At 37.0% G+C, this 126,755-nt stretch overlaps 5 protein-coding genes, 2 non-coding genes and 1 pseudogene across 19 annotated transcripts; 4 read left to right on the forward strand and 4 right to left on the reverse strand.

The window, feature by feature from the left end:
* The first annotated feature begins 5,455 nt into the window (after nt 1-5,455).
* Nucleotides 5,456-11,585, forward strand: LOC132154494 (protein THEM6-like). The gene is made up of 3 exons (XM_059563059.1): nt 5,456-5,522; nt 10,452-10,956; nt 11,453-11,585. Coding segments are annotated over exons 1-3 (618 nt in total). The 5' UTR covers nt 5,456-5,520; the 3' UTR covers nt 11,564-11,585.
* A 404-nt stretch (nt 11,586-11,989) lies between these two features.
* Nucleotides 11,990-15,093, forward strand: si:ch73-52e5.2 (protein THEM6). 2 transcript variants are annotated; one of them, XM_059563061.1, is made up of 4 exons: nt 11,990-12,098; nt 12,500-13,004; nt 14,290-14,416; nt 14,502-15,093. In XM_059563061.1, exons 2-3 carry the CDS (start codon nt 12,504-12,506, stop codon nt 14,395-14,397), a joined length of 609 nt encoding a protein of 202 aa, XP_059419044.1. In that variant the 5' UTR covers nt 11,990-12,098; nt 12,500-12,503; the 3' UTR covers nt 14,398-14,416; nt 14,502-15,093. The 2 variants fall into 2 exon arrangements, with proteins under 2 accessions (XP_059419044.1, XP_059419043.1); XM_059563060.1 differs by having other exon boundaries at nt 14,290-15,093.
* A 1,371-nt stretch (nt 15,094-16,464) lies between these two features.
* Nucleotides 16,465-20,892, forward strand: ftr67 (finTRIM family, member 67). 2 transcript variants are annotated; one of them, XM_059563070.1, is made up of 7 exons: nt 16,466-17,136; nt 17,227-17,322; nt 18,517-18,750; nt 19,202-19,358; nt 19,444-19,503; nt 20,067-20,153; nt 20,437-20,892. In XM_059563070.1, the coding sequence occupies exons 1-7, from the start codon at nt 16,540-16,542 to the stop codon at nt 20,490-20,492; spliced, it is 1,287 nt and encodes a 428-aa protein (XP_059419053.1). In that variant the 5' UTR covers nt 16,466-16,539; the 3' UTR covers nt 20,493-20,892. The 2 variants fall into 2 exon arrangements, with proteins under 2 accessions (XP_059419054.1, XP_059419053.1); XM_059563071.1 differs by lacking the exon at nt 19,444-19,503 and having other exon boundaries at nt 16,465-17,136.
* A 1,389-nt stretch (nt 20,893-22,281) lies between these two features.
* On the forward strand, nt 22,282-27,013 carry LOC132154377 (E3 ubiquitin/ISG15 ligase TRIM25-like; annotated as a pseudogene).
* Nucleotides 27,014-27,038: 25 nt separating this feature from the next.
* Nucleotides 27,039-60,005, reverse strand: LOC132154496 (elongation factor 1-delta-like). Of its 8 annotated transcripts, none has more exons than XM_059563062.1 (10): nt 59,949-60,005; nt 36,632-37,137; nt 33,343-33,463; nt 32,943-33,014; nt 30,250-30,315; nt 29,773-29,860; nt 28,584-28,684; nt 28,300-28,494; nt 28,026-28,220; nt 27,039-27,166 (listed from the first exon to the last, which is right to left on the reverse strand). In XM_059563062.1, exons 1-10 carry the CDS (start codon nt 59,988-59,990, stop codon nt 27,128-27,130), a joined length of 1,425 nt encoding a protein of 474 aa, XP_059419045.1. In that variant the 5' UTR covers nt 59,991-60,005; the 3' UTR covers nt 27,039-27,127. The 8 variants fall into 8 exon arrangements, with proteins under 8 accessions (XP_059419045.1, XP_059419049.1, XP_059419047.1 ...); XM_059563066.1 differs by lacking the exon at nt 59,949-60,005 and adding an exon at nt 54,028-54,095; XM_059563064.1 differs by lacking the exon at nt 32,943-33,014.
* On the reverse strand, nt 56,268-56,350 carry trnal-uaa (transfer RNA leucine (anticodon UAA)). Its single transcript has one exon. It is a non-coding gene; the product is annotated as a tRNA-Leu (tRNA).
* On the reverse strand, nt 58,923-59,005 carry trnal-uaa (transfer RNA leucine (anticodon UAA)). The gene has a single exon. It is a non-coding gene; the product is annotated as a tRNA-Leu (tRNA).
* Nucleotides 60,006-77,841: 17,836 nt separating the features above from the next.
* adcyap1r1a (adenylate cyclase activating polypeptide 1a (pituitary) receptor type I) lies at nt 77,842-106,840 on the reverse strand. 4 transcript variants are annotated; one of them, XM_059563072.1, is made up of 15 exons: nt 106,664-106,840; nt 104,400-104,505; nt 100,915-101,020; nt 94,123-94,230; nt 93,186-93,286; nt 92,354-92,451; nt 91,620-91,752; nt 85,825-85,978; nt 85,533-85,593; nt 84,838-84,907; nt 84,611-84,702; nt 83,503-83,586; nt 82,253-82,382; nt 81,791-81,832; nt 77,842-78,701 (listed from the first exon to the last, which is right to left on the reverse strand). In XM_059563072.1, the coding sequence occupies exons 2-15, from the start codon at nt 104,454-104,456 to the stop codon at nt 78,477-78,479; spliced, it is 1,461 nt and encodes a 486-aa protein (XP_059419055.1). In that variant the 5' UTR covers nt 104,457-104,505; nt 106,664-106,840; the 3' UTR covers nt 77,842-78,476. The 4 variants fall into 4 exon arrangements, with proteins under 4 accessions (XP_059419055.1, XP_059419056.1, XP_059419057.1 ...); XM_059563073.1 differs by having other exon boundaries at nt 77,842-78,688; nt 106,664-106,839; XM_059563074.1 differs by lacking the exon at nt 83,503-83,586 and having other exon boundaries at nt 106,664-106,838.
* Between the last annotated feature and the right edge of the window lie 19,915 nt (nt 106,841-126,755).

The raw sequence follows: 126,755 nt of genomic DNA on the forward strand, positions 1-126,755 counted from the left end.
AACAACACTTATATGTGGTTGGAAGGGGGTGACCCATTTGTTGTAACTGTCTTGTGTGTGTATTTATGTGTGTGTTTATTTCATAGAGATAAAGACAGTGTATTGTTTCGAATAACGGATTTGTTCTTTGCTCCTGGGGTGGCTCTCATCCCCATAGCAAAGATGAATCGAGTTCCACCCTACTTTAATAATGCATCTGTTCCAGACTGATAATAACACAATTTATATCAGGATCAAGCATTTTCATTAATGAATGTTTCATCAGAAACAGGATCTCAGTAAATGATACCCACATAACCCAACATCTCAATAATGCGTGTCCTCAGCAGTTTGTCATAAAAAATAAAGCCATTGTGATGTCATTTTTGTCTTAAATTCATAAAACACTGGTGCACAATGGAAGGTTGAGTTGTCAGCAAACAGGAATGGCACTCTGTCACCATGGTGATGTGATCCTGGGATGACAATATTGGTTTATGAGAAGGAAGAGAAACACTTTCTTTTTCCCATGCAGCTGGAGTCTTGCTTATCTGTGCACATTATCCCAGGTGGGCTCTTTTGATGGCTGCATTATTGTTTATAAACGGGTTGTATTAACCTTGGATAGAGCAGGGAAGAGGGAGATCGAGATGAGCTGACCCACATTCACATGCATTTCGATCTGTGTGCATTGGGAATGATGCATGCATTCTGTGAGATTGTATTGTAGTGTTTGTTTGCATTTGCTGTGCGTGTAAATACCCTCAGGGCTGTGCTGGTCCATGTCGACTCAGATCAGAGTAATTACACATCAGAGACCTGCATCTGGAGATGAGAGATTTGCTTCACCACATACAAAATAAATACACATCGATTCATATAACTTCATTTTTCTAGACAGATTGTACCAACTGCTTATCTAAAACCAAGAGAACTGCTTATCTGATTTGTTTTAAGACATGGAACACACACTCCCAAGACCAAATTCTACATTCCATACTAAATTGGACAGACATTCATATCTGACCCTTGCCCTCTGACAACAAAGGCATGATGTGTCGAATGGCATGATGTTTTAGAAACTGGAAATTGGAAATTCTAGACTTACCAATTTAAACGGAATGCAGCATAAGGTATGTTTATTTGACAGAAAAGAAATACTGCAAGAGGGAAAAAAAATATATAAAAAATTTTACTTTTATATGTATTATTATATTATTTAGTATTAAATAGATTATATATATTGTATATAAAATTGGGGTTGGTAAAATTTGACCTTTTTGAAAGAGTCTCTTATGCTCACTGAGGCTGCATTTATTAATCAAACGTACAGTAAAAAAAAAAACATAATATTGTGAAATATTATTACAATTTAAAACAACTGTTTTCTAACTTAATATGTTTTTCCTGTGACGCAAAGCTGAATTTTCATTCATATGCTGATTTGCTGCTCAAGAATTTCTTATTGTGGTTTTTGTGCTGCTTAATATTTTTATGGAAACTGTGGTTACACTACCATTTAAAGGGAATATAAAATACTTTTCTTCAGAAAGAAAGTGACAGCAAAGACATTTATAATGTTACAAAAAGGTATTTCTATGCATTAAGAAAATATTGATGCTCAAGACACATTTCTTATTAATGTTGAAAATAGTTGTGTTGCTTAATTTTTTTGGGAAACTGATTTCTCTTTCATAAATAAAAAATTCAAATGAGCATCAAGTAAAAAAATAAAAAAATTTGTGACATTTTAAAAATCATTACTGTAATTTTTATCAATTTAATGCATCCTTGCTGAATAAAAGTATTTATTTATTTTAAAAAGGTCATACTGACCATTTGAACAATAGTATAAATATACTCATATTTGATTAATATTTAATTCATTATGATTAAAATGTTATTTTAAAATGTTATTATTTCATTAATTCATTAAACATAATTAAACATTTACATTATCACCCAATATTTGTGCCTGTGTGTTCCAGTGCAGATACTTATAAGGACTATAGCATTCTGCCTTTTTAAGGCTTTTTAACTTAAACAATGGCTTAAAACAAATCAAGTATGTGCCCACTAATGATAATTGTTGTAATTTAGATAAATGGGTACGATTCATTTTATTACTTTATAAGTGTATGTATGTATACCAAACTAGATCAAGCACTTGGCAGCATCAAATAGCACTTTAAGATATTGATAATGCACTTAATGCACTTTGAGTAGCACTTTACTGTGTATGTGTATATGTGTGTGTCCGTCATGTATATGCAATATTAGATGCCCTGTTTGCTAACCGCGGCATTTCTTATATGTTGTTGTTAAATGTAGTGTCTTTTAAATTAAGTCGAATCATGTTTAAATTAAATGTTTAGCTGTGTTACTAGGTATTGTTGAGGACCTCACATGGGACTACAAATGTAAAATAGCCTGGGGGCTAACTTTGGCATATGTACATTACTGAAAAGCTATGTTCATTCATATGCACTGTCCCTTTTAAAATAAACTACAATGTTGTTAGGTTAAATGGCAAGGATTGGCCCACTAGGTTTTAGAACAGAGCAACTTTGTCTGTGAAAACAGTCGGTATACAAGCTGTGAGTGTGTAAGTGTGCATGTGAGATTGTGCATTTGTTTTGTTTCCATAGGCAGAGTGGTTTGTAGGGATTATTGTAACCCTGAATTGAGAAAGTAAACACGCTTTTTACCCTGGAGAAAGAGGTGGGCCATGACTAATACAGCTTTGAAGGATTACAGCATTGAAAAAAAGTCATATTATAGAAAGAAAACATGAGCATAGACAGATGTTTCCTTTTCCACTAATCTTTGGGGGTATGAGGAGGGATGAAAACAAGGGCTTTAGCACGAAGAGCAGAAATGAAATGCTCTATCACGCACACACGTTCAGACTTCTGTCTCTTATTGTCCACTCGAGGTTGAAAAATGAGCAGATTATACTGATTAAAGGAACAGTTCACCTAAAAAATGACATTTTGCTGAATATTTACTCATCCTCAAGTCATCAAGAGTTAAAAAAAAAAAAAAACAGGACAGATTTGGAGAAATTAAGCATTTCATCACTTGCTCACCAATGGATGCTCTGCAGTGAATGGGTGCCTTCAGAATGACAGTCCAAACAGCTGATAAAAACATCACAATAATCCACAAGTAATCCACTCCAGTCTAGTCCGTCAGTTAATGTCTTGTGAAGTGAAAAGCTGCATGTTTGTAAGAAACAAATACATCATTAAGACATTTTTAACTTCAAAACATGCAGTCCATAATCCATAATATTGCTTTATAGAGTGAAAAAGCCATCTGGTCTGAATCAGGATGCACAAATCAAGTACTGTTAACAAATGAAAAAACAGTCCAAAAAAACAGTTAAAAGCAAATATGTTGGTGGATTTTGCACCATGCATGCAGCTTTTCACTTCACAAGACATTAACTGATGGACTGGAGTGGTGTGGATTACTTGTGCATTATTATCATGTTTTTATCAGCTGTTTGGACTCTCATTCTGAAGGCACCCATTTACTGCACAGGATCTATTGGTGAGGAAGTGATGTAATGCTACATTTCTCAAAATATGTTCAGATGAAGAGACAAACCCATCTACATCTTGGGTGGCCCAAGGGTGAGTAAATTTCACACACATTTTCATTTCAATGTGAACTTATCCTTTAATGTTGTGTGCTTTCATCTGTGTGTAGCCATATTTCATATATCTGTCATCAAATGAATGTCCTTTACAACTCTCAAACTCTCAAACACTCACAACCCATCAACACAGTCGTCTGATAAAAAATACTCCTTATTGCCTTTCAGCAGTGATCCCTCAATAGACTCATTAATATTTCAGAAACACATTGCACCACAATCGATACATTTCCATTAGCGTGATGGACGACTGTTTTTCAAATGCTGTCCTGTCACAACAGAATCACAGGATGCCGTTTATGAGAGACAGACGTGTCATGACTAATGCTTTACCCCTGATACAATGTCTGTCTTCCTGGAATTTCAGACCATTTAACTTCAGCCGATTATTCACATTCAGACACACTGCAGGGCTATTATTTTCACATTAAAGCTTTGATGAATTCATGTGGTAATGCTGTATGTGAAAGGAGTACGGGGGGAAGATGGCTACAGTAATTTTCCATCTCTTTCAGATGTTCTGAAGGCCTGTTCATCCCTCTCCGTCACTGACAATGCCAGACTCAATCTCCTATAATTCATCATTCATATTGACTTACAGGACTTCTCAGAGGACACAAACTGCAGCCAAAGCAGGAAGCAATCCAGCAGATATAAATACTTGAATTCATAAAAAGACAAGGAACCTTTAAAACATGATAATGTTGTGCATCCCACATGCTCCATTAATTAAATATGAAAACACACAAACAGCCTGCTATTGTTTTTATATAAACATTCAATCACAACATGAATCCTGTGAGAATCTTATAAACAAGTGCAAATCTGCACATGCTGGCATTTCTAGATAGTAGGTGTGCCCAAATTTGAGAAGCTTCTAATTAATGTCAGCATCATAGACATACTGCTATACTACTCATACTAGTATGCAGTATAAACACTAAACATATAGATTTTTTTTTTTTTTTTTTGGAATACTAAATTTGGCAGAATCCAGCACAGGGATATTAATGCAATATTCCACAATACAATGTAATCAATGTAAATGTTCATAGAACTATAATTAATACCTCAATCTCTAAGATTTTACTCAAAATTTGAATAAAACAATTATTTCTGAAAATGGAAATAGCTATATATATATATATATATATATATATATATATATATGTGTGTGTGTGTGTGTGTGTGTGTGTGTGTGTGTGTGTGTGTGTGTGTGTGTGTGTGTGTGTGTGTGTGTGTGTGTGCGTGTGTGTGTGTGTGTTTGTATATGTATGTATGTATATATTTCATTATTTGTTATCTATAAATTATTTTTCATTACTAATTTATATATATGCATATTTTACATATTTATTAAAATATATAATCAATTACAAATATTATATATAGTTATATAATTATCGAAATTATAATCAATATGACTTTTCTAAAAGAAAAATATTGATCATTGATTTACTTTTGTTATTAGGAAAATTTTATTTATCAAACTAAATGGAGTAACTCAAAAAACAGTTTCACTCATTTTCAAGCAGCCTTACAGAGGCTTATTTAGAATCTTTAAAGTTTTTTAAAAATCGAAAAGCGCAAAGAACTGTTTCTCTGCTAAATGAATGCAACATATTTGTGATACCCATTAATTAGTTTTTTTACCTTTTAAGTTCTATTTTTTATTTTTTTTATATAAAAATTTTAATTACAAAATGTGTACATTTGAGAAATAATGTCGAACTTGCTGTTGAATTCTGTTTTTATACAGTCTATGGTTGAATTCTGTCATTTTTAACGTTCTTACGTGACGTCATATTGAGGGGGCGTGTCATCGCGCGTTCAGCCGGTGTGCGTACAGACGTAAAAGCAACTGGAACAACAGAGTGGACATGTAAGTACCGAGTTTGACACTTTCACAGCTCTTAATTTAGTTTCCGACAGCAGTCCAACTTATCGTTAGTTGTAAATGCGAAACTTAAACAGATCAACTACGTTAAACTGTTGAAGATTTTGAATTTAAATTCGTAAACTTAAATGTAGACTTGAATGAGTTTATCTTTTTGTTGTTGTTGTTGTAGTCTATTTATCATTTTCCCACAAATACAATGGTGTCAGATATACGTTTATAAATACGTTTATAAAAATCAGCCCCCCAAAAAATCACTCGTTAAAACGTGTTAACAAACCAGCCTAACTAGTTCTACTTGAACGAGGCTTGTAAGAAACCCAGAAAATCTCAGAACCACAGAAATGACATGCAAACAATCTTACATGAAGCACAGAAAGATATTGTTATTTAGAAATAGACTGACATCTCAGGTTGTTTTAACACGTAAGATACTGAAAAATAACATGCCACTTTTAATAATAAAATAAAAATGCTGTTTAAAAATGGTTAATCAGAATCAGAATGAGCTTTATTGCCAGGTATGTTCACACATACGAGGAATTTGTTTTCGTGACAGAGCTCCGCAGTGCAACATAACAGCGACAGAACAAAAAACACAATAAGGAATAAAAAATACAAAAAAATACAAATAGGTGGGTAAGGATTGACAATATACAAATTGACAATGTATGGCAGGTATATTAAAAAGAGCATTTATGTATGTACATGTATATTATGTGGAAAAATTGTAACTGTACGCTAAGTATGTGTGTTTGGATAAATAAGTGTATGTGTATATAAATATAAATATAAGTAGTATAGTGTGTTCCATGTATGTACATGTATATTATGTGCAAAAGATTTACGTGTACGCTAAGTATGTGTGTTGGATAAAAAGTGTAGTGTATATAAATATAAATAGTGTAGTGTGTCCCACAGTTATTATCAGCTGTTCATAAGATGGATTGCCTGAGGGAAGAAACTGTTCCTGTGTCTGGTCGTTCTGGCGCTCAGTGCTCTGTAGCGTCGACCAGATGGCAACAGTTCAAAGAGGGAGTGTGCTGGATGTGAGGGGTCCAGAGTGATTTTTACAGCCCTTTTGCTCACTCTGGATAAGTACAGTTCTTGAATAGATGGGAGGGTTGTACCGATAATTCGCTCAGCAGTCCGGACTACCCTCTGTAGTCTTCTGAGGTCCGATTTAGAAGCTGAGCTGAACCAGACAGTTACTGAAGTGCAGAGGATGGATTCGATGATGGTGGAGTAGAACTGTTTCAGCAGATCCTGTGGCAGGTTAAACTTCCTCAGCTGGCGAAGGAAGTACAACCTCTGCTGGGCCTTTTTCACAATGGAGTCAATGTGAATGTCCCACTTCAGGTCCTGAGAGATAGTGGTGCCCAGGAACCTGAATGACTCCACTGCAGTCACAGTGCTGTTCATGATGGTGAGTGGGGGGAGTGCAGGGGGGTTTCTCCTGAAGTCCACGATCATCTCCACTGTTTTGAGCGTGTTAAGCTCCAGGTTGTTGAGACTGCACCAGACAGCCAGCTCTTTAACCTCCTGTCTGTAAGCAGACTCGTCACCGTCCTGAATGAGGCCGATGAGTGTGGTGTCATCTGCAAACTTCAGGAGCTTGACAGAGGGGTCCTTAGATGTGCAGTCATTAGTGTACAGGGAGAAGAGCAGTGGGGAGAGAACACAGCCCTGGGGAGCTCCGGTGCTGATTGTACGGGTGCTGGATGTGTATTTTCCCAGCCTCACTAGCTGCTGCCTGTCTGTCAGGAAGCTGTTGATCCACTGACAGACGGAGGTGGGCACGGAGAGCTGAGTTAGTTTGGGCAGGAGGAGGTTTGGGATGATCGTGTTGAAGGCAGAGCTGAAGTCCACAAACAGGATCCTCACATAGGTCCCCGGTCTGTCTAGGTGTTGCAGAACATAATGCAGTCCGATGTTTACTGCATCGTCCACAGACCTGTTTGCTCTGTAGGCAAACTGAAGAGGATCCAGCAAGGGTCCAGTGATGTCCTTCAGGTGGGCCAGCACCAGTTTTTCAAATGACTTCATGACTACAGACGTTAGAGCCACAGGCCTGTAGTCATTTAGTCCTGTAATTTTGGATTTCTTTGGGATGGGGATGATGGTGGAGCGTTTGAAGCATGAAGGGACTTCGCACAGCTCCAGCGATCTGTTGAAGATCTTTGTGAAGATGGGGGCCAGCTGGTCAGCACAGGATTTCAGACAGGCTGGTGTAACACAATCTGGGCCTGGTGCTTTTTTCCTTTTCTGCTTCCTGAAGACCTGGCGCACCGCATCCTCGCTGATCTGTATTGCAGGTGTGGGGGAGAGGGGGGATGCAGGAGGTGTGAATGGTGAGAGCGCTTGATTGGAGAGGTGTTCAGGGTGGGTTGCAGGAGTTGTGAGTGGTGTGAACAGTTGTTTGGAGAGGCATTCAGGGTTGGTTGCAGGAGTTGTGAATGGTGAGAGCGGTTGATTGGAGAGGTGATCAGGATGGGTTGCAGGAGCTGTTAATGGTGTGAATGGTTGTGTGGAGAGGCATTCAGGGTTGGTTGCAGGAGCTGTGAATGGTGTGAACGTTTGTTTGGAGAGGCATTCAGGGTTGGTTGCAGGAGTTGTTATTGGTGTGAACGGTTGTGTGGAGAGGTGTTCAGGGCAGGTGATGGGTGTTCTTTCAAACCTGCAGTAAAACTCGTTCAGATCGTCTGCCAGTCGTTGATTTTCCACAGTGCTGGGGGGTGGTGTCTTGTAATTGGTGATCTTCTTTAGGCTTTTCCACACTGATGCGGAGTCGTTCAAAGTGAACTGAGTCCTTATTTTTTCAGAATAATTCCTCTTTGCCACTTTGATCTTCTTTTCCAGTGTGTATTTAGCCTGTTTATACAAGACATTGTCCCCCTTCACGTAAGCATCTTCTTTGGCCTGACGGAGCTGTCTGAGTTTTGCAGTGAACCACGGTTTGTCATTGTTGTAATTTAGTTGAGTCTTGGTAGGAATACACATATCCTCACAGAAACTGATATATGATGTTACGGTCTCTGTGAGTTCGTCCAGATCGGTGGCAGCAGCTTCAAAAACACTCCAATCAGTGAGGTCAAAACAAGATTGTAAATCCTGCTCTGCTTCATTAGTCCATCTTTTTACAGTCCTTAATACAGGTTTAGCTGATTTTAGTTTCTGCCTGTAGGTCGGTATAAGATGAACCAGAAGGTGATCAGAACGTCCCAAAGCTGCTCGTGGAACAGAGTGAAATGCATCCTTTATTGTTGTGTAACAGTGATCCAATATATTTCTGTCTCTTGTGGGACAAGTAACATGCTGTCTGTATTTTGGCAGTTCACGGGAGAGATTGGCTTTATTAAAGTCCCCAAGAATGATTAAAACAGAGTCTGGGTGTTGTTGTTCTGTCTCTGTGATCTGCTCAGCGAGTTTCTGTAAAGCTGAGCTCACGTGCGCTTGAGGAGGGATGTAAACACTAACCAGAATGAACGAATGAAACTCCCGCGGCGAATAGAACGGCTTGCAGTTAATGAAGAGCGTTTCGAGATTTGAGCAGCACGTCTTCTTTAACACAGTTACATCTGTACACCACCGTTCATTGATGTAAAAGCATGTCCCGCCGCCGCGCGATTTCCCCGTTGATTCTGCGTCGCGATCCGCTCTAAACAGCTGAAAGTCCGGCAGATGGAGCGCGCTGTCCGGTATGGTGTCATTCAGCCAAGTTTCCGTGAAACACAGAGCAGCAGAGTGGGAGAAATCTTTATTTGTCCGAGAGAGCAGAAGCAGTTCGTCCGTTTTGTTGGGTAGAGAGCGGAGATTTGCCAGATGTATGCTAGGCAACGGCGTTCGAAATCCACGTTTTCTGAGTCTCACGAGCGCTCCCGCTCGCTTTCCCCGCCTGCGCGTCCTCTTGAAGCGTGTGATCAGGGCAGCCGCTCCGCCGACAAGAATGTCCAGCAAAACATCAGAATAGTCGAAAACCGGTGAAATATCGGGAGATGTGTGTTGCCGAATATCCAGCAATTCGTCCCTGGTGAAACTGATTGCAGGAATATAACTAAAGACAGGACAAACTAACAAAAACACAAAAACAACTGCAGAGCACGTCACGGAGGCAGCCATCCTGTATCGGCGCCACTCAGAGAAGATCAAGATCAAGATCAAATGCCATTGTTTACTATCGCTGACCAGTTCCCCATGCATATATCTGATAAGACTTTTCAAGACCAAGTAATGAACATTTGAGGAGTAAACTGAATGAACGCAATACAGTATGTCAATATGGTCTCTAAATGTAAAGGTCTTGTATTAGCAATGCTTCAAAGTTTGAACCAACTTCCCACAGATACTTCCCTCCAATACTTTACTTCACATAAATAAATAACTTTTGGGTTTAATAACCACTAAAATATGGAAATAATTTTTACTGTACATTATGATCACAATGCAAATAAGCAATGTTCTTCATCAGTATTTTTGTCTTGTTTTCATTGCAAATATTTAAAGATTCTTATATCAAGATACTGAACATTCACCTTAGAAGCAACCTGGCATAAAATAAGAGCAATCTGCTTAATTCAAAGGGAAAACAAGTTTTCATACGCCACTGACAGATATTTGTTCTTGTTCTAAGCATAAACCCACTTTATTGTGTTTAATTTCTCAGAAAACAAGACCTCGTATGTTCACTTTGTAAATGTATCTAGACTTAAGGATGTTTAGATATGTGTATTGGAAACCAGGCAAAAAAGGATATTTATTTTTTGCAATGTATGCAACATTTAATGCCATGACTTTATGAATTTAAAACTGCTCTGAATTAAGACCTCTTTAGGCCTTAATTTGTGGAAGGGTTAATTTAAAACCAGAGAGATCTCTTGTATATTCTATCTTAAACCGTACTTCTGTATATTGCAGGGAGGACACACTGCTGTGGATTGTGGGGGTGCTGTTACTCCTGTTCTGCAGTCTGGATGTGTGGTATTATTTACGGGTAGTGGTTGTGCTGGTTAGGGCCTGGTTCCTCTCACCCGTATTTGACATCACAGCAGAGCAGACCACTAGCGGACGAGTCGTTCTTCATGACGTTGACCTTTGCCACATGAACAATGCACGCTACCTACGCGAGTGTGACTTTGCCCGTTTCTCTCTGTACTCCCGCAATGGGGTGTTCAAGGCTTTAAGAGCTCTAGGGGCCACCGTGGTCGTTGGGGCAACTACCATCCGCTATAGACGGCCGCTGTGTGTCGGTGAGGCCTTTGAGATTCGCAGTCGAATCATTACCTGGGATGAAAAGTCATTTTATCTGGAGCAGAGGTTTGTGTCTTGTAAAGATGGGATGGTGTCGGCTGTTATGTTCTGCAAACAGAATGTCCTTCGAAGCAGTCCGGACAAGATCCTGCAACACCTGTGCAAGAGAAAGGTAAGCATTTCTCATAGATTTACCAACTCTTTTAACTCTCTGGTGGTCTTTTGTCATTTTAGACTGTTTTGAATTTTTACATTTGTGAACTTTATTTGAATGGTACCAAACTTTTGACATTTGTGGCACTATTATATTGTATATAGTCATCTTAAAAAATGTGAAAATACAGATAATTTCTGTTTTGGTGGGGGGGTGTTCAATCTACAAATCAGACTCAGTGAAGTAGTTTTTGAAAATGTCTAAATATAAATCCAAATGCAGCTTTATAAAAGTAATTAAATATGTCTGAAAATATTCTTATAAGCATATAGTGAACATACAGCCCCATGTAAACACTGTATTAGTTATTAATAATATTAATATTAGCCTTTTCTAATATTTTTGTTATTTAATGTAGAAATATTAGTTCACAACAATAATTGTATCATTTTACATGTTGTTCCAATCTAATAAAAAAACTCTGAATCCTGACATTTCTGAACTGATTTTCTAGGTTGAAGTGCCAGAATTTCCCGAAGACCTGCAGCACTGGATCAGTTTCATCTCAGCCAGCAGTAAAGCCCTCCGGGGGGAAAGTCAGCTCGATGATAAAAAGAACGAATGACTGCTCACTGCCTTAAATGAATTATGAAGTGTGCATACTGTAAGATTGCAAATTTGTAGAAATACTTTCTTAAAAACAATGGATGAACAAAAGAGAAAATAATATTTTCTGGTGTATTACTGCCACTGACTAGACTGGAGTGTGAAGCATTACTACAAAGAGAAACAAAACAACAATAATAATAAATAAATAAAAAACTGTGTCACTTATACAGTATGTGTACTTTAAATTCTATTTTCTGTTATTCTGAGATAAATGTGTATCTTTTTATTTTTGACTGGCCTAATATGAATTATAATTGCTACTAAGTGTTACTGCTTAAGTGGCATTCAAAATATGACAGTCAAAACATAAGTATCTAATATATTTGAAACAATTACAACATAATACATAATAGTTTGTCTTGGAAACGATGATGGCGTCACGCCGCTCGTCTGGCGTCCTGCTGACGTAGTCACGTAGACACGTTAAACCAATCGGAGCGCAGTTTTTCTCTGCGGAAGTGCGTGAAGCCGGTTTTTCGGGTGTCAATCGCGTGAGTAGCAAGAATACCTCATTTGACACGATTATGATTATGAACACTAATAATTGCACGTCGTTTATCAGTTTACATGTATTAAAACTCAAACCTGTCTACTTGGGATACGTGTCGTTGCACGGCCTTGTCTGATCTAGAAATGAGATCTGATATTTAATCGAAATGTTGATTTTTGATTCATTTCCAATATGAATGAATGATGTGAAATCATATAGCGATCTTTAAATAAATATATATAATTCTCCAAAACAGATGCAGTAATGTCCTGCGTGTTGTTTTGTAGTCGGGTCACTGCTGTTAATACCGTAGAAACTCAATAAGCCCAGTTCTGTGTCTCCACGTGATCTCTATTAATTATTTATGATGTGTATAATTAATCATCTTCATTCTTGTGACAGAATCATGCTGCTCTGGATTCTGTCCGGCTCTCTGGTTCTGTTCAGCAGTTTTGACGTATGGTACTTCCTGAGAGGCTCGTGGATGGTGATCAAATCCTGGTTCCAGGTGCCGGTTCGAGATGTTCTGGCCGAGCAGGTCGTTCACGGACGGGTTCTCCTCCACGACCTGGACTTTATGTGCCACATGAATAACGCCCGCTATCTGCGCGAGTGCGACTTCGCCCGGTACGCGCACTGCACCCGGAACGGGCTCTTCCTGGCCGCGCGCGCGCTCGACGCCACCATGCTGGTGGGAGCCACGACCATCCGCTACAGACGCTCGCTTGCGCTCGGCGAGGCGTTCGAGCTGCGCACGCGGATCGTGGCGTGGGATGAGAAGTCCTTCTACTTGGAGCAGAGGTTCGTATCCAAGTCTGACGGGTTCGTGTCTGCTGTCATGCTGTGCAGGCAGAATGTTATTCGCGGAAATCCACAGAAGATCTTGGAACACCTTTGCAAGAAAAAGGTATGCATTTATTTATTTAAACTTTTTTAAATATTTAAATGTAATTTAATTTAATAAAAATATTTATAATATACTATATATATATATATATATAATTTTTTTTTGGACTCCCAAATATTATGCCTGGGACCCCATTCTAAAATTTAAAAGGCATATATATATATATTCATGTATAAAGACCCAATTTATACTGTGAAAAATTAATATAAAAAATAAAATGTGTAAAATATTAGTTTGGAAATGTATTGTTGGAATGCACATCATTATTTTATTTTCATTATTATATGTATACTCACTATAGTACTGTACTATTAGATGTATTATTTATTTATTTTTGAATTATTTAAATAATAAAATTAATAGCTTTCATTTATTTATTTATAAATTTTTCTTAATTTTAAATTTGTTTATTTTAATTATGTTTTATTTATTTTTTGGATCCACAAATATGTTCATCCTAAAATTTAAACAGCAGCTATATATATATATATATATATATAATTTTTTTACATTTTTTTTTTCAGGTATAAAGACACAATTTATACAGTGAAAAATTTATATTATAAATATATTTAAAATATAATTAAAACATTATTATATTATTCTCACTAAAATACTGTACTGATTGTTGTATTATCTATTTAAATTGAATTTTTTTAAAATATTTAATTTAATTATGTATACGTACTTATTTATTTTGTTAATTATTAGTAGAGGTATTACTGTTAATATTCTTATTAATTAATTTAGTAATTATTTTTGACCCTGTGAAGACCAAATTAATAATATATAAAAAATGTATATTATTAATATATGTAAAATATTATTTGAAAAATATTTAGTTTCTATTACATTACTATTTTTTTTTTCTACCAAGTATATTACTGTACGGTTGGGTATTTATTTTTTTCTTTATATTTATTTATTATGAATTACATTTACATTTAGTCATTTAGCAGATGCTTTTATCCAAAGTGACTTCAAATGAGGACAATGGAAGCAATCAAAATGAATGCATTCATTAAATACTTCACTGTTTTCCTCTAAGTTTTGTATGCCCTAACATACATACCATGGTAATACTGTGCTTTTTGGATCTATATTATGGTAATACCATGACACTCCTTGGCTTACCATGAATATGGCACTCATTTCAAGACTCTTTGGTAATACCATATTGTTAGATATAATATTGTAATACCGTGGTCTTCTTATATGTTCCTTCTAGTATGTTCCTGCTGGACTAACATAGAATATATATCCCATGTGTCTGTGTAATTTGAAGGTGGATTGCCCTGAGATTTCAGAGGATCTTCAGCACTGGATCAGTTTCATCTCTGCAAGCAGTCAGGCTCTGAGAGCAGAGAGTGGTCTGGACGACAAGACCAAATGATAAATTCAAAGACTTTACCGTAAGCCTTCCTTCTGCATGTAAGTTTCCCGTGATGCTAACTTCTTAACTTAACTTCTCTCTAAATGTTGGGTTTTCTGATCCAGAACCTGCGGCTGTTGGCAGCTTCAGTGTTTACTCCACTACACCAGCCCTTCATGTATTTATTTAAAAGTATTACAACATCATTATTGTACTTAAAAAATCCATTCCAGAAGCTGCAAGAAATATGACTGACAAACCACTGAGCATGAATCTCTGTTGAGAAACAGAGTGCATGAACGAATGTTGAAAACTTGACTCCACTGACTTGAACGCTAGAGGCTTTTGAACGCTCCTATGACCAAATATGCACATGAACGTAACAAAAATCACGTCGAAGGGATTTGCACTGAGTATATTAATATAATAAATGGTAGATGAGTTCTGAGCAGTGAATTCAAACAAGTGTGTTGTTTTATCATATCAAAACTGGATTTGTTGTGCTGGTCAGAAATTTTAATGTAGTTATTATTCCACTTTAAAACTGAAATGGTTTTATTATTGTTATTTATGAAAAGGGAACATGTATTTATTAAAGTAGATTTTTCTGACATTTGCATAATTTCTTTGAAAAGAGTCTGTATGTAAAATAATTTAAGCACCTGTGATGAAACATGAAGAGTTGCGTTATAAAATAAAATACTTCATTATAAATAATGTTTGTATGTTTCTGAGTTATTAGAAGTATTCGTTTATAACCAGTGTTCATGCATCTGGATCATGTGAGAGCTGCAATACTGCCATCTAGTGTGAAAACACTGACATATCCCACTCTTTAACTGGAAAGATGAATTAAAACGAATTAAAACTGGACACGGATTGCAGAAGGGCATTATATTTGGTTTGTCCCTGGTTTGAATCAGTGGCATCAGGGCTGGAGCTCACAAGAACAACATGATTTGAGATGAAGAAAATCTGACAGATTCAGTAAAAGTGTCACTGGTTTATTTGAACAAAATATTTTGTATTCGTTTTATATAATTTATTTATTTAGTTAGTTAGTTACTTATGTCCAAAATGTAAAAAATGTATTTGCAAGTTTAAAATAGAATTTGAGTTCAATGATTTTGTTTGGACTGTGGATATGTAATATTTGGTTCTAAATGCAGACAAGGTATTTCTAAAATATTTCAATATTTATAAACTTTGTATATATATATATATATATATATATATATATATATATGCTGTAAAACGATTAATCACGATTAATCACATACAAAATAAAAGTTTTTGTTTACATAATATGTGTGTGTTCTGTATATATTTATTATGCATATATAAATACACACGCATACAGTATATATTGTGAAAATATTTACATATTTATATTCATATAATTATATATTAATATATATTATTAAAGTATATATATTTAATATAGAAACAACATTTTTCTGAAATATATACATGCATGTGTGTGTGTATTTATATATACATAATAAATATACACAGACATGCATATATTAAGTAAACTTATTTTGGATGCTATTAATCGCGATTAATCATTCGACAGCACTAATATATATGTTTATGTGTGGTTCATATAGTATGTAATTTATTTACATTTTTATAAAAATGTTTCATATAAATAATTAATATAATATTATATTTCAAATATTTTAAATACTATGTGATTTATATTAAACAACAAATGTTTATTAAAATGTTTTATTTACTTATATATAAAACATTTTTTACATGTATAAATATATAATTTAAAATTGTGTTTATGTATATATGTTTAATTGTAATGTATTTAAATATATTATGAAGTAGTATAAACTTACATTTATTAAATGTAATTTCAATTTAAAATTTTACATTGTTGTTGTTGTTTCTTTTTTTCTATTTAATTATTATTTATTTATGTGCTGGTTTTGGGGTGACATATGACCTTTGTGAGCTGCACTAATTCTTGCCAGAACACTTAACACCACTGCAGGCAGCTCAGTGTTTTCTGACATGCTCAGATGTTGTGCAGAGCAGCTCTTCAGCCCCTCCCCCTCCTGTCAGGCTCTGTGGTCACATGACTCACTTCCTGCATAAACAAAGCTTGGGTTTCATTCTGCCTCTGGGTTGGACGGCAAGAAACCTTTTAAAATGGCGCAAGCTGGGGTTTTCCTGGAGCACGACCAGTTCAACTGTTCAATATGTCTGGATGTCTTAAAGGACCCTGTGACTATTCCATGTGGACACAGTTATTGTAAAGGCTGCATTAAGGGCTACTGGGACCAGGACGACTGTCTGGGGATCTATGGCTGTCCTCAGTGTAGGCAGAGCTTTGCTCCTAGACCTGTGCTGGGTAGGAACACAATGCTGGCAGATGTGGTGGAGAAACTGAAGCAGACAGGGCTGCATGCTGGACCGACAGCGTCTGATCCGACCCAAGCCGAACCCGGGGATGTGGAGTGTGATGTTTGCTCTGGGACAAAAAACAAAGCCTTTAAATCCTGCCTGGTGTGTCTGGTGTCTTACTGCGAGACCCACCTACAACCCCACTACGAGTCTCCTGCCTTTCAGAAACACAAGCTGGTTTCTCCTTCAAAGACGATACAAGAACAGCTCTGCTCTCGCCATGAGAAGCTCCTGGAGGTGTTCTGCCGCACAGATCAGCAATGCATTTGTTATCTTTGTTTGACAGATGAACACAAAGGACATGACACTGCTCTAGCTACAACAGAGATGAATGAGAAAAAGGTAATGTTGTAGACCCTTTCTAGAGTGTGCGTTTTGTGTTTGAGTCAGTAAAAACATGACATGTTGTGTAACCTGTGTTTGTCTTCCCAGAATGCTCTGGGGGAGATGCAGAGGGTTTCCCAGCAGAGGATTCAGGAGAAAGAGAAGGAGCTGGCCGACCTGAGAGAGGCGACACAGATACTCACTGTGAGTGTGACACCTGTGTGTGTGTGTGTGTGTGTGTGTGTGTGTTTCCTCCTAACAAAGTCAGCATCAAATCTTGTAAACCTTTAGATTTTCAATAATAGCTCATTTATTGGGGGCAAAAACCACAGCTGCCTAGTTTTATATATAAAATTATATTTATACTGCAATATATATATATTATATCATTTTTTTTTTAAATTTAGTACTTTTATTTACCACAATTCCGTTAAATTGATCAAAAGTGACAAAGACATTTATAATGTTACAAAAAAATTGTATTTCAAATAAATGCTGTTCTTTTCTTAACTTTCTATTCATCAAATTATCAGGAAAAAAAATGTAATGGTTTCCAGAAAAACATAAATAATAAGCTTTCTCGAGCAGCAAATCATCATATTAGAATGATTTCTGAAGGATCATGTGACTCTGAAGACTGGAGTAATGATACTGAAAATTCAGCTTTGCATCACAGGAATACATTGCATTATAAAATATATTACAGTAGAAAATTGTAATAATATTTAACAGTATTAACTTTTTAATCAAATAAATGTGAACATATATGATAAAAAGATATCAAAATCAAAAAAAAACATTTACATTACAATTTTTTTTTTTCACTTTTCTCTTTTAAAACTCTTGCTAATAATTGAAATCACAGCTACCAATATATATCTCGATTAAAATGGGCCATTTACAATAACATAACCAATGTTTAAAGTAAAAAATAATAATAATTCTATAAGATAACCAAAGTCCTTGTCATGTCTATATCTCCTAGACCTGGATTAGACTGACTTCTTCACCTTGTATTTTATAGGGTTATTTTTTCCAAAAGCATGAATCTTATAAAAAAATGTCAAATAAAATGATTTATTTACATTTTAAATAAAATAATACGCTCAAAATCCTGTGCAAGTGTTGTACTGATTTGTTCCATCTTTGACTCTGACCCTGACAAAGGTCTCAGTTATGCAGCATGGTCTCAAGGCTAAGGCTGTATAAAGATTTCTGAATAGCTGTTTTTGCTCTTTAGTTTCAGTGAATGCTCTGCTTGGATTGATTGAGTTCTGAAGGTTTGAGCACGTCTGCATTGCTCTTTTGAAGTAGGAGTTTGAAGTGCTATCAAATGCCGTTTTGAGCCTCCTCAAAGCCGAAGTCACGCTTTATGATTTCACTTTTGTCTCCTCTCAGCTCTCTGCACAGACGGCCCTCGAGGAGAGCGAGCGCATCTTCACAGAGTTGGTGTGCTCCATAGAGCGCCGGCGCACTGAAGTGACGGAGCTGATCCGGGGTCAGGAGAGGGCGGCAGCGAGCCAAGCTGAAGCACTCCTTCAACAACTGGAGCAGGAGATAACAGAGCTGAAGAAAAGACATGCTGAATTAGGAGAGCTCTCGCAAACCGAGGACCATATCGCCTTCCTTCAGGTAATGCTGCTGGTTCTTATCCAAAGTCTCTGGAGGATCCTGAGGTTAAGTGCCTTGATTAAAGACACTGTGGTGATTAGTTTATGAAGCACATTTCTGTGCTTTGAATATAATCAGTGTTTTGGTGAGCAGCCCAGATCTTTAACAACTAAGAAGCATTCAATCCACTGTAAAATTGTCCACATTTGTAGTAATAATTCTCCAAGAGATGAAAAGTGTCATTATTTCCTCACCTTGATGTTGTTTCAAACTTGTTTCAAACTCAAACCTGAACTGTAATTTAAAACATCAAAGGGGGATACGGAATTGAGATTGCATCAGTTTGTGTTTTACTCTGCCTTTGTGAACTGAAACCAGTGTCAGGAGTTGCATACCATTTTTGATTCAGTTTCAAGTCACACCACTGCCTACAGCTAACATCTTTGCCGTTTGATGATTCTGTCTTGTTCAGAACTGCAGGTCTCTGTGTGCTCAGCCTGTGCCTGTGCCTGACTTGCCAAACTTTACCTCTGACCCAAACTTTGGGAGCATGATGACGGCACTAACTGAGTTCCAGGCTCTCCTCGAGGACGTCTGCCAGGGAGGATTTGTCAGTATCTCAGAGAAAGGTGAACAGACTTGCATTCTGAGACCTTTTAAGCCATTAAGGAGTGAGTCAGTATTTCATTCTAACTGTCCCGTTCTGGTTTGCAGTGAATGATGTTACTATTATTCAGAGCAACAAACCAAAGACAGATTTAGAGTCCAATGCAGGTAGGAGTCCATAAAATAAAAAGTGCATTAAATCAAGTTTTGCATATACAATCTGTTTTAAAACATAGTGAGCATTTTTTGAACCACCATTTTTGGTTACGATGAACCTTTTCGCAATAAATTGTGCTTCTTCACTTATTTTTCAGGATTCTTTAAGAAATAGAAAGATCTTAAGAACAATGTTTATTTGAAAAATATTTTTGTTAAAGGCTTTACTTTTTCAATTTAATGTATCTTCGCTGTATGAAAGTACAAATTTCTGAAGGAAAAAAATGATTCTAAATAAAATTGTATATTATAGAATATAAATAATTTACACTAAAATAAAATGTGTGTGTGTGTGTGTGTGTGTGTGTAAGCCTAAATGTTTGAACAGTAATGTGTAGTATGTTGCTTAAAATGCTCACTAAGTTTGGAACAGAGCCTTATACTCAAGATATGTACATGATGTTTTATTTTAATCTAATAAAATAATGTTAATACTTCATTGATTTTATTTGTTTCAATTGTGTGTGAAGAAGCTTGCAGTGCAGTGCTAACAGGATTCATTGTTTATTTCATAGCTTCAGCACCGGTCTTTCCTCGGCCTGTACAGAATCCTTTTACCATTAGCGTCCCATCAATTAGTGTGTTTCCATTCTCCTCATTTGGTGAGTATCAGGAAAAGCTTTTATTGGATACTTTAAAAAATGTCAGCAAAAATATGGCTCACTGTTCTGTAAATATGAATGAATTTTCCATATAGAGGTGTATTACAACAAAATAAATAATACAATTAAATGCTTTGTGTAGTGTTTTAGGGTCAAAGGAAATGTCTGTAAATATAGCACACAATGTACTTGTAATTTCGTGTAGAATGTTAACCATCTCTGAGCCTTGTTGTTTTGTGCATACAGTAAATCATTGTCTTCTCATATTCTCTGTGCTCTTCAGGATCCAGAACAGCAGGCCCTCGTCAGAAACTACAGCCACGTAGGAGACGAAGGTAGCCTTAAAAACATCCTGAGAAACCCCTGATCAGAGCTCGGTCAAGAGGCCAATATTAGTGTGTGGTAGTTTTTTTGGAGCATTTCCATGGTAAATGACAAAAACAAAAAACTGTAAAGCTATATTTACCACAATCTCTTATTACTAAATAAGACAGAAATGCAAATGCAGATGCGTTTCAGTGTCTACTGTCCAAGTCTCAAAGCTATTATCTTTATAAACTTATGTTAATCTGGATATCGTACAATGACAGATGTATTATTGATTGTTGCAATATTGTGCGATCAAAACTTTAAAAAAATAATTACCTGTTGATTAAGCTATGATTGTAGTATTTTCTTAAGTATTAATCATACACATTATATAGTGTTATACTGGTGTAAAGTATACTAGTGTTTTATTCACTGAGATGTTCATTTTAGCTTTATACTGTATGTTTGAAATGTATTTGTGTATTAAACAAACAAAAAAAATGTAGGATGTTAAATACTTATTTTTCATATCATGAAAAATAAAGTTTCTTCCGGACAGTTTGATGGCTCTGTTCATTTACTATAAAAAATATCAGTGTGACATATATATTACTGATTTTCATTTTTAAAACTTAACTCATAATTATGACTCAGTATCTCAAATTTATACTTGTCATAATAACTTTTTTGACTTTTCTTAGTCTCTCAGAATTTAGACTTTTTCAATTTAAATATTTATAATGTCTACATTTAGACTTTATAACTTTAACTTTATGACTGAAGATCTGACTCTGTGTTTCACGATTTAGACTTTTCAGTTCATTTTCTTCTATTCGTTTTCATATAGACTTTTTACATCATATCTTAACTTTTACTTATAACTTAGTAACTCATAATCCTTCACAAACTCAATGAATCCACCAGAGCAGCTAAAATACAATAATAATAATGTTTAAAACAACATATGACTCAATGAACTGCAAGTTCTGTTATTAAAGGAGCTATGTGGAGGTTTTTTACTTAAAAAAAATCTTTAAGATACAGTTTTCATTTGTACATGTATGAGCCAACCATGATGTAAAAAAAAAAGAATGACACCTCGACTGTCCACCACGGTTGCCTCTATCAGCCTGTAGGCTCAATTGTGTGTGGAGGAGTCGGGCCCGAATTGGCGTGAAAATTCACAAAATGTGACGTCATGCGCGTTCTCGTCTACTTGGGCTTACAACCGTACGGCACGCCAGCCATTATCGTAAGCAGCGGCAATAGTGTTTTCAAATGGACTCTGCGGATGGAAAGAAGCGACCAGCCTCCAGCACAATTCAGACACCCACGGACACTCCTCGTAAGTAAATAAAAAAAAAGAAAAAAAAGAGCGTGCGCACTGAGAAAGAGCATGAGACTGGCTGCAGTTCCTCTAACGGCCACTGGTGTCAGTAACGGTTAGAAATTTCAGAACCTACGCAATGCTCCTTTAATGCAGAAATATTTTTTTAATTGCTCTACAACCAAGAAACCAAGATTTCCTTTTATCCGTAGATTATATCTCACCCTCATGTCTTTATTCAGGTTTCTTATTTTCTTTTATAGATAACCTGTGCCTTCTAGCAATTTAAAAAAAACATTGGTAAATGTAGGTAATTTAATACAATGACAAGGAAAATACTGAATGTTTACTTAAAAATTAAAAGATAATAGTTGAATTGCATGTAACTTCATGACATTCGTGGCACTTGCTATATGAACAATAAAAAAATATGGGACATGACTGGAATATGCAAAATGGTCTTAAAATAAGTCACATTTGCAATCCAAAACGCCTGCTATATGAATCTAAAATGTTTAAATAATGATAAACAATAGCAAAAGCAGACTTACCTTTTTTCTTTTAGTGCACAATGTGTTTCTCAAATTGATGGAGATCATCACATATCATACAGAAAGTAGCAGGTGCGTGATCATGCTTTACACGCAACATACATTATTTGCATAAAAGCAAAAAGTGACCACCTGTTCTTGTTTGTGATTTGCTGCTCCAGGCTGTTGCGGCCTGAAACCCGATAAGCTTCTACTGTACCTGCATTATAGTCACTCCCAGTTTATACACAACACTATTGTGTGGTTCTCTTTGTCCTGCCTTGGTGACCACCTTTCAGTTCCCTCTCTTCTAACCAAACACATGCAGGACAAAATGGCAGGAACGAATATCTCTGTGGATAAGGACCAGTTCTGTTGCGCAGTGTGCTTGGAAGTGCTATGGGAGCCTGTCACAATTCCTTGCGGACACAGCTATTGTATGGAGTGTATTAAAGGTTACTGGAGGAAATGTGAATTGAAAGCGGAATTCAGCTGCCCTCAGTGCAGACGCACCTTTAGCCCCAGACCTGCTCTGTCTAGAAACACCATACTGGCTGATATCGTGGAGAAACTGAGGAGAACCAGCATTCAAGAAGCTGGTGAGAAAGCAGCAGATGTCGAATGTGACGTTTGCACCGGGAAGAAACATCAAGCTGTTAGGTTTTGTGTGAAATGTCAGACGTTTTACTGTGAGATGCACCTGAAACCTCACAATGAAAGGAATCGTGGCAGGATGCATCCACTTGCTGAAGTTACAAAACAACTGCAGAAAAGAATCTGTTCACGTCACAATAAATTGCGGGATGTTTACTGTCGGACAGACCAACAAAGCATTTGTAGTGTGTGCCTCAAAGATGGACACAAGGGTCACAGTGTGGTGTCTGTGATGGAGGAGAGGATGGAAATACAGGTAACAAATACTGTAGAGAAATCTGTGAATTGCACAAAGTAGAGCTCAAAGATGGCAAAATTCTCACATACATGGTTTTCAAACAGAAACATCTTGAGGAAGCATGGAAAAAGTCAAAACTGAGGTGTAAGGAACGAGAAAAGGAACTCAGAGACATTGTAAAATACATCAAGGTAGGTCTACTGTCATTGTGTAGAAGGCATCATGAAATTAGTTTAAATAAATCAACATCTGTGGTTCTGCTTTGCAAACTTTCTGGTCTTAGACTGAAAAATGTAGCGTCTTTAATGTTTACTTCAACAAAATGGTACAAATCTTTCCTACAAAACCAAAAAAAAAAAAAAAACAACAACACTGTACACGACCGGAATAAGAATAAATAAAAATACAAAAACAGAGCATATTTGGACAATCTAAAAATCAGCCATGATGCAAGGGGAAAAAAAGCACACAGCTATGAAGGGGTTAAATTTCTAAAACATCAAGAGTGCAGAAGAACAAGTGTGACACTAACACACAGAGTAAACCTTTGCAAATTTACATATCAATTCAGCATTTAATCAAAAAATTGACAAAAAGTAATCATTGATCATGTATAAATATATATCCAAGTGCAAAGTCTAATAAAATTCAGTAATTAATTTACTTGATCAAAAAGCGATTTTGATATTCTGTTTTGGATATAAATTGCCTTTAACACCTGAACAATAAAGACATTAAGTTTTGTGTCTTCCAGTGCACTGTAGATAAATATCAACTCATCCATTTTTTTTCTTCTGTTTATCAAGTAATCTGTTGTGGTCTGAGAAACCACTACAACGATTCAATGAGTGAGTGAATGGTTTTAAATTAAATCAAACCAAATCACAAATGAGTTTTGGCAAACTGTCTTTACCGATTATTCATTCTAAAACAGAAAACACTACATGATTGCTTCTGTATTATCAGGACAAATTATTATCAAGTTGGTATATGGTAATAACCACCATTTAACAAAGATTTATCAGTTATATACTGCTCTTGTTAACCTTCTAATATTACCTTCTGGGGCTAATCAATCGGAAGTCCTGCACATTCACAGAAAATGGCTTTGCTAAAAATAAGGTGGATATAGCCTCCGTTCATAGTATTTTAAAAACATCTGCTCTATCCATTTCTAACCTAAATATTGTATGAATGCTTAAAACAGTTCTGGAAATGATAAATGGAAATAAATACATTTTAGATATAATAAATACACTTGAGATAAATAATGTTTAGTAGCCTACCCTCAAAACACAAAATATGAATGAATTATTATAGTGTAAAAATATAGCACATTAGTTTATGGTATATTCAGTCTTTTTAGAGTGGCGAACAGTACATGTGTGACCCGACCAGTTTTTAGATAAAATTTCCTTTCTGTCACTGCTCCAGCGCTCAGCACAAGCGGTTGAGGATGACAGTGAAAAGATCTTCACCAGACTGCAGCGGTCCGTCGAAAGGAAGCATTTGGAGGTGAAAGAGCTGATCAGAGGTGAGGAGAGGACAGCTCTCGAACAGACAGAGAAGATTCTAGAACGACTGAATCAACAGATAGTTGAACACATGAGAGGAGAGGCTGAGCTAGAGGCGCTCTCAAACACAGAGGATCATATCAATTTCCTGCAGGTGAAGTCCTTGGTTTGAAATATGAACTGAACAGGTTTATTTGTGCTGAAGGTTACGAAACTAAAACACTATGGGAACCACAAGGCCATGGCATGGCATTCTCTTTGTTTAGGCTCCATAGGGGAATAAAGAGGTGTGGGTTTGCTTACTTTCTGTTCACTAACATGCTAGTTTTACCTGTTTGACTCACCTGTGCAGAACTATAAGACACTCTGCGCTCCTCCTGACGCCGGGGGTCGGCCCAGCATTGACGTCCATCCGTACTTCTCTTTACTGATATTGAGAAAAGCTCTCACAGAGCTGAGAGATAAAGTCAACGAGGTCTGTGACAGAGAATCAACAAAGATCGCAGAATTAGGCGATTACAGAAACAGATTCACAAGGCTGACTGTGGACTTGGCAACCACTTAAATGCATGAAGGAATTATGAAAGGATTTGAAAATAAACATTTTAATAAATGACAAGTAACTAGAGTTTTATATATATATATATATATATAAATTACGCAAAATCATGTATTTTACAATTAAATCAAATTATTAATTAAATGTCCAAAATTCTTTAAAATCACTACAAAATATAGTTAACATAAAAACAAAAGAATCGTAATCTATCACAAATGACTTTTGTGCTATAATACATTTTGAATGAAGGTCATTTTTTATTTTTAAATTAAATATAACAAAATATAAAATTACAATTATTTGTAATTGTAAACTTTTTTTTTTTTTTACTTAGTCTGCTCTTTATGGTGGTCTTGGTATATCGCTAAAATACATGAAGGAAATAAAAGTTAATTAACTGATTTGGGGAAGAAAAAGTTACAAAATATCATGCAAATTAAATGATAAAGAAAAACAAAATGGTTATATATATATATATATATATATATATACACACACACACACACTCACACAATAATAATCCAATAATCAAATTATAAAAACTTCTTAATGAAATTCAATTGATTCTTTGGTTTTTAAATGACGTTCCTAGTCCTCCACAGTAGAAATCTCCTTAGAATCAGAATATAAACATCAGTGGTTGAAGGACAAATGGCTGTTGACAGCTGATATCCTTATATTTACAGTTGATGAAGAGCACAATCAGTCAGCTGAAAACTCCTTGAGCTGTCCGTTGAACACTGATACAGGTACGGACACACACATCCCTCCCAGCAAGTGAGTCATATGAAATTTAATCGAAACATTGGTGACCAGCTTTGGAGAATTTAACCTTTCTTCATTTAAAGAGATACAAGCTGTATTTGCATGACTCAAATTGTTGGCAGAAAGGTGTTTCAAAGACCATGTGAAATGTCTTGCCTTAAAGTGACATCTTAGTAAAGTATCTTATCTCTTTCAGACTGATGTGATTTGACGTAGACCAAACACTGCCAACTCTTTCCTCCGTCCTTCTGGAGACACTGCAGAGTTTAGGACAGACCATGAGCTGCAGCTGATCATCCAGAGCGCTTCATCAGCTGGGCTCAAGTCTTGTGCACCGAAGGTCTCTCCGGACGTGGATACTGTGAGGTGAAGGAGTTTCTATTGCTATTTCCTACAGAACTGGAGGGAATACAGACCAAAAACTGGGATGCAACTCAAAATCATGGAGCTTAGATTTCTCTGATTCTGTTTGTTCCGGCACAATAAGTTTAGTGTTGAAATACACGCCCCAGTGCTACACATAGGTGTGTATCTCGAACACAGAGCTGGAACTCTGGTATTTTATTGCATTTCTCTGGCAGAAGATACCATGACTTTGCTGCATCGAGAGCAAACCACTTTCACACAGCCTCTCTATCCTGGTTTCTGGGTTGGACTTGGATCTACTTTAAAAACTCTTGTCGAACTTTAAGCTTTTCAGCTTAGTTCTGTGCTCTCATTTGGTTTCAATGGAAAGTTCACCCAAAAATCAAAAGGATGTCATTCGCTCACCTTGTTGCATTTGTGTTTTTCTCCTGTGGCTTGTTGTAGAGCCCATGCAACATTATGAAAAGCAGTGCCTTCACCTAAATATATCTTTTTGATTGAATGACCATTTTCATTTTTGCATGAACTTACCATTTAAATTTTAAAAAATGACAATATAATAGAAACAAGTGAAAACAGGACATGAATAAAGAGCACACAAATAAAAGACAGTCAACAGTGAGTTGGTTCACGTGGCTGAACAGTTTATTGGTAACTGTGTGATATAAAAGCAGCAGTAACCCAGTGAGAAATGGAGATGAAGGTGAGAGGCTCAGATCTTGTTAAAGGCAGCAATGTCAACACTCTGGACCTACAACATAATGAGGAACAATTGAAGTATTGTCACAGTTTATAATGTAATCAAAGTGTGAATCTAAAAAAAAAAAAACGTATCCATTCAGATTTCACCTAACCATGATACATTTTTTTATTTTATGAAGACCAATATATGTAATGTTTTTTGGTCATTGTGATAATTTTCATTTTAATAATTTAATTTCTGTGTTAATTTTATTACAGTTACTGTATTACTGTAATGCAACAAACATATTTGCAAATATTAATAAATCAATATAAAATCAGTTTTTTACATTGCAATATAAAATAATTGTATAAAATATAAAAACTTTTTAAAACTTATTTTTTTATCTAGTTTATATAATACAATTTAATATATAACATTAATATAATTGTTTTATGTCTTTATTTTCATAGCAACTGTTCATTTGTCCTCAATTTATCCTCCATTTTATAAAAATTACCATAATGCAATAAATTAAGTGTTTATACATATATAGCGTTTTACTGACATATTTACAATATTACAGATATACAATATACAAATATATACAGGTTTTGCTTTTAAATGTACCGTATATAATGCACAAATAAAGCCTATATTTAAGACCAATGTATTTTTGAAACAGTTTTTTTAATTATTATTATAATTTAATTATTTTAAGACATTTCTTTATTTTCAGGATTAAGGAAATTATGATCTAATGAAAAAGTACAAAGTCTGGACAAATGAATGGAAACTGAAAGATAAAAATATAAAAAATAAAAGCACAATAAAGATATTTAATTTTCTTTTGAAAATTATTTTGATTGCGAGGAGAAATGTGACCTGATCTTATTCTCAAATTCAGCAAAAAATATACTGCACTTACATAGTCCTCAAATTTGGTGATCTCCTCTTCCAGAATGTCTGTTCCCACTTTATCGTCTTCTACGACACAGTTGATCTGCAGCTTTTTGATGCCGTAGCCGACAGGAACCAGTTTAGAAGCTCCCCACAGGAGGCCATCCATCTGTACGGAGCGCACACACTCTTCCAGCTTGGACATATCTGTCTCATCGTCCCACTGATCAATAAAAAACATATTTGAAACAGAGGAATTATACTCGACACTTTAAAGATTGTGAGTGCTCAAGGTCTCGTACAGGTTTGACGTCCAGCAGGATGGAGGATTTGGCGATGAGGGCTGGTTTTTTGGATTTCCTCTGGGCGTATTCCTTCACCCTCTCTGCTTTGATACGCTCTGCCTCCTCATCTTCCTCATCACTGCCAAAGAGGTCAATGTCGTCATCGTCAGCGCCATTATGTTCCTCAACCTTGGGTTTCTGGACAGGAGCAGTCTTCAGATAAAACAATATGCAGGTTATGAATGACTGAATTTGTTTAATGCACAAACATTGACTTTATGAGGGCAGGATTTCACATCTACCTTGGTGAAAGTAACAGTCTTTGAAACCGGCGCTTGGCTCTTCTCCAGTACAGCCATTCTGGACTCCAGTTTGGACAGAACTGCTCTCAGATCATCCACCACTGGAAAATTAACAGCTCTATTAATCTCACACTGATCACGAGCAGCTTCAACACAGAGTAACAAACTGGATTTTCAGCCAAAATCTGTCAATCTCTGGGACTGTTTCAAACTCTAGCATGCTGCCAGAAAATGAATGAATGAATGAATGTCTGGGGAAAGGGTTCAAAAAACAACACCAAAACTTAAATTAATACTGATAATATAAATAAATATATAAATAAGTCAATTTAAAATGTAATTATCGTAGTATTGAGATACTACTTTATTCAGTTTCAATTTTATTTTTAGACATGTCTATATAGATTATTAATTTTATTTTCAGTTTTATTTTGTATCATTACATGTATTTTATTACACAGTAATAACTAAAGCTAAATGAAAATGAAAAAACGTTACCCAAGCAACTAACTGAAATATTTTTGTACATATTTTATTTCATTATTGAAATAACTAAAAACATTTGTATAGCTTGTTAACTATAATAACCCTCACTCAAAATATTAATGAACACTACAATAGCACATAAAAAAATTAAAATAAAATAGCACTGGTTTTCACCCCAGCAAATATACATATCTTCTGTACTTTTTCACATTTTCTAGCAGACAAAATACTATAGAGCTGATAACTAGCAATACTCAAAAGAAATTTAAGAATGCGTTTACAAATATACAAGGAATCATTTTTGCCACTAAATTCCAAATGAACATATCAAGGTCTCACTTGAAAAAAAAAAAAAAAAACCTTGCCATTTTATTATATTGCGGCATGTGAGAAGAGATTAATCATACAGTGAAATCCTACATGGTAATGTTCATTTCTTATATGAATTTTAATGTCTTCTCTCCAATTGGTAGTTGCTGCACCAGTCCTCATTTGCATAAAGTTAAACATTTCTCAACTGTGCTGCCTTTATACACGTGGCAACATTGGATCGCCATCATTCATTGTTGTTATTTCACTGACAAGTGTCAACAAACAGAAACACCCATCGAGTCTTCACATCAAGAACTGTGAAATTGCTGTCTTGGTAGGCAACTTATTTGATTTTGGAACAGCCATCACATCTGTCGCTTCTCATATGTACCTTTGTACAGATTCTTGTTTTCCAGTTCCAAACTCTTCATACGAGAGACAAGCTCACTCTGATCCTCAGACTTGCTGGCATTCTGACTCTGCAAAACAGATGGGGGAGAACTGAACCTTAGTGCTAACTACATCTCATAAAGGGCTGACTGTTTAAAAAAAATAATAAAATGCAGGGCTGCGACTGCAGACATGCCAAACAAAAGATTTGTCACCTGTAACTAAATAGAAATCATGCGGATGCACTTATAGCATGATATGTTGGAAACACTAAAATAACATTTTACTACATGAATTAGCATGCATTTTACTTTGCGGAATGCTTAAACTTTAAATTAATGCATGAAAACTGTCATACATTATGTCTGTGCCCTTAAAAACATCTGTTTTGTAAGTGTCAAGCAGTAATGTGTATATGATCCACACTGCTCCAGGCTCAATTAACATGCTTTCATTCAGACCACCCCACAGCACTTACGGTCTTCCTCTCCCGCGTTTTTTGAGTGCGAGTGTGCCCTTTATTACTCTGCAGAGCGGTCTTCGCCTGAGAGATTCACATTTAACCACCACAACCACAAACAAATCAAAGAAAGAGACAGGGATAAAATACTATAACAGCAAGAGAGTTTAGCTCTATTATAATTCAAAGAAAGGAAGCGATCATAGAAAAGATGAATGCATGCATTAAACGGCTTTTTTTTTTTGCTTCACTCTAAATTGGTCTTTTAATTACCTTCATGTTGCTAAGACCTATATTTGTGCAACTGTGCATAGCTTTTTTCAAGGAAAAGATAACCCAAAAATTAAACTTTGCTTAACATATTCTCATGCACATGGCCATCCAAGAAGTAGAAGACAAGTTTCTTCATTGAAGCAAATTTGGCAAAATATTGCTTTGCATCACTTGCACACCAATGGATCCTCTGCAGTGAATGGGTGCCGTCAGAATGAGAGTCCAAAAAAAACATCACAATAATCCACACCACTCCAGTCCATCAGTTAATGTCTTGTGAAACAGAAAGCTGCATGTTTGTAAGAAACAAATACATCAATGACTTGTACTGTATATTACAATATTATGGACTTATTTTAGCCAGAAGCAACGGCTTAAGAGTTAAATAATGTCTTGATGGATTTGTTTTGTACAAACGTATCTTTTCACTTCAAGACATTAATTGATGATTGGAGTGGTGTGGATTATTGTGAGGTTTTTATCAGCTGTTTGGACTCTCATTCTGATGGCACCCATTCACTGCAAAGGACCCATTGGTGAGCAAGTGATGCAATGTTAAATTTCTCCAAATCTGTTCTGATGAAGAAACAAACTTCTACATCTTCAATGGCCGGGGGTAGGTACATTTACAGCAATTTTTCATTTTAGGGTGAACTAAAGATATGTTTACAGTTTCTCAAAATCCAAATAAAAACATGCAAGCACACATTTGCTGTGTATTCGTACATAAAAGCACAAAGCATAAACACACGAACATCCTCAGGCAACTGCACAGCAACCTGCTTCCTCTTACAACATTAACGATGATAGATGAACAAAAGACTGACAACAACAGAGTGTAGCACACACAATGCAAAAAGCACAGGCACATAAACATAACCAAAGATGTCATGCTGGGAAGGAGATCAAGCTAGACCTACTTGCACGACAAGACAGTTTGCTACAGCTAAGTGAATTTAGGTGAATAAAATATTTGACGTCATCTCTGATTCTTAGTCAATGCATTTGAGTTTTCTGAAGTGTCTAGTAAGCATATGCTTTGGAGATAAGGGAGGTGTCAAGTATAACAGCTGACAGAGGAACCAAAAACTGCAGCATCATTGAGAAGAGACCGTGGGAGCTTCTGTCTGTTTTGGGAAATTTATGGAGCAGTTTAAGAAATCTGTGCATGTGATTTTAGAAAGTTACATCAAAAGTTAAAATATTGACAAGCAAAGTCTGCAAAAATAGTGCAGCAGATCAGAAATTATTTTTAATTGGTCCTATCGATGTACAAACTTTTTTGCCCAAAAGATATACATATACAAAAAAAAAAAAAAAATATCATTTTTACATTCATTATTAGTTTTCAAATGTAAAGGTCCATTCAAAACTATTCACATGCAGCATAATGCCAACTTTTATCAGTCTCCAAGAAATACATTTTGATAATTTAGGTGTTTTAGTGAAAATTAAAACCCATCCATAAAATGTATTTGTTTACAAAATACAGCCCACTGCCATTAGATCTGGAAAATAAATTTTATTGCAATATCTTTGCTGACATTATAAAATTAGAGAATTAATAGTGTATATTGCAATGAATATTAAATATTACATTACAATATATTAAAATATTACATTTGACGTTTTTGTAGGAAACAGCATTATTTGTATAATTATTATTATTATTTTTTTTATTTCATACAAGTACTTAATTTGGGCGATCAATGGCCCAATAGTAGCAAATATAATACATAATGTAATACGTTTTGAACGTACAACAACAAAAGCTCAGTTTTCTAAAACAGTTTCTGTTTGTTAGAGTTTCCCAACATAGTATAATTAACAACCAATGGCATATGTTTATGTATGTATGCATGTATGTATATATATATATATATATATATATATATATATATATATATATATATGTGTGTGTGTGTGTGTGTGTGTGTGTGTGTGTATATATATATTCTGGTGTAGAATTTAAGTACTTGTGTAACATTTTTCACTTTTCACTTTTTTCACCCGCCCTTCCAAATCCTTACACGGTTCATAAATTGTGTACATGGGTTAGTAATCTGCATGTACAGTTTGCTAATGCATAACTACAGCTGATTTTATTTCTCCATGCCAGGGGCACAGACGGGGTTCTGTAAACATGCTAAAATAGCACTGGGATATTTTTGGAGGGTGAGTGTTTGTACTGTAGCTCCAGTCTTGATGATCAGCAGCTGAACTAAAAACTATCCTGTCAATTTTCACCTTCAACTTGGTTATAGCGTCATGAAGTGGAATTAAATCAGCCCTTCAAACTGGTTCCATGCAGGACCAGCGTTAATAATAACTCTACTTAAATGTGCTTTTACAAGACAATTATAGTACCAATTCAGTTGCTCCAAAAATGAGTTGAGATTATAATGAGATTTCTTTCATATTTCGGAGGCAGTACTCACTCCGGCTAGGGATTGCTGGATATTCTGTCGGGCTTTAGCAATGTCCTGCAGGATGGCACTAGCATCTTTCTCCTGGAAGGGTACAGCGGGTTAAAAAGGCCCATGTCAAAAAAAACAGCAAGAAGGCTGAGAGTGAGCATTCAAGCAAGCAAACAAAAATGCACAGGTGCATAGAGAAGCGCTGTCAGTGCAGACTATTCAGCATATGAGTGAAAAGAAAAGCAGACACCTGGAAAAATAGATGATAGATGGACGTACAGCAGCTGAGTAAACAGGAACTCATGCCTCACCATGAGGATTCAGTCACCCTCATTCATCAAGACATTTACTGGTTTGTGTGAAAAGCCAAATGAGTAAGATTTTTTAGACTCTCAAATTATGCTTTGCTGTGGGTCTGTACCTGAGGTGTCTGAGGGATGCCGTTCATGCCCTCATAGAAGCGTCTCTCGGCCTCGTCGTATCTGGACTTGTCAAACCAGATGTTCTCCTGGGCAAGTCCTTGAAGTCCACTCATTGTGATGCTAAGAACATAAAAAGATGTGAGCATCAGAATTAGCAAACATACAGGTTTAGAAAGACTCAAGTAAAAAAAAAAAAAAAAAAGAATTCAAATGCAAGTCTAATGATTTGTTTTATATATATATATATATATATATATAATTCAAGAGTGTGCAAAAAGCATTAAAACATAAGCAAGCATAAATCAAGCCAAGCACCATCCATATGTGCCACATGTATGAATACATCCTTTTCGGTATTTTCACAATTAATGGCAAATTATTATTTTCAGAACCATTTAGTTTTTATTAGTTCTACTGAATTTGGATTTTTTTCCCCCTTACAATTTAAATACAGTATTCAGAATCATTACTAGAGTTTTTACTGCATTCAAGCTTTTCTCAGCCCAAGCACCTGAATAATCTTTTAGTTTATGTTTTGAATAAGCAACTTTCCAAATATTTTTTTTTTTTTTTTTTTTAATAACCATGTCAGAATTTCCAAATGTTGGAGGAGTCTTACTTCAATGTGTTGGGTTACACAAACTGTTTAAACTAAACCTAACTTTGAATAAATTGCGATTTTTTTGCAATTATTAGAGACCACGATGGACTAGCTTAAAGGGTTAGTTCACCCAAAAATGAAGATTATGTCATTAATGACTCACCCTCATGTCGTTCCAAACCCGTGAGACCTCCGTTCATATTTGGAACACAGTTTAAAATATTTTCGATTTAGTCCGAGAGCTTTCTGTCCCTCCATTGAAAATGTATGTACGGTATACTGTCCATGTCCAGAAAGGTAAGAAAAACATCTTCCAAGTAGTCCATATGACATCAGAGGGTCAGTTAGAATTTGTTGAAGCATCGCAAATACATTTTGGTCCAAAAATAACAAAAACTACGACTTTATTCAGCATTGTCTTCTTTTTCGGGTCTGTTGTGAGCGCGTTCACTGCAGTGTAGTGATGTCAGGTTCGCGAACGAATCATTCGATTTAACCAGTTCTTCTTGAACCAGTTCCGCAAATGACTTAATCTTCAAATGACTTAAGCTGTTAACTTTTTTAATGTGGCTGACACTCCCTCAGAGTTAAAACAAACCAATATCCCAGAGTAATTCATTTACTCAAAAAGTACACTGACTGAACTGCTGTGAAGAGAGAACTGAAGAACACAGAGACGAGCCAGATAATGAACAAAAGATTGACTCGTTCTTGAGTCAAGAACCGGTTGCATCGGTTTTCGGATCACCAGTAGTAATGGGAAGTTCAGTTCTTTTCCGCGAACTGGTTCTTTTGGACAGTTCAATTCAATAAACTGGTTGAAAAAAACGGTTCAGCGGTTCTTTTGTGCTCGACGTAATGACGTCATTGGCGATGACTGCCCTTCATTCAAGCCTTCGGTTTACCCGCACTCATAACATTAGCACAGAATCGGTTCAGAATCAATCACCAAAAGAACCAGTTCAGTTCAGACGCGCTGTCAATCTGCAGTCTGCTTCATGCTGAATCACACATGCGCAGTATCATCAACTCCTCGGTTCTCAAATCGGACACGTCCGACAGAAACGGTTCTTGGTTCAGTGTAGTGATCCAAAAACGATGCAACCGGTTCTTGACTTGAGAACGAGTCAATCATTCGTTCGTTATCTGGCTGGGCTCGGTGTTCATCTTCAGTTCTCTCTTCACAGCAGTTCAGTCAGTGTACTGTTTGAGTAAATGAATTACTCCGGGATATTGGTTTATTTTAACTTATTTTAGAGGGAGTGTCAACCACGTGAAAAAAATTAACAGCTTAAGTCATTTGTGGATTAATGCTTATTGGAGACACGAACCATTTTAAACGATTCAGTTTCGATTTGGTAAACTGTTTCAAGAAGAACCGGTTAAATCGAATGATTCGTTCGCGAACCGGACATCACTACACTGCAGTGAACGCTCTCACAACAGACCTGGAAGAGAAGACAATGCTGAATAAAGTCGTAGTTTTTGTTATTTTTGGACCAAAATGTATTTGCGATGCTTCAACAAATTCTAACTGACCCTCTGATGTCATATGGACTACTTTTGAAGATGTTTTTATTACCTCTCTTGACATGGACAGTATACCGTACATACATTTTCAATGGAGGGACAGAAAGCTCTCGGACTAAATCTAAAATATCTTAATCTGTGTTCCGAAGATGAACGTAGATCTTGCGGGTTTGGAACGACATGAGGGTGAGTCATTTATGACATAATTTTCATTTTTGGGTGAACTAACCCTTTAAATTTAGCAGCCGTGATGGACAATCACTAGCTAGCTAAATACAGCTAATGCAAGTAATTTTTACTGTTGTTGTTTTTATCTGAAAACAAGGAGCATATGCCATAACAATAAACAAATAAACGGAGCAATTCCAATAGGGTCCTCGCACTGCAGTGCTCGGGCCCTAACAAGCAATGAAAAGAAATTAGACAAACAATATAATATACTGACAAAATGGGAATATGTATTGCAACTAATGTACCTAAATAACCCAACCTATCATCAGTTTATACAAATATCTATATGTTTCCTTAATATACTGTACATTTCCACACAATGAACCACTAAAGCAAGCGAAATTAGCATTATCAAATGGCTAGTGTTTTGCTTTAGTGTAAAATCTACTGTGAGATGCATTGCATTTTGTGATCAAGTATGTGAAAAACTTTGTGAAAAAAGCCTTAATTAATTATTCATTATGATCTAATTTAATACTTGCCATGAACAGACCTTTACAGTCAAAGTCAGAATCAGTTGTTCAGAATGATAAATTAAAGACTACAGATGATCAATAGTAAACTTGTATACCCTGTATATCTAAACACCAACTTCAAGATGCAGGAAAAAACGTAATTATGTTGTCCAGGTCTTGCATTCACATAGATTTTGTAGAACGTGGTTTGTAAAACCACTAAAACTAAATTATAATTTTTTTTGCTTAAACGGGTTGCAGACAATGAGACAGATTTTGCGTACCAAAGCCCTTGGATTAGTTTCACACGGATCAACTTTCACCCACCAGCCAATGGTGACACGAACCAGGCTGAGGCTTTTGAAAGGTAAATTGTTTTTTAATAAAATCCACAAATCACAAAAACACACCGTTAAATGAATAAGGCAGGTCCTTCAAGTTAATTGTCCCATGCCCCTAAATTAGCCATACTTGTCTCTTTTCTGAGGGGCACGTTCAGTCTCAGAGAAGACCCTCTTCCTGCTACTTTTTGGGAGCTGCCGATCGGGTTCAGACAAGGAGCGCTGGTGGGTTGAACCCCGCTGCTGTTGACGTGATGCATAAGAACGGGTGTACGTTTGGTTCTCCTCCTCTTGCAGTTGTTGCGCACCGTTGCGTTTAGCCCTGAAGACCAGGGTGCGGGGAATTCGATCTTTTGGGGAAGAGGAAACCAGAGGTTTCCCGGTCCCTGCGCTCAACAAGGTTTGATAAGCATCGTCTGCTTGCTCATAAACGCTGCGGTTGAACCAAACCTTCTCTCCTCTAATGCCCTGAGAGGTCCGATCATGACACAAAAGACCTTTTTCTTCAGGACCCTGATTTTCAGACCGGGACAAACGAGTGTGTTTCCTCTTTCCGTCGCTTGAATTCGGAAGATTCCTTGTCTGTTCGGGTTTAGTTTCTTCTTTGGCTCGAGACCCCCGCTGGTTCTCCATTCTCTAGCTCATTTACAGCATATAAGGAAAAACAAAACAAAAATAGGCAGATGCTGAAAAATTTGTCTGAGCTGATGTTGGACACAGTAAACGAGGGCAGAGAAGGAAACAACTAAGCGCATCCAGAAGGCCTGCAAAACAGCCAGTCTATATCAGCAGAAGACAAAGATTTCCAGAGGGAAACATTCCATTAGGGATTCAATAAAACAAATGGAAGTTTTGAATTAAGAACATAAATTTAAAACATGCAGTCTGGTCAAAGATAACAATTAGAGATGTAACAAGGCTTGGCTAACCAGTTGAAAATCGATTATATGTGATGATTCAAGTCGGTTGATAAACAATGATGATAGATGATAAACAAAACCTGATATAATTGGAGGTGGGGGTTTATATGAATGGAACTCTAAAGGGGAACCGTCTTCAGAAAAGGTGTAGGCCTGGATGGTATTTTCTAGAGGTCGACCAATATTGGATTTTGCCAATACAGATAGCTAGGTTGGACTACATTGGTCGATACATATTAATTAACCGATAGTTTTAAAATGGACGCTGAAAAAAAGTAGTAGTAGCAGTAAAAAATAATAACAACAACAGTAAAAGTTGAAATTACCACACTCTAATATGGCCCAATGAAATCGGTTTTCCTAAATTCCATTTTATTTATTTCCAAATTCATTGTTTTTGGCAAACAAGAGGGTTTACTATTAAAATTAAAACATGGAAGAAATGTTGTGTAATTATTCCTTAAAAAAATAATGCTTGCTTCATTTTAGTAGTAGTAGTAGGCTATGTACATTCTACCAAAGTCCTTTTAGGCAAGTCGTGCCACTCGGCCGCCATCTTGGCAATCCCTCCCGGCAGCTATCAGACTAACAAGACCAGGCTCCTATGTAAATGAATGGGCAGAGAGTCAGAACTGCACTTTCACTGGTCACCGGGACATAAAAACTGCATGTATAGAAACAGCAATAAAATATGATAATCACTGAAAAAGTTTGATGACTTTGCCCCAAAATAAGGTTTAAAAAGCTTTTTTCCCCACAGGTTATACTTTTACTACGCATGCGCAAGATTTCTTCAACTGTGCGCATACATCAGTGGAACCAGACGATAGGCTTAAATGTTTCCTGGCTTGAAAAGCCTAGGAAAGTCATTATCTATGGCATTATATAGATAATATAGGGGAAGTCGTGGCCTAATGGTTAGAGAGTCGGACTCCCAATCGAAAGGTTGTGAGTTCGAGTCCCGGGCCGGCAGGAATTGTGGGTGGGGGGAGTGCATGTACAGTTCTCTCTCCACCTTCAATACCACGACTTAGGTGCCCTTGAGCAAGGCATCGAACCCCCAACTGCTCCCCGGGCGCCGCAGCATAAATGGCTGCCCACTGCTCTGGGTGTGTGCTCACAGTGTGTGTGTGTGTGTGTTCACTGCTCTGTGTGTGTGCATTTCGGATGGGTTAAATGCAGAGCACAAATTCTGAGTATGGGTCACCATACTTGGCTGAATGTCACTTCACTTTCACTTTATATTTTCTCCTTTAAAAGCAGATGATTGGCTTTCCAGCGGGAGGGGCGGGACATGTGCACAAAACCGCCATCTTTTCCGTTACGGGTTTTCCTTATATAGTTGTATTGAGGATTGAGGAAGTGGCATGTCTCTTATAAAGTGTCTCTGATTCTACTGAACAACAGACTTCAAAGCCAGACTTTTATTTTGACGGGCTGCAAAATAAATGAATTCCTTTAAAATTCTGCTTTTGTTCAATTCAAACGGTCAAATGCTCATGAAGTGGCTCTCAGAGCAATTCTGGAGATGTTCTTCATGTGTTTTCGTCCTCATTTAGAGAGACGTCAGACGCTGAAATCACCGCGAGCGTCGCACCCTAAACTGTGAATTCCGTTTTTATGAATGGATTCTGCCCCTGTTTTCTGCATCGCGGGAAAACATAGGGCCCTACAATTATACCAGCACAATGTATACTCACGCACTTTAACTGCTTCTATTATTGAGCACTTAATGATGGTCTAATCAAAAAAAAAGAGCTGTGCTGAGTCGGAAAACTTACCTCTATCACACACAAACACACACACTCCGGACTAGTCTCGTTCAACTCAAGCAGCGGTCTAAAACTGTTTATTTATTCACCAAACGGACACAAGTTTACTTAAAGAATGAACAATGAGGCAAAGATAATTTGAAGTTCAGTGTTTAAAAAACGGAGCAAACGGAAAGAGCGATCTATATTATAGCTTAATAAATATAGCTTATATTATATATATATATATATATATATATATATATATATATATACACATACACACATATATATATATACACATAGCTTAAAAGCTTAATGTAGGGCTGCAACAACGAATCGATTAAAATCGATTACTAAAAGAGTTGGCAACGAATTTCATAGATTTGTTGTGTCGCGTGACGCAGAGACGTTTGATTATTATGTAAAAAATAAAAAGTTTAGTTGATAGCGGAGCGGAATGAAGACACTCGGTCTCTCTCGCGCACTGATGCTAGTGCTAGCAGAGTTCGGCGCCTCATAGACAGGGCGGAGCAAAAAAAAAAAAAAAACGAGCGGAGGTAGAGGAAAGATACATGGCAGAGGCAGAGAAATCCGTGCGCCCCAAGTCATCCAAGGTGTGGGAGCATTTTACACTAAATAAACAGAAAAAGTGTGTTAACTGCAAAATATGCAAAAGCGACATGGCATGGCACGGGAGCACCACGGCAATGATCCAGCACCTGAAACGCAAACATGTTGGAGTCTTTGATGAGGAGGAAAGGAGTTCAACAGCAGGGTAAGTCACTACAGAATCCTACTTTTGTTCCGTATTGAAGTGAGGAATGTAATATCCCTGTTGCTGGTGTTTACTCGTTATCCAGCTTGACAAGCATGACAAGTTAGCGTTAGCTTGTTAATAACAGTAGTAAAGCAGGGGTGGTATAATTACTTTGCAAGACTAAAAATGTTTTTATTCACTCGCCTTTTTTTGGACCATTCATTTTTCAATCTGTTGTCATGTATAGCTACACTGCAATAAAAGCTTTTCTTACTTAGTAATTTTGTCTCGTTTCCAGTCCAAATATATAAAAAAATCTTAAATCAAGATAACTAGACAAGAAAAATGATATGAGAAAATTAAGTGATGCTTAAAACTTCAGTTTTTGATTATATATCATTAAGATTATTTTTCTTACCCCATTGCCAGATAATTTAGCTTGTTTTAAACAAACAATCACTTAATTTTGAGGTGTTTTTTTTCAGAAAACAAGACAATTTCTTATGCTATTTCATGTGTTTAGTAAATGTATCTTGATTTAAGATTTTTTAGATATTTGGACTGAATGCTTTGTCCCAAATAGGTTATTAATGACAAATATATTTGTGTGTGTTGTACTTTTTAATCTAATTTTAAAGTTCTTTTATAGCACTTGGTCATCTTAAGCTGTGTTTAAATGTGGTGTATAAATGAACCTTGCACTTTAATAATTTAATGACTAAGCTTCAAGTGAACTCGAGAGAGAGAGAGAGAGAGAGAGAGAGAGAGAGAGAGAGAGAGAGAGAGAGAGAGAGTGAGAGAGAGAGAGAGAGTGTGTTTGTGTGTGTCTTGTCTGTATTTGCTCTTTGGGTTAGGTATGTATGCAAGTATGTATTTAGTTGATGTAAAAATTGTGCTATTACACATACTCATACTATCTTTTTGATTCCAGAAAAAAACAGCAAACCATGAGAGTTTTCTTGATGGGAAATGCATCATGTACACCACAGCAAGCCGCTGTCTTGACGGATAGTATCCTCAACATGCTCGTCACTGACATGAGGCCTCTGTCGATGGTTGAAGATGACGGCTTCACTAAAATGATCCACACCTTGAACCCTGGTTACACTCTGCCCTCCAGGACTCACTTCACAAAGCTCATGGAGAGAAAATATGAAGAGACATTCAAAGAAGTGAAAACTGAAAATAAACAAAAACAACAGCAAACTTGCTCTCACCACTGATGTATGGACAAGTGTAGCAACTGAAGCCTACCTTGGCATTACATGCCACTACATCACAGATGACTGGGACATGCAGTCATTCTGCCTCACCACCATGCCACTGCATGACAGACATACTGCATCTAACATTGCAGACTGCAGAGTGGTTGGAGCAGGTAGTGGCCAGATTTGACATTCCTCCTAGCAAAATCATTGCCATAGTCCACGACAATGGTGCTAATATCGTGGCTGCAGCAAATATCCTGGAGGAGAAGCATGGGTGGTCCTCTGTCTGTTGCACTGGCCATACTTTGCAACTTGTGATCAATACTGCGTTGAACCATCCAAGCATAGAAAAAGCTGTCGGGGCTGCAAGATGTCTGGTAGAACATTTTAAGAAAAGCGAGCTAGCCAGCAGTAAACTCAGAGAGAAACAACAACAAATGGCCACACCAGAGCACAGCCTTATTCAAGACATAAGCACAAGGTGGAATAGCACATTCTATATGATAAGTCGACTGCTTGAGCAAAGGTGGCCTGTAACAGCAACACTGTCCGACAGCTCTGTCACACAGAGAGGCAAAAGGTACCTGGATCTGAAACCAGACCAGTGGAGCATGCTGGAAGAGCTTTCAACAGTCCTCAAGCCTTTTGAATGTGTCACTGTGTTCATGAGTGGACAGAAATATGCAACAATATCTGCAATACCTCCACTTGTGAAGGGGCTGTTGAAGTCCACCCAGAGTGCTGTCTACGAGTCAGCCCCGCTGCGGGCTTTCCAACTCACTGTGGTGCAGCAGTTGCAGGAGAGATGGAAAAGGGAGACCGCTTTCTCAGATGGAGCACCAAACACAGTGATTTTTGCGATCGCCCTTGAGCCAAGGTTTAGGAAACTGAGCAAGTTTCTTTCACCTGATGAAATCCTACTTGTTCAAACTAAACTGCAAACCATGTTACTTGAAGAGAGAAGGAAGATGGATGTGAAGCAACATGGCAGTGACAGTGTTGTTATTACCTCCACCAATACTACAGCTAATGAATCAACACCTCTAGTAGCCACTCTACTTGATTCACTCCTTGGTTCTGATGGTGAAGAAGAGGATAGAGCAGGTGAAGCTGAGGATGTCCACAGCCAAGTGAGGAAAGAAGTCCTCACATACTTTGGAGAAAAGAGCCTTGACAAGGAAGAAAACCCATTATTGTGGTGGAAGGCTAACAATGAAAGATATCCCATGTTGGCCAGGCTAGCAAAGTCTTACCTCTGCATCCCTGCCACCTCATCTGAGCGGCTGTTTTCTGCAGCAGGCAACATAGCCTCAAAGAAAAGAGCTAGCCTGAGCCAGGAGCATGTGGACATGCTCACATTTTTGCATTGCAATGCAAAGTGTCTGAACAAAGGGAGTGAGAGAGAATAAGTGTTTATGTGTGTGTGTGTGTGTGTGTGTGTGTGTGTGCAGTGTAGTGTAGAGAACAAGTTCTGACATTCAAACAAATCCTGTTAAATTTTCTGATTTGTATTGTTTTTTATTTTTTATAGATTATTTATTGTTCTGGCAGCTCAGGTGGCACTTTATTAAAAAAATAAAGTCTATATATTTGGCAGATGTAAAGCATACATGTGTATGTTTTTAGTGTTAGTCCATTTTTATTTTATTTTATTATTATAACAGCTCAGGGATGTTCAAGGAGCAACATGTTTGTGCACTAAAGATTTTAGTTATGTTTTTGAAAAAGAGTTGGAAATGAATGCTTTTCTTGTTTTTTTTGTTTTTTATCCGATTCATCGATTAATTAAAAAAAAAAAAATCGACAGATTAATCGATTATTAAAATAATCGTTAGTTGCAGCCCTAGCTTAATGAAACATGCAGACTTTATTAGAGCCACAATATACAATTCATAATGTACATTAACAACGATTCGGGGCAAATATAATGTAATTTAATGGAAAACTATGTGAATGGTGCTCTGATGCGCGGCAGGATTTTCTGTCTGTTTCTCGCTCTTTTCAACATCCAGTGAAGTGAAGTGACATTCAGCCAAGTATAGTGACCCATACTCAGAATTTGTGCTCTGCATTTAACCCATCCGAAATGCACACACCTGCCGGCCCGGGACTTGAACTCACAACCTTTCGATTGGGAGTCCGACTCTCTAACCATTAGGCCACGACTTCCCTCGTGGCCTAATTTAGACAGCGTCACGTGTCTAAACAAACAGCACATGCGGTCAGTGATTTCAGCCACTAGAGGCCGCTCTCGCACTGTATAATGAAAACAGAGCCTTCTCAGCCGCTCTAGCAACAGACACAACCAGGGAAACTATCAGCCGCTCCAGCAAGGGAGGAAACGCAGAAAACTATCGGCATGGATTTTTGCCGATAACCGATTGTTCCAGCAATCAACTATTGGAACCAATTAATCTGCAAAACCGATTTTCTTATTTTGTCTCTGTATAATGCATATTAAATTAGTATTTAAGCACAATGCAGGAAAACGTTGTATTGCTGCTGTTCCATAAGCACCACCTGCTGTCAGAATGTAAATCTGTGCTCTTGTGCTGCCAGTTGGCCATTTTGGTTTAATTCCGATGAATTTGATTAGTATAAATAAATAAAAAAATCAGTTTTTGCTCTAAATTTTTCAACTATACAATCAAATTTGAATCAAAAACAGCTCATGCTTCATGTATGCAGCATCGTTGTTTGGATCATGATTAAAATAGTTGTTTCCTTTAATTTCAAATGGAAAGAGTAAAGGCAAATCCTTAGTTTGTTTATATAAAGATTAATTTTATTATTTATTTGATTTGGTATTTAAAATTTTCGTTGAAACAAATGTGAAAAAAATCGTATTGTGAAACAGTATCATGAATCGTATCGCACTGCAAGTTAGTGAATCGTTACATCCCTATTGACAATTACCAAATCGTTATCTCTTTGGAAAAAAAATAAAACCTTAAAAATCAGCCATGCAAGTTGAACAAAACATGAACAAGAAGGTAACTTTTTGGCCATATCCAACATTTAACATAAAATTGCAGTCAAATGCCAATATTTTAAAATGCATATATTCGGTCTTATTTTTAACTTGATGACTGTGTACTGCATGTGCAATTTTCTGTTGATTACCACATCTTTTTTCTAAGCTAATCACCTGGTTAATAAATGCCATCTGAACAATAAACAGGAAAATCAGAGAAATATGCACACAATCCCAAATCCCTTCACTGGAAACTATCCTGAGCTGTGATGTGAAAAGCAAAAGTCTCCAAAGAATATTAAATGTACATTTAAAAATCATTACATAAAGTTGACCATCTCATTTAATATTTTAATGTCTCTCAATTAGGGCTGTCGCGGTTAAGAAATTTCCCCTGCGGTTATTATGGGTGGCTCAATAGCGCGATATGCAGTATTACCGCCGTTTTTTTTTGTTTTTGTTTTTTTTTTACATAATTTATCCTGATTTTGCTGCATACAAAGCTCTATCGTTGAGTTATGTAGCATATATTGTTGCTTTTTTTAACTGACAGAGACGTTTTAAAACTTTTTTATTTATTGTTAAATGCCAAACAGCAACAAGAACATGCGTTTTCCAATAATTTTTTTTTTTTAAGAAATCAAGTTCTAACATGTATTACATGTATGTGCGCGCGACTTTGGACAGCAGCGGAAATCTAGACTGATTATCGCGTCACCACTGGCCCACCAGGACAGTGGATTCGCGTTGGAGTCGATGCACTCCTCAAGCAGAAAGCGTGTGAGCTCGTTATCTGCTCACGCTCTCTTGGGTATGGGCACTGACGCGGAGGTTGTCCATGACTTCAGCAGGTATGCCTGTTACTTTCATGGCTGTATTTTACAGATTTCGCAAAGGCTTCAGCTACTCCTAACTGTCGGCCGGTCTTAGCTGTTCTTTTTGATGTTGCTGCGCGATCTGATGCTTGAGGGGGCAGCTGCGCTGGATGACAGGGGACACTCTAAAACGCTTAACATGGCTTAATGTACTAAGACCGTGATATTAACAGACCAAACTCACTAAAAATCATACTAATTAAGTATACTATCTTAAAAAAATCAGATGAGCCCTGAATATGAATGCAACTCGTTTAATAACACGTTAAGCCTTTTCCTCCCATAGAAAACCGTTATAAGAAAACGCTTAATGTGGCTTAATGTACTAAGACAGTGATTTTTAAAAACCAAACTCACTAAACATTATACTAAAGTAGTATACAATGTACAAAAAACAAAACAAAAAAACAGATGATCGCTGAATATGAATGCAAGTCGTTTAATAACACGTTAAGCCTTATGATGGTTTTCTATGAGAGGAAAAGGCTTAACGTGTTATTAAACGCGTTGAATTCATATTCAGGGATCATCTGATTTTTTGTAGATAATATACTTTATTAATACAACCCGAATTCCGGAAAAGTTGGGACGTTTTTTAAATTTTAATAAAATGAAAACTAAAGGAATTTCAAATCACATGAGCCAATATTTTATTCACAATATAACATAGATAACGTAGCAAATGTTTAAACTGAGAAATTTTACACTTTTATCCACTTAATTAGCTCATTTAAAATTTAATGCCTGCTACAGGTCTCAAAAAAGTTGGCACGGGGGCAACAAATGGCTAAAAAAGCAAGCAGTTTTGAAAAGATTCAGCTGGGAGAACATCTAGTGATTAATAAAGTTAATTGATATCAGGTCTGTAACATGATTAGCTATAAAAGCTTTGTCTTAGAGAAGCAGAGTCTCTCAGAAGTAAAGATGGGCAGAGGCTCTCCAATCTGTGAAAGACTGCGTAAAAAAATTGTGGAAAACTTTAAAAGCAATGTTCCTCAACGTCAAATTGCAAAGGCTTTGCAAATCTCATCATCTACAGTGCATAACATCATCAAAAGATTCAGAGAAACTGGAGAAATCTCTGTCCGTAAGGAACAAGGCCGGAGACCTTTATTGGATGCCCGTGGTCTTCGGGCTCTCAGACGACACTGCATCACTCATCGGCATGATTGTGTCAATGACATTACTAAATGGGCCCAGGAATACTTTCAGAAACCACTGTCGATAAACACAATCCGCCGTGCCATCAGCAGATGCCAACTAAAGCTCTATCATGCAAAAAGGAAGCCATATGTGAACATGGTCCAGAAGCGCCATCGTGTCCTGTGGGCCAAGGCTCATTTAAAATGGACTATTTCAAAGTGGAATAGTGTTTTATGGTCAGACGAGTCTAAATTTGACATTCTTGTTGGAAATCACGGACGCCGTGTCCTCCGGGCTAAAGAGGAGGGAGACCTTCCAGCATGTTATCAGCGTTCAGTTCAAAAGCCAGCATCTCTGATGGTATGGGGGTGCATAAGTGCATACGGTATGGGCAGCTTGCATGTTTTGGAAGGCTCTGTGAATGCTGAAAGGTATATAAAGGTTTTAGAGCAACATATGCTTCCCTCCAAACTACGTCTATTTCAGGGAAGGCCTTGTTTATTTCAGCAGGACAATGCAAAACCACATACTGCAGCTATAACAACAGCATGGCTTCGTCGTAGAAGAGTCCGGGTGCTAACCTGGCCTGCCTCCAGTCCAGATCTTTCACCTATAGAGAACATTTGGCGCATCATTAAACGAAAAATACGTCAAAGACGACCACGAACTCTTCAGCAGCTGGAGATCTATATAAGGCAAGAATGGGACCAAATTCCAACAGCAAAACTCCAGCAACTCATAGCCTCAATGCCCAGACGTCTTCAAACTGTTTTGAAAAGAAAAGGAGATGCTACACCATGGTAAACATGCCCCGTCCCAACTATTTTGAGACCTGTAGCAGAAATCAAAATTGAAATGAGCTCATTTTGTGCATAAAATTGTAAACTTTCTCGGTTTAAACATTTGCTATGTTATCTATGTTCTATTGTGAATAAAATATTGGCTCATGTGATTTGAAAGTCTTTTAGTTTTCATTTTATTAAAATTTAAAAAACGTCCCAACTTTTCCGGAATTCGGGTTGTATGATGTTTAGTGAGTTTGGTCTGTTAATATCACTGTATTGGTACATTAAACCACATTAAGCGTTTTTCCCGTTAAGCGTTTTAGAATGTCCCGATGACCTCAAATTAGATGTATTGCAGTGTCACAGGAACCTTTTTTGCAGCACATTTTGCATATCGGCTCATCTATATTCGCTGGCTCGTCCTTTTCATTGGGTTGAAAGCCAAAATGTTCCCAAACTGGCAACGTGACATTAGGTTTTGGGACGAGATCGAGCGCCTCCCATCGTTTCAGTCGGCCTATTCAAAACTAACGAAGCACCATAAAGCTACAACGGCTCACGAGAAAATTACAGTCGTGACCATATTTGTTATATATTCTTATATTTTATAGATAAATACACGAGAGGCAGGAGTAAACGTAACCAGTGCTTGCCGTTTTATTTCTACACTCAAAATCTACGGTGTTGACGTAGGAGAATCACGTAACGTAGGAGGGTATAAGGAAACACAGAAAGGTCACTTTGCATTTCGTAAATACACAACATATTCCTCCCTCCAAAATTTGTAGTAGAGAAAAAAAAACATTACTTCAATAGGAACATTTTCTCTTAACATCAAATGCATACAATATCCAGAAGAATCTTTTTTTTTTACGTACTAGGGAAAGAGGGTAAACTACCTCTATTCCCGGACATAACCCTGGGGATTATTCTGCCCCAATGTTGTGGGCTTGTCACTAGCTAGAGTGTCAGTCTATTTGGAGGTCGACGTTCTCTTTTAGGATATGGCCGAACGGTTGGTACATTCACATTTACAGTCTCTTTCGCAGGGGTTTGGTTTGACAAGGGCACTGACTGACTTGAACCAGGAACAGTCTCTTTCGCCTGACTTGGTAGAGTCTCAGTCTGTGCATTCCCGAGGGTTGGTGTGGAAGAATTCTCAGACAGATCATGGTATTCTGAAGCAATTTCCAGGTAAGGATCTGTCGTCAACTGTTCTCCCAAGTTGTCACATGAATTTGCAGCTAATAACTGGTCTACATGCCTTTTCCAGGTGAGATGACCATCAGCCAGTTCAACCGTGTAAGACACTGGTCCTGTTTGTGCAATCACTACTGCTGGTAGCCATTTGACACCTTTCCCATAGTTACGAGCTAGCACTTTGTCTCCAGCTCTGAAACAATGATGTTTTGCTTTTAGACGCCATTCCATCTGAAGGTGTTGTTGCGCTTGAACCGTCTGTTTTGTTTTCAGGGGTTTCAACAAATCCAGACGTGTGCGAAGTTGTCTTTTGAACATAGCGACAGCAGGAGACACTTTGGTGCTGGCATGTGGGGTGTTTCTGTAAGAAAGTAGAAAAGTGTTTAGGCGTTGATTCAGCGATCCTTTACCCTGTGTCGACTTAAGAGCTTGCTTCATTGTCTGGACAAATCGCTCAGCAAGACCGTTAGTGGACGGGTGATACGGTGCTGATCGAATGTGTTGAATCCCGTTGGCCTTCATAAAAGCCTCGAACTCCTCCGAGACCAGCTGAGGCCCATTGTCACTGACAAGTTGTTGTGGTAAGCCAAACCGACCAAAAATTGAACGAAGGGCTTCCACAGTTTTCATTGATGACGTGCATTTCATTACCTCAACCTCTGGCCATTTGCTGTGGGCATCAAGAAGAACTAAAAACATATGGTCTTCCAATGGTCCTGCAAAATCAATATGAACTCTCACCCACGGTTCCTCTGGCCATTGCCAGGGGTGTAACGGGGCTGGTTGAGGGTTATTTCTCAGCTTTTGACATGCACTGCACATTTTTGCTTTTTCTTCAATCTCAGAGTCCACACCAGGCCACCAAAGGTAGCTACTGGCAATCTCCTTCATCCGAACAACTCCACAGTGTCCAAAATGAAGTTCCTCCAGTACTCGTTGTCTCAATGGTGGTGGAATTATGACCCTTGAGCCCCACAGTAGACATCCAGATTCAACTGTAAGTTCATTTCTCCTGATCACATAAGGCCTTAGGAGCGGAGACATTTCTCCCACATCCCCTCTGAGCACAAGGTCCAAAACCTTGGACATCACTGGGTCAGTACGTGTGTGCTTTTTTACCTGAGCTGCCGATACAGGGGAATTGTCTACCTCTTTGAAGTAGAAAATTTCTGCCGTTGCTGGTTCTGGATGTGTAGTAGGCAATGGCAGTCAAGAGAGCCCGTCAGCATTAGCATGATGTTCCGATCTTCTGTACTTGATATCATACTGATGCGCAGACAGAAGAAGGGCCCAACGCTGCATTCTTGCAGCAGCAAGTGAAGGAATACCTGAATGTGGGCCTAAGATGGAGGTGAGAGGTCTGGGATCAGTTAGGAGTGTAAATCTTCTACCAAACAAGAATTGATGAAATTTCTTCACCCCAAAGACAATATAGCAAGTGCCTCGCGTTCAATTTGGGCATAGTTACATTCTGCCTTGCTCAAAGTTCGTGATGCAAAAGCGATGGGTTTTTCCTCACCCGATGGCATGATGTGTGACACCACCGCCTCGACGCCATAGGGCGATGCGTCACATGCCAGCTGTACTGGCAGAGCGGGGTTGAAATGAGTGAGAGCTTCAGACTGGGCTAAGGCTGTTTTCACCTCATTAAAAGATTCTTCACATGGTTTAGTCCATTCCCACTTTTTTGATTTGTTCAGTAGCTCGTGCAACGGTTTCAGCCTGTTAGCTAAATTTGGCACAAATTTCGCATAATAAGTCAACAACCCCAAAAAAGATCGAAGCTGACTGACGTTTTGTGGAGACGGTGCTTCCACTATTGCCTTCACTTTCGAGGGTGCCTTATGAAGTCCCGAACTATCAATCACATGGCCCAAATACTCAACAGAAGGGCAGAAAAACTCACACTTGTCCTTCCTGACTCTCAGTCCAAAACTTTGCAGTCTCTGCAAGGTGGCTTCTAGGTTACTCAAGTGTTCCGCCTCATCCTTTCCGGTGATAAGCAAATCATCAAGGTAACACTGCACCCCGGTCAGCCCACTGAGAATCTGGTCCATTGCTCTTTGGAATAGGGCCGGCGCCGAGGTAATCCCAAAAGGAAGCCGCTGATATTGGTACATCCCCTTATGAGTCACAATGGTAAGAAGTTCTTGCGAGTTCGGGTCCACATGAATCTGCAAGTATGCCTGGCACAAGTCAATCTTACTGAACCGTTGGCCCCCAGCGAGACCAGAAAAAAGATCCTCAGTACGAGGCAGGGGATACTGCTCTGGGGTCAGAACCGGATTCACGGTCACCTTAAAATCTCCACATAGTCGAAATACCCGTCTTTTTTTATGACGGGCACAATTGGCGTGGCCCACTCACTTGTGTGTACTGGTCGCAGAACTCCAGCCTTTACTAGTTTCTCTAATTCAGCTTCAACCTTGGGTTTAATTGCGTAGGCCAACGGTCTGGCTTTTAAACACTTTGGTTGACTGTTTGGTTTTACCGTCAGTTTCACCGCAATGTCCTTCATACTTCCTAGTTCGTCACTGAACACATCCGTATATTTATTTAGAATCCCTTGGAGTTTTGAGTTTTTACTGACCAGATGGACCTCTTGCCAATCCAACTTAATCCTCTCCAGCCAAGTCCTTCCTAGCAAAGCTGGGTGATTGCCTTCAATAATGTACAGTGGAAGTTTCTTTTTTTGCATATTTAGTTCAACTGTCACCTCAATTAACCCTTTAACAGGAACGATCTCACCTGTATAGGTCTTCAGGGTAATGTTTGATGGCTGAGGTGTGAGGTGTGGCAACTTTTCATTGAATGTTGTCACTGACACCAGTGATACCGCAGCTCCTGTGTCCACCTGCATCCATACTGGTTTCCCCATCTAGAAGAGGAGTCACCCAATAGCCCTGCTCATCTCCTGAAACAGATAAAACACACAAGGCATCCTCTTCCTCAGATCCAGAATCACTCTGTGTGTGCCGGGCATTTTCCATTTGGTTCACATGCTTTTGTTTAAATTTCTGGTAACTTTTCTTTTTAGGTCCAGCATTTTTGCTTGGTTGTGTCTTTTTGTTTTTGCAGGCACGTTCAATGTGGCCTTTCTTGCCACAATTTCTACAGTTCATGTCCTTACACCAACAATCTTCAGGCTGGTGGCCCACTTTTCCACAGCGGTAACATGGTTTATCTGAGTTTGACTTGTTCTTTGAATCAGCATACACTTTGTGCACATGGGTGGACGCACTTAATTGCTGTGCCTCTTTTGCGGCCATTTCCATTGATGTGCTTATCTCTATGGCCTTCTGTAAAGTTAAGTTACTCTCAGTTAGCAGTCGTTTTTGTATAGCCTCACTTCGAAGACCACAGACAAGCCTATCACGTATGGTGTCACTCAATGATTGGCCAAACTCAAAAATGTTCGGACAATCGTTTCAACACAGCCACAAATTGTGAGATGGATTCACCATCCTGCTGATTTCTTTTATGGAAGCGAAATCTCTCTGCGATAATCAGTGGTTTGGGTGAATAGTGATCCTTGAGTAAGACCACTATTTCCTCATATGATTTGTCGCCTGGTTTCTGTGGCTGAGTTAAACTGCGCAGCAGATTAAACGTTTTCACACCCATGACACTTAGAAATGTTGGCACAATTGTTTCATCTTTTATTTCGTTTGCCAGCACAAAGTAGTCAAAACGTTCGGTATAAGCACTCCACTGCTCTACTGATTTATCAAACAGTCCAATACAACCAATTAATCCAGCCATTTTTTTTTTTTTACTCACTCCCCACTTGTTTCAGTTCGTCAGCTGTTGTGATTCCTTCCCTTTTTTATTTTCTGATCCGCGTTGTGTCGTCAATTTCTTTTCCCTGTCTTTCACTCTATTTCCTTCCAGCGAAGACAACTCGTTCCGTTCCGACTGTCGTTTGTTTTTTTTGGATTCGCGTGCATCCACTCACTTTCCCTCGTGGAGAATGGCGCGATCGGGGTGTGGAAACTGCGTTACGAACATCTTTAGCCTTGAAACTTTGACTAACGTTCAAAATAACAAAACTTAACGTGGTACGAAGGGTCCTCACCGCCAATTTATGTTATATATTCTTATATTTTATAGATAAATACACGAGAGGCAGGAGTAAACGTAACCAGTGCTTGCCGTTTTATTTCTACACTCAAAATCTACGGTGTTGACGTAGGAGAATCACGTAACGTAGGAGGGTATAAGGAAACACAGAAAGGTCACTTTGCATTTCGTAAATACACAACAATATTGTATCATTAATATAATTTATTTAACATTGAATGCACAGTGACAAATTGAAAAAAAAAATAAAAAATAAGGCCACAGCCTCATAAAAAAAAAAAAACCTGAACACTGCGGTTGCCGCAGTGTATTACAATTTGTATTACAATTTTGTATTACAATTTTACGGTTATCGCGACAGCCCTACTCTCAATGGAAACATGGTTTAGTTGAATAGTCCAATTAGGGCATCTACCAGGAAGGACTAACTGGACCGTGCTAACCTGCCAAACCTTGATTGGGCCAAATGCTACACCAACAGCTGAAACATTGGCTATGCGAGATATGCAACACATACTGTAGTGTACATTATGTGATAATGGCAACAATCACGTTGAAAATAGCCAGGAACATTCTATTAACGTGTTTTTAAGGGTGGGAGGACGGCAGTCAAATTAGTTCCTACCCTAAGAGAAAATAACATTGAAAAAACACAAAATGACCAACGCAATCTACCCATCTATCCCAGATGTGTCAGGCCAGAATGGGTTAACTTAAGATATGCTTTTTTAGGCTGAAATTCCAATAAACTTATTATGAGTGAATGCTGAATCAGTTTTTATTTAATAGTAGAATATTTAATATTATTATTTTTTATTTAATTTAATACTCCCCTCCCATAAATATTGCATTTGAATGGGAAACTCCTACAAATGCATATGCAATAAGGTCAGCCGTTAGATTAATTTTGTCCACATTTTCAAAGCTTATTTTTCAGTGTTTTTATTACATCCTGACAGTAGTTTTTTATGCTAAAAGAGGGTTTAAGCTGTTAGTAAATCGACCCATAGAGTGATGAAGACATATAGCATTATTTCCATTAAGTCAAAATTGACCAATAATAAGAATTTTATAATAAGTTAATGTACTTGTTTACACAGTGTCCAGTGCTGTTATCAAAAATGTCTCCAGAAAGAGCATGTTTGATACATCAAATTATGGTGTTTAAAACAAGAATAATTAAAGTTACAAATTGTATTGTTTGCAATCTATCAAGCTGTCATTTTTAAATGCAAAGCATGATAAAAAAGATTACGCTTAATTGTATTGAATTCATAAAATACCATTAAACTTACCTTGGCATTTCAAATGGAGAGAAATTCATATTATCAAGTGAAATAGATGCACATTTTATTTGTGCCAATTAAAAAGGGGGGTCAATGAGACTGAGACTGACACTGGCTTGAAGGACATGAAGAGCAAATAAACCCGAGTAACACGTGTAACCCAGATTTAAACCAGCTGAGAGAGACCTGTAGGTCAGGATTAGATGACACATACAGATCCGTTACAGATGCTTTTTATGACCCACCCTGTTTATGAACACATGAAACACAACCTACAACACTGAAACTTCATGTATGCTGTCACCTTCAACTCCACATGCTTTCATGAAAGTTTTATAAACTCGTGAAACATGGGTTTTTATCTACGTCTGATAGACTGTGAGTGCGTGATGTGGAGGAAGCTGAACAAGTTCAGGGAGGTTTAACTGAGTTTCATGCGCAACCACGTGGCCCGACATGCACAGCGGAACACTTCAGTTATAACACGATAAAAGTAAAATATGTTTACCACTATCGTGTTAGTGAAAACTAAAATTGTACTTACTTTCGAAGAGTTTGATATGTGACAAGCGGTTCGAATTCAACTTCCCCACCAGAGTCCCTATCAGAAAGAGACTGAGCAAAACCGGGTAACGCGCACTTATAGCTGACAGAGGGGTTTTCATTTACATTTAATTGTTCATATGGTACTATTCTACAATAGCCATACGATTTGAGCTTTCTTATAAACGCAAATATTAATAAACAATTGTTTAATGTTATGCAATATGTAAAAACTTGTAAAAATGTAGAAGAGTGCAAGGATGTTATGAATGTCACACCCCCAGAACTGAGATGGTACATTCAGTTACGTTGCAGTGAAACATTCCGTCCTCGTGCCCGACCTAACAGCTGCACGTTAATACGAGCTCAGATTAAAGCTATTAAATCAAACAAAAACTACAAATAAAAACTTTCTACTAAAATTCTGGCTTTTTATTTTAATTATCGTGATACTTTCTGCCTTCTCTTTAGCTCTTATGGATTAATGCTAATACTACGTCGGAAATAGAAATTTATTATTTTCTACTTCTGTAGCTTCTGAACGACAGATGGGTATTATCTGACGATGTCACCGAAACATTGTTTTACATCATTAGGACACATTGCCCCAGTTTCACAGACATTGCTTAAACTTAGTCCCACACTAAAGTGTATATCTGAGCTGTTTTAACTGAAAGCAACTTGCACTGACTGATCTTGAAATATATCAGTATTTGTTTTGTCTCAAGATGCACTCAAGAAATGATTCTTCTAAGGCATGTTAATAAAAAAATTACTTAAACGTCCTAACTGAGCTATGGCCTAATCCTGGTTTAGCCCAAACCTTGTCTGAGAAACCAGGGGCCTGTACCATGATGGTAGCTGAACAAATTCAGAGTCACAGGATTAGTTTTGAGTTAACAAAACCAAACCTCTCCAATCTGGCTTTGTTGGTACCATGATGCTGATCATCAACTTTCTTTGTCAACTCAGGATTTGATCGTGAGTTTGTGGAGCGCATGCACATGAATGTGTGAAATGAATGTGCTGAACAACCAATCACGAGCCTTGCAACACAAAGCTAGTTTGATTTACTTCTCGTGAGATTCAAAACTAAAGGTTAAAGGTTTTGCTAAAGGTTAAGAGATTGAAGAATATGACAAGTTTAAACGTAATATGAAAAATGAAGAAGAACAAATAAAATAAATAATCTTGCTCTATCAGTGCAGTGACAAGTGAAACTTGTTAACTTAGTTTATACATTTGAAAATATAGTGATAGAGACTCAAACATGTAAGGTCAGATTTTTTATTTTTTAAATAGTGCAATCTTTTGATACTACAGCTTATTTATATTACATGATCAGTATAGATTAATATTTATTTTAAATAAGCAATTTATAATAACTGTTAAACTAAAATTGTTTGTGTGTAAAAGATAAATAATAATAATATAAATCACAATAATTATATAAATCATAAAATTACTCATTTAAAAATGACGTAATTATCATTAGAGCCAGACTTCTATTTTTTTTTTTTAGCATTAGTGACCTTTAATTTGGAGCAAGATAAACTGGAGTGACTTTGTGTCAGACATGTGTCACTTCTCATACATTTGATTGGTCTAACTTCAGTTTGAGATCTCTAACCCAGAACATAACCTGCCCCGGAGCAGGTTAGCCGTGGAGTGTAAAAGAAGAAAGAAGAAAGAAAGTGAAGTGACATTCAGCCAAGTATGGTGACCCATACTCAGAATTTGTGCTCTGCATTTAACCCATCCGATATGCACACAAACAGAGCAGTGAACACACACACTGTGAGCACACACCCGGAGCAGTGGGCAGCCATTTATGCTGCGGCGCCCAGGGAGCAGCTGGGGTTTCGATGCCTTGCTCAAGGGCACCTAAGTCGTGGTATTGAGGGTGGAGAGAGAACTGTACATGCACTCCCCCCACCCACAATTCCTTCCGGCCCGGGACTCGAACTCACAACCTTTCGATTGGGAGTCCGACTCTCTAACCATTAGGCCACGACTTCCCTATTTCTTAAGTTACTATGGCAATGAATGCCGCTAAAAGCCAAGCCACTTACGTGGTACCTAAAAGCCAGGATTGTTGTAAACTAACCTGATACTTACCTGGCTAACCAGCTAATCTAGCTTCATGCTATAGGCCCCAGGGCATGCATTTAAAGTAATACAAACACAAATCTTTAGATCTATATATTTCTTTCATTTTTTTTTTTTTAAAAGATTAGTTTCTACCAGGAGTGGGGTTCGAACCCACGAGGACATTTGTCCATTTGATCTTAAGTCCAATGCCTTAACCACTCGGCCATCCTGGTCATCTGCACACACCATTGCAGTATGTAGGGTCATTCCAGGCCAGGAGTCCTGGACCAGTACTTTTAGCATTTTCATTTCCTTATTTATCCCTAAATATGTCAGCAATAATATTGCAAGTAATTGTAAACATTTTGTTTCCTGTGTCCTCAATATCACTTTTCATACTTTAGTTTTGCAAATCTAAAAGCTACTTAGACTTACAAGCTTTGTAGTAAAAAAAAAAAAAAAAAATCATAAAAAAAAACTTTGCTCTCCTTAATCCCCTGTCTTGTACTAATCTGAACAATGTCTGAAAGTGTATATTACCGGTACTAACACATCCTGTGTTAACTTGCCTCTTTATAATGAATGGCTTGTTGTATTTATATTTGGATAAAATACAAATTGTATTGTAGTTGTATTTGGATAAAAGCGTCTGCTAAATGAATAAATGTAAATGTAAGTAAAGTGACTGTTACCATCAACAGTCAGAAATATTAGCATAATGTTACTGATACAGTCTACATGGAATAATGTTTCACCTACACAAAATTATTGGTTTAATAATTAGAAATGCATATCAGTTTGAATGTTCTCTCACGATCAGTATTTGTAATGTTATAAGTGAAATCCTTGGTTTGATCAATGGAGTTGTGGAGCGGCTTTGGAACAACTTGTAATGTTTAAATAGCTTTGTAAATACATTTGAATTTAAAGGCATTTCTTTGAAAAATTCATCCATATATACAAAGTAATTAAATGCAGGAACAATCATGCTGGACAAATGTTGGGTCAGCTGTCTTGCTGAATGGTACAGTAAGCGAATTAAACACAAATATCAGTGTATCCTAATTTCTATTAACTACTTGCATTTTGAGATTTCTTTTTATCCCATATGATAAACTATTTAGTTTGGTTATTCATTTTCAATAATCTCTCATATTTTAATCTCAAACATTACTCTTTTAGACCTTTTCCAATCTCTCAGTTTTAATCACAATTTAAAAACCACATGGACATTTGTTTATTGGTTTTAAACACAGCAGGTTAACCACTCTGCCATCCTGACCCCATAAGGGTCAGGGGCCTCATTTATAAACGTTGCGTACGCACAAAAGAAGGCGTACGCCACTCTCTACGCAATAATTGATATTTATAAAAAGCAAACTTGACGGGAAAATGTGCGGTCCTTCACGCAAGCTCTGACCCAGGCGTACGCACAAAAACGGGTGAAATGAGAAATGGCGACACCGTCGGCAGATGGAAAAAACACGTGAAAGTGAAAGTGGAAATGACAATACTGCCTCTCATAAATAACATGAAGACTTCACAAAGCAAGTCTTACAATTAACAGCCTACACGAACACCCGTTTGATCGATCAGCAGTGAAACAAACAAAAAAAATCAAACGAAAATTACAACAGAAATTCAAATGAACACATATTTGCAAAAAGAAAAGTGAAATATGTTCTGCAATAATATTGGCATGTTGTGCAATTCATCCTCATAAATAATATAGTTAACAGAACGAAATAATGTACAAAACTGATATTCTCGTCAATGTGTCCGTCTGGCGGAGCAGATATAGATGCAATTAGATAGACAGATAGATAATTAAGGAGATAGATAGATAGATAGATAGATAGATAGATAGATAGATAGATAGATAGATAGATAGATAGATAGATAGATAGATAGATAGATGTATTAATTGTCCACTGGGGAAAGTTGTTTTCATAATAAAACATTTCTTCATAAGCTACGGAATTATGGTATTCATGCATATGCCTTTAGTTTGTTTTATTTTTGATAAAACAATGTATGGCGTATGTCTCAACCATTCAGAAAGCAACAAGAAATTACATTTGCGCTGAACAATTTCCCATTTCCACGTCGATTATTACCGACATCTGTAGCTTGTCAGATGCAAGAGGGGTCAGCTCACGTGTCCCCTTTCCCCCACCCGTGGCAGACACACTCTGGCGATGGAGCGCTAGACGTTTTTTTTGCCTCGACTTTGATGTCCGACCATTTCTTTTTTATTTCGGCCACGGTCCGAGGTTGTGAGGCTACAGCATTTACGGTGTCTGCCACCGTTTGCCACTCAAGTGCCTTTTTGGCATTAGTATAATGCCCACACTGTGCCCTCCAAACAACATTCTTCTCCTCTTTTCCACCTCGCCAACGATAACTTCTACAAGTTACGTTTTTTTGATTTCCTCTCTGTGTTTGCCATGATTTCGCAATCAATGAATATTAACTTGTGGGCGTTTCACGGACTATTTATGGGCAACTATGGGCGTGTCATGAAGCCGCAAAAGCTGCGCTACATTTAGAATTGATTGTGATTTATTAATGGAAAAATGCGTAGGATGTGCGTGCGCACGGTTTTATAAATCCGAATATTTCTGTGCGTATGCACGTCCTATGTTTCATCCGTACGCCACTTCTGACGCAAATCCTACGCAAAGTTTTATAAATGAGGCCCCAGGTCTTTTTTCAAAGGGTGAAGTGACAATTTTCACATTTTGGATCAAATCAATTTTGAGGTTAAATCTCATGCTAACCCGCCTTTGAATGGACTAAAGATTCTACCAGGAGTGGGGTTCGAACCCACGAGGACATTTGTCCATTGGGTCTTAAGTCCAACGCCTTAACCACTCGGCCATCCTGGTCTGAAAGAGACTTTCATATGGTTATCAGGTAACAATAAAGCATCTTCAATTAATATCACCATGTTCTAGTTCAGGGGTAGGCAAGTTCGGTCCTAGAGAGCCGCAGTCCTGCACAGTTCAGCTCCAACCCTGAAAAAAAAACCTCACCTGCCTGTATTTTAGTAATCCTGAATGGATTGATGAGCTTGTTCAGGTGTGTTTGATTAGGGTTGAAGCTGAACTCTGCAGGTCTGCGGCTCTCTAGGACCGAACTTGCCTACCCCTGTTCTAGTTGATCGATCTCAACAAAGCGGAGTACAATGCAAAGTAAAATAGTTGAACTTTTAGTACAATCATAATCTTAAAGGGGAGGTCTATATTTCATGCAAGAGATGGATTTCTTTGGATTTTTGTTGTTGTTGTTGTTGTTGTTGTTTTGTGGGTGGGTATCACACAGAAATGTTTTCTGGCCCAGTCAGAACCATGTTAAAAATAATATGTTGTTAAGGTTTGAGTTTTCTAATCTTTCTTGAAGAGTGAATCAAATTTACAGCAGATCAATGGAAATAATTAATAATAAAGCAAAGCATTCCTGCTAGGGATGGACGGTAAAATCACATGACATAACTTTAGTCATTAATTATACAAATTTAGTAAACGTCTTTAAGGTAAGCTTTCACTTAAACCAAGTTGTGTAATCTTCTGTTCCATCAGAGATACTCACCAAAGGAATGAAAACTCTGCCAGCCAACCCATGTGCTAACCAATCCTGGTCTTTCCTACAAAATCCCTAGAAATGGCTCAGTGTTTTTACCAATGTTGTGTTCAATTATTCACATTTAACAGACGATATTTCTCCCCTGAAACATCTGCCCCCACCGAACAACCTAAAAATAGGTGTTTTCTCATATTAAATACTGATGCACCAAGCATGCACTTGTCTATGAAATAAAAAATAACTTACCTCTACAAATATCCACACATTTCTGAAACAAGCATTCAGCATTTCTATGGATGCATTTAACAAACAGCTGCTCTTGCACAGTCGTGAAATTGGGTTACGTCTTACTGTGCGCGCTCCACGACCCTCCGACGAGGACGCGCACACGTGCATCAGTCGAAGAGGGAGCGATTGCGAGTTTGACTTCGGTGTAAATTCAAGAAGAATAACAGATCACTCTTTTTGAGGAGTTACAGGGATATTATGTGCTTCTAGGGTCTTCACACACACTTGGCTTTTATAAGGCTGTACAAAACCGGTGTTTATTCACAACTTTTTGGAGAGCTGTTAATGTTAAGCATTTTCTATGTATTTAAATTGTACAGTGACCATTATATATAATAAAAATATAATATATAAATATAAAATATATTTATTTAAGAACGAACAAAACTTTTACCGTCGTTTTTAATGTTACACACATCTGTAAGAATATTTAAAAGGCTTATGGTTATAATATGGTTATGATTACCTCTCTTTTAAAATTCTAAAGAAATTATATTGGAATTTTTATCATGATGTTAACCTTAAAAAACACATCCTTGTTTATTTAATAAAAAGGAAAACTGTACCAGTTTGATTACTATTTCGTCCCATTACACTTTATTTGAAGTAATTTAATAATAGATGATATAATACAATAAAAGAAGTGCTTCTGTATTATTGTTGTTGTTCCAGCACTGTCAGATGATATGTTACATTTCTGGTTCACAACTTACCAGTGCTTTAGATTGCATTTTGTTGTTTTACAGGAAGAGTTAATTCCAAAATTAAAATGTAAAAGGCCCAGGCCATAGATGTAGAAGAGTTTGTTTCTTCATCAGAACACTGGAGTGGTGTGGATTACAGTGATGTTTCAATCAGCTGTTTGGACTCTCATTCTGACGGCACCCATTCACTGCAGATGATTCATTGGTGTGCATAAGATGTACAAAATTTCTCCAAATCTGTTCCCATGAAGAAACAAACTCATCTGTAGGTTGCAGTTGTGTGAGGCTGAGTACATTTTCATCAAATTTGAATTTTTACATGAACTATTTCTGTCATCATGATGTTATTAGATTACTAATAATGAACTATTTTCCTTTATAATGTATAACTGTTAAATAACTGACAGAAAGTATGGGAACAGCTAAGCACTGTGAGAAATATCCCTGCAAAAGCTCTTTAGATCATTCAAGCATAACCTCTGAAGTGACTTGCAGAGTTATTATTAATCTGAAATTAGTTTTGATTGGGGTTCTGATTTTGTTCCCAATTTTTTGAATAGTAGTGTGTGTCTGCAGCATGGGCGAGGCTAGCCCCTTTTTAGGGGTGCTGAAGCACCCCTAAAACTTGGAGTAATGTTAATGTAGAGTATGTTGTTATTCTAAAATTTGTGTTCATCTTTTACACAGTTAAATAATGTCCAAAACATACTCCGTAGTTTGTGGTTTAAAATGTATGTGTTAAGGAGGAAAATGAAAACATCCCCGCATAGCAAATGGGGTCATCCTCTTCTCTTCTGTACCTGCGCGAAACACACGCAGAGTGAGAACCCGTGATGTAGTGTTGTGATCGGTTGTGATGCACCTAAGTTCCGAAACCATATCGGTGAATACTGGAGTCAGTATCCTGAATCACCATGGTGGTACATCTATAATAAGTGTTTATTTTCGGACTATTTTAGTCCGGCGGGTCGCCGCCGCTGTGGAGTAGCACAGGACCTGGGTGACTCGTCCATAGTCATAAACGGAGAGAAGTAACGGCGGTTACAATGTTCTTCCGCAAGACGCATGCAGTTCTGTTTATTAACTGCTAGAGCATGAAACAAAAACAGAAGCGCGACAAATAAACTGCGTACCTGTGTAGTGCTTACCAGTGTCTCTGTTGTTAAAGTTTATCGTTAATTTAATACTCGAGAGTCATGTAAACATGACGTCACGTGCGTCTTTTCTCGTCAGTCGTCATGGAAACATGAAGCCCTGGCGTTTTGAGTGAAAACAAACGACGTATCACTGAAAACAATCCGTGTATCATTCGTTCTTTCGTTTTTCTAATTGAAACCAAAAATGGAAAAATAAAAAAACGACTTGTTTTTTAAAAATCTGTTTCCAAAACGAAAATGAAAAAACGGATAAAGATTCGTTTTCCGATTTTCAAATTTGTGCTAATATCAAAAATAAAAAAAAACGGATAACAAGCGTTTGTGTTTCACTTTGGCGTTTTCGTCTGATGCTAGTTAGTGACGGTCGTTCTTGAACGATTCGGTCATTTTAAACGAATCTTTAATGTGACTCGGGAAGAACGAGTCGTCTCTGGGAGTGATTCGTTCAGTCGCATATGGTTCTAGTTCACCTTTTTCAGTCAATGCAGTGGGAGCCGGAAAGAGAATTGATTAGTTCTTTTTTTATTTGATTAATGCCAATGTACCAAAGATAAAAGTACAGATAGGTAATGTCAATATTGCATACAAAGAAGTGGCATTATATGCAAAGCACCATTTACAGACGTATGTAAACATAAAAATAAATAATATTAATCGAAAACTTTAACAAAATAAATTAAAAAGATTAAATAGCATTGAAAAGATTAAACATTTTTGACAGCCTTAAGATATTTGGAAGATTAAATAGTTTGGATATACTGTTGAACCTCTTTAAAAAATAAATATATATATATATATAATGGATTTTGATGAGTGAATTTACTGCGGTGAATATGACATTTTGTAAGAAGTCATAATTTGTTAATAATGAAATATACATTAATTTTGTCTTTTTGAATATTAAAGAAGCCAAACAGTACATCCTTAAAAAGCAGAGAGAAACCCTGTAGCACACTGCGATAGATAACTGTGATGTAGCACACATGTGCTAATACAAAGAACCACACTCCACATGGTTTTGTAAGATCTTTATTTTGTTTGTTTTACTGTAGTGGCAGTCACATGAAAGGTGCACATTCCATGGTGACTGTCATCAAAGTGGAGCATGCAGGTGAAGTTGTACAAAATCTGTTTGTATATTAATGTTTGTTTCTTTGTCTTACCGGTTCCTGGAAATGCCTAGTAGGAGGGGCCCGCGAACAGGAAACAGATTATATGACATCCTGAAGGGGAGGAGTTGGTCTATTAAGAATATTTAGACCTAAATGTCATGACGGTGTATGTGTTTGAAAGTTTCTAAATATTAATGTAACTTGTTAAACTACATATATTATATAAGTACTGTTTGTAAGATTGTAAGTACACTGTGAAACATTAATTGTACAGCTAGTAACTGGTGAAGAGTTATGATTGGTCAGTTTGAAAAGGAAGTAGGTGGTCAAAACTATAAAAGAACAGATGAAATGTTTGGAAGGGAGAGGGAAGGTGTGCTTCGTTGGATTAGTAGCCAACCATGTAACTATTTTTTCCCTTTGTGTTTTTCTTTGTTTTTGTCAAATATTGACTTTGAACAGTTTTGTTTTTGTTTTGTTAATTGTTTTCTGAAGTTAAACTTGGATTTACAGTGGACTTTTTGTTTTGGATTTACAATGGACTTTTTGCTTTGGACTTTGTTGCACCTTTTTGGAATTTGTGGCACCCTGAATTAAAATGAAAACTTTTCCATGGACATTTTTGAAGTTTTGACATTTTTTTTGCTGCCTGTTTAGCCACTGTACTGACCGTCCTACGACAAATGGTGTCAGAAGTGGGATAAATAACGTCTTTGTGGAGTAACTTGCAGTAGAAGGAGTCGACAAACCTCAAGATGGCTACTAGAGGACAAGGAGGCCCTCAAAGGATTACCCGAGCTCACCCAAACCTGTTTTCTGAAGGGGAGGAGGACACTGTTGAAGCTCAGGTTGGTGATTTGGATTATGTGGCTGGGGCACCTGAAGAAGCTGTGACGGACTTATATTCTGAAACTGAACCTGTGGTGAGACCCAAGACCAGTAAATTCAGTACACCCCATGATGAAGCAGAGACTATTGGGGTAGGTCAAGAATTTTTTTTGGAAATGAGGAAGTTTATGCAACAGCAACAAAGGAATGAAAAGATACTATTTGATGAATTGACTGGTTTAAAGGCTGCTGTGTTCCAGAAACCCAAGACAGGGTGGGAATCAATTGAACAGTTAAGCCAACATACTCACTACCCATTACCAACACCCAAAACACTTCCACAGGCAGCAGGAAGAAGATCATTCCTTTCAGAACCTCCTCAAGGCCAACTTGAAGACCATATGCCAGTTATGCCTCTACCACCGGCAGCACCACCGGCAGCACCACAGGCAGCACCTTTTAGACGCTATCATGAACCACGAATTCCTGATTTTGTAGAAGGTGAGGATGTGGAGAGCTTCTTTGTGCGGTTCGAGCGCATTGCTAGAACGTGGGGTTGGCCAGCTGATGAGTGGGCTGCACGAATGGTAACTTTATTAACAGGAAAAGCTTTGGAGGCCTATGCGGGTATGGACGAACTACGCTCCGGTTCCTATGATGACATCAAGGCTGCGGTCCTGGCCAAATACAACGTGTCTGAGGAGACCTATCGCCTGCGTTTCAGGAGCCTTGCGGTACCAATCGGAGAGAGTGTAAGAGAGTCATACCATCGCATCAAGGGTTTGTATAAGAGGTGGATGCGACCCGAAACGAAGAGCAAAGAACAGTTGGGAGAAACTGTCATACTGGAACAGTATTTACGAGTATTGCATCCCGACGTGAGAGTCTGGGTCAAAGAAAACCAACCACAGACTGGCGAGGAAGCTGCAAGGTTGGCTGAGAGGTACATGGCTGCACATCGAGATCTACCACGAACCATCAAAGGGACTGTGACTGTGGGGAAGGGTAAGGTGGAGGAACCTATTGATAAGACTGTGGGACTGCCTGGGAAAAATTCGAATGCATCTTTCATTTGTTTCTATTGTCAACAACCAGGACATAAGGCTTCACTTTGTCCCTTAAGAAAACCCAAAGTAACTAACTTGTGTTATGTTCCCAGGAATGAGTGCTTTGGTGAATCGACAAAATCTACAGGGAAACATAGTCACCTCATAACGGTAACCGTTAATGGTCAAACTGCTCAGGCTTTGGTTGATACAGGTAGTACACAAACTCTGGTGAAATCTGACTTGTTGAATGGTGAAATGTTGAACTACGAAGATACCGTATGTTTGGGATGTGTACATGGGGATAAAAAAATCTATCCTACTGCTGATGTCTCGGTAGTGATCGAAGAACAGGCATACCTGTTAAGGGTGGGGGTGGTTGAGAAACTAGCCTATGAGGTTGTGATCGGGGAAGATTTTCCTTGTTTAACTGATTGGGTTACTTTAGCATCCAAAATGTGTGCAGTGGTTACACGGTCTCAGACCAAAGGTTTGCAACCCCTTCCTAATGCTGATGATGATTTGTTTTCTAGTGTGGGGAAGGACAAAAAAACTAAAAGACAGAGACGGCAAGAAAAGCATAGGGGGAAGGATAAGATACAAGGGAGTTTACCCCATTTTCCTGACCACCCTGAATCTGAGTTGATTAACTCCCGTTGGCAGATTCCTGATAATTTTAGGGAGTTGCAAAAAGCAGATGTTACTCTACAACCCCTGTTTCAAAAGGTGTGTGAGGTAGATGGCAAGCCTGAGGGGGTACCAAAGTTAGGGGGGGACGACCGGTACATTTTGAAGAACAATCTTTTGTACCTGGCCGACATAGAGAACCCGAGACTAGTAATACCTAAAACACTGCATCAGATGATTTTACATCTGGGGCATTCCATCCCTTGGTCAGGACATTTAGGCCAACAGAAAACATACGAGCGAGTCAGTCAACGATTTTATTGGCCAAAAATGTATCAAGATGTGCAAGAATACTGTAAAACTTGTTCTGAATGTCAAATGGTAGCACCTGTGCGTAAAGCTGATAGAAGTTATCTGCAACCTCTGCCGATTATTGGGATTCCATTTGACCGTATAGGGATGGATATCATAGGTCCATTGGTGAAGAGCAGTATGGGTCACCAATATGCATTGGTGATCTGTGACTATGCTACTAGGTATCCAGAGGTGTACCCATTGCATTCAATTCAAGTTAAGCACATTGTGAGATGTTTAGTTGATTTGATTGCAAGAGTTGGGGTTCCTTCTGAAATTCTCACTGATCAGGGAACAAATTTTATGGCTAAACTGATGAAGCTACTGTACAAACAGTTAGGCATTAAGGGAATCAGAACTACACCATTTCACCCTCAAACAGATGGCTTAGTAGAACGATTCAACGGTACATTGAAGAACATGCTTAAGAAGTTTGTTGATGAGTCGGGGAGGGATTGGGATAAATGGCTTCCTTTTTTGCTATTTGCCTATAGAGAGGTCCCTCATTGCTCAACTGGTTTCTCCCCCTTTGAGCTTTTGTTTGGCAGGCAAGTTCGTGGCCCCCTGGATGTGCTCAAAGAGGCTTGGACAGCAGAGGAACCAGCCCAGCGCAGTATCGCTTCATATATATTACAGATGAGAGACAAGTTGGAGAACTTTAGGACTATGGCTAGAGAAAATTTGTCTGCTGCTCAACAAAGGCAAAAGGTATGGTACAACACACATGCCAGGGAAAGGGACTTAAAACCAGGACAGAAAGTTCTGGTACTGCTACCATCAGGTACCAGCAAATTGTTGGCCAAGTGGCAGGGTCCATATGTCGTGACACGAAAACTGGGCCCAGTAACCTATGAGATTTTGTGTCCCGAAAGGAAGCAGCCTAAGCAGGTCCTTCATGTTAATCTCCTGAGGGAATTCAAGGAGAGGGTGTCTGATTTCAATGGTCCTACAGATGCTAAAGACCAAGCGATGATGGTGAGGGCTATAGTGGAGGAAGAGGATGAAACCGATATGGAACCAGTCCGATCACCACAGAAGGCTCCTGGATGTTCTGCACATTTGAATAATCATCAACAACAACAACTAACTGAGGTACTTCAAACTTTTCCCTCTCTTTTCCAGGAAAGACCGGGCCGTACCGAGCTCCTCACGCACAATATCATCCTGAAAGACACTACTCCTGTTCGGCAAAAACCCTATCGAGTCCCGGAGAAGATGGTGGAACAGTTAAAGACTGAAGTGGCAGCCATGCTGGAAATGGGGATTATAGAACCTTCTAACAGTGAGTGGTCAAGTCCCATACTACTGGTCCCTAAAAAGGATGGAGGAATTCGGTTCTGCACCGACTTCAGAAAACTGAACAGTGTATCATGTTTTGATTCTTATCCAATGCCTCGTATTGACGAGTTGATTGAGAGACTTGGTAAAGCATCCTATATGACTACTTTAGATTTGTGTAAAGGATATTGGCAAGTGCCCCTTGATCAGTCTTGCAAGCCCTACACTGCTTTTCGATCTCCCACAGGGTTATATCAGTATACGGTCATGCCCTTTGGGTTACATAGAGCACCGGCCACGTTCCAAAGATTGATGGACCGTGTTCTTGCGGGATGTGAGCAGTATGCAGCCGCATATCTTGATGATGTGGTGATATACAGTGGGTCTTGGCAAGAACATCTACGCCATCTGGCTGATATTATGAAGAGGCTTGAGGAAGCTGGGCTCACGATCAACACCACAAAATGTGCATGGGCTCAGACGGAAGTGAGGTATTTGGGGTACTTACTGGGACATGGACAGATCAAGCCACAAGTGGAAAAGCTTAAGGCGATCCAAAACATTACTCGCCCACAAACGAAAAAACAGGTGAGGTCCTTTCTTGGTTTAATCTGTTGGTACCGCCGATTTATTCCCCACTTTGCATCACTGGCTACACCTCTGACAGATCTTACCAAAAAGAGTCCTGCTAAATTTTGTTGGACGAGTGAGTGTGAAGAAGCCTTCAATTCACTTAAAGACTTGTTATGCCATGAACCAGTACTGCAGAGTCCTAATTTCTCTGAAAGATTTATTGTACAGGTTGATGCTTCGGATGTTGGCCTGGGAGCAGTGCTGGCCCAAGGAGAGGCTAATGAGGAGAGGCCGGTGATATTCCTGAGCAGAAAACTCTTTGGAAGAGAGCGGAAATACTCAACCATTGAGAAGGAAGGACTTGCCATTAAATGGGCTGTGGACTCCCTGCGGTATTACTTGCTCGGCCGTGAATTCACCTTAAGAACTGATCATCGTGCACTGAAATGGATGCAAACCATGCAGAACAGTAATTCAAGGATACTGCGCTGGTGTCTGACTCTGCAGCCTTATGTGTTTACAATTGAGCACTGCCCGGGTAAGAAAAATCTTATCGCTGATTATTTATCCCGTTTGTCTAATTTAGACTATCCAGAAGGGGTGAAAGGGAGAAATGTGATGTAGCACACATGTGCTAATACAAAGAACCACACTCCACATGGTTTTGTAAGATCTTTATTTTGTTTGTTTTACTGTAGTGGCAGTCACATGAAAGGTGCACATTCCATGGTGACTGTCATCAAAGTGGAACATGCAGGTGAAGTTGTACAAAATCAGTTTGTATATTAATGTTTGTTTCTTTGTCTTACCGGTTCCTGGAAATGCCTAGTAGGAGGGGCCCGCGAACAGGAAACAGATTATATGACATCCTGAAGGGGAGGAGTTGGTCTATTAAGAATATTTAGACCTAAATGTCATGACGGTGTATGTGTTTGAAAGTTTCTAAATATTAATGTAACTTGTTAAACTACATATATTATATAAGTACTGTTTGTAAGATTGTAAGTACACTGTGAAACATTAATTGTACAGCTAGTAACTGGTGAAGAGTTATGATTGGTCAGTTTGAAAAGGAAGTAGGTGGTCAAAACTATAAAAGAACAGATGAAATGTTTGGAAGGGAGAGGGAAGGTGTGCTTCGTTGGATTAGTAGCCAACCATGTAACTATTTTTTCCCTTTGTGTTTTTCTTTGTTTTTGTCAAATATTGACTTTGAACAGTTTTGTTTTTGTTTTGTTAATTGTTTTCTGAAGTTAAACTTGGATTTACAGTGGACTTTTTGCTTTGGACTTTGTTGCACCTTTTTGGAATTTGTGGCACCCTGAATTAAAATGAAAACTTTTCCATGGACATTTTTGAAGTTTTGACATTTTTTTTGCTGCCTGTTTAGCCACTGTACTGACCGTCCTACGACAATAACATTAGAGAATTCATTCCAAAATAGCTGTGTGTGAGGACAATCCCAAACGATATGTATATCAGTTTCATTAGGGTCTCCACAAAAACAACAGCTTGTATCTATGTCTGATTTAAACCTTTTCAAAAACCCTTTAGCTGGGTAAAATCTGTGTAACAATTTTAATGAGATTTCTCTAACCTTGTTAGTTATTATATATTCCAAAGACAGAGTCCATACTTTTTTCTCATCAATATGATCAACCACATTCCTCCAATAAGACACCACATATGGAGTCGTTACACGCTCCTTTTGAAAAAGCGATCTAATCTTATAGTTACGTGATGAAGGATACTGGACAAAGTCGTGGCCTAGTTGTTAGAGAGTTTGACTCCTAACCCTAGGGTTGTGGGTTTGAGTCTGGGTCTGGCTATACCACAACTGAGGTGCCCTTGAGCAAGGCACTGAACCCCAACTGCTCGCCGGGTGGCGCAGCATAAATGATGAACACTGCTCCGGGTGTGTGTTCACAGTGTGTGTGTGTTCACTGCTGTGTGTGTGCACTTTGGATGGGTTAAATGCAGAGCACAAATTCTGAGTATTGGTCACCATATTGGCTGAATGTCACATCACTTTTTCACTTTCATGTAACAAAAAGCATAGTTTTCCTACTGGGATTTCAAATGGGTGTAAAGATAAAGATAAAGTGCTGGATGATCTAATGAGTCCCTTGAAAGCGTAACAACTCCTTTAGGAATAGTGTCCATGATGATGGAGAATTCTTTGGGAGTTACTGGAAATTTACATTTACATAAGAATTTTTTGTGACTTAAAATAAGACCTTCCAAGTTAAAGAACTAGGAAACAACCAAAACAAATTTCCAAATGAAGTACGGCTGAGAGGTGCTTAAAAATGAATGACCATGCAAGTAATGCCTGATTATGAAATTTGGTTAAATTGTAAGGGATTCTAGCAATATTATATAAATACAGATCAATAGGAAAGGGAGACCACCTAATTTGGAAAAGTAGTCATTGGGGATAAAAATCCATATTGAGTTTGGATTACACAAACACTGTCTAATCCAATTAATTTTGAAAGTGTTGTTCAAAGAAGAGAAATCAAGGAAATTAAACCCACCATAATCATATGTGTTTATTAATAAGTACTCTTTATTACCTTTGTTACAACATTCAGTGTATAGAAAACAACCATTATGACAGAAATTTGTACATTTATAAACAGTAAGAAGTAAAAAGCTCAGAAATGCAGTAACTGTAAGAGTAAATAATAATTATAATAATGATGATGATAATAATAATGATTAGGCACCTGTTTGTAAGGAAGCATGTAAATTCATCTATCCAATGCTGTCACGTCACGTGACAAAAGAACGAATGATAGGATAAAGCCTTTTATACAGTCTTTATTATTATTATTATTATAATTATTAAACAATACAAACATTAAAACATTAAGGCAATACACTTAAAATCATAAAGACAAATAATAATAATAATATACACAGAGATTTGTTGCCAGGGTAACTCCAGTCTATGGTCAAAGCTTATGGGTCTGTCACGTGAGGAGCGACTCGAAAACCCGAAAGACTCAAGAGATGAACTAATCAATTCTCTAACACCGGCACCCACTGCATTGACTGAAACAGGTGAACTTTGCGCATGCGCGACTGAACGAATCACTCCCAGAGACGACTCGTTCTTCCCGAGTCACATTAAAGATTCGTTTAAAATGATCGAATCGTTCAAGAATGACCGTCACTAACTAGCATCAGACGAAAACACCAACGTGAAACACACACGCTTGATATCCGTTTTTTTAATTCTTTATATTAGCATAAATGTGAAAATCGGAAAACGAAGCTTTATCCGTTTTTTCATTTTGGTTTTGGAAACAGATAAAAAAAAACAAGTCGTTTTTTTATTTTTCCATTTTTGGTTTCAATTAGAAAAACGAAAGAACGAATGATACACGGATTGAAAACACTCACTGTGGCTTTTTAAAAGAATTGTTATTAATTTCTAGATTTATATCTGTTATTTTTCAGTTGTGGCTGACTATCAAACTAGACAATAAAAGAAAGTTTCATGTTTTTCTTTTGCTGTATTTATTCATTCATCACACACAGGATTTAACCTGAACCAGGCTTAACTCCTGAACTCCTAGCATTACTCTCTCTCTCTCTCTCTCTCTGTGTGTGTGTGGCAGTGAGCAATGGACATATGACAATTCTTTAAAAGAAAAAAGACAGATTCAGGTGAGAGACTAGGGACAGTCCATAATGACATTTTTTTTCTTCTGCTGAAAAGTGTTACGTTAAAGTAACAGATAATGCTAACCCGCTGCTGTTGTATCAAATTACTTATCTAGGCAATGGTCCCCTGCTTTTATTTTTTATTTATTTATTTCAAACTCACAAGCTTCTCTTGTGAAAGGAATTTGTCATTTAAAAAAGTTTCTAAGCCCAATAATAATAATAATAATAAAGACATCTAAAATGACTCTTGATATGAAGCTTGTTTTATTATTATTTATTGATGACATATTGGTTTATGAAAGTTCAGACAGGCGTGCATCCAGATATGTTAGAGATGGCCATTTGTAAATAATTTACAGAAGATGAATTACATTTTGTTGTCCAAGTACCTGTTACTTTGTTCAATGACAATAAAGTTGAATCTAATGTAACCAATCTGATGACTGTTGATACAAAAGGAGGCACATGGAGTTAACGGTCAGGAAAACCAGCTGAGTGAAGAAGGTTTTGTGTTTGTTACAGGGGGCTGTCTGTGTGAACTCTCATAATTAAGCTGTTGTTTTGAAAAGATCTCAAAAAAAAAGAAAAAAAAATCTGGATTTTAGAGTTAGTTGAATCAATGTTAAAATTATAAAGTTATTTTTCAATAGACATATTTTTTGTTTTCGTGTGAAAAGAGGGTGGGATGGAGGCATTGGGGCTCCTTGGGTGCTCAGCACCCCTAAAGCTCTGACCCTAGAATCGCCCCTGGTCTGCAGACATTAAAGCTGAATACCAACAACTGGAGCAATAAGCCAGTACAAATAAATGTAAAATAACATGCAGGATAGCATTGACTGACTACTTTTTTTAAAGGGAATTTTCGGTTATGTTGTACAAGTTATGTTGTAATGTTACACTGAGAACAAATTCAGTTTACAGTTTTAACAATTGTATTTTACTTTATATGTTATACTCATTAAATTAGATTTTAATTGCACACTTGTTATAGATGCTGACAGTTAATTTTTATGTCTCTCTTGACACTTTTTTTGTTTTAATAGGCTATTTATTAGGTCAAATTACAGCTATTTTAATATATCTCTATCTCTCTCTCACACACTCAAAGACGAAACATACATATAGAACTACATAAGTTCCAGGGTTGTTTGTCAAGAATGGAATTCAGACACCTACTGTACAAAATGTTTACAGGTCAAACATGGACATCATCTACATCAAAGCAGAAGAAACAGCAGGCGTCTTTAAAGAGCAGCTGAATGTAAGCAACAGTTGTTGTTGTTGTCCGGGTGTTACATTCAGCTTGAAATGAGTTAGTCCACAATATGAAGACATCTCAAAGACACTGAAACATGTCAGACCTACACAAGAGAGAGAGAGAGAGAGAGAGAGAGAGAGAGAGAGAGAGAGAGAGAGAGAGAGAGAGAGAGAGAGAGAGAGAGAGAGAGAGAGAGAGAGAGAGAGAGAGAGAGAGAGAGAGAGAGAGAGAGAGAGAGAGAGAGAGAGAGAGAGAGAGAGAGAGAGAGAGAGAGAGAGAGAGAGAGAGAGAGAGAGAGAGAGAGAGAGAGAGAGAGAGAGAGAGAGAGAAAATCTCCCACTAAACTCCTCGTTCCTCAGATTTACAGCGCATAAAGAAACAATCGAATAAAGAGCGTCACCTACTGGCAGGAAGATGTACTACAAGCACACGAAATCACGTCTGTAACAGCTTTGAGCTCACGCTCAGAATCTGCTCCATGCAGATAAATCTAGAAATATGCTCGGCATCACATACATACAAACACCTATGAAGCTGTAAGGTCACGTGATCCAAGCAAGCTCTGACGCTCTTCGTTAGTATTTCACAATTTATTTAATTACAGACAAGTTCACTATCACTAAGAGCATTTTCAAGATCATTACGATTTACAGGTTAAAACATAATAACGATAAGAGAAATGAGAAAGATCAAACAAATATACATTTTTTTGTCATCACTGGTGAGAATTTATGGCATTTATAATGACTCCCCTCGTCTGCCATTGGCCAAAAAACATATAGCCCCGCCCCAAACTCACGCTATTGGTTGAGATAAGGTAGCACCAGAGAGTATATACCAGGGGCGTAGCCATCTTTTCAGAAGTGAGGGGGACAGAAATTATATATATATATATAACATTTCTGTATTCTATATAGCCTACCAATCAACAGTTTTTGAACTGTAAGATATTTTGTTTTTAAAGAAGTCTCTTCTGCTCACCAAGCCTGCATTTATTTGATCCAAAGTACAGCAAAAACAGTAATATTGTGAAATATTTTTATATTTAAAATAACTTTTTTCCCTATTTGAATATATTTTAAAATTTAATTTATTCGTGTGATCAAAGCAGTATTTTCAGCATTTTTACTCCAGTCTTCAGTGTCACATCCTTCAGAAATCACTCTAATATGCTAATTTTCTGATAATCAATATTTAAAACATGAGTTTTTTTTCAGTATTCTTTGATGAATATAAGGATCCAAAGATCAGCATTTAGCCTATGTGAAATAAAAAGCTTTTGCAACATAATACGCTATATCATTCAAAAGCTTAGAGTCAATATAATTTTTGTTTTTTGGAAAATAAATTAAAGAAATGAACACTTATATTTAGCAAGGACTCTTTTGTGGGTTCGAGTCTCAGGCCAGCAACACCACTGCTCCCCGGGCACCGCAGCATAAATGATGACCACTGCTCTGGGTGTGTGCTCACTGCTGTGTATGCACTTTGGATGGGTTAAATGCAGAGCACGAATTCTGAGTATGGGTAACCATTGTATGTCACTTCACTTCACTTTGAATTGATCAAAAGCGATGATAAAGTAATAATTTTTCAAAAGATTTCTATTTCAAAATAAATGCTGTTCTTCTGAACTTTCTATTGATCAAAGAAACCTAAAAAAAAATCTACTCCGCTGGTTTCAACATTATCATAATGTGTTTTTTTTGTTGAGAAGCAAATCAGAATTATTTCTGAAGGATCGTGTGACTGGAGTAATGATACTAAAAATTCAGCTTTGAAATCTCAAATAGAAAACAGTTAATTTAAATAGGTTAGTAAAAATATTTCACAATTTTTCTGTTTTGCTTTACTTTGGATCAAATAAATGCAGGCTTGGTGAACAGAAGAGACTTATTTAAAAAATATTAACAAGCTTACTGTTCAAAAACTGTTGAATGGTAGTGGATACTATAGGCAACTTTAATTTTTCTCAAATTTCTAGCTTTTAAATGGCTTAGAAATCTGTAACTGCTGGACAATAACAAATAATAATGATTTGTTTATATACTACAAAGAATTTTTTTTATCACATAATAAGGCATAATAGTTTCTATTCTGTAATAAATGCTATGTCAATTGGTACTGCATTGTTCATACTTTATTTATCACCTGCTGGAGATTACTTGAAAAACCATATATTGTTGCAATCGTATGTTTAATGTCTTCGTGTTTGCAAAAGTTTCTGGGCTTTTTTCTGTGTAAAAACTGTTTTCATACAGCGATAGCTGGACGCTTTTGCCCATATTAGGAATTTCTTGAAATTATTTTCTGCGCGAGAGCGCCCTCCGGCTTCGAGTATGAATGAAACGCACACTGCAGGAGTGTTTGCGCTCTGTGATGTCCATCTCGCTGTATTCTGGGTCCGAATAAAATATCAAATCTTATGCAGACTATCCCATCTCTTTGAGTTTAAATCTATATTTATTCACACCAGCTCTTGAAAACCTCTATGAGAACAAACTTGACCGAAAAAGTGCGGGGGACGAATTTCCATGATATTAAAAGTGGGGGGGCACGTCCCCCGCGTAATCTACGCCCCTGGTGTATACACTTTTATTTTTGTAATTTTTTAGAAAAATCCAGCTACAGATGACTTTATAGTTGTCGCTGCATATTAAGTACAGAACGTATTTTACATCACAAATACTATTTAAAAAAAGAAGAAAAAAAAAGAAAAGCGCAAGCTTTCTCAACTAAGGTCATTATTTCGCGAGGGGCGGAGCTATGTTTATCCTGCCATTGAGAGAAGAGGAGCGTTCGAAACCTGTCATCATTATTTGTTCATTTTCGTTTGCTGATGAAAGAAGCACAAAAATTACACACTTAAAACTTTAAAATAACAACCAAGGGAAAAAAGTATAAATTTTCCACATTTTTTAAAGATCTGTGCGATCTAGGCGACCATCACTTTACTGTACATTTTAATAACCACCTCAACACCGCAATGTGAATCACCGACAACTATGAGCTGCAACAAAAAGCATACTGCATTTAAAAAATGACAAGTTTAAAAACCACAGAAGTTTTACATACATCGTTGATAGCCTACTTAAGACCGCAAGTTTTGACTAAAGAGAGGGTGCTGGTACATTATTTACTGGCACATGTGCGTCTTTAACATATACAGAAAATTTACACTCACGGCAGAGAATAATACAACCTGGTCTCACAGAATTCCGTGAAATGTCCACGGGCTCTTAAGTCCGTGAAACCATCACGGAATTGCCCCAAATTCCGTGACGCGGCCAAGGATATATCTCCAACGCAAGTCAATGACATTGACCTTCCGTGGTCCACACACGGATACCCGTTTCAATGACGGAGTACAGAACTCGCTCAACGGACGTGCTTTCTCATTTGGAAACGCAACATTTGAAGTATTTGTTTCTTTTCCAACATCAAATGCCATAATGACGTTAACCTGACAGTTATTGTAGTTACTATTGCATTGTCCTGTCATCATAAAAATTCAGTTTATTTCAGTTAGCCTAACCAAAGTCCCGTGATGGCACCACGGACCTCAACAACCTGACCTCACTCACTGGATGTTGTAATGTTGCTGGATTGTTTAGGAACTTAAAAGCTTTTCGTCGACTCTGTTGCAATGGCATGTAATTAACTTGACATTTTTTCTCGTCCTGTCATCATAAAATCCAGTTTGATGGCGTTTTACACACATTTTGGCTATAGTCAGAATTCAAATCTGTGATAGGAGCACGGAGTGAAGTCTGTGCTGAGATCACGGATAACTCTAACGCAAGTCAATGACACTCATCTTCCGTGGTCCACACACGGCAACCCCCTCTCCAAATGAGAAAGCACGTCCGTTGAGCGAGTTCTGTACTCCGTCATTGAAACGGGTATACGTGTGTGGACCACGGAAGGTCAGTGTCATTGACTTGCGTTGGAGATATATCCGTGGCCGCGTCACGGAATTTGGGGCAATTCCGTGATGGTTTCACGGATTTTGAGTTAAGGGTCCGTGGACATTTCACGGAATGCTGTGAGACCAGGTTGGAATAATACCGTACTGAAATAAACATCAACCTTTAGCACAGACTGCTGCTGCCACTTAGTACACCAATGCACGGTATTATCGCGATCAAACGTAAAAATGTGAGTGATAATGACTCATTCTGATTGTCAGTCAGTGATAATGCAGTGAATTTGGTTGGATTCATAGATTGACATCAGATATTGTCCTTGTAAAGGGTTGGGGGTTATCAGTCTCTCATGTATCAAACGTTCACTCAAAAAATTTATTAAAGTCTGTCATCATTCACTCATCCTCATGTCATTTTAAACCTGTATAGCATACATATGCATCCTTGTTATCATACAAAATATATTGATTACAGATTGTCCAGCTCTAAATAAGGACAAAAAAAGCATCATAAAAGTCCTTCATATATAATTCTGGTACTAAAATGATGCCTTTTGCCATTTTGGAGCTTGAAATTCTGTATGTTTAAATTGTAAGAGTACAAGCATGTAAAAAGTTGGACATGATGACAGAATCAACATTTTTGGTGAAATCTCCCTTTAACACTTTCACATCTCACTCAAATGTCTCTTTTGTTTCCCACAGTTGAACATGTCAGCCCTAAATGCATTTATAATGCACCTGATAGTAACATAATGGCATTGATTTGCGCATTTCAAAGCTTTAGAAATGTCTATATGCACTCTAATACTGTGTATACATTAATATATTCCTACTATGTAGAAATTAAAGATTGTAAAGCAAACCTGAAGACTGAATCTACACTACTAAATGAATAATAATTAAATCAATACTGCATGGGACTGGTTGTTTACAGTAGATCCATCAAAGCTTTTTTGTGACCATCAGGCACTTCAGATTAAAATAAATCAGAGGGAATTGTGGAATAGCTTCATTGGACTGGTAGTTGTTTACAGAACTGTTTTTTGACAATCCTTGATTTGCTGATTTTGGCTCGGTGTAGTTATAAACCATTCGCATGACAATAAGAAAGCACTGGCCTCATAACTCATAACATAACATCTACACAATCTAAATTCATGAGTCATTCATAAGTCTTAATATTGTTGACATACTCTGTACTTACGGCTGATTGTAAAAAAATATGTTTTACAATCTCTCTGTGGAGAACATTAAATCAAATACACAGCATTTAAACGAGCAACACGAAAACTGTATATTTTCTTTTATAGTGTATACTTCTGATAAACACAGTAGCTTGCAGATAAAACAATACCTAAATATTCATGTTTTGGCACTTTATGTTATTATATTTTCTCATAACACTGAAATGTAACCCGTCTCTCTCTGATAACAAACTAGAAAGCAATGTGCTGTTGGTTTGACAGAAATGAATGGATTGATGTTTCTCTGACTACACTCTAACCACCAACTGTTCACATTCTTTATGGCTCATAATGCGATATGAAAATTCACTCAAATTTTCACCGCAGTCTCATTTTGGCATTGCGGTGTGAATCATACAGCCCCTGTTCTGCATTATTATTGAATACAAATAACATTCTTTTATGCTTGTATTGTTGTTTACTCATTAGATTAATTAGAAAGCCTTCAAAAAGTTGCTTTTGGTTCCTAACCAGAATAGCAACTTTTAAGCTCGTCAACAGTTTTGGCACTATATATTTTTCCCTGGACAAATCGTTTCTAACCGATAATGGGTGAGACGTTCTAGATCTTGTTTGGAATCTTTAAATACTATCCAGAGATTTCATGAATAATCACTAGTTCTTCTCTAATTGTGATTGGTCGGCCCTACTGCAGGTGAAGAAGGTGAGGTAGAGGGCGGGGCTTATGGACGGACAGGCCAATCAGGCGCTCAGGTGGGCAGGTTGAGGTTGACCGTCTCGGCCAGAGGGCTGGACATGCGTATCTGTGAGCTGCTCTTGCTGAGGATGGACAGCTGTGTCCCCCCGTTCACCCCACTGCTCGCTAGCGAAGGGTGACGCTGCTGCTTCAGGTCCACAGCAAAGTACCTGTTCACCGTCCAACTCCTCCATTTCCTCTTTATCTCCGACTGCACCTTTAGGCAGAAACTTGAAAAGGTCATTTTTTAATGTACTCAGCTGTAAAGGTGCACGCGTTCTCCACCAGTCCACGCACTCTCACATGCTTTACACCATGTCCTAGCCAGACGTGACACGTTTCTAACATCAAATAATTTGACAGTGGACACAGAGAGCAAAGTATTGCACAAAATAATCATATTTGATGTTTTGATTTCATTGTGAGCAGGGCTAGTTAAAGCAATGCAACACAAAATATGTCTTGTTGCAATGTGAAAAATTGCCTCATTTTTGTCTGAATTACTTCTTTATTTAAAGGTCCTGTTCTTCGTGATCCCATGTTTTAAACTTTAGTTAGTGTGAAATGTTGTTGTTAGAGTATAAATAATATCTGTAAAATTCTAAAGCTCAAAGTTCAATGCCAAGCGAGATATTTTATTTAACAGAATTCGCCTACAACGAACGACCCGTTTGGACTACATACCTCTAGTTCCTGCAGTAATGACGTCACTAAAACAGTTTTTTGACTAACCTCCGCCCACAGGAATACACAAAAAGGGGGGCGTGGTCTTGTTGCACTCCGACGGAGAAGAGGAAGAGCTGCGTTTGTGTTTGTCGCCATGTCGCCGAAACGCTGTTATTTTCATCTCAGAGTCCAATCATCTTTGTTTGGGCTTCCCAGGGACGCTGTACTTGGAGATTAATGGTTACAATTTATGTTTAACTCGGTTCCCGAAAATTATAATCCACATGTAAAGCTATGTGCAGCACATTTTGCTGAGGACAGCTTCCTCAATCTCAATCAGTTTAATGCCGCATTCGCACAAAGATTATTCTTGAAAGATGGAGCAGTTCCCTCTTTGTCTGGAGAAGGTGTTGTTTATGGACCACAACCGGTAAGTGTATTTTATTATTTAAGTTCGTGCGTTTAACAGTTTCTGTAACATATTACACAAAGGGCAACGCTGTTTAGCTTTATTAACTAGATGTTAGGGCTGTGCAAAAAAATCGAATGCGATTTTCGTGCGCATCTCTTCAGTAAAAACGCTCCTGTGATTATAAGTACATCTCCAGCATGATCATGATCCAAACAGATCATGTTTTCAAAACAAATCCTGCCCACTTGCTTCTCAAAATTACTCCAAAACTAGCCCAATCGTGTTTCCTGGACACAGGAACCGCTGGCACAATCCAGCCTGATCTCACAATCAAAACGTACATATTTAGACATAAATTAAAACTGTCCAGTACGTATGTGCCTTTACGTATTTACAGTGTCGTTTACGTATTATCTGGACGTAATTAAAGGTTCGATACGTATCTAAATTTACATAAAAACAACCTCAAATACGTACCGATAGAACGTGTTCTCTGACCAGTCAGTTATTCATAGAAATTTGCTCATGAAGCTGCTTTTCAATGCGTATCTGATAATGTTTTTTAAATATTTATGTATATTTTCCCTTTTTATAATTTTTTTTTTGATAAATGTAAGATCCCTATACCCCACCCGAACCTAAACCTACCCATTTTATACAGAATGTTAAAAGAATAAAACATAATAAAACACAATTTTAGTAAAAATATAACATTAAAACGTTATTTTGAGCCACTAACATTAATCCTACACCTACCCCTAAACCTACCCATAACCATTTCTTAAAACTACATAACGTTACTGTTATAAATTAACAAATAACAGACAAACAAATGTAACGTTAATCATTTATTTTTTTGTGAAAATATCAAAAGTGGTACCAAAAGTAGTTCAAATGATAATGAGTTTCAGTCGCAGTCCTCTCTGGAGGTAACAGTTTTATAGGGTACAGAGCAGAATTTAATATATTAATCCGTGAAATTATGTATCTGTCTTCTCTCCGTGAAGGTACTGGCGCAGTACTGATTTCAAATGTCTATCATCTGAAACACGACATGTCGCAATCTGTGACGAATTAGGTGAGAACCAATGTGCATTTGATATCAGTGCCGTAAACCATATCGTAACGTTTCTCGAGGGTGGCGCACTGGCGCTATTTTCAAATTCGAATCATAACGAGCTCGGGCTTTGACTGTGACGGTCGCAGTTGCTGAGAATGAAGATGAAGATCGATTGATAAAGGGCTGAATTTAGATATGTCTCTTGCAAACATTTGGATTCTAAAGATATGGAGTACAGCAAACAAATAAAATGGATGTGATTTGTAATTTTATGCTGTGCTTTTATGTATCTAAGGTTGTATTGTCAGTCATTGGATAGGAGAAAATCGCACAGCAAAATATTACAAAATGGTTAAACAATTACATAAATTGTATTCATTTTAAGGTTTCAAAGTTTAGTCTCGTTTAACATTGTGTAATCCCCGAAATGAGTTTGCAGCATGCACAGAAATGTTATTTACTATTAAGTAGATGAGTAAACTGCTTTCAATAAATTCAATAAAAACATGTATTGATATGACAATTAAATACAACTGATTTAAATCATTAAAGCCACGATTTTAATATTAATACATGGGAATTCATATACATTCACACTTTACGTTAGAATATTTACATTTTTCTAGCTGCTAACACGTAATTTGTACGTTTTACTGCTATAAATACGTCAAAGTTGTACGTTTTTATGTGCATGAAAACGTAAGTAAATGTACGTGTGGTAGAACCAAATTTAACGTAAAAATACACACTCATATTCTCATGAGATCACGTTGCACAATCAGAACTTGTTACGTATTTCTGAAGGAGGGACTTTATAGAACAAGGAAGTCATCAGCCCGTTTTTATGACAGTGAAAACAGCGGTATACAGATAAGTGAATTGTGTGAAAAATACGGTGTTTTTTTACACGCGAAACATGAACACATGTTATATTGCACACTGTAAACACAATCAAAACTTCAAAAAAGCAAGAAAAACGGGACCTTTAAAGTGATTGTTTATTTTTTAATCGCATCACACCTGGTCAGGACATGACAAAGTGTTTTGGCAGTAACTCTAAATAATTTTTGCTGAATAAATTATTGGGGAAACTAATACTTTCAGAGCAAATCCAGATATAACTCAAATTAATATCAAAGCTGACTGCATGCATTTGAGAATATCAAAACAAAAGCTCTTACCTCTCCATTCAGAAAGCAGTAGAGCACGGCCACCACAAACCCCTGTGGAGAGATAAAGTGAGTGTGGTGAAGTGGATATCATTTTAAAGTACTTTACAGTTCAAAAGTATTGCAGCTTAACTGGTGCTTATTTATTATAAAATGCTCTAAATAATTTTCTTTCTTTCTTTCTATTGGCATTATATAACCTACGTACATTGGGAATTATGAAAATGTATTTACTTATTTATGCATTGAATTTTTTTATATTCTGTCATTTTTGCAATGAATTCTGAAATTGTCTAATCAACAAAAACTTATATTCAGGCAGCATTTAATATTGATGCCCAATGTTTGGAACAGCCCTTGCGTTGGGATCACACTTATACTGTATGATGCCGAATCTGGCAGCAAATAGTGTCTACAGAGGTGTTTCTAAAATACAGCACTAAAGTTGCTGCTATAAAAGCTGATGCTCAGTACCTGGAAAGAGCCCAGGCCCAGCTCAAAGACCAGTCGCTCCCGCTTGCTGAAATCCTCCGGGGAGAAAGCAAACACAGTGTAGTGGATTCCAAACAGAGGGATGAGGAGAAGGGTGGAGCGCGCCAGACGCCTGTCAACACACACACACGGGCGCTTCAGACGGCTGATTAAATCTCTCAGCCTGTCAACACACAGTTACTGTAATACACTGGAGAGACCTCTACAACAAATCCTGCTCCACAGGAAAGAAGAAGGTCTGTTTAATATCTCTACTGTTTTTTTCTAGCCAGCAGAAGAGCAAGTGGAGACCTTCTCAGAAGTATCTCCTGACCAAAAGATCCCAGTAATCTCAATAGATCCCAATAGTCTCTTCTCTCGACTTTCTGAAGAGAGTTTTACTGCATCATTGAATAACAAAGTCTGCAATTAAAGTCTAGCCCAAAATAAGAAATAATAGTCAAAAATATTAATATATAGAAATAGTAATATAGTCAGAAATAATAATAATAAAAATTATATTTATATATATATATATATATATATATATATATATATATATATATATATATTATGGAACAGTTTATTTAAACTTTAGACATAATAAATATAAAAAACGTATATTGGGTTAACAAACAAGACTGATTAACTTGGTATAGTTGATATACTTGGTTTAGTTAATATATATAGTTAATATATATATATATATTTATATTCTAGTAAATATTATTTTCATTATGTTTCTAGATGTTAACATAAATATTATGTTTCAAATCTTTGTGAAAAATTATAAAAACTGTCAATCAGCAACTGCTATCATGCTCTGTTTTGGTCTCAGCAGAGCCTCTGACCAAGACCAAGACACTCAGCCACCTAAACCAGATCGGACCAGTCTGACCCACCACTTCCAAAACAAGAGGCAACTTTAAGCTGAATTTCTATGAAAGTTCTATGAAAGTTCTGTAGCTCAAACAGTAGAATTTGGTGCTAACAACAGCAGGGCGTGGGTTTGGCTCCCAGAGAATGAAACGGATAGAAATACATTTCAATATGAGTGCAATGTACTGTAAATCTCTTTGGATGAAAACATCTAACCAAGTGCATGTAATGAAACTACAGACAAGACCACAAAAACTATCTGCCGTGCATATTTACAGCCTTTCTTCCTCAATGGACAGTTAAAAATGAAAAATGCACATTTGTTGGCCAACGCAGATGCACAAGCACATTCACACAAACACACACACACTTACAGCGTGATGGTAGAAAGCTCTGACATCCTGCACGAATGCTGGACGGCCTGTGTGGACTCACTGAAGCATTTCTGTGCACAGCTGCTACATGACAGAGACAACAAACACTCTTTAGGACAGAACACACACACAGACTCACTCATGAAACCATGAAGACCACACACAACATACTCCAACACAGAAAGACCTCAAACAGCTCAAGCACATACTTTGCATGATACTGTTTTCCATGCAATTATCCTAAATAGGGACTAAAGCCCTAAAGCAAAAAGTGGTACATACATAAGTCTTGTGCTCTAGATTATTTAGACTATTTAGATGGCTTATCCAGGGGTGGAAAATTATGTATTTTATTTTTCACTGCCAAAGAAGCCTAAAAGACCTAAACATGTTGCCCTGATCAACACAAGAATGATTCCATCTTTCCTGGAACCAGCACACAACAGATTAAATGAACTTAAACTGTAACCAATCAAACAGATCTGTGATGCGTTTTATTACATCCCAATCAGACTGTTACAAATTGTGATTGATTTAGGTTGGATTTTTGCATTTAAATTTAAATTTCAAAACGAATCCTGTATGCATGCTAAAAATAAATGCTTCTGCGTATTCCAACGGACAATTTTCAGTTCCCAGAACATTCCGGAAATATTATTTATTAATTTGTTTTGTTACAAAAGAACCCCCCCCCCCCCCCCCAAAAAAAAAAACCATTAGAGGCCATTCTCTTTCGGTTGTATCTCTCTCTCTCTCTCCGTCTCTCTCACACACACACACACGCTCACACAAACTCTATTTGGTTGCCAAAACTAACCAAACGGGAACTATATGGGAACTATTATGATATATGTTAATCAGCTATTATTTCCTACTGATTTTAGGAATAAATTATGGGTAAGGTTAGATTTAGGGGTAGGGATTGGGTTAAGTCTATATTTTATGACAATAATGTTGATCCAGGATCATCAGAAGATGTTGATCCAGGAACATGTCTCGACCGGGAACTATACTAACAAGACTTTCATTTCATTTCCATCATATCAACTAATCAGACACAACGCTACAACAGCACTGTTTCCATGGTGACTGAGACTAACACACTCACAGGTAGATGCTGGACTCGTTCCTGCCGATGTCTGGAGACTGCAGCTTCTGCACCAGGATTATGATGATTCCAATGAAGAGGACAAAATTAATCTGAAAGGAAATGCATGCTTTTTTTTATAGTATGAAATATGGCTCCATTCACATGTATAAATTAATTTAAATGCTTTATTTATCCAAGTTTTAGCTAAAAACATCAAACTTATTTATTTTATTTTTTTGGTTTACCATGATTGATGCCACAACAGGTCCCTTGATCACCCACCAGAGGGCAGTATTATCAGTCATGTCCCAGCAACTGCAGAAGTATAATTGACTTACTATAAGAAGCTGTATTGCTATTGGTCGGCTAGGTCACATGATTTAGCAGCTATTCAGGATGATAAACTGCATGCTTTTGAAAGAAAATAGCATTCAGTAAGTGCCAGATGCCCTACTGCATTTGCCTAATTGTGCAATATACACTTCCTGGAAAATTGTGTCACACAATGCAACGTGCTTGAATCAAAACTGACTCTATTTTTTTTCTAACCCTGCAAAGCCTGACATATGAAAAGTTTATCAGAAAAATCTAGATGGAACAGTTCAATGAACCTTTAGTTTAGACAAAACTAATTAAAATAAGTTTGCATATGTATTTCTTGTTGAGTATCATATTTGATACATCAAGCTTTTTGGCATTAACTAACATAATATTAATATACCAACCTACTGAAGGACTAATATCTGTTTTTTTACCTTTGTATCATCTTTTTACAGTAACATTTTTACAGTTTTTTACTGTTAAAATCACACTCATATTTTAGTATTACTTTCCAAACATAGTTTCATAATTGCGACTAGTGACACTGAAGTTCAGTGGCAGCATTTGCGTAGCAAAAAATACGGTATATCAGCCTTTGTTTATATGGCATTACACGTACCCTGAATCATCAAAATGAAGGCGCAGAACAGCCCATATGGTCACACAAATGGTGGGCGTTCCTGAAAGCAGCAGAGAAAGTGGAAATTCGTTAGACCTCAAAGCTGTTCTCCAATGCATTTAGACCATCAATATGAATGCATTACATATGCCAGCACAACAAATCACATCCTAAAGAGCCAGTGGCCAGTTAATACACAGACGCTGCACTCCATTTCCCTCCATGTCTATGACTGTGACACATAATCAATCATAAACAATCCATTTTTGTTTGATGCATTACTGTGACATACCCCAGCCGATGATGGTGTACCAGTAGAAGTAGCGTCTCTCAGGAAAGAAGGTTTCCACCAGGAGAGTGAAGAGATAGAGACCTTCGATGAAGAGCCAGAAGTAGTTTGACATCACACAGTAGTGGAAAAAGACCATCACCGCCTTGCACCCCACCTGGACACAGAGAAACACATTCAGGTTCATTCGTCTTACATTCACTCTTAACAAAAGAAACTTCTTTATTGGCATCTACTGTTCCATGAAGAACCTTTAACATCCATGGATCCTTTCCATTCCACAAAAGGTTCTTCGTAGTGAAAAATGGTTCTTCAGATTATTAAAATGTTCTTCACACTTAGAAAGAAACTCATTTCACTGTTAACTAAAAGGTTCTATTGCAATCCTGTGAAAACCCACTTTTGGAACTTTGATTTTTAATAGTTTTGGGTGACCAGACGTCCTGTTTTCTGGGGATAGTACTGTAGTATGGTGTCCCGTTGCTGGGAATGTTCCACACAATCATATACAAAGCAAAAAAGCTACACTGATTACCTGGATAATAAATACAGAAATAATCAACTAAACAGTTACACTTGCAACAATTAGATTTGCAGAAAGCACCTCATTTGTGCTAAAATGACCTTAAAATGCTAAATAATTAGGGACAGTGAAGATCCATGAAAATAATATGATAAAGATGCAAGCACAAACTTTAAAATAACAAAAATACAAAAATATAAATAAATATATATACATTATTCAGCGGTATATTAAATATAAAATTTTAAAATGTTAAAACATTTGTTAAATACAAATGTTTATCATATGCTCATATTTGTTTTATAAAAGATTTTTGTAAAGTCATAATTTTGTCATAATACTCTTTTGACCTGCTTGCTATTTGCGATTTACTATAGGGATATATTTGGTGAATGGTATTAATGCAAGTTAGGGTCAGTTTGAGCCGCAAACATTATACTGTTACAATAATTGTATGTTAAACACAAAACAATTAAAAAATATATATTATTTCCAGGATTATGACAAGTGATATTTCAATGACATCTTGACCACTAAACTGTTGTAGATGTCTCTGGTTTCTGTTTCAGAATTCATATTCTGACAAATTTTGTGAAACAGTTTGTTGCACAACAACAACAACAACAAAATATATCAGGAAGTAATTTAATTGCAAAAACTGAAATTTGCATGAATGAATGGATGAATAAATGCAAGCGGATGTATTTCTCATTGTATTATTCAGTAGGCCTCCTTGGGTCAAACCAGTTTAAGTTAGTAAAGCTAGTTTTTAGAACATAGCAGCTGATTTGTTGCTGGTCCATAGTGATCTACCAGGTAGTTGAACTAATCAACCAAGCCTAATGACAATCTTAATCCAGCTATAAGCAACTGGATCAGTGATGCATCCTTTCGTCTGACAGACCAAATGTACATTTCAATTAATTTCCACTCAGAATTTCTTTCCTGCCGTGTGTCAGCAGACCCTAAAGTCTTTAACCATGTTCATCAATTACCCTCTGATCCAATTCAAATTCTACGTGATGTCATTAGCATGGCCTCTGATTGGCTGCGGGAAAGAGCTCAGAGCCCTCATTCAGGTGTATAATGAGAGTGTGCACGTTTTTATAAACTATTCGTATGCTAATATAGAAATAATGGAATATTTCCAGAGTATGTTGAACTCGGCTTCATGATAATTGCGGCTGTTTGTCAGGCACAGACGGGGGCGAAGGCTTGAACAGAAATGGATGGATTTATAATTAGTCTCTGGATTTCAAATGCAAATAGCATCCAGCCAAACTCTAAATATTTAAAACATCAAAATGAATAAATATTGAAAAAAAAATTGTATAAATTAAATATTTCTACAATTAATTGATAACTAAACACACATTTTAATAGTAGTAGTAGTAGTAGTAGTATATATATATATATACGGGTGTCGCTGTTGGACAGTGTTTTCTCTACTTCCTGTTGGCCTTCTGTAGCAAATTGTAGCTCCGTGTAGCTGTTTTTATTTTATTTTTTCTCTAGAATCTTTATCTTACTATCACTCTCTGTTTTTTAAAGTGGTAAAATATAACTTAATTCACACCATATTTCTGATATTATCGATCAATCTTATCAGATTAACTTTGATCGTTCACTTTTATTTTATATCCGTGAGTGCAGTACACCTGCAAAGCGTTAGCACTCGTTAGATTGTCATTAGCGTTTTCATTCGAACCTATCGCTGTTTTCTTTTCTCCTCTCCCTCGCTCCAGTTTTTCACAAGTTCATCAAACAACCGCACTAAGAATATTTCATCAAGCACGGTGAGTAATGGCTTCTCCCGTCATTGTTACTTGCACCTCTTGCCACATGTACAGTTTATCTATCTCTGTCGCTGATGAGGGATTCACATGTGATAAATGCAGGGAAATAGTTAGGCTGACAGAGAAGATTTCAGAATTAGAGACACGCATCCAAACTTTAATTGAGGACAGTAAGAATGTTAGGGCTCTAGATACGGCTTTGGCTGCGTCTAGCTCAGGGATTCCTGTACATTGTTCGGCTCCGGAAACAGAGCCCCAGCAGCAGGGCAACTGGGTGACGGTGAGGCAGCGTAGTCGTGGGTCAAAACACTGCTCTTCTGTTCCGATCAAAACATTAAACAGGTTCTCCCCACTCAGTGATGCACCCACTGAGAAACCTGATGAAAGTGCTCTAGTTATTGGTGATTCTATTGTACGGAACGTGAATATAGAGACACCAGCCACCATAGTCAAATGTTTACCGGGAGCCAGAGCGCCTGACATCTTGGCAAATTTAAAAGTGCTGGCTAATGCTAAACGTAAATACGGTAAGATTGTTATTCATGCCGGCGCTAATGATGTTCGACTTCGCCAGTCGGAGATCATTAAAAATAACATTAAAGAGGTGTGTGAACTTGCAAGCACGATGTCAGACACTGTAATATGCTCTGGTCCCCTCCCTGCTTACCGTGGTGATGAGATGCATAGCAGATTGTCATCACTCAATGGCTGGATGTCTAAGTGGTGCCCACAGAATAACATAGGTTTCATAGACAATTGGACGAGCTTTTGTAAAATTTCGATTACTTTTCTTCTCTTTTAGAAGAAAACAAACATAACCCCAGGTATTTATTCAATACAGTGGCTAAATTAACGAAAAATAAAGCCTCAACAAGTGTTGACATTTCCCAACACCACAGCAGTAATGACTTTATGAACTACTTTACTTCTAAAAATCGATACTATTAGAGATAAAATTGCAACCATTCAGCCGTCAGCTACAGTATCGCATCAGACAGTGCACTATAGACCCCCTGAGGAACAGTTCCACTCATTCTCTACCATAGGAGAGGAAGAATTGTATAAACTTGTTAAATCATCTAAACCAACAACATGTATGTTAGACCCTATACCATCTAAGCTCCTAAAAGAGATGCTTCCAGAAGTCATAGATCCTCTTCTGACTATTATTAATTCCTCATTGTCATTAGGATATGTCCCCAAAACCTTCAAACTGGCTGTTATTAAGCCTCTCATCAAAAAACCACAACTTGACCCCAAAGAACTAGTTAATTATAGACCAATCTTGAATCTCCCTTTTCTGTCCAAGATACTAGAAAAGGTGGTATCCACACAATTATATTCCTTCTTAGAGAAAAATGGTATATGTGAGGATTTCCAGTCAGGATTTAGACCGTATCATAGTACTGAGACTGCTCTCCTTAGAGTTACAAATGATCTGCTCTTATCATCTGATCGTGGGTGTATCTCTCTATTAGTTTTATTGGATCTTAGTGCTGCGTTTGACACAATTGACCACAAAATTCTTTTGCATTGACTTGAACACTTTGTTGGCATCAGTGGAAGTGCATTAGCATGGTTTAAATCGTACGTATATGACCGCCATCAGTTCGTAGCAGTGAATGAAGATGTATCCTATCGATCACAAGTGCAGTATGGAGTACCTCAAGGCTCAGTACTAGGGCCGCTACTCTTCACGCTTTATATATTACCCTTGGGAGATATCATCAGGAAACATGGTGTTAGTTTTCACTGTTATGCTGATGATACTCAGCTCTATATTTCTTCGCAGCCCGGTGAAACACACCAATTTGAAAAACTAATGGATTGCATAGTCGATATAAAAAACTGGATGACGAGTAATTTCTTACTGCTAAATTCTGAAAAAACAGAGGTGTTAATTATAGGACCTAAAAACTCTGCTTGTAATAACCTAGAACACTGTCTAAGACTTGATGGTTGCTCTGTCAATTCTTCGTCATCAGTTAGGAACCTAGGTGTGCTATTTGATCGCAATCTTTCCTTAGAAAGCCACGTTTCTAGCATTTGTAAAACTGCATTTTTCCATCTCAAAAATATATCTAAATTACGGCCTATGCTCTCAATGTCAAATGCAGAAATGTTAATCCATGCATTTATGACCTCAAGGTTAGATTATTGTAATGCTTTATTGGGTGGTTGTTCTGCACGCTTAGTAAACAGCTAGTCCAAAATGCAGCAGCAAGAGTTCTTACTAGAACCAGGAAGTATGACCATATTAGCCCGGTCCTGTCAACACTGCACTGGCTCCCTATCAAGCATCGCATAGATTTTAAAATATTGCTTATTACTTATAAAGCCCTGAATGGTTTAGCACCTCAGTATTTGAATGAGCTCCTTTTACATTATAATCCTCTACGTCCGCTACGTTCTCAAAACTCAGGCAATTTGATAATACCTAGAATATCAAAATCAACTGCAGGCGGCAGATCCTTTTCCTATTTGGCGCCCAAACTCTGGAATAACCTACCTAACATTGTTCGGGAGGCAGACACACTCTTGCAGTTTAAATCTAGATTAAAGACCCATCTCTTTAACCTGGCATACACATAACATACTAATATGCTTTTATTATCCAAATCCGTTAAAGGATTTTTAGGCTGCATTAATTAGGTAAACCGGAACCGGAAACACTTCCCATAACACCCTATGTACTTGCTACATCATTAGAAGAATGGCATCTACGCTAATATTTGTCTGTTTCTCTCTTGTTCCGAGGTCACCGTGGTCACCAGATCCAGTCTGTGTTCAGATCAGAGGGTCACTGCAGTCACCCGGATCCAGTACGTATCCAGACCAGATGCTGGATCAGCACCTAGAAAGGACCTCTACATCCCTGAAAGACAGTGGAGACCAGGACAACTAGAGCCCCAGATACAGATCCCCTGTAAAGACCTTGTCTCAGAGGAGCACCAGGACAAGACCACAGGAAACAGATGATTCTTCTGCACAATCTGACTTTGCTGCAGCCTGGAATTGAACTACTGGTTTCGTCTGGTCAGAGGAGAACTGGCCCCCCAACTGAGCCTGGTTTCTCCCAAGGTTTTTCTCCATTCTGTCACCGATGGAGTTTCGGTTCCTTGCCGCTGACGCCTATATAGGTCGCACTGGACTATAAGTCGCATTTATTTAGAACCAAGAGAAAACATTACCGTCTAAAGCCGCGCGAGGGCGCTCTATGTTTTCAGTGTAGACTACAGGAGCACTGAGCAGCATAGAGCGCCCTCTTGCGGCTGTAGACGGTTATGTTTTCTCTTGGTTCATTTCTCTTGGTTCATGTCAAATTAATTTTGATAAATAAGTCGCACCTGACTATAAGTCGCAGGACCAGCCAAACTATGAAAAAAAGTGCGACTTATATTCCGGAAAATACGGTATTAATTTCATCAGACATAAAACTAAAAAGGTTTAGTGAAGCTATAATCATGTGCATTACTCACAGTATGAACAAAGCAGTGGTCACTGTCCTCCTCTGCGTACAGGACCCCATCTTTAATGAACACAGAGATGGCTCTCAGGATGAAGGACACAAACAGGTTCATGTGGATGAAGTTCCTGGTGCAGTGAAGCTTCCTGTTGACAGACATTCAAAGGCAGGAATCAGGATTACAGTGTTGTTGGGAGATTGAAATTATAATGTCTTTGGGTGGGCAGTCGAGGGTCTGTATCAATCACTGTGCAAACACTTATCAATGCTTCTTTGAAGCCCTTGGCATCTTAACATAATGTACATCATACGCAAGTATAATCAGTCTTTTTTGATTCTAGGTACTTTAAAGAACCACTGCACAGATACTTTTCTAAAGAACTAAACATACAAAGTACTCAAAAAGCTTCTTTTAGGCTGTAAAATTAATTTTCACTGTAATTGGGAAACTGTATTTTAAAAGTTAAGAGGCCAATCTCACCAACAAATGTCTAAGTGATAATACACACCAAAAAGAAGAAACAAAAATTATATTTTGCATGAAGAAAATTAATCTTCTGAAATTAAATTCTGTATTTTTAAGATAAGTGATTAGAATACATGTCTAAATGCAGTTAATATTTTTTGTGAAATACTTTTTTCCTAACATACTTTCACTGCCCATAAAGTAGCAAAAACAACATGGTAATAGCTTGCTTTGATATGTATCATGTACTTGTTGTGTGATCAGACCGCTTTAAAACTGACCTGAAGCGGCACAGAATGACCATAGCTGCGGTCAGAGACACCAGAGATGTGCTGTAGCCCACCGTATAGAGAGCCTTCACAGACGCATAGTACATGTCCTTGGGAAGGGAAGAGAAAACTACATTAGTCATGGTTAGCAGCAGTTTAGCAGAGGTTTTTGTTTACTTTCATTTCTGTTTATGTAGTACTATGAAAGCTTAATTCTGCTAATGAATAAAATATTTTTTTATAAAATATTTTAAAGGTAATTGTGACTCTTTATCTCAAAAATGTCTTTATCTCAAGTCTTTTCAGGATTACAAGTTTATAACTTTTATAACGCAATTGCAAGAAAAAGTCAGAATTGGGAAAAATCAAGAATAAAAGCTTGTTTTTGCACGGAATAAAAAATAAAATAAAAAAAAGTTAATTGCGACTATATCTACGTTTTACAATTCTGAGAAGAAAAGTCACAAAGGTATAAAGTTGCAAGAAAAATATCAGAATAGTGACAAGCTTGTTTCAGCCAAGGGATAAAGGAGGGGAGGGGGGTTATTGCAACTTGTTTTTATCACAGTTTATTTCATAATTATGTCTTCTTTTCTCACAATTCTGTGGGGAAAAAAATCTGAATTGTTAAAATTCTGACATAAGAAATCAAAAATTTCAATTATGAAATTAGTACAATTTTTGTTATATTGTTGGACCACTAATTTGAATTTGTATTACTCTTGTAATGACTATGGTCTAATAAATGACTTTGTTGGCTATGACCCTCATATTATATAGTTGTTCTGAGCTTGTCCCCTAGATGATTTATATCATCAATAGTTCAGTCAGATGAGATACTCACAGGTTTGGTTGTGTTTTCAGCAATCATACAGGCATCAACATAGTGCGGATACGGTTCAGACCATCCGAACTCTGTACAGTTTCTGCTGATCTTGCCGAGCCCTGAAAATCAGCCAGGCAACAATAAGAACAATGCTAAATCAAGCGTGTTTTCTGCTTTAAACATACTGTAAGCACCTGCTGCAATATGCTGCTGTCAGCAGAACCACAAGAGCAAAGGAGCACATACATCACATGTACATTTATAATGATGCCAATAGTTTATAATTTATAGGTCGTTTATCCAAATCCCTTAAATACGACCCATCAGAGCGTATACTACAATTGCGCCCCTATCGGCAAAAGGTCGTTTTCATATTAATGTTTTGTACTCTTTTATTTGCACTCTGATTTGCGTTTCGTGTAGCTCAGTTTGTAGATTATTGCGTTATACTTTGATATGTAATCATAAAAAAAATATCCTTATTTATAAGTGAGATTTTGCCGATTGGACTCAAAGACTATTATCCCTTGCTTAATACATACTTTAGATGTATTTGTTAACTAATATGTGTTAACAAATGGAACCTTGTTATAACTACTACCAATACTTTTTGTGAAAGTGACATGACATACAGCCAAGTATGGTGACCCATACTCCAAATTCATGCTCTGCATTTAACCCATCCAAAGTGCACACACACAGCAGTGAACACACACACACACACCGTGAACACACACCCGGAGCAGTGGGCAGCCATTTATGCTGCAGCACCCAGGGAGCAGTTGGGGGTTCAGTGCCTTGCTCAAGGGCACCTCAGTCGTGTTATTGCTGGCCCGAACCCACAACCCTAGGGTTAGGAGTCAAACTCTCTAACCACTAGGCCACGACTTCCCGACTTGTTAGGGGAGGATTCAAAACTGGTACTATAAAGCAATAATATATTATCATCTCTCACCCTCCTCTGGACTCATAAACTCGAAGAGCTCGGGACAGGTGACCTTCACGACCTCGCCGACACTGGCCGCCTGCCAGCAGGTCAGATTATCCCACTCCCACGGACACTCTGAAAATATAACAAACCAATCTCACATTAGTACACCTCACATCTCACAGCAGCTAGTTAGGTTTGACACGCTGGGAATATTTTTAGATTTCAGGCCTGTTTGTTTTTAGACAATTACCACTGAATTATTGTAACATCCTTAGAGTGCCAAGTAAATAGCATGGCACTGAATTATAATAATAATTCAAAAGCATATATAACAGATATTGATATATCATGGTATTACAAACAGCAACATCACAGATTATATATATATTGCCTCAGTCTCATAAAGCCATATTACATCTGGACTAAATACAATCTAATAAATAAAAAAATAAAAAATACAGTAAATAAATTATAAATAATATAAAGTCTCAATATGAACACTCTAAATACAACTAAACTCAATAAAGGCTACTACTACTACTAAATAAAAACGAATCAAAAATTAATAAATACATTCTACCATGATTCTATAAATAAATTCAAAAAGTAGATACTATTCAGTTTCAGTGTGAACACTATAATAAATACAACTAAATACAATGAATAAATACTAAAAATAAACTCTATAAGATACAATCGAGTTTCAACGCGAACATTATTAATAAAAACTAAACTGAATAAATGAATGAATATAAATACATTTTATGAAATTAATATCATTCAATCTTAATAAGAACACTATAAACTCAAACTAAATAAAAACTAACAAATGAATGAATGAATGAATATTCAAAACATACAATAATAATGAAACAAACACTAATGAAGAAATGAAATGATGTTATTGTTTCTCGATATTATCACTATAAATACTAACTAATTAACTAAATAAATATAAAACATAAATAAAATCAATCAAACAAACCAATGAATGAATACTGAAGCAACATTTCAGCAATCATTTACATCTGGTAACTCTCCAAGGAAAAAAAACATTTCTCTGCAGCTCATTTCACAGAATTGTGAAACAATAACATAATTCATGAGCATGTGCTTAAATGTTTCGCTAACTCACAGGAAGGAATGAAGTCATAGTTACTTTGGCCGAGAGCCTGATTAACTAGACGCTGTACATTTAGTATGATTAAAGTCTCTATAGCCAAGTTTAGTTTCTCTGTGGGCAGCCAGTCTGCTCTTTCTAGCTCGAGTGAACATGTGAAGTGAAAGTGGAGAGCAGTAGGTTTTGTCTGTCTGGTGGCGCATGTTCTTTCTCACAGATCTCAAATCGGTCCAGACACAAACCCAATTATCTGAAAGGCAGAACGAGAGCTCTTTAAAACCAGCGGGAGAGAGCGAGAGAGATGGAGAAACAGTGAACTAACCAGATGCAGATAAAACTGTTCATACTGACACAGAATATTGACTCGCTGAATCATTTCAGCTAGCAAACAGCTTCAGATGAACACATGTGCTCAGACTGACTCACCGCTATAAAGGTCACTGCTAGATCGTAATCAGATTTATTGGTGAGATTTTGCCGATTGGACTCAAAGACTAATCAAAGTGTGACGTCACTGATGAGTCAGGAGCCCTGAGGACGTATCACATCATTACAGCGTCATTCAAGAACATTTAAAACAGATACACAAGAGTGGAATATGCTATGTTTGAATACTTACACACTATGCTTATTAGTTAGTTTTAGTTTTTTTTACAAAAAAAAAAATCTCTTTTAATTGAAATAAACCTGAAATAAATACAATTAAATATTAGTAAAAGATAAATCATTTTACATGAAAAAGAGAAAACTGAAACAGATTTAAGTGAAAAATAAATAAAAATACATTTAGCTTTAAAAAATATTTTTAAGAAAAAAAAAACTAATACAAATGACCAAACTAATAAAACTTTAACTGAAACTAAAATGAAACCTAAAAACTAAAAGATTATTCAAAATATAAATAAATATATCCTAATACTATAGTAAAACTGTAATAGTATATAAATAATATTAAATTAATGTTGTCAGATGAGCTCATTATGTTGTATGTTTAATTCAACATAGGGCAACCAGTTATCACCTTTGCAATAAGATATTATCTTTATTTTTTACATTTTGGCCATTTTTATCTATAAGTCTCTCCAACATAATCAATAATTGGAGAAAAATCGTTATACAAATACATCCAAATCATTCAATATATATTTATTATTTTTGTTTTTGTTTTTTTGAAAGTCTGTTATGTTCACCAAGGTTGCATTTATTTGATCAAAAATACAGTTATATAAAAGAGTATAAAATGGTTTTCTAGTTTAATATATTTAAAAATGTAATATATTCCTGTAATGTTAAAGTTTTATTATATTACACCTATAAAAGTATATAATAAATATTAGAAGTATAATCAAATATAACAGTATAAAATAATAGTCAGTCACATTATGTTGCATGCTAATTCAACAAGTGGCATCTAGCTATGCTTTTTGAAATAAGATATGATCAGCATTTGAAAAATAAACAGTTATTTAACATTTTTAACCCAATTTTATGTAAAATGTCTGACTGTTTATCAGTTCATTCAAAAATGTATCAAGACGAATATCATCAAAATTACTGTTGATACTGCTTCCCGTAAAGCTGTTATTTTGCAATACGCTTATGTTCTAAATGACTCTAGTATCACTCTCACTCACTTTCTCTTGTCTCAATTTCTCTCTCTCACACACACTTGCTTTTTCTGTCTGCATCTGTCAATTTTTTCCCTCCTCTTGCAAACGTGGCTGTTTTATTTCCGGCTGAATGATTTTCTGTCTGCGCAGCAATGAGCCTGCTGTGCTTTGAGGAACACGAGAGGATGAGGGTCAATGAGGCAGAAGATAGAGGTCATTCCTCCAAAATTCTCCTCGTTCAAAGACACAGAGCATCCGGACACTAAAGTCACACACAAAAAGGTCAATGCATTGCATGTGCAAAATATCCAGCAAAGCAACATTGACTTTTTGAGATAAATAGCACAAGCAAACATTTAAAACTAAATATTTGATGTATTTAAATTAATTTAAAAGTATAAACTGCAGGTTTCTGTGCTCAGAATGACACTGAGTTTACTAAAACCATATTTTGCAGCTACTGTACAACATCATTCCCCACCAATGAGAGCTTTGAGTTTAACAAGGTCTTCAATTACTGCCATTTTAATGGTTTTCAGATATCCTGAAACTGATGCTTAATTCTCTGCTAGTAAGCATGTTGCTCTCCGTTGCGGTTGAGGATACTATTGTCGTCTAATTAGCTTAACCGCCCCCAGAGGATGCTGATTGGATGGCTAAAATTTGCCAAGAATATAATGGCTCTGAAGCGAGGCTGAAAAGGGAGATGTATGAACACACATAGCCAGATATTTACTTCCTTTTCACAGCACTTTGTTGAAAATACTAGTAAATTTAGCACTTTTCAGTTTAATACTGCTGGGGAAAAACATTCATATTAATTAACACTTAAATTAACTTTAATTAACACTTCAATTTCTTCAATTATTTGATTAAAAAATAGAATAAAACAGTAATATTGTCAAATATTTTTTACAATGTAAAATAACTCTTTTCTATATGAAAATGTCAAACTGTATTTTATTTCTGTGAGTCAAAACAGAATTTTCAGCATCTTTACTCCAGTCTTCAATGTCACACGATCCTTCAGAATTAATTGTAACATGCTGACTTGCTGCTCATGAAACATTTCTGATGAATAGAAAGTTCAAAACAACAGCATTTATTTTAAAAATAAATATTTTGTAACATTATGTTTTTACTGTCATTTTTAATCCATTTAATGCATCCTTTTAATCAATTTAATACCTTCCTTCAAAAAAATAAATAAATAAATAAATCAGCATGTAATATACGACTTTACTGTCATTTTTAATGTTTCAGTTTTATTTATTCCTAAAATGGATTTACTGCTCTATTTAAACAAAAAGGTGTGTTTGCTCTGATAAGAATAGCAATAACAATACAAAACACATCTGGTTAAGGTGGATTGGTTTTTGCACTGAAATTCCACATGTAAAATTTTTACTTTTCAGTAAATTTCAGTGTCTTTCTAGCAATTCAAGCTGTTTTACACCTTATAATCTGTTATTTTCTGCTTCCAAACACTATCTGGAGTGTCCTTAAGGCTGCAAACATATGAGTCAGAGTCAAAGTGCTCTCTCTCCATCTTCCTCTCGGCCCATTTATCCACATCCCGCTGGATGAGTCCTCCAGCTCTCACAGAAATAACTACTCTTCTCTGTAATTGCTGACAGGTGTCACAGCCCTGCTTCCTGTTTACCACAATACCTGAATACCTCTATAGGGGACGGATAACACATTTAGTACACAACGACCTAAATGAACCCATGTGAACACAAGTTGAAGTTAATTTAGTGGTTATATTGAAACTCTGGGAGAGATGGAGAATCATGACTAATTCTTTACAGAAGAAGGACTGATAGCGAGATGGGAAACACAGAATTGAAAACATGCTAGATGGAATGTTGCATTGTGACATATTCGAATCATTTCCATGAACTGACGTGATCATTTCTGTGAATCGGCTAAAAAAAAGATTCAGCGGGTCTTTGATGGTTGCTGACATCCCTGTCTGGCATATTGCATGCTCATACACAGCCCAATAAAGCCATATAGATTGCAAAAGTTCTGTTCATAATAAAATCATAAAGAAAAATGTATCAGCATATTAGAATGATTTCTGAAGGATCATGTGACACTGAAGTCTCGAGTAATGATGCTGAAAATTCAGCTTTGCATCAAAGCAATAAATTCCATTGTAAAATATATTCACATAGAAAAGTTGTTTTAAATTGTAATAATATTTCCCCCTTTTTTACTGGTTGTACTGTATTTTTCATATGATAAATGCAGCCGTGGTGAGCATAAGGGAACAATATCTTATCGACCCCAAACTTTAGAAGAGTAGTGTACCAAAAAGTTTTGCCTGATTGAATCAAATTATATTAATAAAAAAAACTACCATTTTTATTGTAACCAGCTTATATTTTGCCCCATCAGTCAAAATCTTTCTTTTAAAAAATGCTCTTATTATCAGCTCACTCATCAGTTCACGGTGAATCAGACATGTGCAAAAGAGGCGGTTTTGATGCAGTTAGATTGAAAAGTACTCTAGAAATGGGAAACTTCAGCTGTTATCATTTCCTGTTCATCTTTCACACTGTAATTGGAAGATCAAATGCACTGGATTATGTAACAGATGTTTTGCCACATTTGGTCATCTGTATATTCCATGCATATATTCTGTACAAAAAATATACTATACAGTGGCTATAGAACAGAATCACCCCACTTTTGTTGCTTTGCAGCCTGAAATGAAGACGGACTCCGTTTTTGTTTTATCCTGTTGTATTTACTCAGTGCAACTTATAGCATTCAAGTGAAAGGTATAACACCAACATGTCAGAAAAAAAGAACAAAATAACAGTTGGAAAAAGGATCATCCCCTTGTGTCAGTATTTTGCTCTTTGCTCGATTTTAGTCTGTTGGGATATGTCTTAACTAACTTTGCACATCTAAACTTTGCAATATTTGCCCACTCTTCTTTGCAGAACTGCTCAAGTTCAGTTCAATCTGATGCTGAGCGCTTGTGGACTGCAGTCACAGATTTCAGTGGGGTTTAAGTCTGGGCTCTGACGAGGCCATGCAAGGACATTTAGCTTTTTCTTCTTCAGCTGCTGTTTGCTTTGGTTCATTGTCATGTTTGAAGGTAAACCTTCTTCCCATTGACAACATTCTGGCAGAGGGCAGCAGGTCTTCCTCAAGAATTTGACAGTATTTTGCCCCATCCATTTTCCTTCTATCCTTACAAGTGCTCCTGTGTCTGCTGCAGAGAAACAAGACATTACCATCTCCATGCTTTACTGAAGGAATGCTGTTATTTGGATGCTGAGCTGGATTGGATTTCTGCCAGACATTTCGTTTAGTGTTGAGGCCAAATAATTAAATTTTAGTCTCATCTGCCTCAGAATCAAGGTGCATTTGGCATAGCACAGTCTGACTGCATGAGGCCCTTTTTGAGGAGTGGCTTTTTCTTGCAAGCCTCTTTTTGCTGTTGTCACATGCACACAATGACCACAAGATCATAAATTCCTGCAACTGCTTCAGAGTTACTGTTGGCCTCTTGGTCGCCTCTCTGACCAGTGTCCTTCTGACTCTTTCATCCAGTTTGAAGCGACGTCCTGATCCAGGAAAGGTTTGCGTTGTACTAAATACCACTTCTCAATAATAGACTTTACTGGATATGGAGATCTTTCTATGGTGCCTTGCCACCCATAGTTGATTCTTTGCTTCAGCTGCACTACACCAACTACTGAAATGCTCCAGCAAAGCTCTTTTCATGCTGAGCTAATCAAAATGAGCACACCTGATCACAGTTGAAAGTCCGATGGCTTTGTGTGCCACTGAGAAGGTGATTGAAAAGTCATTTTAAGGAGCGGGGTGATCTTATTTCCAACTCAATGATTCAGTTTTTTTTTTTCTGACATTTTGGTTTTATATATTTTATTTGGATGTTATAAGATGCAGTGAGTAAATACAGCTGGATAAAACAAAAACTGTGCATCTTCATTTCAGGCTGCAAAGCGACAAAATGTGATCATTTTAAAGGGGATGATTATTGTCTATACCCAATGTATATACTAGACACTGCAAAAGTGTTAGATAGTCTTCACTCTCTCTTACCAAACTTTTCGTCATCTTTTGGGTTGTGCAGGTTGATTCGCTCCATGCATCTCTCCTCCTCCCGTTTGATGACGCAGTTGGAGATCTCTGAATGTATGGGCCACATCTGGATCAACAAACAAATAAATAAACCAGAACAACGCAAGAGCAGGGTGAATAAACAGCAGCTGAATTCATGACACAAAAACCACATAACATTTCCACTGACAACTTAGCTGCATATAAACAAGATGAAAAATCAACCTGCAAAATCTGCACTAATCCCATCTGTTTACCCCTCTGGGGGTTAATAAAAAAAAACTTTCACACGCTTTATATTTTATAGAAGTTGTGTTATTTCTGTCTTTGCTGTCAGAAGGATTTGTTACTGTGTTGGACTGAATGTAAAAATCTATAAAAATCCACCTAAAACCGGTTGTCCTAAACCTTTCTGAACTTGCTTCCATGTTCCAAAACCAGCTTGACCACCTTAAACCCGTATGACCTGGTTTGAAATCTTTGTATACTCCACATCCAGCCAAACATCTGTAACCATCAAGAAGACATTGAGGAACAGTGATGGTCGTGATATGATCTCAGTTGATCATAAAGCATACGTTTAATTGGTTTACAGGAAAAGATCACCCAAAATGTAAATTTGCAGAAATTTAGCACTGAATCACTTGCTCACCAATGGATCCTCTGCAGTGAATGTGTGCCGTCAGTGTCCAAGCAGCTGATAAAAACATCCCAATAATCCATCTTGATGGATTTTTCTTACAAACACACAGTGTTTCACTTTACAAGATGTTCACTGATGGACTGGAGTTTAGTGGATTACTTGTGGATTATTGGGATGTTTTTATCAGCTGTTTGGACTCTCATTCTGATGGCACCCATTCACTGCAGAGGATTCATTGTTGAGCAAGTGATGCAATTCTAAATTTCTCCAAATATGTTCTGATGAAGAAACAAATTCATCTATATCTTTAAATGTTTGAGGGTGAGTAAATATTTTTTGTTTGAACTATTCCTTTAAAATGTATAGCAATGTGTGGATGTTTTTTTTTTTTTACATGCACGGATAAAACAAATGTGGTGTCAAAAATCCAAAACAATGATTTGTCTGTAGTAGGGCGTGAATTAGACAGCACAACTGATGGGGATCAATTTAAATTCAAAATAAAGTGCCAAATAATAACATTCTATGATGTACTGTCCATTGATCCGAATAGAGAGCACTTGAGCAGCCAACTGTTGCTATGATTACCTCCCCCTGCAACTTAATGAGTAACTTGGAATCTAATGTTTGTGGTTACTGAAATGTTATGCGAAAGTCCTTAAATTATGTAAAATTAGACATTTAATATTTCAGATATACTGTATACGCTTAACAAAATCGCCAATCTAAAACGATCCTGTCTGCATTCTGGATTCCAACAAAAATAAAACCTTCACAGAAACACAAATAATGTAATGAATGATGGTTCCCTTTTCATTGCTACTGAACATACTGTGCCATCTGGATTCTGAATTCTACTGCATTTACAGATTCAAATACTAGATTTTAATTAGAATTAATACAGTTGTATCATTATTTAGTATATCAATTAACACGCATGCAAAATTCTGTGCTTTGGCTTTTAAAAAACGAGAGAGAAAAAATACACATACATAACCAGTTTTGCATAGTGTGAAGAACATTTAAAAAAAATCTAAACAACCCTTTCTCCACTATAAAGACTTATTTGTGCAATTGAAAGGCTCCATGGATTTTAAAGGTGAATCAATAAAGAACCTTAATTTTAAGTCTGAATTTATAGAGGTGAAATGAAATCACAGATCTCAATATAAAATTATCAAACTCTTCCAAGACCAATTGATCTAATCTATCCATATTCATTTAATAGCTCTATACTCTTACTGTATATCAATAATTGGCTCATTTGTGTCCACTTTAGGAAAAACATCTGAGACAACATTGATATTTCTGTCAAATTACATACATTGTATTTACTTTAACTATATAACGGGATTAGAGAGTCGTGGCCTAATGGTTAGAGAGTCGGACTCACAATCGAAAGGTTGTGAGTTCGAGTCCCGGGCCGGCAGGGATTGTGGGTGGGGGGAGTGCATGTACAGTGCTCTCTCCACCTTCAATATCACGACTGAGGTACCCTTGAGGAAGGAATCGAACCCCCAACTGCTCCCCGGGCCCTGCAGCATAAATGGCTGCCCACTGTTCTGGGTGTGTGTTCACAGTGTGTGTGCACTTTGGATGGGTTAAAAGCAGAGCACTAATTCAGAGTATGGTTCACCCTACTTTGCTGTATGTCACGTCACTTTCATAAGAGCAACATCTTAGAAATATTTTTCAATGGACATTTTTAACAAAACCCTCCATTCCCACCATTCAAACATCCTTTTCTCTTTATTTTGATTAAAGATAACATGCTCTTGTTTGTTACCTCACTGTAGGGAAATTACCAAGAAGACCTTTATCACACTACAGTTATCACAAAACCTCAGAATGTGTTTTTCTTCTTCTTTTAAAAGTCAAGCTTTCAGATATGCTTTATAACTGAGGAACTAAAGCAGAACTAGTTTTTGTATTTTCTGCTGGCCTGTTCACAATGCTAGTGTGTTTCGAGAGATTAATAACACTCTGGTGAAACACACTAGCATTGTGAACACTGTAGAAGAAAATACAAAAACAAGTTCTGTTTTAGTGCTACTACCTGTTTCCAAGGTGTCAACATGTTCATGTTAATTTCAACATACTAATGGATTTTTAAAATCAAAACTTAAATCTGTTAATATTACTTTATTTGAATCTGAGCTAACATGAACAAAGATTCATATACACTGTAAAAATTATTGCAAATTATTAGTTATTGCTAGTTAATGCATTAACTGAGGTTAACTAAGGAAGGTAAAGTGTAAAGTGTTACCAAAAAAACCCCCAACAACAACTGACTAACTGAAATAAGTTTAAGCACTAAAATTATTGAAAATAATCTAGAAAATGGACATTAATAAAAACTAAAACTGAAATAAAAATAAATGAAACCAACATAAAAGTCCTAATAAAACTGACAAAAGCACAGAAATATTTGTTATAAATCGAACTAAAATTAAAATGAAAAATAAATAAATAAAAGCTAATTCAGAACATTAATATTAACTATAACAGTAAATAATACTTTAATAATATTTGTGATTGCTAGGGTATTCTGCATGGTTGCTAGGGCAGCAGTAGCTACTTTCTAGGGTTTTCTGGATGGCTGCTTAAAGTTTTTGGTCTCTAAATATGGCTATTTTATACCCTGCCAGACAAAATCATTACACGCAATGTTTAATAATGAGGGTTAGGGGTTTGTTCAAAACATTAACTTTTTGCAATTGTATTATAATTCATTATAATTTTCACATTTGTGAAATATAATCATGTAAATCTATGGCCCAACACAGGCCCAAGAAAAATATGTGCCCGTCTCTGTTCTTACCAGGCTGATGATGAGGAAGAGGATGAGGAAGGACTCTCTAGTCATGTGTCTATGCATTCTGCTCACGATTGTTCCCAGAGATTGTTCACACACAAACTTATAAAGCCTAAAAGAGAAAGAACATTGTTTTAAAACACACACACTCAGACACAGAGCTGCTTCAGTGCTACTGGCCATATCCATATCATAATACACTGCAGCACAGTGGCTCAGTCTGGATCCACAATAACACATAATCACCCTTACATTCTTTATTATATACAACCCCATCCAAAATAATCAAATCTCGGATCGCTGAAGTGTGCAGGGCCAATGTGGAGGGAGGGGCGAGTGGGCAAGAGTTTACAGGAAATGTGTGTCAGCCAGATTTACTGATCCACAGCGAATCTAAGGAGGTATAAATCCTTTAAGATGAGACCTGTGCGAGGACAGAGAACGGTCTCCGAGCCCCCACCGTCTTACTCATCTTTATTAGTTCCCCCCCAAAAAGGAATAACTGGATGAATCGTAGCGAATAAAACACACACTCAAACACACACATAGACATGAATGAGTAGTGATTCAATTACCTGCAAATGCAAAACACTCCCAATAAACCTCTTATTATTTGTTCTGATTGAATGTGAATGCTTTACAGTTCTCAAGTCTACAAATGCCAGTATCAGTAGAATTTTTCTTTTTTTCTTGCACATTTCTCCCTTCTATGTGCTATTTTTGTAACCCTTGTTAAATGCATGCAAACAACAGGCACTTCAAAGGAGAGAAAGACAGTTGAGTGTCAATCAAACAGAAGGATTTTTTTATGGATGCAAACGACACACACACACACACACACAGCGGCTCTGATAGCCATCATAATGGAAGCACAAGGCTGAATGCAGCTCTGTTTCTGAATGGGCACTGTGCTCTTGAAGGCAAAACAGCATCTGGCAATAATAATAACGGTCATTTAACATTGTAAGTTCTAGTATATTTTTATACGGCTAATGCTATTGTATCCTACCGTATTGCTACATTAATTCCATTAACATTGATGCCTCTTTTCCATGACACAAATGAAACACTGTAACACAAAAGAGAAAAACATCCCATTTTTACTACCCAATGAATTGAAATTATTAATATGGTTCATAATGTCAAAACATTACAAGGTCAAAAGTGTGAAAGGCTTCTAAATAAAATGGAGGTTGTTCCTATACATGACCATAAAAAAATTATAATTTTGAGACAATAATCTGAATGGGAATATGCAGTGGTTGGGTTTGTTTGCATGAATGTGAAGGCAGCATTAATGTGTGCTGTGACTCACTGCGTGCCTTCATATTCACTGCAGAAATCTGGATTGATTTACTGATGATGGTGGGAGGCGTTAGAGAGAGACATCAGACCTAATACACCATCAGAATTGGCGGATAATTGGCTTAACACAGGTTATTTGCTGTAAATGACACTAGCAACATTTTTCTGGCTCAAGAAACACAAGTTTGCTTCATGCAGGGCATATCAATGCATTGGATTGTATTTCACCCCAAAATAAATAAAATGCATAATGTTATTGGCTTTTTAAGACACAGTATATATTCTGCATTATTGTCAGTACAATTCAACCCATGTCCTCACTAGTTTTCATTGTTAAGTCTCACGATGTTTAACTTTTGAGGTTTGGCTGTGATTCTCATTATTTGTAATTAGATTCTCATTACTTTAACAGAGTAAGGAAATCATCCTGTCTGGTCAGTTTTTTCTTATTAAAATCAGTCGATTTTAAAGGTAGTACAACAAATACATTAAAAGTATTAATAATGAATAATATTAGTGCTTGAATAACATTATTATGCTTATTTTCTGCATTACAGTCAATGTAAACGTGATGAATTAATATATTTACAGTAGGCAAATATAATTTCGTGTTGTTTTCTTTTAATTTGGGGGTGGAATGTGACATTCTAGACGAGCATCAGGAGATTCATCCATAGCTCACGCTGAACAACGGTTTGCAATAAACATGTTTTGGATCCAAAATCATGGTATCGGTACAGTATAACCCACAAATCATCTTTCAATTATTGAACTGAACAAAGCAAAGCCCAATGATCTATGCGGTCTCTGAATATTTAGTCTTCTTACATTAATAATTAATCCGTCTGTAGAAACACGCCGTTGACAGTCGTGCATTATCGTGATTCGTGAACTGAGGTCGCTTGCATTCAATGTATGACTGCGATCAATGACTGAAGAAACGCCAAGAAGAAGCGCAAACTCACCATCACAAAATGACTCACGATATAACCCCTCTTCTTTGTTATAACGTCTGCAAATGGACGGTCCGATTCGTGCACACCTGCTCGTTCAACTTTGTCATCCGCGTCTCACATCGACACAGTGGAGAAATGAAGATCTGTGGAGCACGAGAGGAGCGTGAGAGTGAAGCGCGCGTGCATGTGCGCCCGGTGATTCCCTCACTGCTGCTGACAATCCACCTGCACTGAGAAACACTGCATCACTGCACATCTTTCACAACCTTATCACTGAAATGTAATTCACCAACATTTCACATTTTTTTCACCATTATGCATTGCATTGCCTTTACTTATATTATGAGTTTATAAATGTGGTTGGTGGTCCATTTACTAGTTAACAATCCTGGAATTGTTCATCATCACTAATATCGCTCAACAAAAACAAACATAATTTACTGTATTAATAAACCATCAGTCACCCATTATTTAGTGTACACTATCCACAATTTTTCACCAGTCTGCATTATGCATTCAATGCAGTTTCTTTAAAGAAGTTTTGCCCATTTCTAATTGTGGTCTGCAGTTCGGTTATTAACAGTCCTACCATTATTCATCATTAGTTACCATCACGAATATCACTCAAACACTGAAAATCAGTCATATAAATAAACCACCACACACCATTACTTACCATCATTTACCATCAATGTACAATCTATAACCAGCAATAAACATGATTCACCATTGCTCACAAGCAATAGCAATGCTTTTTACTTGCCAAATCACTTGCCAAATGTAAACAGCACATAAACTATTTCACTCTCATCCAAATCAATGAACCATCACTCACCATTATTGATCATTACTTAAAATCACTTACATCGCTCACCATTACACAGTCATTCACAGCTGTGAACATACAACACAAAGTAAAAACCCTTTTTATACTGTCTTATTATGAGTGATTTATATATGTTAAATATGTTTTCCTACCAATACAAGGGGCCTACTGTACATAACACAACAAATACAGCTGGTTGCAGTGTAGGTTTGAGTGTGTATTTGTGTGAGGTCTAGTTATAGGGAGTCTTGAGGTTTCTTTTGAAAGTGGCTGATGTATGAGCTAGAATTTGTTCCACCACTGAGGCCATGAATTCAGAAGCTGAACAATCTGGACAAGCAGGAATCCATCATGTGGAGAGAAGCGGAGCAAATCACAGCTGTCCGGTTGGGCTTTGATGTCTCTGATCAGTCATAAGAGAGTGTTGTCTTCTTTAAGTTCTGTCCAGCTGTGCTGGTGTCAGAGATCCTCTTGGTCACTGCCTCTCTCTAACTGTGGCAAAACATTCAGCAGAAACTACTGTTTAAAAGTTTGAGGTTAGTAAGATTTAAAAATAATAATACCTTTATTTACCAAGGATGCATTAAACTGATAAAAATGAATAGTAAAATTTATTGTTGTAATGAATGTATTGATGTAATGAAATTTCTATTTTAAATAAATGATTTTCTTTTGAACTGTCTATTAATAAAAATTTGTATCAAATTTTTAACATAAATATGAAGAAGCAACATTTTTTTCAACATTTAAAATAAGAAATGTTTCTTGAGCAGCAAATCAGCATATTGGAATGATTTCTGAAGATCATGTGACACTGAAGACATAAGAGACTTTCAAAAACATTTTCAAAAATCATATACCAACTCCAGACTTTTAGATGTTGTGACTGTGAAACATGCAGGAAAGAAAATGTGTAAATCTTTAACATCGAAACAGTGTCTTATAGACAGCAAGTATATTCATTTGAAACAAACAATCTTAGCTGTGTCTTTTGGTGTGTATAAAGCAGCTCTCCACCTGAAACAAAAGTTGAGAAACACTGATCTAGATTTTCAGTCTGCAATTAAAAGAATTTCAGATGGACCTTAAAAAACATTTGAGCTGCAATACAGATTTTATAACTCCATTACTGTATGTCAACAATTTGTGTCTATTTTTATCTCTCCTACCAAATTCTAGGAGAAACATCTGAGAAATGTTAAAATGTCCATTAAAAGAGTAATTATATATATATATATATATATATATATATATATATATATATATATATATATATATATATATATAACAGTACAGTACAGACCAAAAGTTTGGACACACCTTCTCATTCAAAGAGTTTTCTTTATTTTCATGACTATGAAAATTGTAGAGTCACACTGAAGGCATCAAGGGCTATTTGACCAAGAAGGAGAGTGATGGGGTGCTGCGCCAGATGACCTGGCCTCCACAGTCACCGGACCTGAACCCAATCCAGATGGTTTAGGGGTGAGCTGGACCGCAGACAGAAGGCAAAAGGGCCAACAAGTGCTAAGCATCTCTCGGGGAACTCCTTCAAGACTGTTGGAAGACCATTTCAGGTGACTACCTCTTGAAGCTCATCAAGAGAATGCCAAGAGTGAGCAAAGCAGTAATCAAAGCAAAAGGTGGCTACTTTGAAGAACCTACAATATGACATATTTTCAGTTGTTTCACACTTTTTTGTTATGTATATAATTCCACATGTGTTAATTCATAGTTTTGATGCCTTCAGTGTGAATCTACAATTTTCATAGTCATGAAAATAAAGAAAACTCTTTGAATGAGAAGGTGTGTCCAAACTTTTTGTCTGTACTGTGTATATATATATATATATATATATATATATATATATATACACAATATAATAATAATTATTATTATTATTACTATAATTATTATTTTTACTCTGAGGTGGAGTCAAAAACAAAACAAAGGCTTTTCATGCTATATCTAACAGATCTAATGGTTCTCTCTACACATACACGCAAACAAATAAAATAAAAACATGGCATTTGGTGTTTAATGATTAAAAATGCAGCATCAAAGTGTAGTATATTCCTGGAAAATGCTTTTTTTATATATATGAATGCTCTCAACAGATGGGAAAACATCTCAAAATCAATAGCTGCTGATGTGTTTCCATGACAAAAAGGAGGAAAAAGACAAAACACTCCATTTCCAGTCTCACATAAGCCGGATGAGAGAGATGTCTCTTAATTGAAGACTTGACCAGATTTAGATGTACTTTACCATCAGAGCACTATATTGTTTGATAAAGCCTGTGCTCATCAGCATCAAAAACAGCACTCTAGTTATTTAGAAGAATGCATCAGAATTTCTAAATTGAAGGTTTTTTTTTATGTCTAATTTCCCTGTATTGTTCGACAGCCTCTTCGCTGTACAAATCATCGTTATCTTTGCAGACGTCTCAAACAGAGCTGGTGCCTCATCCAGGGCCCTGAGCGCCGCTATCTCCATGGTGATTTGGCGGTGACGCAGAGCAGATAGATACTTGAGGGGTTGAACGCTGCGGACCCCTGTGAAGAGCGCGCCGTGGGGAGGTGAAGCGAAGAACTCGATAACGGCCATCAACATCCACTCTCATTAAGAGGAGAGCACTGGCACTTACACATGTGAGATGATGCCAATCGCAAAAAAACTTCACTGCAATAAAGCCTGTCAGTGTACTCCGGAAACGCAATACAGCTTCATCTTTAAAAGAGTGAAAAGTTAAATTCACATGTGGGGTATTATATATTTGTACAATAAATGAATCATTTTATTCAATGGGGATGCATTAAATTGATCAAAAGTGACATTTATAATAATATTAAGACATTTATAATGTGAAAAAAAAAATTGAATTCAATGCTGTTCTTTTGAACTTTCTATAGATGAAAGAATTGTTAAAAAATTTAACAGGGTTTCAGAAAAATATGCGCAGCACAGTTGTTTTTAATATTGATGATAATAAGAAGTTTCAAATCAGCTATTAGAATGATTTCTGAAGGATAATCAGACACTGAAGACTGGAGTAATGATGCTGAAATAACCGGAATAAATTAGATTTTACAATATATTGAAATAGAATTCAGTTATTTAAAACTTAAATAATATTTCACAATTTTACTGTATCTTTGATCAAATAAATGCAGCCTTGGTGAGCAGAAGATTTTTCTTTCTAATCTCCATGACCTCAAACTTAGTGTAAATTGAATTACCTTGATGTAAATACTGTACCAAATCTCTATTTAGTGTCAAAATACAGTTTTTATTAAATATTTGATTACTTAAGTAAGAAATGTATTGAAATCAAGTCCAACATATTGCAAGAGTGTGGTTATACAGACTGGCATATGTTATTCTGTTCAGTTTCTGTGCCATTAAATCAGATACATTCAGGTAATTAGCTCCAAACAAACTGTTGTTAACTGTTTAAAAGTAGGGTAGGTGATTTTGGAGAGGCTAGAAATAGCAAGCTAGCTTTGAAAGCATAAGATCTTACTCTCCAAAGCCACGCCTCCTCCTCTTAACCTTAACACATGAACACACACAGGCAGAACAGAAGCTAACCAGCGACACGCTGAGAGATGGAGATGGTAGAGGATTGAATGCAGAGCTGTCAGATTACCTAATGTCTCTTTCACCGGTGAGAAAACATAACAGTAGTGTAATGGAACTCACTGATGATGTATCATGTCTGCACCAACAGGGTGTATGGAGGTTTGTAGTCGGCGAGACCGCTCACTAGATTTTGGCTCAGAGCCTGACACACGTTGGGGCAAAGCCTCCCTCATGTCCAGACTGTGAATCTTTTTGCAATTCAGGCTCACAGCAATTTGTCTGTTTCATTTTGTTTCATTTGTCATTGACAGGTCCTTTCCACAGCTGTCTGCCAGCGCAAGCTGACTGATGTGTGGAAGAATAACTTTGTGAAAACATACAGGCACATGATTGACATGTGTCATTGTGTTTTCACTCTTTTCTGTACTTAGAAGAGAGACTGAATACAAGGATACAAACTGAAAATGAATATATGCATGTATTTAAATGCATATGTATTTATGTATATATGTACATATATATACTGTATATACATATGCAGTACTATGCATATTTAAATCACTATATATATATATGTGTGTGTGTGTGTGTGTGTGTGTGTGTGTGTCAAAGAGAAAATGAAAGTGATTTACATATGCATATATGTGTGTATACCTATAGCTATATATATATATATATACTGTAAATACATACACACACATATTAGATGATTTACTTACCCTCATGTCGTTCCACACAAGGGTGTATGACTTTCTTTACTCTGTGAAACTTGAAACTCTTGTGAATTTTTTTTAAACATCTGTGATTTTTGTCAATACAGTGCAGGTCAATGGGGTCCAAAGTGAGTATTTTAAGGTAACAATATTCAATTTCTCAAATTTTTCAACCCCTCCCCACATTTTTTTACCATGCAGTCAATTCCTGATTAATAAAAATCAAGTCTCTACATTTTTATCTTACTGGGAAAATTTTTCTCATTTTCTTATTGTTTCCCTTATTCCTTATTTCTGGGAAATATCACATTACTCCTGGAAAATAGACTGGGAAAGCAGGTTTATCTTTGCGAACATTGTGTGCAGATGTCCAGTCTTTCAGGATGAAAGTACTTTAGTCAGAAAAAAAAGTAAGATGTTTTGTGTGGGAAGAGCATTTTGATGGCATCCAGCTGAGATGATTGCGAGATTCTGAGAGGCTCTAAAACTCTGAATAGAAACTTTACCATATAATTCCACAAAGCAGTATTCACACATTGTCTGGATGTTTCTGTAAAACATTTTTAAAAATGCAAAAGTCCCCAGATAATACTGTACCTCAAAAAATAGCAAACATGTAAATAATTGTTCTAATGTGAAAAACTATTTACAAAAAAGCACAAAACTTAAGCAGCTGGTGGTGATCTCCCTTGTTGCTGTGGTCTGGCAGGGATCCTCAGAAATTTTCTTAGAGGCTAATCAAGGTCAGATTTTCTGCTTACTGTCTGGATCCAAGTTTTTAGTTTCGCATGTGGCTTAGGGTTTGTTTATCAAAAGCCTGAATTCATATGGGACAGATTGAGTCCATTCTCACAACAAATATTAAATTCCATGTTACAAACCTTTGGAGGATTTCACTAGCAGAGGTTAATAGTCAATGAAAAATTAATGGTCCTTAAGTGAATGTTGTGTTACCGGTTACAGTGTGTGATGTGACTACATGCACACATAAATACTGACTTACACCATCAGAAAGCAGATGAGGCCAGAAAGTTTTAGGGTTGGTATACTTTTTCATGTTTTTGAATGAAGTGTCTTCTGCTCTATCTTCTAATCTATTTGATCATTTTTTAAAATGTAATTTATTTATTTGATGCAAAGCTGAATTTTCAGCATCATTGCTCCAGAGTCCAGTCTTTAGTGTTACAATTTTCAATAAATTTATTTATATTTTGGTTGGACTTTTCCTTTAATTTTTGGAAATGGAAATGTACATTCTACATACATTGTAGAAAACATTTTTTTTTTCAGGATTCTTTGATGAATAGAAAGTTTAAAAGAATAGTGTTCATTTGAAACAGAAATCTATTGCAACATTATAAATGTCTTTTTTGATCAATTTAATCCATCCTTGCTGAGTAAAAGTAATTTCCTCCTAAAAAATTGTACTGACCCCAAACTTTTAAATGGTAGTGTGTACTGTATGGAAGTAAAATAATGACTTATGTCTTTGAAACAAAAAAGCATGCTGAATAGCACTAACTGAAAAATAATGCATTGCATTAACAGTACTTGCATTTTAATGCCTTGAATTTCCAGGGCTTGCATTGTTAGGTCCTGAAATTTTATATAGTTGTTAATTTAAGCTGTGAATATTTCAATTGAAAATATTTCACACACCTTTTCATAATTAAAAAATCAATAATTCATATTCACGTACCAGAATTCACTTCCAAAATATTAAATCGGTTAAAAAATACGATGTATAATATTCGACAGGCAAATTTCGGTCCATTTTATTTTACTTTCCAAATTCGCTTCCAAAAATTCAGTGGTTAAAATTCGGCAGATAATTCGCCCTTTCACATCCGGGAGCTGCAGGAATAGCAGTAGAGCACAGAGGCATGATCTCCAACTGCTGTCAATTGCTCACCAGCAGGTGGTGCAAGCGGCTTCTGATGAAGACCAAAGCAACAGGTGGATAAAGTAATACAGTTACAAAAACTGATCTGCAGAAATTAAGCAAGCGCTAAGTAGAAGTTTTGATTATCGGGGCATGTGGAAAAGCTGATTGTGCGTATGTTTATTTCAACCTCTTTGCTGTTACCAAGTAAGCAGCATTCAAAGGAGATTATAATGGTGTTTACCCAACGCTTGAATTACAGAACTAACATTACATCTAAGGAAGACACATATTGCTTTCGGTTGTTTAGTTTCCGTAACTTTGTGTCATGGCTTTTGCGTCGCTGAGCTGTAATACTGGGGATCCCCTCACGTCACACTCCAGGATTCCCCAATGACGAGTAATGCTTCTCAGTCAAATAATACTGTGATATAAGACCTCAGATCTGAGAATAGATTTTATTGATGATTATGCAAACTATATACAGGCAAGCAAATTGGGTCAAAAAGAATCCAATGCGCTGCATTTTCTTTATAATTGATTTCCATTACCGCTGATCTATAAAGTCAACACTCACACAAAGATATCAATACCATGATTAGTTTTAACAATATGCAACCAATTTATATTAACATAAAAAAATGAGTTAAAAACAATCTAGGTATATTCTGAAAATTTAAACTGAAGAAATTATTGACGTGCTACCGCACCCAAGGGACCGTCTGACAATTCCACTGACTGGGTTAAAAGGTCCAATGTGTTTTAATTAAAATTTTAAATAACACAGTCAAATTCTTAATCTTGTATTTCTCATAGTGATTTTCTACAGGTGAGATTTTGCCAATACCTCCCTTCATATATTTACAGTATACAATTATTTACATATTAAAAATCCCTGGAAAGGGTTTTCATGTTCCAACAGTTGTAGTACATTGCTAGATACAAGACTGACTAACTAGGGATGGGCGTTTTCCACAAATATTGCATTCGAATATTTGAGCTCACAAAAAAAAAGAATATTCGAATATTCGTTTATTTAAATTAAGTTTAATGAGTCAGACGTTATTTTTCAGCAACATTTGTTTTCGTCATTTTGAACAAGCTTACACACAATAAGCTTGAACATTACACATCGTGTTTTGTAGCTGAAAACCTTTAACCATGCGTGCAAACAAATAAAAGTACAAATTAAAAGCAAAAAAATAATAATAATAAGTGAACAAAGAAAAAACGTAAAGCAGCCTGCAGCAATTAGGCTATATACACTTAACTTTTAAACTGTCAGCAAATCTTTTTTGCTTTTTTTTTCTATTGTTTTACATGTTCTTGTTAAGAAATATGGGCATGAAAACATGATCGGGGGAAAATCGGCTCCTTAGTCTGTTAACAATAAGGCCGGCCGCGGAGAAAACGCGCTCTGACGGCACAGACGTTGGCGGGACTCACAAATAACGGTGTGCTAAGCGAATAAGTTTTGTGAAGCGCTTCGTGTTTTCGTTTCACCACTAAATGGGATCTTCATCTGGTGGAATACATGGAATACATGGCTCCAGCAAGAACTGTTCCCACTCGTCTCGGCTGGACTCTCTGTAATCATCGCTGAAGAACTGGCTCAGCCTTTTCCAACGAGTGGGCATTGCATCTTCTTCATCGTGGCGGCTGCATCCGCACCACTGGCATCAAGGAAAATGTTCTGATAATGTTCAAAAAAAGTGTTTTTTTTCTTACTTCTCTCATGTTTTCATCGAGAAACCTGAGATGTTTGTGCCGAGGGTCTAGGGCAGACACGAGAAGAGGAGTTTTCACTGCATTCTCCAAGTTAGCCTGTTTATTCGTTGCTTGAGAGATGCCGCAACAATGTTCTTGAATTCGGTCACTTTCTGTGATTCTCCACGGCATATTTGAAGTAGAAGACAGCAGTTCTTAGGGGGCGTTCACATATCGCGTCTTTTGCATGCTCCAGTTCGTTATTTCCAATGTAGGCGCGCGGTATGCGCGCTCATAATGGAAGCGACGCGGTCGCGATGCGCACGCGGTGCGACGCGCCCGTTTTTTCCAGGCGCGTCCGAACAGCATCGAGTTAAAAACATCTCATCTTTCAGAATGGCGCAAGCGCACCGCGGGTCATGTGACAAGAACTAAACATTCAGCTTCATCCTTTCCCGTAAAAGTTGAAAGCTCAGCCAAGATGAAGGAACTGCTGATCATAGCTGTATATGGATTGCCATTTTGAAAAAAATTTAGTAGCAGAGCTACTGAAAGCGATTTTTTTTCTTTTGTGCTGCAAACCCATTTATCCTTTGCTGAAATTTCCGCGTCTTGGAGAGAGCAGGTCATTGTTGCTTAGCCTCAGGAGAGCTTCTGCCCGAGCGCTTTGGAAAAAAGGAGAAAGCGGCGCGCATAGCCTTTTCCATGCATTATTAGGCGCGATACGTGAATGGCCCCTTATTCATTCATTAATTATTTTTTAAATAAATTAAATAAATTATTTTATATATATAACATGCACTTTTTCTTGTTCCGTAACTTGCGTTCATATCCTCATCTGTCTGTATATAGTTTGCATCATCAGTAAGATGTGAGTTTGTCTTTTAATCGCTGTCACTGTTAGTGCGCTGAGCCACGTAATGTGTTTTCTTTTCTTTAACAGATTTCTGAGGGAAACCGCGTGAAACCTTGAGCGTTCGTTCATATTTTACATCTGCTTAACTGTCTATATAGTTTGCATAATCATCAATAAAATGTATTCTGAGGTCTTATATCGCAGTATTAGCTGATTGAGAAGCGTTACTCGTCATTGGGGAATCCTGGAGTGTGACGTGAGGGGATCCCCAGTATTACAGCTCAGCGACGCAAAAGCCATGACACAAAGTTACGGAAACTAAACAACCGAAAGCAATATGTGTCTTCCTTAGATGTAATGTTAGTTCTGTAATTCAAGCGTTGGGTAAACACCATCATAATCTCCTTTGAATGCTGCTTACTTGGTAACAGCAAAGAGGTTGAAATAAACATACGCACAATCAGCTTTTCCACATGCCCCGATAATCAAAACTTCTACTTAGCGCTTGCTTAATTTCTGCAGATCAGTTTTTGTAACTGTATTACTTTATCCACCTGTTGCTTTGGTCTTCATCAGAAGCCGCTTGCACCACCTGCTGGTGAGCAATTGACAGCAGTTGGAGATCATGCCTCTGTGCTCTACTGCTATTCCTGCAGCTCCCGGATGTGAAAGGGCTTTTAATTTTAACCACTGAATTTGTGGAAGCGAATTTGGAAAGTGAAATAAAATGGACCGAAATTTGCCTGTCGAATATTATACATCGTATTTTTTAACCGATTTAATATTTTGGAAGTGAATTCTGGAACGTGAATATGAATTATTGATTTTTTAATTATGAAAAAGTGTGTGAAATATTTTTAATTGAAATATTCACAGCTTAAACGAACAACTATATTAAATTTCAGGACCTAAAGATGCAAGCCCTGGAAATACAAGGCATTAAAATGCAAGTACTGTTAATTCAATGCATTATTTTTTCAGATAGTGCTATTCAGCATGCTTTTTTGTTTCAAAGACATAAGTCATTATTTTACTTCCATAGTACTGTAACATTTTGCAGTTGTTTTCATTTTATAAAACCACAAAAACACTTACGGCTGGTTAAAAGGGTTTTAAGCACTCTGTTTCATGTCGCAATCACTATAATGGTTTTAACAGACTCCATATGTACAAATGTTTCTTATACTCTTCCTCAGATATTTATCAGTTTTTATATTTACATGTTCACCACCTAATATCTGAATCGACACTCACTAAAACTTGCAGCATGTCTTGTGGTAGTCATGGTTACGCCACACTCAAATGCATGAGTCACATGATAAGCGCAACACAGTACATGTTTGTTTTATGGTTATGATTGTGATAAACACTATTCACTTCTTCATGCCAAAAAAACTGAGTGATGTACAGTGTTGCCGGGAAGAGTTTGGAGTCAAGTGGGTGTTCTGCATGTTCCCTGTCATTTCCTGACCATGCTGAGCAGGAGAGGGAGAGAGAGAGAGAAAGAAAGAGAGAAGGGGAGGTAAGAGAGAGAGAATTGCTCAATTGGAAAATACATTGACGATGCATTGCACAATAAAATCAGAAAGCCTGTTTCGTTGTGTAAACCAGCTTGTCACTATTCAGATAAAGATGGTAATACTCTCTCTATAGTCTGTCAGCAGCAAAATGCATGTCACCCTTCACAGATTGTCCTCTCAGACAGTATGCATTATTAATGTACTGTATCATGACAGAAAACAAGCTCCTTCCAGGATATGACCTGACTGCAACCTCAATTCTCCTTCTGTTTAATCCGACATTTCCCTGGAGTCATGCAAACTGGATCCACTGAGCTGAAATATTAGAACAAATTCACTGCTTTAATGCTAAAATTGATAGAAATGTAGAAGGTGAAGTTTATATTTATATTTTTAGGTGCTGTAAATGGTCACTATTTTCAATAAATGTTTTTTACTTTATTTTTTTATTTATTAATGTAGCAGTGAAAAATTAATTTTAAAAGTATACATATTTTGTGTATTGAGCTCAATAGTAACTCAAATTTAATTTTTTAAATATTACAACACTGTAGAATGTGTAAGCTATCATTTTGGCATCAGATTGCAAGACTAGAATACACATTATTTAGCAGAAATGAATAGCAAAAGCTGAAACTATCTTCTAAACATGTCTTATTTACTTTGTTGTGGTTCTTATTGGTATTATCAAGGGTTAACTACAATTTGTGAGTCAGTCAAGTGGAAAAACTGATTAATGCAAAATGAAACATAAATTATCATTCAAAATCATATATATATTTTTTTATGTTTTTCAGTGAACTTTTGAACATGCATGTGTGTGTGTAATATCTGGTCATTTTTGTTAAAACTGACAATTTTCCTTTTCACCGTAACTCTCAAACCTCATTTGTCCTTCTGCACTTTCAAACCGTTTGACTCAAGATGCTTCATACCTCGATTAACATCAATCAAATACACTGGTTCTCACATATCTAATGTAAAAATTATTTATAAAAACTTAAATAAGCTCACAAAATGCTATTGTATGAATTCAAAAGACTTCTGAAATATAGTGCAGAAATTGTGGTTTCTAATATTTCCTCTTTGAATAGGTAAATGCTACTACTGTACACCTCACTGCTGTACTGTGCCCATTTCATTCGGAAAGATCCTTTCCTGTATCACGGATCCTGCTGCTTCTGATGTGTGTTTGTAGTTACAAACAAACACACATGCATTTCAGCCTCATTCTGCCAGCCAATATTGTCATCAATCTCAGATATTTGTCATTTCAGAGAAACCATCTGTTTCCAGTGTGCAGACGAGGAAGGAACACGGATCCACAATCTACAGGCAAAATATAGAATTATGTGGGTTTTCACATCCAGGCGTCAACACTTGAGTGTTCTTCAGATTTTACCAAAACAAGCTTTACCTGCCCTCTGTGTCTCAGCAACAGATCACAAATGTCTCATGGTTACAATTTCCATGGTAACTATGACCAGGTCATCTATTCATCAGATGAAAACCCAAAGAGCTTCATGGAGATCAGAGCAAACCTGAGACTCTCCAGCACTGAGAGTTCATGAGTCGATGATCCAATATGACAAACCAATACACAAATCTACAGTTTTAAATTATTAAGCACGATATGACATATCTACATCAGTTTGACTTATTATGTTTCCATTATGAGTTTACAGAAAAAGTAAAATTTTTAAACGCATGCAAGTTGTTGAAAAGTGCCAAGAATAATTATTTTTAAAAATTATTTTATAATGATAATATGCAGGCACAAAATTATAATCGATGAAACAATAATATATTTATAAATTAATATAATATCAATAATATATATATAAAATTTTGGACACTAAATTTTAGACACTTTAAATTTTGTTAATCAGTTAACATCTCATGCATTTTAGATCTTACACATTTCACATATGTTCTTATGTCAAATTAGATAATGTTCATGTAGCGATACACTATAAAAAAAGCAATCATATCTGTTTAACAGATAAATAAACACTGTAACTAAACATAAAATGTAAAATGCCATCTTAGTCCACCTACAGTAAATCAAATCATCTGTTTATTGATGAACACACAGAACTTCTTGCAATGATAAGTTCTTTGTCCAGCTATGATTCTCACTGGTGACATTAATATTCATGTGGATAATTAACTTGCTATCATACAGTTCATTTCTTGGAGACCCTTGATTGTTTTAATTTGACCCAGCATGTTAATTTCCCTACCCATAACAAAGCTCACAAACTTGATTTGGTGTGTTCTGTTGGTATTGACATCAACCAGCTTGAGAGCTACAGTATGACATATGTAGTGACCATAAGTTTCTTACTTTTAATTTACCTGTCCCTTCTACAAGAGAGTCTACTGTGCTCCCTGAGGTTCTTCCAACTAGTATTCACGATGCTTTGTTTTCTAGTTTTGTAACAGTTACCACTGATTCCATGAACAATGAACTCAATCATTTGTTTTCTTGACTCTGTCCCAACAGCATGAATAACCTCCTTGTCTCAGCTGACTCTGGTGCCTCAACCATTTTGTTTTTTTTTAGATCCGACTGCAGCATTAGACATAGTGTGTCAATCTTTATTGCTTGATAGACTAAAAAAGGGTTGTCTCAGTATTTCTAGCACTGTGCTTGAATGGTTCAGATCCTACCTTACAAATAGATCCCAGTTTGTTGTTCTTGGAAATAACAAATCTGACATTAGCCTGGTCCAATATGGTGTTCCTCAAGGGTCTCTTTTGGGTCCTATATTTTTCATCATTTCAGAAATGCTATTTTTAGGCCTTTCCTTTCTACACTTGCTGCAGAAAGGCTCATCCACACACTTATTACTTCAAGAATTGATAACTACAATTCACTTTACATCTACCGGCAAAATCTATTAAATGTAGCAATACATCCAGAATTCAGCAGCACACATTCTTACTCAGCACATCAGTGGTGTCCTCTGTAATCCGCACTGGCTTCCATTTCAATCACATATTGAGTTTAAAACGTTTATTTTAACTTATAAAGCTGTGCATGGAATGCCCCCATTGTTATGTTTGTATGTTACATGTCTATTCACTCTGTTGTAGAGCTTTATTATAATAAAGAGCTTTTTAATAAAACATTTTTAGATATTAGAATGATATTAATGATATTAGAAACAAACTTTTACTACATTTACTAAGTAAAACATGCATAATGAACATCATGTTCCTGCACTTCTAACAGTGAGCTGTGAGTGGCATGTTAAACAATTGTGAGATTTCACTGAAAACCAGTCGAAAAGAGACACTGTTCTGTCTGCCGAGAGTCCTTCTGTTATAAACTCTTTTGTCCTCTACAGTCAGATTCAGACGTACAGTCAAGATGAGTGGCAGAGAGCAGCAGGAGTCGTTGTCCTGCTGTGAGGGTGAGATCTGTAAGGACCCTTCACACCAGAAAAGTGTGAAGAGATTCAACGGCCCTTTATCCAAAACACACCTGTCTGTGTGAGAACATGTCTCTGTCCTGTCAGATTCCCAGCCGAATCCAAGCAGTAGTTTACAGACAACTCAGTAAAAGGTACCAAGGCAGGCATCACTATTATTATTTATGAAAGTATTTTTTTATCTCACAATTCAGATTTTGTTTCTCACAATTTTGAGAAGAAAGTCATAATTGCAACAAAGAATTCACTTTTTTCTCATAAAGTTTATTATTAATTGTTACATTTTGTCTCATGATTGCGACTTTTTATCTCACAATAGACATTTTTATTTGCAGTTCTGAAATATAATACAGAATTCTAAGATATAAACTTAGAATTCTGACTTTTCCTGCAGCTCAAAGAGTTTGAATCTCAAATTGTTTTTTTTTTCTCTGAATTCAGTTTACATCTTACAATTCAATTTTCTCTATAAATACTGAGTTTATAGTATTCTGCTGGATAAATAGAATGATAATAATAATAAAAAAAGGTTATTGTGACTTTTTATCTAAAGTTCAGACATTTTTTATCACAATTTTGACTTTTTATCTCACAATTCTGTCTTTGTTTCTCGCAACATACTGGCAACCATCCAGAACACTTGAGGTAATGAGATTTAAAAATATGATGTAAATAATCTTTTTTAATATTTTTAATAATGGAATATGCCAATACAAGCAGAAATAGCATGAAAAAGTTTAACGATCTGCATTTTAATGATACGCTGTTAATTATAGAATCAGAAGCATTTGTAATTAGAAATTTAATTAAGCCAAAATGGCTGTCCAATTTCTTATAATCTGTGGTTTCCTGAGATCTGTTTCCCAGATAACTGTGAATCACTTTAAATGTTTCAACCAGCTCTTTTCTATTCCAGTCTACAGCACAGATCAAGAAGGATACCCTTTGAGAAAGTCACAGTACAGCCACCTCCACATTTCTCTGAGATGAGTTCATAAGCACCTGAATTTACAAACAAACATAAAACACCAGCATGAACTGTAATATCTGATGCATCAAAGCATATTAAAACTGGTGACGGTGTTCAGAGAATGTAAAACGGCTTTCCTTTTAAGTCAGTATGTCTGACAAATGAAATGATTATAACGTGTGCTGCGTCTGCAAGGTTTAAATCCAACTAATTAGCTGGGTTAATGTCTACGGTAATTTCTCAATTAGATATTTTAACTCTACTGAGAGCAGGTGGAGAGTGCTGCACCTGTTCACAATAATTGAATGTAGGAGTGCAGAGGCGAGATGTCAAAATTAGACTCATTAGAATGTTCAGAAAGGTAATCTAGTGCTCACTCGATATTGTGAACTATATAGTGGTAAAAATTACTATTAAAAAATAGCCAGTTCTGGTCAAAACTTTTGAATTAATTAGGATTTTTTTAGAAAAAAGTACTTATGCTCATCAAGGCTGTGTTTATTTGATAAAAACAATAATATTGTGCAAAAATATTAGGCAGTATTTTCAAAGTTTTCAGCAGTGATAATAATAAGAAATATTACTTTTGCAGCAGATTAGCATATTAGAATGATCTCTGAAGGAAAATGTGACACTGAAGACTGGAGTAATGATGCTGAAAATTCAGCTTTTGCTTCACAAGGATATATTACACTTTCAGATATATTCAAATAGAAAACTGTTATTTTAATTTTTTTATTTTTTATTATCTGATTTAGTATTTTTAAATAAAGGCATTTTTGTTGTCCAATAAAAGAATGTTGGCATGCACAATCTTAAAATTTTATCATGTAAATGCAGGGGAAGTCGTGGCCTAGTGGTTAGAGAGTTTGACTCCTAACCCTAAGGTTGTGGGTTCGAATCTCGGGCTGGCAATAACATGACTTAGGAGCCCTTGAGCAAGGCATTGAGCTCCCCGGGTGCTGCAGCATGAATGGTGGGTTAAATGCAGAGCATGAATTCTGAGTATGGGTCACCATACTTGGCTGAATGTCACGTCACATTAAAACAGTGTTAGGTAAAAAGTCCAAATTACCCAGATTTCCTCTTGCCTGCAAAGACTCTTGGCAGCATTCTGGTGGCAGAGAAAAATAAATAAAAATGTATTCAAATAATTTAAAATTTTAGGTTTTCTTGCATTATCAGTCTTTTAGAAATTACTTTAATCGGCATGTTTGCATGCATGTAAACACTATTAATGAGATCGTTCAGCTTCTGGTTCATTCTTCACATTGGAAAATAAGAGTCAAGTCAAGCATTTTGGGACGCATTATTTATTGCAAACCAGGCCTGCTAGTGCTACTAAAAAATAAAAAAACAACCTTCCAATATGCAATCAGGAATAAATAACATTTGAAAACACTGTAGCAAGCCATTGAGTATTATATGCATAAATGCTAAATCTGAAATCTGCCCACAGTATACATACTGCAGAATTTGTACTTGCAGTACAGTCAATTGTAATTCTGGACATGCCCACATAAACTAACACTAATGCCAGCAATGCAGATACAGTGTTTTAGAAAATAAGATGGCTTGTGCTAACTGTTAATCATGAGATACAACCATTGAACTCTTTGATCTTCTTCTCATTAAGCGCTCAGAGATCTATTCCTTTTAAGAATGACATTCAATTAGCTGCTCACTGCAGGGTGTTGATCACTATAAGCTACATTTTTGCCACTAATTTAAAGCTAGTGATGTATATTTGGATTTCCATTTCTGTAAGTAAGGAGGATGCAGAGAGGTATGCTGGGTGCAGCAGCAGTTCTGAGTGAAGTGACATTCAGCCAAGTATGGTGACCCATACTCAGAATTTGTGCTCTGCATTTAACCCATCCGAAAAGCACACACACAGAGCAGTGAACACACACACACACACACTGTGAGCACACACCCGGAGCAGTGGGCAGCCATTTATGCTGCAGCGCCCGGGGAGCAGTTGGGGGTTCGATGCCTTGCTCAAGGGCACCTAAGTCGTGGTATTGAAGGTGGAGAGAGAACTGTACATGCACTCCCCCCGCCCACAATTCCTGCCGGCCCGGGACTCGAACTCACAACCTTTCGATTGGGAGTCCGACTCTCTAACCATTAGGCCACGACTTCCCCTGTTGAAGCATGCTCTCGCTGGCTGACGCTCGGCTGTCTAATGGAAGTCAATGACTCGCATTAGAAAGGTTCCAGAACAGACAGAGTATCCATGGGAACCTGCGCTGGAGAGCATGTCCATCCCAGTGCCTGCAGCGATATATTGTAATTACAGAGCCATTTATTCTGCTCTTGAAAAAAAAAGCCCTCAGTGATGGTCGTAATCACGCCGTCTGAAGGATCCGCGTGTAAGTACGGCAGCCTACGCATGACCTGATTAAAATTCCAACTAAATCAAGTCCTTCTGGCCTGTGAGAACATCTTGTCTGTGAAGTGACACATGATATCATGTGTGCCGTCACGCGGACCTGTCAGAATAACCTGCTACATGGCAGTACATGTGGTGGGCCGCAACCTCTGTGTGTAAGCAAATCTAATTTATCGCTTTGTCTTCGGCCATGAACACTCACAGTGTCTTCCTCTGGTATTTCATGTGTCGAACCTCTTCAAGTGCAACCGAATACATCATACTGATCGATACTAGCCAATTGCAACAGTATGATAGAAATAGATTTGTATGTATTTTCTGAGTAATTGCTTGCTGAGACATTACTTACTGGTAGTAAAGCAAAAAGTTTTTACCCATTTAATGTGCAATTGTAACAGCACACCTCTCCTCAATGAGCTGCATGATGGGATGGACTGCACACGTTTACTTCTTATGGCTGGGTATGTGTTTATTCAAAGCAAGCACCACTAACTCTTATTATCAATATTATATCACTAAAAATATCTTCTGATTCATGATGTTGGCTGCCTGTTATCTCGACCCAGATGAACCGACAGGGCTGTCTCTCAAACTCTGCTCATATTAAGACATTTTATTGAGAGGTTTTGAGCTACAGCAAATGTTGCATGTTGTCATGGAAACAACGGAGAAAAAGGCTATCAATTGGAAAGCTAAATGAGCTGAGAAAGAGGGAAAAAAGGAAAAAAGAAATGGAATTTTTTTTTTTTATCAATCAATTAATGAAATAATATTTGTACAGATTTTAACAGGAGACAATTGGTTACCCAGGTGTTGTCATGTGGTTGTGATCTGAGTGGGTTTTAATACATTTCTATGCTGTTGCTATAGGGTTTTTCGGCTTTCCAGGGTGTTGTTAAAACAGCTGAAAAAATCTTACAGTTTTACACTGAAGGAGGGAACCAAGAAATATTCACATTCATGGTGGTGAAGAAAACAGAAAATTAGGTAAGAGAGAAGTGAAATTAGATGAGTCGCAGGGAGCTGAAATAAACAAATAGGTCTCGGTTGCTACCTGATGGTGATGAACAGCCTCTGAGGACGGCTAAAGAAACGGCTTTGATGAAACTGTGCTTGACATCAACAAATACTGTGAGAAACGGGACACAAATGCTGTTAGTCTGTTAGTCTTCAGCTCTCTCTCTCTCACACACACACACACACACACACACACACACATAAATTAACTTTGATATTGATTAGCAACACTGGCATATTAGCAGGAGAGAATCTGAATAAGTTTACAGACAGTGCTCAGGAGAATAAAAGCTTTCTGCGGTTGTTCATTATGTTAATAAAATTCACACACTGAAACATAAACAGATTCAGAGGCCAGCAGTAACTGTGGCCCTTATTTACATATTATGAATAATGCCTGTTGCTCATCACCTGTCCTTTTTCAGAGGTTATTAAGAACATTGTTAGCAATGTCTGAAGGAAATCATGACACTAGCTTTAATAATGTACTTAATTTTTTACCTTTTTCTGAGGGAAATTAGTGGTTTGTGTATCCCATTTTTTGTTCAACTTGCTAAAGTTAAATGCCACTATTAACAGTGGGCTAAATGAAGCTGAGGGTGAATTTGATGGGTAATGTAACTGTGAAAAAATACCTTAAATAGAAACATGATACAGAATGTGAACAAATATAGGAAAAAGATTCTGTTGTCTGGATACTTACGGGCTGTTTCATCTGTTTTCTTACAGTCAGTTTTCAGAGATAAATCGTCAATGTATTGTCTTTCAAGCCATGCTTCGTCAGCGTTTGACTTTTTATGAATGCAGTTTCAAGAATCGGATATAATAAATCAAATCAGTGCCCTTCATGGGTCTGATTTTAACAGTAAAAGTGAATCTGAGACTGCCACCTAGTGCTCATAAACGCGCAAGCAGCACACAGTCTAACTAATAAAACGTTTAAGTTTAGACCCAGAGAATGTGCTTCGCCCAAACCACTCTGACAAATCACACATTAAACATATGTTCTGCATTTTGCGTCATGTTCATGCGTCACGGGAACTGCAGGAAGCAATTTTCGAGAAACATTGTGGGTTCAAAACAACGCTCCTTCCATGCAGTTATTAAATGCATATGGGTTTTGCTAGAGCTGAACTTGTATTAACCCCCAAAAATACTGTAAACAACAAACGATAAATCTTAAAATGTAAGATATA

The sequence above is a fragment of the Carassius carassius genome, chromosome 12, assembly GCF_963082965.1.
Source record: "Carassius carassius chromosome 12, fCarCar2.1, whole genome shotgun sequence".
NCBI classification, from domain to species: Eukaryota; Metazoa; Chordata; class Actinopteri; order Cypriniformes; family Cyprinidae; genus Carassius; species Carassius carassius.

Bases quoted from the DNA above. Each gene is read 5' to 3' on its own strand.
- LOC132154494 (XM_059563059.1), top strand. The intron at 10,957-11,452 runs GTAAGCATTTCT...CTGATTTTCTAG, and splicing joins AACACCTGTGCAAGAGAAAG to GTTGAAGTGCCAGAATTTCC.
- si:ch73-52e5.2 (XM_059563060.1), top strand. From the start codon at position 12,504: ATGCTGCTCTGGATTCTGTCCGGCTCTCTGGTTCTGTTCAGCAGTTTT. The intron at 13,005-14,289 runs GTATGCATTTAT...TGTAATTTGAAG, and splicing joins AACACCTTTGCAAGAAAAAG to GTGGATTGCCCTGAGATTTC.
- ftr67 (XM_059563070.1), top strand. From the start codon at position 16,540: ATGGCGCAAGCTGGGGTTTTCCTGGAGCACGACCAGTTCAACTGTTCA. The intron at 18,751-19,201 runs GTAATGCTGCTG...TGTCTTGTTCAG, and splicing joins ACCATATCGCCTTCCTTCAG to AACTGCAGGTCTCTGTGTGC. The intron at 19,359-19,443 runs GTGAACAGACTT...TCTGGTTTGCAG, and splicing joins TGTCAGTATCTCAGAGAAAG to TGAATGATGTTACTATTATT.
- LOC132154496 (XM_059563062.1), bottom strand. From the start codon at position 59,990: ATGCTGAATGCTTGTTTCAGAAATGTGTGGATATTTGTAGAG. The intron at 30,316-32,942 runs GTGAGTACTGCC...TGAATCTCTCAG, and splicing joins TCCAGCAATCCCTAGCCGGA to GCGAAGACCGCTCTGCAGAG. The intron at 29,861-30,249 runs GTAAGTGCTGTG...TCTGTTTTGCAG, and splicing joins AAACGCGGGAGAGGAAGACC to AGTCAGAATGCCAGCAAGTC.
- adcyap1r1a (XM_059563072.1), bottom strand. From the start codon at position 104,456: ATGCATAGACACATGACTAGAGAGTCCTTCCTCATCCTCTTCCTCATC. The intron at 85,979-91,619 runs GTGAGTAATGCA...CTCTGTGTCCAG, and splicing joins ACCACTGCTTTGTTCATACT to GTGGGGTGCAAGGCGGTGAT. The intron at 85,594-85,824 runs GTATGTCACAGT...TGCTGCTTTCAG, and splicing joins GTACACCATCATCGGCTGGG to GAACGCCCACCATTTGTGTG.